The 143,822-nt window shown below is 38.6% G+C and overlaps 6 protein-coding genes across 15 annotated transcripts; 3 read left to right on the forward strand and 3 right to left on the reverse strand.

The window, feature by feature from the left end:
- The first annotated feature begins 1,511 nt into the window (after positions 1-1,511).
- ARPC1B (actin related protein 2/3 complex subunit 1B) lies at positions 1,512-48,877 on the forward strand. 3 transcript variants are annotated; one of them, XM_074281257.1, is made up of 11 exons: positions 1,512-1,542; positions 2,061-2,180; positions 27,584-27,658; positions 34,828-34,932; positions 36,726-36,948; positions 38,888-38,995; positions 41,142-41,348; positions 42,749-42,824; positions 46,060-46,253; positions 47,787-47,877; positions 48,537-48,877. In XM_074281257.1, exons 3-11 carry the CDS (start codon positions 27,595-27,597, stop codon positions 48,573-48,575), a joined length of 1,107 nt encoding a protein of 368 aa, XP_074137358.1. In that variant the 5' UTR covers positions 1,512-1,542; positions 2,061-2,180; positions 27,584-27,594; the 3' UTR covers positions 48,576-48,877. The 3 variants fall into 3 exon arrangements, with proteins under 3 accessions (XP_074137358.1, XP_074137357.1, XP_074137356.1); XM_074281256.1 differs by lacking the exon at positions 1,512-1,542 and adding an exon at positions 1,615-1,739; XM_074281255.1 differs by lacking the exon at positions 1,512-1,542 and having other exon boundaries at positions 1,892-2,180.
- Positions 48,878-51,677: 2,800 nt separating this feature from the next.
- On the reverse strand, positions 51,678-60,964 carry PDAP1 (PDGFA associated protein 1). Its single transcript, XM_074281261.1, has 6 exons — positions 60,710-60,964; positions 56,560-56,651; positions 55,456-55,566; positions 54,555-54,676; positions 53,127-53,278; positions 51,678-52,474 (listed from the first exon to the last, which is right to left on the reverse strand). The coding sequence occupies exons 1-6, from the start codon at positions 60,720-60,722 to the stop codon at positions 52,416-52,418; spliced, it is 549 nt and encodes a 182-aa protein (XP_074137362.1). The 5' UTR covers positions 60,723-60,964; the 3' UTR covers positions 51,678-52,415.
- A 92-nt stretch (positions 60,965-61,056) lies between these two features.
- Positions 61,057-65,460, forward strand: BUD31 (BUD31 homolog). 3 transcript variants are annotated; one of them, XM_074281262.1, is made up of 5 exons: positions 61,057-61,337; positions 62,472-62,568; positions 64,068-64,190; positions 64,454-64,620; positions 65,192-65,460. In XM_074281262.1, exons 2-5 carry the CDS (start codon positions 62,475-62,477, stop codon positions 65,240-65,242), a joined length of 435 nt encoding a protein of 144 aa, XP_074137363.1. In that variant the 5' UTR covers positions 61,057-61,337; positions 62,472-62,474; the 3' UTR covers positions 65,243-65,460. The 3 variants fall into 3 exon arrangements, with proteins under 3 accessions (XP_074137363.1, XP_074137364.1, XP_074137365.1); XM_074281263.1 differs by lacking the exon at positions 61,057-61,337 and adding an exon at positions 61,366-61,590; XM_074281264.1 differs by lacking the exon at positions 61,057-61,337 and adding an exon at positions 61,651-61,672.
- On the reverse strand, positions 64,303-96,144 carry PTCD1 (pentatricopeptide repeat domain 1). Of its 4 annotated transcripts, none has more exons than XM_074281254.1 (9): positions 95,996-96,144; positions 93,718-94,469; positions 90,046-90,186; positions 88,398-88,616; positions 76,044-76,145; positions 74,653-75,405; positions 73,946-74,062; positions 68,251-68,433; positions 64,303-66,804 (listed from the first exon to the last, which is right to left on the reverse strand). In XM_074281254.1, exons 2-9 carry the CDS (start codon positions 94,222-94,224, stop codon positions 66,604-66,606), a joined length of 2,223 nt encoding a protein of 740 aa, XP_074137355.1. In that variant the 5' UTR covers positions 94,225-94,469; positions 95,996-96,144; the 3' UTR covers positions 64,303-66,603. The 4 variants fall into 4 exon arrangements, with proteins under 4 accessions (XP_074137355.1, XP_074137352.1, XP_074137354.1 ...); XM_074281251.1 differs by lacking the exon at positions 95,996-96,144 and adding an exon at positions 95,281-95,427; XM_074281253.1 differs by lacking the exon at positions 95,996-96,144 and adding an exon at positions 95,095-95,260.
- CPSF4 (cleavage and polyadenylation specific factor 4) lies at positions 95,533-109,785 on the forward strand. 3 transcript variants are annotated; one of them, XM_074281258.1, is made up of 8 exons: positions 95,533-95,846; positions 100,204-100,254; positions 101,022-101,174; positions 102,419-102,514; positions 104,220-104,313; positions 105,286-105,358; positions 106,975-107,145; positions 108,819-109,785. In XM_074281258.1, exons 1-8 carry the CDS (start codon positions 95,744-95,746, stop codon positions 108,885-108,887), a joined length of 810 nt encoding a protein of 269 aa, XP_074137359.1. In that variant the 5' UTR covers positions 95,533-95,743; the 3' UTR covers positions 108,888-109,785. The 3 variants fall into 3 exon arrangements, with proteins under 3 accessions (XP_074137359.1, XP_074137360.1, XP_074137361.1); XM_074281259.1 differs by having other exon boundaries at positions 107,050-107,145; XM_074281260.1 differs by having other exon boundaries at positions 107,053-107,145.
- Positions 109,786-111,090: 1,305 nt separating this feature from the next.
- On the reverse strand, positions 111,091-121,084 carry ATP5MF (ATP synthase membrane subunit f). The gene is made up of 4 exons (XM_074281265.1): positions 120,959-121,084; positions 112,583-112,702; positions 111,581-111,697; positions 111,091-111,252 (listed from the first exon to the last, which is right to left on the reverse strand). The coding sequence occupies exons 1-4, from the start codon at positions 120,969-120,971 to the stop codon at positions 111,224-111,226; spliced, it is 279 nt and encodes a 92-aa protein (XP_074137366.1). The 5' UTR covers positions 120,972-121,084; the 3' UTR covers positions 111,091-111,223.
- Positions 121,085-143,822: the final 22,738 nt, after the last annotated feature.

Consider the following 143,822-nt stretch of genomic DNA (forward strand, 5'->3'; position numbering starts at 1 on the left):
GGCTCATGGAAAGAAAGGGACAGTGATTCCTTTATGGGACTACCCTTCCTCGCCCTACCCCACCCTTCAGTCTGTCCACTGGATCTTGTTCTACAAGAGCCACTAAGCAACCACAGGAAGCTGGGAGCTGAGAGTGTGGGGCTTGTCTGGGTGTGTCAGGCCTAGGAGGGAGGGAAATTGGCTGGGACCAGAGCTAGTAGGTGAGAGAATTGTGCAACTGCCTCAAAACTCAGCTTTGCATCTGGTGAGAAGGGGTAAACAGTTCAGGAATGTGAGAGATTAAGCCTTGGATGAATTTTAGGAGTCAGATTAATTTAAAGAGCCACTTTCAGGGCTTATCTTTGGGTTTACTCAATCTGTTGAGCCCCTGATGACTTTGCCTGTGATGGACTCCAGAAGCAAGGCAAGGGGAGATCCTGATCTTTACCTGTTCTTGGCCAATCTATGGGAGAGAAAAATGATTTTTTAAAAATGTATTTTCGAAGCATTAAGCAGTTAAAAGATTGACACAAAATATTGACAATTTTAATTAACATTGAAATATGTCATTTGAACTGTTGGGCCTTCAGTTTCTTCCTCTGTAAAGTGGGGCCTGAGGGTGGATAAGTTTTGGATTACAAAATGTGGGGCCCTTCCAAATTCTGATCAGATAATCTCTGATTTAGAGAATCTTTTAAGGTCTAGGAGGCTCTCAAATTCCATGATTCTTTATTTCTGAAAACTCTACACAGTTTCAAAATTCTAGGTTCCACTATCACAGGATCAGAGATTTCAAACTGAAAGGGATCTTAGAGGCCATTTAGTCCAACCCCTTCATTTTACAGATGAAAAAACCGAGACGTAAAAAAGTGATTTGTTAAGTGATTTGCCCAGAATAACACAGGTAGAAATTAGCAAAGTCAGTTTTTGAATCCAGCATCCATTTTTCTATGCTTCTTTTCTACTTCCCCTTCCCCTCTTCTTTCTTCCTCCTACTCTTCATCCCTATTCTCACCTTCACTTCCTTTAGTCTGAGATCTTGAGGACTCATTGGTTGTGCATGACCATGGATGAGTCACTTCCCTTCAGTCTCCAGAGATCTGTGTAATTGGGTGGGGTGGGGGGAAGTGGACTAGATTACCTGACAAGAGTCCTTCGGGCTCTAAATCTTACTTTAGTATTTTAAGATCAATTTAAAAATCAACTTAGCATTTTTTTTTTCCAGCACCTACTGAGTGCAGGCACTTGAGAGACCATGATCAAGAAAAAAAAAATAGTCCCTATCCTCAAAGATATTCTCCTGTGGAGAAACAACTTATAAACAAATGATAAGGCTTAGGTTTGTTTCATTGGTCTAGGATCACATATCCAATATATATTAGGCAGAATTTGAACCCAAATCTTTGAGGTCAGCTCTCTATTTACTGTTCCACAAGCTACCATTTCCTGAGGGCGTGAGCATTAAGAATGAAAAGACTCCTGTTTGTTCCTCCTCCCTCCGTCCTCCCCATCCCCCAACCCTACCACAGACCACAGACTTATAAAGTTGGGAAGTCCACACTGGTATGAAACTCCAGGGGGAGGGGATGGGGAGAGGGGCAGACGTGGCTTTGGTGTTCTAGTCGCTTCTCAGAATTTCACTCTAGAGGCTAAAACTACTCTAATTCTGACCCAGTGAATAGGGCAGGGTTGCTATCTGCTGAAGGTTTGAATGAATTGATGAGCTTCTTAGCATCTCTTGGAGGCACAGGACTTGGGAGGTACTTGAAGGGTGAAACACCTTTCCTTCTGGGTTACCAAGAGCAAGAAGGGAAGTGGTCAGGGTATAGGCAACCTGGCACAGCCCTTCCCGGCAGTAGGAGTGAGAGAGGGAGAGAACGAAGGAGGGAGAGAGAGAGGGAGGGAAGGAAGGCGGGAGGGAGAGCAGGAGGAAGGGAGGGAGGGAGGCAAGGCAGGGCAGGCAGACAGCTCGCTGGGGCTGCAATCCCCCAACGCCCACACAAGGAAGTGGTTGCTTCTCTCTGGGAGGGAAAGGGAAGTCAGATTACTTCAGAGAGAGAACTCAAAACTTCTGTCTTCAGTCCCCAGCGCTGGTTGGGCTGAGTTCATGTTGACTGCTCAGAGTCCATGAACTAAGCTCGCCCGGAACTGAGCATCCAGCAGTCCCCTGCCTCAGCTCATCCGTATCTTTTCTGTCCAAGGTAAGGAAAAGGGTGTGAGCATGTGTGCCTTTAAGACTAGAACTCTGGGAGATGGGTGTGTGTGTGTGTGGGTGTGTGTGTGTCCAGGCATTCAGAAACATACAGGAAACAATTTTTTTCTTTCTGTTTAGTTTTTCTAATCTATAAAAATATTCTGCCTCACTTTTAAAGTAAGGGCGGAGTGACTTGGATAGCCCTTCCCATCTCTGCCCTTAGATTTGGAAGTGAGGATAGAGCCAGAGGTTTCTACAGTGAAACTTTTTGTCTCTTTTTACCTCTCTGGGTTCTGTCTGATTTCCTATGTCTGCTCTCCCACCCCCCATTTCTACTTGAATTTACAGGAACCCTCCGGTGGACCAGGTATTATGAATATGAATTTGGGATTCCCTTAGAAACAAGACCATTTCCCTAAGTCTTTGCTGAGAGAATTCTGCCTCTCGCTCTGTTTTGCTTCTTTAACAGCTTTCCAGGGTCCTCAACTTCAAACCTGCCACGAGTTAAGGAAAAGAAGACTCTTTCTTCGACTGTTTGTATCCCCAAAGATTAACACAGTGCTGGGGATGTAGTGAGTGCCTTTCAGAGACAGAGTGTTCGCTGCGTCTTTTACAGAAGTTCAGAAAGTCAGAACCCTTTGAACATAGAATTTAAAAGTGAAAGAGATCTTAGAATGAGGAATGATCATTAGAAAGAGATCTTAGAACTTGGGGTGGAAAAATGCATCCAGAGAGAGAACTATGGAGTCTGAATGTGGAATGAAGCATAGTATTTTTACTTTGTTGTTGTTTATTTGCTGGTTCTTTTTCTTTCATATTTTTTCTCCTTTTTGATCTGATTTTTCTTGCACAACATGACAGATATGGAAATATATATTGCATGTTTAACCTATATCAGATTACTTGCTGTATTGGGTAGAGAGGAGATAAGGGAAGGAGGGAGAAAAATTTGGAACACAAAGTCTTACAAAAATGAATGTTTAAAATTATCTTTACATATATTTGGAAAAATGAAATACTATTGGGGGAAAAAAGAAAGAGATCTTAGAGCACAGAACACAGAATGTCAGAGTTAAGATGACCTTAGAACATAGAACAATGGAGCTTGATGGGACACGAGATAGCACCTGACCCTCGGTTTCACAAATGAGGAAGCTGAAAAATCCATGAGGAGTGCCCCAGACTTAGCCAAAGTCTCATTGTAATGAGTTAGCAGCAAATTGTGTCTTGACTCCGAGTCCCCCAATCCCTAAAGTCCAGAATTGATCCTGAAGTCACTCTCCCACAGAGGACAGATCTGCCCATAGAAGAGGGAGGAAGGAAAAAAGGCTTTGGAAGAAAGCCCACTCACTGGTTGTAAACATCGGGTAGAAATCAGTGTCCTTTCCCCATTGTTCAACAATTGTTCTGGTAACTAATTATAACCGAGACTAGAAGGCACACTCTAGAACTCTTTGAATCGTGTTGATTGCTCATTTTGCCAATTCACTCTTCGTGGTTTTTATATCTGGACTTTGCACTGAGGACAGAGACCAGGGTACAGATTGGCTGGGGACCTCAAGGATAAAGTAAATATAAACTCTTCTAGCTTTTAAAGCCCTGTTCCCAGACTATGTTTCAGATCTCAGCATACACTAGTCCCATACTTGATGGGCCAACAACTGGCCTTACTCTTCCTCACATGGCACCTTATTTCCAGTTTCTGTGCCTGAATACTGGCTGTCTCCTAGGCCTGGAACGCTTTCCTTCATTTCCACCTCAAAGAGTCTTGTATTTATTTTTTTTTTAAAGACTTAGAACCAACATTGCCTCCTACTTGTAATTTTTTTTTTTTTTGGGAAGGCAATCCCGGGTTAAGGGACCTGCCCAGGGTCATACAGCTGGGAAGTATCTAAGGCCTGAAGAACTTGGGTCCTTCTGACTTTAAGGTTGATGCTCTATCCATTGTACCACTTAGCTAATCCTTGAAAGCTTTCTTTACCTGCTTCAAATGCTGATGCCCTTCCTCCCCAAATTATCTCATCTTTATTTTAATAGCTAACAACAATATTAGCTAATGTTTACATAGTACATAACAACCCTGAGAGGTACATATTATTATACCTCCATTTTACAGATGGGGAAACTGAGGCAGAGATTAAGTGACTTGTCTAAGATCACATAGGTAGTAGTATCTGAGGTCTGATTTGAAGATAATTTCCTGACTCCGTGCTGGGTGCTCTATTCTTGCTCTATTCTTTGTACCACCATCTGCCTGATATTCATTCAGTAAATATTTATGAGTTTTGTACATTCTGTCTCAATAGAAGGAAAACAGGGACAATTTCATTTTGTATTTGAATTCCCAGTGCCTAGAACAGTGTTTGGCACATGGTGGGCAATTATTAATGCTTTTGGATTGACTGACCTGAGTTTTAGTCTTTGATGGATACTGACCAACTGTGATCTTGGCCAAAATACTCAAACTCGTTTGGCTTTGGGTTTTCTCTTTTATCAAATAGAGGGATTATTTGGTGGCAGTTAAAGCCTGTTGAACTTCTAAGATTTCAGGAGTTTATGAGACCAATCACTATCTTTCTGAGTTGAAATCTGGTTCAGAAGAAAGATCCCTGGATTTGCAACCTGGGTTCAAATCTCAGTTCTCTCATTTACCACCTACAATCTTGGAAAACTCAACCTTTTTGGGCCTCGGGTTCCATATCTGTAATATGAGAGTGTTGGACAAGATAGCTTCTTAGATCCCCTACAAATCTAAATCCGTGTTCTTTGGACCTGGCAAGAAAGGATATTTCATATGCATCAGAGATTCAACTTAAGAGGGACCTTGATTCTGTGGGTCAATTTAGTCAGGAAATAATGATACTGAAAGAAAGGGATTGAGGTTGGGATATTTTGGAGCTCTTCATGGGCCACGTAGGAGTCTACTTCATGAGTCTTTACCTTGTCTGTCTCCAGTGGATGAGTAATTATTTTTTTGAAAATGTGTCCAATGAAAAGGGGGTGACAGGGCAATGGGAAGATAGGAAGTCCAATGGCTGTTAGCTTTGAGAGGTCCTTGAAATCTTGCTTAGTGTGGGTGGCAGGCATGTCTAGGCTGGAATTGGGGGCACCCAAGGGGATCTTCAGAGTAGAAAATTTGGTACCTATGAAATACCTTTTCTTCATAGAAGAAAAGATCCCAACTTACAACACTTGTGAATGACCCAATCATGTTCCAGGAACCAAACAGCTATCTCAGCAGGCATTCTTCATTTAAGATCCAAACTGCTGATTCATCCAATTTTAATTCCAGATAGCCCCTCAAACCTTTGGAGGCAGCATGGAAGAGGGGAGAGACCGTTGGACTTTGAGTAAGAAGATCTAGTTTTAATGTGATCATTTACTAGGCCTGTTTCCTTATGTGTGAAATGGGGATAATATTAACATTACTCACTTCACAGCAGTGTTGTACTTTGCAAGCCACCAAGTGTTAAATCAGTGTGAAATGCTGCTACTTGCTGGCTGTGAGACACTACCCAGCTCTGGGACTATAGGCAAATTGCTTTGGCTTTCAGTGCTTGAAGATTTTAAGTTAGAGGTGATTTAATCTCCAAAGGTGGAGGGAGTTTCCACCATTGTCAGAGAGAACTCCCAGTTCCTTATTGCAATGAAATCACAGGTCCAGAACAATAAGATTATTATTATTATTAGGTATGGTAGAGACAAGAAAGATGAAATCCAATTTTGTTTTGTCTTCTGTAAATTTCTTCTCCCCAGAAACCTCCCTTATAAAAATCTGACTTTAGTTTACTTTTACTTAGACAAATCCTTTTTCGTTGGATGATTTCTCTAGAGGATAAATGTGCATTTGCCTTAAGATTCATGGGGGAAGCTGCCTTAGTAGTTTGGCATCCTGAGGCTCTTTCTGATCTGCTTAAAGATGTTACTAGAGAAAGAGAGTCAGAGATAGACAGAGACTGAAAGAGATAGCTCCTGCTCCCCATTCACACATAGATAATCACCAGATTGAAGAAAGCATCCTCTACCTACCATAGGTAAAATATCTGACAGCTAATTCAGGTCTGTCTGTGGTCAATCTCTCTTCCTCCTAGGGGAAGAAAAGCATTATGGCAATCCTTGTAAAAATCAGAAAGGAGATTTTGTCTTACTAGTTCATCTACGTAGAGTTTGGGTGGTACCTCTATTTTCTTCACTCCTAATTCCCCCATTCTAGTCACTTGATGCCCTCCTGCTGGTTCTCAGCCACTTAGCATCTCTCTAAGAGCTGTGCAAGTGCTAAGTTTGGAATGAGAAGAAAATATTATGTGTTGATGTACATTCAGTCTCTACATTTCCTTCTCTGGATGTGGATGATATTTTTCCATCCAAAGTTTATTGGGATTGCCTTGGATGACTGACTTATTGGGAAAAAATAGGTCTATCATAGTTTATTATCACATAATCCTGCTGCTGCTATGTACAATGTTTTCCTGGTTCTGCTCACCTTACTCATCATTAACTCATGTAAATCTTTCCAGGTTTTTCTAAAATCAGCCTGTTTATCATTTCTCATAGAACAATAAAATCCCTTTACTTTCATATACCATAACTTATCCAGCCATTCCCCAATTGATGGATCTATTCATTTTCCAGTTCCTTTCTACCACAATAATAGCTGCAACAAACATTTTTTGTGTGCCTGTGGGTTGTTTTTCCTCTTTTATGATTTCTTTAGGATATAGACCCAATATTATGGGCTTTATTGATAGTAAACAAGTCAATTTTAGGACATTTATTCATACAAAAAACATACCTCACCGCTTACCATGGGATATCCTTTGTTGTGTCAAAGAACTAGATTGGAATCAGTCACATCCAAGTCTGACAGATTTTACTTGTTTTAAAAAATGGGAAACAGAGTCAGCCTTCTCAGCATTGTCTTCTGTTCTACCTGGCAAAGCTCTAAATTTTTGTGGTTTGGGGCCAGTAGAGGGGAGGAGGAGGAATCCGTTAATTAGGGGAAGTCTATTAAGCAACAGTGGAAAAATTTCAAGCATGTTCTAACATTCTGCAATTCTTTTATTTAAATTTTAAAATGGTTTGCCTCCTTAGCGTCCTTGTGGTTTTGTAAGACTATGCTTGCCACAATGGTTCCTTATTTAAGGTTTCTCACTACTTCAAAATAGAGTCAACCTTGTTCCTCTCCTGAGTTGTCTAGATCAGGGAAATGAAACTGTTTTCATCATGCTCCTAGGGAATCAGCTCCCTCCAGATCGTGGTCTGATTTCCAGATGGGCTGCAGATGTTAGACGTTATATGTTCTATACTGAGTCAGCATAGGGAGCTGGTCCTTCTTACAGATGTATCACTCTTAAGACAGCTAGATCCTGGGTACTTGTGAACACACCAAAACACCTGATTGATGGAGGACATCATGCTTTGAGGGGAAGGGAGTCAGGGAAGCTCAAGCAGCTTTATGGTCAAGAAAAAAATACATTTTCTTAAAATTTCCTAATCTCCCAGCCTGCCCCAGGCTTATGAAAAAATGATGTTTATCCCTCCCTCCTTCAGAGAGTTAGAAAATAATAGATTTGGAAGGAGTCTTGGAAATAATCTATTCCAGCCACCCCATTTTATAGAGGAGGAACCCGAGGTCCAGAGAGGTGTTCAGAGACTTACTGGTAAAATTGCCTTTAGGAAAGTCTCCTGACTTCCAGTCCAGAGCTCTACCCACTACATCAGCTAAAATTGATTCTGAAAGTGCACTAAGTGAAGAATTTGCTCCTGGAGAAATGTCCTTTGGGATCTCCAAAGTGCTTTCTACACACTAACTTCGTTATTCTTATTGCCATCCCTAAGGAGGCTGAAGGGGAATTTTCCTTTATCCAGGCTTGAGAAGAGCTGATTGCCTATTTACCGAGATAGAATAGCAGTTCATACCATCAGAATTTATAGAAAAGACTTAACTGATGCTGTTGTTCATTTCCTCTTCACTTTCCTGCTTAGATATGAATTACTAGGGCACTAGTACTGGTAAGGAAAAAAGATGAGCTGGTCCTATATTTTACTTGCTTAGAAGACTATCTTCCCCAAGGCCAAAATACATTTTTAACTTACAGTTTTAGCATTTACCTGAGAACAAGAGAGCTCCTTACTTATGGTCACAGAAGGAGCAAATTTCAGAGGCACATTTGAAGTCAGGCCCAACCCTCCATCCACCAAGCCAACCTAGTCTGGTATTGGAGAAGAGAGTTCTTATAAAGGTCATTTTTCTTACATCTCCCCAGTGAGACACAAGGCAGATCCCACCATGATGCAACCCAAGATCAGACATTAGAAATAAAAATGAAGATGAATTAGAATGAGATCAAATGAGAGAAATGTTTGAGATAAAATTTGCAAAAAAAAAAAAACAACAAAAAAAAAAACCTCACAAGAAACTGCAGAGACATAACAGGGATGGATTCAAGAGGGAATACAGAGGGACATTGAAATCAGGTATTCATGTGAAGACTAGAAAAATGTCAGGATTATCAAAGTGACAGAAAAAAGGGAAACTCAAAATAAGGAGAGGAAACTGTGATTGAGTCTAGTATTGTACAGGGGAGATGGTGCTCTGACTGCCTAATTGAATTGTGTTATAGGATTTGGATCCATTAAATGTGAAGTAATCAGAGGATAGCATGCTGGACCTCCTTTTCCTAAGTTCAAATCTGGCCTCAGACACTTCCTACCTGTGTGACCCTGGGCAAGTCCCTTAACCCTGTTTCCCTCATTTTCTCAGCTTCATCACACCCTCCTTTAGTTTTATATTGATCTTATAATCCTTGTCATGATTCCAAAGCTTTTCTAGTATTGGTTTAAAAAACCAACAACAACTTTTAACAATGTGAGGGATAAAATTTGAATTCCTTTCAAAATTTTGTAACTTTGAAATAAAACCTTGATTTAATTATATGATAGTGTTAACTTGGCTGAGCTATCATAAGGCTGGAGAATTGTGACTTATGGTAACTTGATGAAATTAGACCTAACAGTCATCTACCTCATTGTATTATCTTTTTTCATCCACTAATAATGATCGTCCAATTATTTGTCATGCACTTTATGCCTTTCAAAAATATTTTCACTAATTCATCCTTCTGATCTTGATTCAATTTCCCAACTGGGTGTTCTCAGAACTGGCACAATGGGTGTTCCTGTTGCCTAGCAATCATAGTTATATTCATATTGAAGTAAATGAATAAATTGCCTTTCTGGTACAAATAAGTCTTTTGAGAGTTTGGGTAGCATAACTCAGATTTCCTAGAGCTGAATCATCCCTGAATTAAATAAGTATCAAAACAAGCTTTAGGTCAGGGATTCTCAGCCATTTTCATGTCATGGCTCCCTTGAGCAGGCTAGTGAAACCTGTATACCTTTTCTCAGATTCATATTTCAAAAATACATAACAAAGGAAACTAATTATATCAAAATGCAATTATTAAAATGTAAAAACAGGGGCAGCTAGGTGGTGCAGTGGATAGAGCACCAGCCCTGAAGTCAGGAAGACTTGAATTCAAATCTGGCCTCAGACACTTAACGCTTCCTAGCTGTGTGACCCTGGGCAAGTCACTTAATCCCAATTACCTCAGCAAAAATAAATAAATAAAATGTAGAGACTAAAAACAGTTTCCCAAGTTAACCTCCAGCTCCAGGCACTTAGCAAAGTGCCTGGCACACAATAAGGGCCTAATATCTTGTTAGCTTGTCATCTAGAGGTAAAATTGTCAAGTAGGGGAAACTTCTCTTCATCTTTCTCCTTCCCAGGGATGTCCAGTGCCCTTTGCCCATCATTCCTCTAGTTTCCAACTGAGTTAGAAAAGATTCCAGTAAGTTAATTCAAATTAACAGGTGAATGACCAATATTTTCAGAGAGGTTTCCAGAGAGGCTGCAGACAAAGGGCAGTTATATTTTACCCTGATTCTTCCTTCCTCAATTATTTTCATATTAATGAAATGATAGTGGTGAAAATGAAAGGCTAAAATGCAAATGAAAGGCAAATTTATTCACAAAGAGCTAGATTCTTTCTGCCTCAGTTTGTTTGAGAGAAGTCAAAGGATGATTTTTGTAAGAGCTTCTTTTTGGCAACAGTTGTCACTTTGAGGGGACAATAGCCCAGCATCTTCCTCCTGGAGGAATCTGTCCAGGTTATGGCCTTTTAGAAGCTTGAGGCTTGGCCAGCAGTCATAAAGAGCAGCTCTGCCTTTGACTTAATGTTTCCTCCTGAGTTTATTATAATTATTTTTAGCATAAGAGATAATTTTGAGCATCAGGGAACTTCCTGACCTTGTAAGTCACTCCAGGAAGTGGCCTACTTGTTCAGAGACTTGACCCTTCCCCTGTAAGTGAAGTAACCCACAAAGTAAACTGCCAGCTACCTTGTCCATTTTGCCGTTGGAAAATCAGTGGCCCAACCAGAAGCTGAATTGTGTCCTGAATTCATCCTCTCATCTTTCTTCATCCTCTGTTTGGATGGAAGAGAAGAAAAGTGGGAAAAGGCATTCAAACCAAACTGTTGAAGCTGATAGTGCTCTTGGAACTCAGCTAGGAAAGGCTAGATCTTTTTTTTTTTTCAGGAAATCTTTTTTATTATTATTATTATTATAACTTTTTATTGACAGAGCATATGCTTGGGTAATTTTTTACAACATTATTTCTTGCACTCACTTCTGTTCCGACTTTTCCCTTTCCTCCTTCCACCCCCTCTCCTAGATAGCAGGCAGTCTTGTATATGTTAATTATGTTATAGTATATTCTAGATACAATATATGTGTGCAGATCCCTACAGTTCTCTTGTTGCACAGGGAAAATTGGATTTAGAAGTTAAAAATAACCTGGGAAGAAAAACAAAAGTGCAAACAGTTTACACTCATTTCCCAGTGTTCCTTTTCTGGGTGTGGCTGATTCTGTCCATCATTGATCAATTGGAACTGGATTGATTAGATCTTCTCTTTGTCGAAGATATCCACTTCCATCAGAATACATCCTCATAGAATATCATTGTTGAAGTGTATAATGATCTCCTGGTTCTGCTTATTTCACTCAGCATCAGTTGATGTAAGTCTCTCCAAGCCTCTCTGTATTCCTCCTGCTGGTCATTTCTTACAGAGCAATAATATTCCATAACCTTCATATAACAATTTAGAAGGGCTAGATCTTATCCAGGTATCTCTGAACCAGTAGGCCACTTCCTGAGTGACTTACAAGACCAGCAAGTTACACAATTGGTATCTGAGGCAAGATTTAAATCCAGGTCCTTCAACTCAAGAGCACTAAGGAGCTTTCCACTGTTGCGTGCTGCATCTTCTAATTTCGAATCCACTATCATCTTTCCTCTTTATTGCTCCTCATAACACCTGGGACTCTCTGTTTCTTGGAGCCTCCTCTTGAACATCTGTGACCGTTTCATATGTACCCTGTCCCTCCCTTGCTCTAATGCCTTCTGATTGGAAAGTGACCAAGACTGGCAAGACAGCTTGGAATCCTCATTCTGGTGGCCAGACCATCTGGGCCCACGCACTCCCCACCTCCAGTATCAGAGCTCCCCCACAGGGAGCTGAGAGAGAGGCCTGCATCTAATTTGTTTCAACACTCTGCCATTTGTTACTGGTGTTAGGGAAAATTCTGACAAATAAAAGCAGCCCTTCACCAGCCAGGAAATGAGCCAATCAAAAAAAAAAAAAAAAAAAAAAAAAAAAAAAAGACCTGAAGAGTCCCAGAGAAGTTAAAAATTAACTCTCCCCACTCCCCAGGCCTAAGGTGATTGGCTGGAAGTCTTAAAGGAAATGGGGTCAGCTCTATCCGTTGAGGAAGTTGGTACTTGATACAAAGTCTTGTTCAACCACAACTTTAGAACAAGAAGGTGTGGGGTTCCCACAGAAACCTGTCAGTCCCTTCTGACAAATTAAAAAATCTGTTTTAGCCCTCCATGCCCCACCCACCCCAGCCCCACCATCATGGAACCAAGCCTTTCTAACTAAATAGCCTATTCCTGTTTTTCTCCTTTTATGGACTTTTTGGTCAAACTTAAAAAAGATGAAGAAGTAGCTGGTATCACTCTCTGTCACAACCAGTGGGTCATGGGGGAAGTGCTCCTGATAGAAATTTTCCCTGGAGCAGAAATGCATTTTGATTTATTCTTTCTCTTTAGGTCTCATGGTTATTGAGTAGAAAAGGACCTTAGAGTTCATTTAGTCCAAACCCCCTCATTACATTGAAGCCCATGGTGGTTAACAAATGAGAAAATTGGGACTCAGTGGCTAAGTTGCCCAAAGTCACTGAGTTAGTAAGTAACAGAGTGAGCAATAGAACCCAAGCCCTCTGATTCCAAGACTGGTACTTTTTTTTTTTTTTTTTTTTGTCATTGTTGAGACAACTGGGGTTGTGACTTGCCCAGGGTAGAAAGTGTTAAGTGATTGACTACAGGCTTGAACTCAGGTCCTCCTGGCTTCAGGGCTGGTGCTCTATCCACTGTGCCACCTAGCTGCCCCCTTTTCTTTCTTTTTTTTTTTTGATCATTACCATTTAAAAAATTTTTATAAAGCTTACTGTTTTCAAAACACATGCATAGTTTGCAACATTGACCCTTGCAAAACCTTTTGTTCCAAATCTTTTTTCTCCCACCCCCTCCCTCAGATGGTAAGTAATCCAGTATATGTTAAACATGTGCAATTCTTCTATACATATTTCCATAATTATCATGCTGCACAAGAAAAATCACATAAGAAAGGGAAAAAATTAGGAAGAAAATAAAATGCAAGCAAACAACAACAAAGTGAAAAATACTATGTTGTGATCCACACTTAGTTCACGTAGTCTTCTCTCTGGCTGCAGATGGCTCTCTCCATCACAAGACAGTTGGAACTGGCCTGAATTATTTTGCTATTGAAAAGAGCCCACATCCATCAGAATTGATCATTGTATAATTTTGTTTTTGCTGTGTACAGTGTCCTCTTGATTCTACTCACTTCACTCAGCATCAGTTCGTGTAAGTCTCTCCAGGACTCTCTAAAATCATCTTCCTGATCATTTTTTATAGAACAACAATATTCCATGACATTCATATACCACAATTTATTCAGCCATTCTCTAATTGATGGGCATCCACTTAGTTTCCAGTTTCTTGCCACTACAAAGAGGGCTGCCACAAACATTTTTGCTCATGTGGGTCCTTTTCCCTTTTTTGTAATCTCTTTGGGATATAAGCCCAGTAGAGACACTGCTGGATTAAAGGGCATCCACAGTTTGATAGCCCTTTGGGCATAGTTCCATATACTCTACAGAATGGGTGCATCATTTCACAACTCCACCAACAACGCATCAGTGTCCCAGTTTTCCCACATCCCCTTCAACATTCCTCATTATCTTTTCCTGTTATCTTAAGGGCTAATACTCTTTATACCATATCTTCCTACTTAGCACTGGGATTTACAATCTATAGATTCTTTGAAATTGCCTTTTTCGGAGCTCTTTGGAAAGAGGCCAGAGGGACTTCCTTCTAGTGAGGAGTTGTTTAGGTGTGATCTCTCTGGCCATAAGAAGCAATGTAGCGTGGTGGATAAAGAGTCAGATTAAAGCCAGGAAGACTTGAGTTTCAGCCTTGTTTTTCCCCCAGACGGTGAGATCTTGGGTAAGTAACTTTTCTTAGGTTTGTCTTGTGGAGTTCCTTAGAACAATGACATCACAGATCTAGTTCCTATTCTAATAGGTGATATAATGAATGTCGGGCTGGGCTTGGAGTTACTTACCTGGGTGACCCTAGACAAAACACTCTATCTCAGTTTCTTTTTACATAAAATAGAGATAATAATAGAACTTATCTCACCAAGGTTATGAGAATCAAATGCAATAATATATGATAATCATTTTGCATGTTAAGCACTATGTACAACTTATTTTTAAAATTTAATTTTAATTTTTAAACTTTTCAATAAGATTGTATTTTCCTAATACATGTAAAGGTAGTTTTCAACATTCATTTTTGTAAGACTTGGTGTCCTAACTTTTTCTTCCTCCTTTCCTTACTTCCCCCACCCAAGACATGGAGTAATTTAATATAGATTAAATATTAAAACACTATATAAATATTAGCTATTTTTATTACATTTTTAATGCACTTGTGAGGGCAGATTTATATCTTTTAAGCTTTTTCACCTATTTTTTGTTGTTCAATTGTGTCCCACTCTTCATGAGTTTGGAGTTTTCTTGGCAGAGAAGCTGGAGTGGTTTGCCATTCTCTTCATTTTATTGATGAGGAAACTGAGGCAAACAGGGTAAAGTATCTTGCCCAGAGTCACACAGCTAGTAAGGTCTGTGGCCATATCTGACTTCAGAAAGAGTTTTCTTGATTTCAGGACAGGTACTCTATCCACTGAGCCATTTAGTTGCCCTGAGTTCAAATGCTACCTTGGATCCTTTTTGCTGTGTGATTCTAGGAAAGAACCTTATCTTTTCTGAACCTCATTATTTTTATCTGCAAAATCAGGAGATTGGATCAGATGACTTCTGAAGTCAGTTTGAGTTCTAGAAAAATGATCCTTTTTTTGGGTGAGTCTTTTAAAAAATGCCTGAACCAGTGTCCCCAAAATAAGTTTTAAAGTTAGAAGGGAGAGGAAGAAGGGAAAGAGAAGGCAGTCAGAGCTCAGAGAATGACCGGATGGAGCCTCTCAATGGAAGTTCTGAACCCCAGGATGAACGAGGGCCAAGTCTTGAGTTAAGCCTGTGGAAGGTATTAGTCACTTACCAAGAGCCCTGAGGCCTTTCTCTCCCCTGGCCTGGCTGCCGTATAGCCACAGGGTGGGGCAGCACAGACACTTTGGCTGCAAGGACCCCTGGGTGAAGACTAGGGCCAAGCTGCACAGGCTTGGAGCTCTTAACCTAAGTGGCTGGCCCCCTTCCAGGAGGAGGAGGATGGGGAGCCTGCCTCCAATTGCCTGACCACACCCTGCCATGTTTGGGAAATGGAATTCCTCAAAGGGAAACAAGACTGCAGTCACTACTTTGCTGAGATGATTCTGTTCTGAGGAAATGGGCCAAGAAGCAAAAGGAGCTGCTGAGAGAGGCCGGGTCCCCTAGTAGGATTTCTGGGCTCTGGCTTCACTGCCCATCATAATGGCCCCCCGGGGTCTGGACTGGCCATTCCTTCATGGAGGCACTGGGTTAAAGCTGGAGGGGACTTTAGACACCATCAAATGCAGCCCCCTCATTTCACAGATGAGGTAACTAGGCCCAGAGAGGTAAATTGAAGACTACCCAGGTAGTAAGTGGTGAAGATAGGATCTGAGCTCAGTCTCCAACTGCAAACTCAGCACTTGATCCATAGCATCAGACATTCATTCAACAAGCATTTGTTAAGTAACAGAAAGCTCAGAGTAGCTACGTGGTTCAGTGGATAGAGCTCTGGGTCTGGAGTCCAGAAGGCCTGAATTCAAATCCATCTCAGACACTTACTTAAACCTGTTTGCCTTAATCCACTGGCAAAGGAAATGGTAAATCACTCCAATATCTTTGCCAAGAAAACCCTATGGATGCTCTCAGGGAAAAAACAAACAAACAAACAAACAAACCTGGGAAGTCCTCCACAGACTCAAGCAAAGTGAAATGTACTGTATACAAAGTAATAGCAATGTTCTGGGATGACCAGCCATAAATGATTTTGCTATTTTCAGCAGTACAATCATCCATGACTACTCTGAAAGACTTAAGATAAAAAATTCTATCCATACCCAGAGAAGGAACTGATTGGGTCTGAATACATATTGAAGCACTCTCTCAATCTGTCTCTCTCTGTATCTCTCTGTTTCTTCCTTCCTCCCTCTTTTTTCTCTTCTCTCTCTCTCTCTCTCTCTCTCTCTCTCTCTCTCTCTCTCTCTCTCTCTCTCTCTCTCTCTTTCTTTCTGTCTCTCTCTCTCTCTCTCTCTTCTTCCCTATTTCTCTCTCTCTCTCAACTTAATTTTTCTTGAGGGTTTTTATTTTCATAATAGGATAGGAAAGCTATGTTTTTTTTCCCCCACAACTCGACTTTTATGGAAACGTTTTGCACAATTTCACAAGTAATTTTTAAATTGTGGGTGGGTTTAAGGGAGGGAATGTAGGACTCAAAAAACTTTAAAACAAATGTAAATTTTTTTTGGTTTTAAATGTAACTGGGGGGAAATATTAAATAAATAAGCAAAAATTAAAATTAAATTAAAAAAAGAAAGAAAATCCCTGGATAGTGTTGGTGTGACATGGTCCATGGGGTCACAGAAAATGGGACATGACTGAACAACTATGTATCCAGAAGGGATACAAAAACAAAAAATGACATGAGCTTATACTTTGTATCAGGAAACATACCTTTCACATTGAGAGGCAATTTGGAATAGTAGAAAGACTATTGGTCTCCAGCTCAGAAAACCTTTGATACTCATGAGTTGTGAGACCCTGAGCTTGTCACATAACCTGTCTAGGCTCTAGTTTCCTTAGCTGTAAAATGGGTTCATAATACATATCTGTCTCACATGGTTACTGTGAAGATGGTTCTTTGTAAACTCTAAAGTGCTACAGAGCTGCTAAGTGGTGCTGAGCTCAGAACCAGGACATCTCATCTTCCTGAATTCAAATGTAGTTTCAGACACTTCTTACCTGTGTGACCCTGGGCAAGTCACTACACTGTGTTTGCTTCAGTTTCCTCATCTGTAAAATGACCTGAAGAAAGAAATTTCAAACCACCCCTATATATCTGACAAGAAAAGCCCAGATGGGATCATGAAGTGTTAGACATGATTAAACAAGAACAAAAAGCACTACATTCAAATTAACACATATTTATTAAAATATGCAGGAATTTTTTGTATCTTTAATACACAGAGAACTGAATGAAATGCTGGTTTTGGGGTCAGGAAAAAATGCTTTAAATCTCCCTGAGAGAGTTACTACTTGTAAAACAGACCACATAACCTTTCTGAGCCTCAGTATTATTTGAAAAAATGAAGTGGTTAGACTACATTATATCTAAAAGACCTTTCAGCTTCAAATTTATGACCAAAGACAAAACCAAAATAAACAAACAAAAAAGTCCAACCGCAACAAATCTTGCCTTCAGGAAACTTACATTCTGTTATGGGGCAATTATGTCTATAATAACACATCACAGGTTATTTTTCTCAATTTTGCTCATCTCATCATTCCTGGTAAAAATAACATCCAGCATTTATGAGCTTTAAAGTTTTCAGAGCATGTTAAATAATTTTATCTTCTTGTTATCTCTGAGAGATAGGTACCATCATTTTAAAGACTAAGGCAGACAGAAATTTATACATGTTCTAAGATTGGATTTGAACTCAGGGCTTCCTGATTTCTGATCCAGCACTGCTTCTACTGTGCCACCTAGCTGCGTTTAACTCCGGGACACCTGTGAACACCCTCTTCTCTCTTCTTTGCCCATACTTCAAATATTACCAGGACAGACAACTGGCTTAGCACATCTGGCTTATTAAGTCTGAGCACAGTCCCCAGCATACAGAAAATCCTTAATAAATGTTTATTGATTAAAGTGTTGTATTTTGTACTAGACCCATCTTTTAGCAAGTGTCCCTCCTTCTTCACTTCTCCCCAGTGACATGAAAGTGAAAATCAATGGTATTCTGCAAGCAAGTCTTAAAAATAAGCCACCCTGACTTCCGACCTCCCTTTTTATTTTTCCACTTAATAGTATTTTTTTTTTCCAATTACATGTAAACATAGTTTTCAACATTCACTTCCATGAGATTTTCAGTTCTAAATTGTTTTTGAGTTTTCCTTTCCCTTCCCCCAAATAGCAAGCAATCTGATATAAGTTATATATGTACAATCACATTAAACATCTCTACAGGGGCAGCTAGGTGGCTCAGTGGATAGAGCACCAGCCCTGAATTCAGGAGGACCTGAGTTCAAATCTGATCTCAGACACTTAACACTTCCTAGCTGTGTGACCCTGGGCAAGTCACTTAACTCCAGCCTCAGGAAAAAAAAAAAAAAAAACAAAACCAAAACCAAAAAACAAAAAACATCTCTACACATTAATCATGTGAAAGAAAAATCAGAACAAAAGGGGGAAAAAACAAGAAAAAGGAAAAACAAAACAAAGAAATGAAAAAAAATAGTATGTTTCGAACTGCATTCAGACTATAGTTCTTTCTCTACATGTGGATAGCATTTTCTATCACCAGTCTTTTGGAATTGTCTTAGATAATTGTATTGATGAGAAGAACTAAGTCAATCAAAGTTGATCACTGTACAGTGTAGCTGTTACGGTGCACAATGTTCTGCTCATTTCACTCAGCATCAATTCATGTAAGTCTTTTCAGGTTGTTATTTTTTAAAAGCATCCTGCTCATCATTTCTTACAGCATAATAGTATTCCATTACTTTCATATATCACAACATATTTAATCATTCCCCAGTTGATGGACACCCTCTCAATATCCAATTCTTTGCCACCATAAGGAGCTGCTATCAACATTTTTGTATATGTTCCAACCCCCTTTAAAACTAGATATAATACATTGGTGTAGGGACTTCTTGGTGAAGAAGCTTTCTTTATTACTGCAAGCTACATTTATTTGATAATTTATAATCTTAGAGAGTTTCCTAGGACACTGAAAGATTAAGTACTTTGCCCAGAGTCTCACAGCTCATTTATTTCAGAGTTAGGACTTTCAAAAAAAGTCTTCCTGACTCTGGGACTATATCTTTCTCCTCTACACTATAATACACTACATTATCTCTTCTCTTTGAATGTCTTTTTTCTTTCCTAAAAAATTGTAAAGGCGAATCCTTCCTCTGTAAAGATTTACTAACAGATAGAATTCATTACCCTTGCCCAACCTTCCTTGAGAGAGGAAGGGAAATCTGCATAATTTCCTTCTTGCCCATGTCAGTGTATGTGAGAATGTGGTCCAAGGGCAGCTAAAAGCTGGAAAAATAGTCAGTAAGCATCTGGAGAAGCCAGGGTCAGACAGAACAGTCATTTGGAAAGACATGGAAGCAGATGGTCAGAGACCAGGGTAGTCACAAGTGTCTCAGGATTCTGGTGAGGCAAGGAGAAGAATTAGCACAGCTCTTAGCAATGTCTCCTAAGCTCAGCAGGATGTTCCAAGAAGGGAGTGCTTAGGAATCCTTACAGGGAGAAGATCTTCTGGGTTCTCCAAATCAGCTGCCCAAATTCAGGATAGCAACAGTTCCTGTGAGAGACTTGGAATTTTTTGCCTGCAAGCTCTATGTGAGTCAACACAGTGATAGGACCTCTGAAGAAACTTATGGGATTTTAAGGTTCATCAATAGAAGCATTATGTTCACAGTGAAGGAGGTGAATTTGTCAATTTATTACAAATGGAAAAAGCACTAACTTTGGGTTTAAGCGCCGAATGAAAATACTTGAGTTTTGCTGTGGAAAATGCCACTCAGAATGACCTTTCCAGGTCTTGTAACTGGGGATCAATCCTATGGGGCAAGTACTAGGGAGAATGTGCAGAAAATAATTCTAGCAACATGTAGAGAGACCAGTGATGAGAAATTGGTCTGGATTCTTACTATTAACATGATTACTTTAGCATTTAAGTTCTTTTTTCAATTATATATAAACAAATAAGTTTAACATTCTTTTAAAAGAAATTTTGAGTTTCATATTCTCTTCTTGGAAAGGCAAGCAATTTAATATACATTGTCTATGTGGCTCTCTTCAACAATGAGCCGATCCAAATCATACCCAACTTCCTTGCTATCTTTACCTGGTATAGTCTTCATATGCCATTAAGATGTAAGTTCCTTTATAGTAGCTCTTGCTTGCTTGTATTTGTATTTCAATACTTAGCACAGTGAATGGCACATAATAAATACTTAATAAATCTCTCTGTGTGTCTCTGTGTCTCTGTCTGACTGTCTCTTTCTCTCTGTATTTATGTACCTCTCTATGTACCTCTCTACTCGTGGAGTTATGTTTATCACTGTGCTGGTAAATATTTAACAATTGTTTCTCTCTCTATCCTCACTCCCAATTGTACACACAGTTTAAATTTAATCTGCATTACTAATATTTTCTCTATCACTTTCTTAATTATGAACTATCAACAAAATAATAAATCAAGTCCTAATCTGTAGCATTTGTAGATTTCTGAAGTGTAAATATATTGAAAATTTAAGGATTGGCTGGTATGAGCTGATTCCAACCCATCATTATATGTTCCCCAATTGAAACGTTTCCAAGGGAAGAGATCACACTGAGTAGGTAGGTAGATATCTGAGCAGTTTTTTTCCAGACAGGAGGCAGGGAGAGAGGAACATGCTGAGAGAAAAGAGGAGTTCCCCTGTGGGAGTGTTTGAAGTCAGCAATAGGTGTTGGGAAACCTTAATAACTTCCAGATGGGCCAAACTGCTCCCTTATGTGCCCCCGGCCTGGGGTAGTTGTGGCCTCTTCCCAATCTCCATTAGCTGCCACTTCCTCCAAATTGAGTTCAGCAGAAGCCAGAGCTTCTGGAATGTGAAGCATGAGAGGCAAAGTCGTCTGGTCCAGATCCGGCTGGGGAAGAAAATGGGAGCAAGCTGGTTTTTCTGAAATGTTAATGGGGGAAATGTGTGTGTGTATGTGTGTGTGTATGTGTGTGTGTGTGTGTGTGTGTGTTGTAGTGAGGTATGAGGTGGGGATGGCAGGGAGTCACACTAAATTTCCTACCAAGAGGGAATTAAAGGTATCTGTGAAAAGGAGGGGAACATAACTTTTACAAATTAGTTTCCTTTTCCAATCTGTATTCATTATCCCTGAAAGAAAGGAGACATGTTGGAGAGGGATCAATTTAGAAATGATTTGGACTTTTAAGCTGGTCCCAACTAGATGTTTGCCAGAGGATAGAGATCCTGTTAGATTCCTATCCCTGGATTTCCCTCTTTTTAAACATTTTTCCTTTTTTTTTCTTTCTATGAACTTAATATCAACAGACATGAACTTCTATTTCTGTTTATTTTCATGCCACACGATTGATTTTCACAATTTTAGTATTATAGAATCTTAGTTGGAAGGAACCCTAGAGGTATCTATCTAATGCTTAAAAAAGCATTTATTTATTCAAAATAACAAACACTAAGTAAAATCAACATTTCAGTATCTATTTTATATAAAATATTAATTCTTACTTGAGTTGGAATCTTGTCTACAAATCTCTGACAAGTGGTCATCCAGTCTCTACTTGAAGACCCAGCCAGTGACAAGGTTCTCTCTCTGTATAAGGGAATTCAATTCTGCTTTTAGATAGTTCTACTTACTTGGGAACTTTGCCTTCTTTCAAAAAGAAATATGCCTTTTGTAACTTGGAATCCTACAATCATTGAGGGTCATAGAGTTAGAGATAGAAGGGACTTCAATTCTTGTTCAACTCTCCAGAGAAGTTTGGGGAATTGCTGGAGGTTGTACAAGTAGAAAGAGGCAGTCAGGCTGTTAACCAGGGCCTCCAATTCCTATATTCTTTTCTGTATAATCCACTTCTTTCCATTGTGCTTAGTTACACTTGCTGGGGCCAATAAAATTACATCCACCTCTCCATTCCATACTTTGCTTATTTTAATGTAATTTAAGATCATATTACTTTCCAAGTATTGGAAATAAATGCCAAGCATTTATCAAATAATTAAATAAATTTTTATTAAATAAATAAATAATAAATGCACTATGCTAAGGGCTAGGAATACAAATGTAAGTAAAAAAATAAAAGTAGTGCCTGCCATCAAGGAATTTACATTCTAACAGGAAAATTAACATATAAAAAGGTATCCAAAAGTAAGGAAAGGGAGCAAAAAGGGTATGCCATGTCAAGTTGTTGATTCATATTAACTCTGTAATTCACTAAAACACTCAAATCTTTTTCATATGAACATAATCATATTTTCCCTATCCGGTGTCATTGAATTTTTGAACCCAAGTATAAGACTTTATTATTATTATTTATAATAATTATTATAATTTGTTATTATTTATAATAATTATAATAATTTATTATTATTTATAATAATTATTATAATTTATTATTATTTATTATAAGACTATTATATTTCATTTGATTAGAGTCAATCTCTCATATTAACCTCTTAATATCTTTTTAGATCCTGAGTTTGACATCCCAGTTAGCTATTCACTTCAGCATTTTATTTTCTGTGAAGACGATAAGCTTGCTAGCTATTCTTTCATCTTGGTCTTTGATTTCATTTCTTTTTTTCCTCAATAATATTTTATTTTCAAAATACATGTAAACATATTCTTCAATATTCAATTCTATAAGATTTTGTGTGCCAAATTTTTCTCCCTCTCTCCTTTGATTACCCTTCCCCTACACAGAAAGCAATCTGATATAGGTTAAACATGCACAATTCTTTCAAACATATTTCCATATTTCTCATGTTGTGCAAGAAAAATCATTTGATTTAAAAAAATTTTTTTGACCAGTACAGGACTGAGGTCAAAACCTGATAGCTCATCTAGAGAACACACTTCAGGTTAATATCAATCCATTAAATATATGTCTTTGGGTGTGCTTAGTCCTGAAACTCCCTAACAGGGCTCATCATCCAGTCCATATCACAATATCTCATCTATGAAGATTTCTGAGGGATTTTATCCAAATGCTTTGTGGCAGTTGATGAAAGGCTCTATGTGTCTATGACATTTCTTGGCCCATAAGACTATAAGAGAAATTGAAATTAGACTTCTTGATGAAGCAACCCTAGCAGGCTCTTAGTATTTATAAGAAGCTCTAGGCTCACTCTTTTCTTCTCCCCATTATCATTAATTTAAATTTATATCTTTTGATGTTTTATGATTTTCCAGCACAATCATCTCTGATCATACAATCTTCTTTTCCCACCTAATGAACCTTTTTTTATAGCAAAAAAAAAATATTAAATAAAATTCATGGATTGCATTGACCACATCTGACAATATATGTTCAATTTTGTACTCCCTCCCATCCTAACAAGGAAATAAAGGAAATGCATTTTCTCTTTTCTTATCTAGAGCCAAGATTCATATTTACAATTACACAACACCTAATTATTCTTTTCCCCTTCTTATCTTCATACAACAAACTACTTCTTTCCATTCCCTAATATTTATTCCCTTCCTTACTGTCACATCACCTGAAGTTGGACCCCTAATATATCTTCAAAAAAGGCTATAGACGTATGAAAACAGAAACCTGCAATTCTGAAAACTTCCATTTCTTCTGCCCCATCAGTATCAATAGTGAGGTCATCTCTCGGTTCTTTCCTTTCCCATAAATCTGGGAGCTTAGGTGGGAGGGAGGAAGGAGGCAAAAGCACCTCCACACCTCCCACTACCCCCTCAGGTAAGGGCCAATCAGTGAGGACAGCTCTTGGTGTGGTTTAGATCCCTAACCCCTAGGAACAGAGGCGAGGAGGCAAGTTTGTTCAGTGGCTTGGCTATGTCTCAAGTGCTAAAGTAGGGTTAAAAAGAAAGATAGAGAGAGAGATTCCTTCACTAGGAAGATTCCATTCCCTCTTTCAACTTGAGTTCAGTCAGGACAACAAGAAACTTATTCATTCTACTAAAGAGATCAAAACAATGATCAGGCCTTTGAGAGATGCTGTCCCCATGGGGAAACAATTTCCCCAAGTTTCCTGGTGATTAATAGTCTAACTTGTATAATGCCCAACTGTGCAAATCCCATAATATTCTATAGAGGGTTAGAAATTAAATTTGTCACTTATAGAAGAACAGAAAATAGAATAAAAAAGACCTTTCTTATATAGTATCAAGCATTTGTTTTGAAATTTTGCTATCCCAATTTTCTACCACTTGGAATTGGTCATTATTGCTTTTCTGTTTACTTCTGCATACAGCATTTTGTCCTTATTATGTAGGCATTACTTCCTTCCAGTAGAAAGAAGGCATGGTACTAGCACATAATAATAGGTGCTCGGCAAATGTTTATTGAATTAAATTGGATGATCCTTGAGGCAGAAAGTTTTATTTTATTCCCCTTGCCCCGTGCCAGTCATGATGCATGGCACCTAGTGGTTGGTTAATAAATGCTAATTGAATTGAATCAAATAACCTTATTTTATCAAGATTTCCATTCAAGAAAGTTACAAACCATATTGTATCAAGGATATAGAGAGAGGAAAGAAGGAAAGAAAAAAGAAAGGAAGGAGTGAAGGAAAGAGACTGTTGTTTATTTTTTGTCTTTGATGATGACTGTGACATCAGAGACATGATGCCATGGCATGCAAGTGAATTGGGTTAAAGTGGAGGAGGTCTGTACAAGTCACTAACTTCACTTTCTCCTCCAAAGCCATTTGAGTCCAGTGGCAAGACTGGAAGATAAACATGGAAGGAAGGAAGGAAGGAAGGAAGGAAGGAAGGAAGGAAGGAAGGAAGGAAGGAAGGAAGGAAGGAAGGGAGGGAGGGAGGGAGGGAGGGAGGGAGGGAGGGAGGGAGGGAGGGAGGGAGGGAGGGAGGAAGGAAGGAAGGAAGGAAGGGAGGAAGGGAAGGAGGAAGGAAAGAAGGAAGGAAGAGAGGAAAGGAGGAAGGAAGGAAGGAAGGAAGGGAGGAAGGAAGGAAGGGAGGAAGGGAGGGAGGAAGAGAGGAAGGAAAGAAAAGAGAAAGAGAGAATGAATATGTCTCAATCTGCAGTAACACCAATATCTCTCTATTTGGAGGTAGGTAACATGCTTCATGAGTCTTTGGGCATTGTAATTGGTCCCTGGGTCAATTAGAATTACTAAGTCTTTTAGAGCAGATCATCCTTACATTGTTTCTGTTACTATATACATTGTGTTCCTAGTTTTGCTCACTTGATTCTGTATCAGTTCTAATGGAAGGTAATGTTAAAAAAAAAAAAAAATGGACAAGTAAAAGTGAAAAGAACCAGGAAAGGCCTCCTGCTGAAGGGGATTCTAAGTTGTGTTTTGGAAGAAGACAAGGAATTTAGGTCCTTAGGGTAAGGAGGAGAGAGTTCCAAGGATGGGGGGAAGGGGGAACAAGCAATTATCTAATACCTACTAGGACAGTATGATACTCTGTTCTGACTAGGTCTGGAACCAGATATTTCCCGTCTCTGGACTTGTTTCCTTATTTCACTTAACGTTCTTTGCCTCATTTCTTTCATCTGTAAAATGAGCTAGAAAAGGAAATGGCAGATTGTTCCAGTATCTTTCACAAGAAAACCCCCAAAGAGGTCATGAAAATTCAGGGATGATTGAAATGACTCAAAGATAAAATGAGTTCGGGAGAGTGAAGGGAGACATTGCCTCCAGAAGACTCCACTTCAAATAGAATCTAGTCATATCCAGAAAGAATGGACTAAACCTACCCAAGAAAACTTTAGTTTTAGAACATTCAGCATTTGAATGACTACTGTATGTTCTACTCCACCACTCCTAGAAAAACCCACCCCCCCTCCCCCTTTCCTGCTGATTAATAGTTTCTTCTGGAGGTGTGGCCTAGTTTTCTTGAGTTTTTTTTTTTTTTTTAAACCAGTTTCCTGTTTTGGACAGTTGTCAAGCTTCCTTTATTTTCCCCTACTCTCCTTACTTGGATTTCCCCTCCCCACACACTAGGCTTAGTCAGAAGTGCTTTTGTTTAAAAATGATTGTGTTGTTAGAATTAGGAAGGGATGGGGGATGGAGGCACCTTATATGTTCTAGGAGAGGAGTGAGTTCTGGGATGTGACAGAGGATTTAGGTAGGTAGTTGGAAGATAAGTGGGAGGAAAAAGGGCAGGAGAGTGTTAAGTGGATGGAGTGCTGGGAGAGAGGACACTCTTTCCTTCCCCCTTCCTTCTTTACTTCCTTCTTTTAATTAATTAAATTGATTTTTTTTATATTGTCTCCTCATACCCCAGCAAAGCCTTTGATGACATCAATAAGGGGCTATGGGGAATCATGACACCATTAAAGAGCCTTTGTCTCTCTGGTCTTTGGAATGCAGTCACTTTCTGCTTCTAATGCCACTAGAACAGGACTTTCTCTTTATTCCTAGACTGTTGTCATCCAGAAGGAATCTTTTGCTCCAGGCTGTGATGAGATATAGGATTACAAACTATTTCCAAGTTGGTCATTTATTATCAGCAAACACATCTCCTCCCCACCCCCACCTCCACCAGTGCCTAATATGTAGGGGAAAGGTTCTTAGTTCTTTTTTTATATCAAGGACTTTTGGCAATATGGTGAAGCCCATGGATCCTTTCATCAGAATCATTTCTTTTGCCCACAATTAGGGATGTTAAATTTCAACTAGTAGTTAATGAAAATAAAGATTTTAATTTTCTCCCCATACATGTTCATGGACTCACTGAAATCATTCACCCCAGGTAAAAAAGCCCTAATATAAGGCATCCCTGACAGCTAGCTTAGACATAAACAGAGCCAAGATAAAGCATTTTAGACAATTGAGTTCAATCAGTAAACATTTATTAAGGGAAGAAAGGAAGGAAATAAGCATCTTTCCATGATCCTAGCCCACTGTGCTTAGGCATTAGGGATATTAAAAACAAAAAATAAATCAGTCCTTAACAATCTTATATTATATGGGGGAACTACATGTACATAAGCAGATGCAGAATGTATACAAAGACAATACAAGGTAGTGTGTGTCTGTGTCTGTATGTATGTGTGTATGTACAGAAAGTAGGTTAGTTTGTGTAGAAAGAAGTCTATGAAGATTATTTTTTAAAAAGTCTAGAAAGTAGGTTGGAGCTGGATAGTAAGGAACTTGAAGTGCCAGACAGGAGTTAATATTTGATCTTAGAATTTATTAAGTTTATTAAGTAGGGGAGTGATATGGTAAAATGTGTGCTTTGGAAGTATCACATCCTAATTTATTTGTTTGTTTATTTATTTATTTAAATAAAAAAAATTTTTTTCCCAGTTACATGTAAAGACAATTTTTTCATGTTCCCTTAAAAAAATTTTTTTTGAGGTCCAAATTTTCTCTTTCCCTCTCACCTCCCTCTTCCTTGGGACAGTAAGCAATTTGATATAGGTTATACATGTTCCATCATGCAAAACATATTACCATAAATATCACTTCTAAAGGATAAAGTTAAAAGAGGAAGGGAAGAATAGGAGGACAGGCTTCCTTCTGTTCTTTCCCAATGGATGATAATATATATCCCAGGAAGCCACTGGTCACAAAAATCTATTTCTCCACCTAAAGTGTAGGGAGTTTGTAGGGGGTGGGGCATGGTAGGAGTGAGGGGTTGCATAATTTGGGGCTCTGGTGAAGCCCTTCTGCCCAGGACTGTAAATGGTTAACTCTTATTAATCTCTTTTTCAGCACTGATGGAAGGTTCTTTTTAGAAAATACTTGGGGTAAGGAGACAAAGTGATCTAATACAGCTTCCTTTTTTTCCTTTGGAACTGCAGGAAAACTCACCATGGCTTACCACAGTTTCCTGATTGAACCCATCAGCTGTCATGCCTGGAACAAGGACAGAACCCGTGAGTGCTCCCCTCAATTCAATTCAATTCACTTGCTGTGGGCATCTTCTAGGAGCCAAGCCTTCAAAGCAGCAGGAGAGGACCAAAGAAGGAGGAAAGTGGGGAGGGGGGCCTTCCCAGGAGATGCAGCTGAAGCAGAATTCATCTTTCAAAGCCTCCTCATTATCTAGAGCAAGAATTCTTAATGCTTTTGGTCTTGTGAACCCTTCTGTTAGTTATGTGAAGCTTATTGACCTTCTCAGAAGTTGTTTAATGCATAAAATGAAATATGGAGGATTACAAAGGAAATCAATTCTATTGAAATACAGTAATCAAAATTTACAAACAACAAAGCCAAGCTCACTGGCCCAAGATTAAAAACCTTTGATCTAGAGACTAAAACCAAAGAATTATACAAAGATAGAGCTGGGAGGCCATTCTAATACAACTCCCCTTATTTGACAGAGCAGGAAACTGAGGCCCCCAGATGGGGGGTGGTGATTTGCAAAAAGTCACCTAATGAGTTAATTACTGATGTAGAAATAGAGTTTAGGATTACTATTTTTCAAATCAGAGCTTCTCCCATTATTCTGCATTGCTTCCTGATTATGGGATGCTGTGTGAAGATGCAGTGGAAAACCCCGGTGTCAGGGAACCTCAGTTCAAATTGGACCTCTTTTATTTGGTCCCTTTTTTGATTTTAGGCAAGTTATTTAACTCTCTAGGACCCAGTCAAAGGAAAGGTTGGAAAAATAGACAAGAGAACAAACAAATAAGTAAATAAAAAGTAGGGATTGGACTAAATAATCTCTTCCACCTCTAAATCCAGCAAGCATTATTAATTGAAGACTGAGCACAATTTATTTCTGGCCTGTTCTGTCTGCGAGAACTCCCTTATACGAACTCCCTGCCCAAACCAAGCTATCCTACATCATCCCCTGGAAGGGAGGTGCCTTTTGCTCCTACCTTCCTTACCTCTTCAGGATGGTTCTCCTCACTCTTGGCCTATATAAATTCTACCCAAATTTGAAGACCCAGCTCATACTCACCTCTTCCTTGAAACTTTCCTGAATTGCGCCCCTATCCCACCCCCAATCCACAATGGTGTCTCTCTGCCCCCTAGATTCCTACTGCCTATTATATAAATTTGACATTTAACATAAACTGCCTTAACTTGTTATTCAATAACATACATACATATTATGAGCCTATTTCTTCTGGGAACCATGGTAGGTTCTGAGGATGCTAAAAAGAAAACAACAAAAAAATAAAATTTTTGACAAGGATCTTAGAATCATTTTGGAGAAGTGTGCAGCTAGTATATAGATAAATAAGTACAAGAGGATTTCTGATTCTCTTGGTGTCATAAAGAATTCCCCTACATCTTTCTTGTCTCCCCAGCTAGTCTGTAAGTTCTTTAAAGATGGGGACTGTCTTATGAGTCTTTGTAATCTCCAAGGATGGACATCCTTCTTTATTCCCTGATAGCTTAACTTCTGGAGGATTCATTCTTTCTCAGAAACTTTGTATTTTTTCTCTCTTAGTAGGCTCTCATAGATCAAAAATCTTAGTATAGGTGTTCAAAGTCAAACCTGCACCAAATCTTTTGAGATGTCTTGTATATAAAGCATATATTAAGCATATAGATTCACAGAATAATCAGAGAAAGTTCTAATGCCATGAATAGAATTAGAGAACCTTGGTGACACTATCTGTGGGCTGTCTGTAAATGATTTTTCTTGGAATCCTAGTTCCTTTCACAAAGGATATTTGCTGATATATTACAAATCAACATATGTTGTTGAGGTACATGAGTTTTTTTCTCTTTACCTCAACCTTATTTTATAAAATTGGAATGATAATAGCACCTATCTAGCTGGGTTGTCCAGAGGATCAAATGAGATTATACATATGAAGTGTTTTGCAAATAGCTCTCCTCTTCCTCCCCTTCTTTTCCTTTTCCTTCCTTTCCTCCTTTTCCTTTTCCTCCTCTTCTCCTTCTTCACTTTTTATTATTATTTTTAATTTTATTACTATTATTTTCCCTTCTCATTAAATATTTTTCCCACAGTATTTTATTTTTTGAAATACATGTAAAGATAGTTTTCACAATTCATTTTTGTAAGACTGTATTAATAATTTTCCCTACCTTCTCTATTTGCCTTCTTCCTAAAACAACAAGAAATCTAATGTAAGTTAAATTTTTAAAATATGTTTGTTTTTTAAACAGAATTTTATTTTTCCAAATACATGTAATACATTCATTTTTGTAAGACTTTATGCTCCCAATTTTTCTCCTTCCCTCTCCCTTCTTCAAGAACAAACAAACTTATAAAGGTTAAACATGTTCAATGCTTTTAAACTTATTTCCATATTTGTCATGTTGTGTAAGAAAAATCTGACCTAAAGGAAAAAAAAAAAAAAACACACGGGAAAGAAAAAACAAACAAACAAACAAAAAAGGTGAAAATATGCTCCAATCCACATTTAGTCTCCATAGTTCTCTCTGTGGATGCAGATGGCATTTTCCATCCCAAATTTATTGGAATTGTCTTGAATCATTGCATAGCTGATCATCACATAATGTTGCTGTTACTATGTACAATGTTCCCCTGATTCTGCAGTATCAGTTCATGTAAGTCTCTCCAGACCTCTCTGAAATCAGCTTTTCTTATAGAACAATACTATTCCATTATATCCATGTACCATAACTTACTCTGCCATATTCCAGCTGATGTTGTCTTCTTGTTTTCCAAAGGCCTAGATGACATTTGTTGTCATGACATTTAGGAAAATTTGTTGTCATGACATTTAGGAAAGAGTCAGTAGACCTGTGTTCTAGTATTATCTTTTCCACAAAGCCATTGAATGACTACTTATAAATCACTTCATCTATTTCAGCTTTAGTTTTTCCATCTCTGCCCTTGAACTAGGAGGTTCAAGTTATAGTTTTCCCTATGTAGTCTGAATTCTCCATTTACCTCTTTCTTAACCCTTGGCCACTCACTGCTTCTTCCACTGGGATAACCAACTGAACTTGATCTGAGCTGTCTATTGGACAAAAATAAGTAGCTTTGGGTAGTCCTTGTTTTCCTTTTTTTTTTTAAATTTTAAAAAAATTTATTGATATCTGCAAGAGGAAGATCACTTTTGAGTTCCTGTATAGGACTGCTGAGCTAATCCTTGACATGACATGGGATGTCATGATTGTTTTAAATATTTCTCCCATACACATTTTCCTCCATCTTCATTCTGCTGTTTTTCCTACAGGTCCCCACATAATCATTATGTCATTCTTGAAATACAGTAGCCCAACTGGTTTTCTCAAACCCTGCTCTGTCCAAACACCTATTGAGAAGGCAGCATGCTATAGCTGGAATTTGAAGTTGTTAAAATCCTAAGATCTAGGTTCAAGTTCCAATTCTTCTACCTATTATATGACCTAGAGCAAGTGACTTTATCTCACTGGTGTTTACTTTCCTCATCCACAAATTAGGGATTTGGAAAGATAATTTCCAAGAGCTATTCCAACTTGAAATCTATGATCTTATGAAATGAAATGAAAAACATTATTCATTTTCTGATATACACCCATCACCACCACCAGCAAAGCCCCCTAGAAACAAAGGAAGTTCAGCAAAACAAGCTAAAATGATCTCATCTGGCAGCACATGCAACATTCCACTCCCATGATCCTCCATGTCTCTGCCAAAGACCTTGTTTTCACAACTTGTACCAGGTATCAGTAAAGATACTCCTGGCTTCTCCCTATGTTCTTTGAAATACTTGGCAATATTTTGCAAATTATTTCCCTTATTGCCAAGGTTAAGAGGGTTTCCCTCGTAGAAACATAGGAAACTCTGGCATTGGAGAGATCTATCTTTTTATTTTTTACCCCTCAGGATTTTCCCTTCTCCAAGTACTGTTTTTCCCTTTCTGAACTTATTTTGCTCATACAAGTGAAGCCAGCTTCTTTGTCCAAGAGTCACTGAATTTTAGAGCTTGTTTTATAAAATTAGACAAACCAGATGATCTCTTCAGTCCCTTCCAATTCTGACATTCTGTGATATAAGTCTTTTGCAAAGGGGTAACAGTACTCATTATGTGCAAAGAAGGGGGAAAAGGTAAGAAGGAAGATTTGTTGTTATTTTTCCTTCATTCTCTCTCTTTTCAAAGTAGCATTTTATTTTTCCAAATACATGTAGAGATTAATTTTTATAATACTTTGTGTTCCAAATTTTTCTCCCTCCTTCTTTTATCTCTTCCCTCCCCAAGACAGCAAATAATCTGATATCGGTTAAGTATGTGCAGTCCTTTTAAACATATTTCCATATTTGTCATGTGGTACAAAAAAATCAGATCAAAAGGAGAAAAACCATGAAAAAGGAAAAAAAATAACAACAAGCAAATCAACAACAATAACAAAGGTGAAAATACTATGCTTTGATCTACATTCAGTCTCCATAGTTCTCTCTGGATGTAAATGGAATTTTCTATCCCAGGTTTATTGGAATTGCCTTGAATCACCACATTGTTGAGAAAAGTCAAGTCTATCACAGTTGACTATCATACAATTTTGTTGTTGCTGTGTAGAATGTTCTCTTGGTTCTGCTCATTTTACTCAGCATCAGTATAGGTAAATCTTTCCAGGCTCTTCTGAAATCAGTCTGCTCATTTCTTAAAGAACAATAATATTTGGAGGCAACTAGGTGGCGCAGTGGATAGAGCACCAGCCCTGAAATCAGGAGGACCTGAGTTCACATCTGTCCTCAGACACTTAACACTTCCTAGCTGTGTGACCCTGGGCAAGTCACTTAACCTCACTTGCCCTAGCAAAAAACAAACAAACAAAAACCCAATAATATTCCATTACATTCAAACACCATAACTTATTCAGCCATTCTCCAACTGATGGTCATCCATTCATTTTCCAGTTCTTTAAAACTTAAACTCCTACAGCCAATGAACTTACTCCTTTTAAGGGTGTAAACTCCTTTAAATGTGTAAACTCCTTTTCAGAAGTCTAAAGGTGTAAACTCCTTTTAAAGGTTTGAACTAAAGATGTGAATTCTGAGCTAGAGAATTGTTCAGACAACCTGAGTTAGCACCTTGTAATCCTAACAGGCTGCCACAAATATTTTTGCACATGTGGGTCCTTTCCCCTCTTTTATGATTTCTTTGGGATAAAGACCCAATATTGCCCTTTATTCTCAAAGAAGACCATATAATCTGGAAGGTGAAATCATGACTTGCAAGTGATTTGGATTTAAGTGAGATAGGGCTATACAAAATTACCAGCCTCACTCTCTCCTTCAGAGCCATCTGGCTCCAGTGGTAAGATGTAAAACAGGACGACTGGAAGTGGCCCTGGATGCAGTGAGAGATCTTGATCTTTTTAAGCTAAGGACTATCCCAGGTCACAGTTTGAATGAAAAAAAAAAAAAAAAGCCATCCAGTAATCAAAATTAAGTAAGAAATGAGATAAAGAATGGCCCCTTTTATCCAGTTCCAAAAAAACCCAAATCTGGGATGGAAAGACCCTCAGGGTACTGGCCAAAGCAGAAACAATTGCTATTTATACTCACTCTGAGCCAATAGAGGCTTGGGTTAAGATCTATTTATTGCTAGTCAATCAATGAGAGCCAGAATGATCTGGGTTTAAGCCATGGTCCTTAAAAAGAAAACCTCGCCTATAAACTTCAAGATATCTTATAAGATTTCAGTGATCAAAATTTATATTCCTTTGGGCAGAGCACCCACAGGATAGGGTATGTGGAAGAGGGAGAATGGGAGAGAAGTAAGAAAGGAAGAAAAAAGGAAGAAGAAAGGAAGGAAGGAAGGAAGGAAGGACACAAGCATTTAAAATTTATTTTTAAAACTATAGAGTTCCTAATTCTCTTACTCCCTTCAGCTCCTCTCCATTGAGAAGGCAAGCTCTCTCTCTCTCTGTGTCTCTCTCTCTCTCTCTTTCTCTCTCTCTCTCTCTCTCTCTCTCTCTCTCTCTCTCTCTCTCTCTCTCTCTCTTTCTCTCTCTCTCTCTCTCTCTCCATATATATATATACATATCAATTATGTCTGTAAAGTAATACAAAACATATTTCCATATTAGCCATTTTGGCAAGAAAAATAAACGAAAAAGTATGCTTCAGTCTCAGGACTCAGAGTTTATCAGTTCTCTCTGGATGTAGACAGCATTTTTCTTTGTGAGTCCTTTGGAATTGTTTTGGATCATTGTCTTGATCAGAGTTAAGGCTTTCACAATTATTGCCATTATAATTTTGCTGCTATGGTATTCAATGTTCTCCTGGTTTTGCTTAAATCACCTTGCAGATGTCTTCCCAAGTTTTTCTGAAACTGTTCTCCTCATCATTTTTTATAGCACAATAGCATTACACCACAAGTATTTTACCACTTTACATCCACCCATCACTTTGGCTTTGAAGCAGCTGCCTGATATTGACACTTAGTAGACGTAGTTTGACTATTCCTGTATGTATCCATTTACTGATGAGGCTCATATTTTTCTAGTATAACATACACAACTTGTTCAGTCATTCTTCTTAGCTTCTAATTCTTTTGCCACAAAAAAGAGCTGCTATAGATATTTTTGTACATATATATCTTTTTTTCTTTTCTTTGATCTTTTGAGAAACAGATGTAGTAGTTGGTTTTATAGCCCTTTGAGCATGATTCCAAATTGTTCCAACACTGCATTAGTGTGTTTATTTTCCTACATCCTTTCCAACATTTGTCATTTTCCTTTTCTGTCATGTTAGCTAATCTGACGGGTGTGAGATGATACCTCAGAGGAGAAACAAGCATTTATTAAATACCAACACTGTGCCAAGCAAAACATTTACCTCCATTATTTTCTCTGCATTTGGATAAGGGGTCATCATACATGTCTGTGTGCATATTTATGGCCTGAAAATGCTTATACATGTGTATGCTTATGAAGACAAGGGAGCCAAATGACTGCTTTCCAGAGTGGGGGTCCTGAGGCTGAATTTGTTTTCCATTTATTCTCATCCAGGTTTCTTGCATTCCATAGAAAACTTGAATCCAATCTGGCTTCTCTTTGCCAATCCTCCCTTCTCCCCCTCCTCCTCCTTTCCTCCCTTTTCTCTTCCTCTCTTCCCCCTTCCCTTCCCCACTAGTGGCAGGAGTAACCTTGCTTTATCATCCCACAGAGATTGCCATCTGTCCAAATAACCATGAGGTCCACATTTATAAGAAGGATGGAACCAAATGGACAAAGGTGCACGAACTTAAGGAGCACAACGGACAAGTGACAGGTGAGCTTGGGTGCGCACCCCTGGGTGTTTCATGAGGAATAAAGGTCTGGGTGTGCAGAGCGAAGTAGTAGCACCAACAGAAAATTCTGTTTATTCATATGAAGGCCGTGGTGTTCAACCACAAAATCATAGAATGAATGTTAGGATGACATGCACTCTTATGGAAGATGGTATAGCCAGAGTGATGGCCCAGAAATCAGAAGACCTGGATTTGAATCCTTGTTCTGTAGGGCCTTAGGCAAAATACTTCTCTCTGAGCCTTAGTTTCTTCCTTTCTAAAACGAGGGAGCTATATTAAATCACTAAGTTTCTTTCCAATTAAAATTCTATCATCTGGTACAACCTCTCAAAGGTAGGGGCAGGTGTATAGTCCACAGCAAATTGTTACCCGTCCCTTAAACTTGTATTATCAAAGACTTTAACTTTTTAGAAACCCCAGACCGGAAGAACTGATTCTTCCCCATCTCTCTCCTTCCTGGTTCCCAGGTTTGGCCCCCTGAGCCGCTGAGACCCACTGAGCTGAGGCTGAGAGTTCCTGGCAGAGAAAACAAATGCTTTGTAGAAATGTTTGTAGAAAGCAGGGACATGAGTGGGGAGGAGGCAAAAATCATAATTATAACCTTTGCTGGAAAAAAAAAAAAAAAAAAGCTTTTATCCCAAGAGTTCATTGAACTGTTTGAATCTTTATTCACCTTCATCTCTTGGTTTAGTGAAACATAGCCCCTCTGTGCAAAGAGGGTGAGGGCCTGGTCTTGGAATCATGTTGCGCCTCTGGGAACAGGGCCTGCTTTATCTGTGGCAGACTTTTGAAGCAAGTGACTAAGTGACTTTGTCTTAGTGTCTCTTTCATCAGGCACCCAGGTTCCCTTCCTCCCCAGTCCTGAGTGTCCTTCCCTATAGCTGCGGTCAGTTAGCGGTCCGCGTCAGTGTCAGCGTCCCAGGGTGGGCGTGGGAAGATTCCTTTTCAAGAGGCCTCTCAGACACTCACTAGCTGGGATACGGACAAGTCACTTAGCCCTGTCTGCCTCGGTTTCTTCATCTATAAAGCGAGCTGGAGAAGGACCTGACGAAGCAGTCCGGTATTTCTGCCCGGAAAACTCCAAATGGGGAGATGAAAAGTCAGCCATGACTGAACGAAAACAGTAATTCTCCTTCTAGACCCATGATTCATGTTCAAAGGCCCTGCTCGGTGCCCTAGCTGGGCTCATACACGTTTTACACAAGGGGATTAGTGGATGGCAGTGAATCGGCGGCCCTTTCAGGCGGCATCCGCCTTTTAACGGGCCTTCTTTTATGCCCAAAGGAGCAAGTGCCATGGTGGGAATTTCACTCTCTATAGCCGGCGGGTTTTGAGGGAGGGACCTGGACCTCTGTACTGAGATAAAATCCTAAATCTTTTACATTATCCCCCGGGGTTGGCCCGGGGAGGACGGGCGGGGAGGGAGTGGGAAGGGGGTGGGCCGGCAGAAAGCGGTGCTGGAGGAAGCCGTCAATTTAAGGGAGTCTGCATGGCCCTAAGTTAAGGGGCCTTTTTCACCCGCGTGACCTTAACTTAAAATCTTAGCGTCTTCAGCTATAAAATAAAGGGGATGGATGAAATGGCTTCTGAGGTGTCTCAGCTCGGTATAAGAAAGGAGGTCTGATAAGGAAAGGAAGGGTAAAAGCGCTCCCTGCTGGAATTGCTCTGGAATTGCAGCTGAGCTGTCCAGCCCCTGCTGGGGTGGGGTCGGTGGGAGGAAGCTCTGGGGACTGCGCCCCCCTTCTGACCACTGTCTTCCCCGCCCGGCCTGCAGGCATCGATTGGGCTCCTGAAAGCAACCGCATCGTCACATGTGGCACAGATCGCAACGCTTACGTGTGGACCCTGAAAGGGAACGTCTGGAAGCCCACCCTGGTCATCCTGAGGATCAACCGGGCCGCCCGCTGCGTCAGGTGGTCCCCCAAGGAGAACAAGTTCGCGGTGGGCAGCGGCTCCCGCGTCATTTCCATCTGCTACTTTGAACAGGAGAACGACTGGTGAGCCTGCGGGGACCTGTCGGGAGCGGGAGCTGCCAGGCTGGGTGGGCGGAGAAAAAGCATCCCTAATAAACCTCCTCTCTGCGGAGGCCTTTACGAATCTTACCTGGCCTGGGAGGGAGGCGCTATCGTTGTTTCCATTTTACAGATGGAGAAATGGAGGCAGACAAAGCTGGTAAAGTGTCTGAGGCTGGATTTGAACTCAGGTCCTCCTAACTCCACTACAACGCCTGTTGGAGGGAGAATGGCCATTTAAAGGAAAGGAGGAGATTCTATTCCCCACCCGCCCGAGGGCCAGGGTTAGGAAGGTGAAGAGAGAGCGGTTCAGAACTCTGGCTCATGAGAAGCCGTCCTGATTTGACATTTATAAGGCTTATTGAATCAGAGATTAAAACTGGAAAGAACCTGAAAGACCACCTGGTCCAAAGCTCTCGTTTTAGAAGGAGAAAACCAAGCCTTGAGTCGGAGGTGGAATTCAAATGAAGGTCTCTCTGGCTCTATTCACTATGGGATCTCAGAGAATACCTAACACCCGTTCATTCATTTATTCCTTTATACATTCATTCACACATTTATTTATTTATCCATCCATTCATTTATATTTCCATTCATTTATTCTTTCCTTCCTTCATCTAAATTTTAATATTTAATTTAATTTTCTGTTTTTTATTTTAGCTTCAAATTCTCTTTCCTACCTCTGCTTCCTCTGCTATCTATTGAAAAGGCAACAAACATAATCATTATGCATATGATGTAGGTCACATACGTATCATATATTTGTCATATTTTATATACATCTTACATAGGCACTGCATAAGTCATGCCAAAGCTATTTCACATTAGCCACATTTCAAAGTTGGGCGGGGGACAAGATAAATAAGGATTTAAAAAATAGGCTTCAGTCTGCACTCGGAATTGGTCACTTCTCTATCTGTGATAACATTTTTCATTACAAGTCCTTTGGAATTGTGGATCATCGTGTTGATTACGATATCGCCATTACTGTGTACAGTGTTCTTCTGATTCTGCTCACTTCACTTTGCATCAGTTCGTTTAAGTCTTCCCAGGTTTTTCTAAAAGCATTCTTTCTTATAGCACAATAATATTCTGCACAATCATATACCGCAACTTGTGCAGCCATTCATCAGTTAATGGGCAGTCTCCCATTTTCCAATTCTTTGTCACCACAAAAAGAGCTGCTATAGATATTTTTGTACATGTGGGTCCTTTCCCCTTTTTTATGATCTCTTTGAGATACACATCCTGGGTCAAAGGGTTTAATAGCTCTTTGGGTATAGCTCCAAATTGCTCTTCAGAATGATAGAACCAGCTCACAATTCCACTAATGGTGTATTTTTTTTCACATTTCTTCCAGTATTTGTCATTTTCCTTCTCTGTCATGTTAGCCAATCTGCTGCAATCCCTTCAGTTTAAAGGAGAGGTAACTAAGACTCCAAGAGGAAAAATGATTTATTTGCCCAAGGTTACCTACCTACCTGGTATTCAACAAATTCAATCAAGAGCATAGTACGATGAAAAGAACACTATCTCTGAAATTAGATGATCTGTGTTCAAATTCCTTTTCTGTTGCCTATTTTCCTGTGATCCTGGGGGAGACACTGCCTTTCCCTGTAAATTGATATGGTTAAACAAAATGGCCTCTGGGCTGTGGTCTTACATATCCTGTTTGGTATTCTTTGCTATATTATTTCCATCTTATCATGCTGAAATCTAGCGATTTCATATACGTGAGAGGCCGCCTACCTGGGTTCCAGGTGCATCTTTATTTATCTGTGCCTAGTGAGATATTAGTGTCTTTACTTACTTAAAGTTCCCATCTTAGACAATCTATAAGTTAGGTCTTTACAGCTCTAACATAAGATGGACTTCCCTTTCTGACCGGCAAAGAGGAATCTGACTGTTTGTATTGATCCTTCAGGTGGGTGTGTAAGCACATCAAGAAGCCAATCCGCTCCACAGTGCTCAGCCTGGATTGGCACCCCAACAATGTGCTGCTGGCTGCTGGCTCCTGTGATTTCAAATGCCGGTGAGTAGTGGAGGCTGATGGCTTCCACTGAGGAGGTAGCCCATCTACCCTGGCCATGGACTCAGGGCAAGGTGGAGCCTTTAGGTCCTGGGGTGGAAAGTTTTTATTTTTATTTTTAATTTTTCCAAATACATACAATGATAGTTTTTAACATTTATTCAATATAGGTTAAATCCAATACAGGCCAGTTCTAAACATATTTCCATATTTGTCATGCTGCATAAGAAAAATCAGATCAAAAGGGGAAAAAAATAAGAGAAAAAAAACACAAGCAAACAACAGAAACAACAAAAAGGTGAAAATACTTTAATTAAATTTAATTAAATAATTAATGTGCTTTTATCCACATTTGGTCTCCATAGTTGTCTCACTGGATGCAGATGGCATTTTCCTTCCCAAGTCTATTGAATTTGCCTTAAATCACCACATTGAGCCAAGTCTATCACAGTTGATCATCACATCATCTTGTTGCCATGTACAATGTTCTCTTGTTCTGCTCACTTTACTCAGCATCGGTTCATGCAAGTCTTTCCAGATTTTTTTGAAATCAGCCTGCTCATCATTTCTTATAGAACAATAACATTTCATTACCTTCATGATGGAAGTTTGTAATAGAGATGAAGGGGATTTGTTCTCTGATGTCAGTCGATAACTTTGAAGACATTTTCAGAAGGAAAATCATTTAGAGCAAATGGGATTAGCTTTTTTTTTTTTTTTAAGTGGGAATAGTTAGAAAAGTGAAAGGGTACAATGTCCCTCTCCCCAATTTAAAACATTTTATTTACATAAAATAAAATCATATCTTTTGTTTGAATAAAACTAAGTTAGGAAGAAGAGAATGTTGGGAATTGGAATAAAATAGCATGTTTCTAAAGCTCCCTAATCTTGGATGCCTGATGCATCCATCATTTTTTTAGTTAGTCAGTCAATAAACATTTATTCAGCACTAAGTGCCAGTCACTATGCTAAGTATGGAGTTGATAGACAAAGACAAAAATATAGTATTGGCTCTCAAACAGCTCATATGAATGAGGGAGACAACATACAAATAACTATATGCTTACAAGATACATATTTGTGTATATATGTATGTATGTATGCACATACACTGTAAATGAAAAGTCATCTCAGAGAGAATGCAAGGAGTCAGGATACAGCCAGGAAAGTCTCTCTATGTGAAGTCTTTGAGAGGTGTAAAACTGTTAAGCTTTTCTTACCTGGAGGAAAGGCACTTGAATGAGAAGTAAAGGAGACCAAGTTAGGGAGAAGGGAAGCTGGAGATGCTAAAGGCAAAGCCTCGGGTTGCCTCTCCAAATGTGGATTAAAGCCCAGTATTTTCACCTTTTTTTTTTTTTTTGTTTTTGTTTTTTTGTTTGTTTGTTTGCTTGTGTGTGTGTGTGTTTTTCTTCTCCTAGTTAGAGAGTAAGATCCCTGAGAGCAGAGATCACTTCATTTAGCCCAGTGCCTGGGAAATAATGAGTACTGAATGAATGATTTTGTTTGCATTCATTCACTCATTGCTCTATTAAAATCTCACGATCTTTATTTTTTCATATCTAATCCAAGTAATGGTGTGCTGAAGCCAGCTCAAACTGGTTCACAAAAGACTATTGTTAAATTTTCACTGTAAGAATTTTACCTTTAAGTAATCAGCAGACACTTTAAATTAAGAGCTTTATTTATGTTTTTGTTGGTAGCCTAGCTTTAAGAAAGTGATGGAGAAAACAATAATGCAAATTAAACTTAAAAGTATATTTTGAGTAAAAAATTTTTTTTCTGGTAAGCTGATTGTTAAATATTTGCTAGCAAATCCCTGAATCCAACCCCATGAGTTTATAAGTAGTTCATGAAGCTGTTTTTTAAAAATAATTGTATCTCAATATATTTGGTTTCCTTTGTGATCCTATTTTGTGCCTTTAAAACCATTATTCTGTAAAGGAGGTTCATGGGCTTCTCCAGACTGCCTGGGCAGGGTCTGTGATATACAAAAAGATTAAGAATCCCTGGTTTGCTTGGATATAAATGTTGGGGGCTGGAAAACAATGTGCTTTGTCCAACACCCTCCTCCACTAAAAAGGGCCACGCTACCCTCCATCCCCATAAAGCCCTCCTGCTCAGCTCGGGCTTTCCTTTCCTTCTCTTTCAGAATCTTCTCAGCCTATATCAAGGAGGTGGAGGAGAGGCCCTCACCCACCCCGTGGGGCTCCAAAATGCCCTTTGGCGAACTGATGTTTGAGTCTAGCAGCAGCTGCGGCTGGGTCCACAGCGTCTGCTTCTCCGACAGCGGCAACCGCATGGCCTGGGTGAGCCACGACAGCACCGTGTGCCTGGCTGACGCCAGCAAGAAGATGGCGTAAGTGGGGAGCCATGAGTGGGGGATGCTCCTCTTCCCTAGAACCGGCCCCACCCTTGACTGGCAGACAGGGGAACCCAGATCCCAGGGGGTCTATACATTCTGACAAAACTCTGGCCATCTGGGCCAAAAGTCTTCGTGAAGCTTTAATAGCTTAAAGTTGTAATCGTTTTGTTTTTTTGTTTTTTTTAATTTTTTAATTTTAATTTTAAACTTCAATAACTTTTGAGCTTTAACAGCTTAATACTTCATAAGACTTTGAGACCTGTATATGGAGGCTGAAATCTGCCTCTGAAACTTTGACCTTGTTCTCGGAATTCTGTTCCTTGGGGTCAAACACTTCAATTCCTCTTCCGGAAGAAAGGTCTTCAAATATCTGAAGCAATTATGTGTTTCTGAAACCTTCTCTTCTTTAGATTACCCATCTCCAATTTATTCAGCTGGTCTTTCTGTTGTGGAATTTTAAATGTAATTTTAATCTCCCTCTCTGGGTTTCCTACACTAGTTTGCCAATATCCTTTCCAAAATTTCATGGTCAGGAGTGACTTCCATATTCCAGATGTGGTCTGACTAGAGCAGAGTTCATTGAGTGTCTGGGCACTGTGCCTCTTAATGGAACCAAAGATTTTTGCTTTGCTAACCATATTGATAGGTTGAATTAGCAGTCCATGAGACTATCACAGTTAAGTGGTACAAGAGATAGAACATGGTCCTGGAGTCAGGAAGGCTCATTTTTGTGAGTTCAAATCCGGCTTCAAATATTTTAAAAAATTATATGACCCTGGACAAATCACTTAACCCTACTTGCCTCAGTTTTCTCATCTGTAAAATGAGCTGGACAAGTAAATGGCAAATCCCTTCAGTAGCTCTGCCAAGAAAATGTCAGATAGGGTCACAACGAATTGGTTGCAACTGGAAAGCTAATATTTAACAAGACTATCACATCTTTTTCACCTGAAATGTTTTTAGCACCCTTCCTCATCTTGTGCTGTGCTGTTTGGTTTTCTAAATGCCCAAGACTTCTGATTTATTCCTATAAAATGTTTATTATGAGATGTAACCCATCACATCTTCCAGCTTGTTGAAATTTTTGCAGATCCTTATTCTGTCTATATTATACTGGGTTTGTTTTTGTCATTGTCATATTCTTTGCTTGATAGCAATTGCTGGTTATGTTCATTTTTTTTTTTCCTTTTTCTTCTCATCCCACACATCAAAGATCAGGTGGTTAGATAGTCATACATTCTTGAAGCACTCCAAGCCTACAAAAATTCCATGCCTCATCCATCCTCACCACATCCTTGAGGTTTGGGGTGGGGGAATTTGTCATGTATCGATAGGAAAAATTGACTGAATAGGGCCATGTATGACATCTCTCTTCTTGTCCTCTTTCTCCTCAGTGTGGCTTCCCTAGCCTCAGAGACCTTGCCCCTCCTGGCACTCACTTTCATCACTGAAAACAGCCTTGTGGCAGCAGTAAGTAAAAATAACCACATTGGTTCACATTGTTCTTTCTTCTTTGAATTTGTAGTTATTTACATTCAAATAGATGCATTTCAGTCACTCTTTCATTGTCTTTATCAAGGTTATTTTTCTAATCATTTTTTTTCATTTTTTTCTTTTTAAAACTCTCTATTCATGTAGTCCATTCTCTCCCCCACCTTCATTTTGCATTATTTTACAAGTCCATGTTGATTTTTATTTCTCATACTCATTAACCTTAATTTTCTTATAATAGTTATTTCTATTTATTTAATTGTTATTTTTTGACTTTTTAAATTTTTTTATTTTAATAGCTTTTTATTTTACCAAATATATGCCAAGGTAATTTTCAATATTCATCATCTTTGCAAAATCTTGTGTTCCGGATTTTTCTTCTTCCCCCCACCCCTTCCCATAGACATCAAGCAATCCAATGTAGGTTAAACGTGCAATTCTTTTAAATATATTTCCATATTTATCATGTTGTGCAAGAAAAATCAGATCAAAAGATGAAAGAAAAAAGAAAACACAAGGGGAAAAAAATAGGCAAACAACCAACAACAACAAATAAGGTGAAAATATTATTCTTTGATCCACACTCAGTCCCCACAGTTCTCTCTCTGCATGCTGATGGCTCTTTCTATCCCAAGTCTATTGGAATTGCCTGAATCACCTCATTGTTGAGAAGAGCCAAATCCATCACAGTTAATCATCACATGATCTTGTTGTTATTGTGTACAAAGTTCTCTTGCTTCTACTCCCTTCACTCAGCATCAGTTTATGTAAATCTTTCCAGGCTTTTCTGAAATCATCCTGCTCATCATTTCTTATAGAGCAATAATATTCCATAACCTTCATATATCATAAGTTATTCAGCCATTCTCCAACTGATGGGCATCCATTCAGTTTCCAGTTTCTTGCCTTTATAAAAATGGCTGCCACAAACATTTTTGCACATGTGGATCCCTTTCCCTCCTTTAAGATCTCTTTGGGATATAAGCCCAGTAGAGATACTGCTGGATCAAAAGGTGTGCACAGTTTGATAGCCCTTTGGATAAAGAATGGTTGGATCAGTTCACAACTCCACCAACAATGCATTAGTCTAAAACTATCCTTCTATAAGAAACACCTAAGTAGCACAGTAGAAAATAGTACTGCACTTAGAGTGAGGAAAAGCAAGTTCGTATTTAATCTCAGATGCTTATTAACGATGTAACCCTGAAAAGGTCTTTTAGCCTCTCTCTCAATCATAAAATATGAATAATAATAACACCTACCTCCCAGGGTCATTGTCTGAGAATCAAATGAGATAGTATTTGTAAAGAACTGTAGACAATAAATGCTTGTTTCCTTCCTTCCTTTCTTTGGTTATTTAGGCTGTTTCCAGTTTTATTTATTTATTTTTTTTAAAGTTACAGTTAAAATGCTATGAAAATCTTTGAACGCAGATCATGTTTTGTTTTAGTTATTAATGATACTTTCAATGAATATTTCCATTAATTACCAGAATTAATTAGTTACTAGAATGAGAACATGAATATTTTTAAAACTTTTATTGTATATTACTTCCTCCACCCCACTTAATAGTATTTTATATTTTCCAAATACACGTGCAGATAATTTTCAACATTCATTTTTTTAAGATTGAGCTCTAATTTTTTCTTCTTTCTTTCTTCTCTTCCCCTTTCTTTAAGATAGAAAGCAATCTGACATGGATTATATATACATACATATATATATCATCCTTTTAAACATGTTTTCATATTAGTGATATTGTGAAAGAAAAATCAGAACTAAAGGGAAAAACCATGAGAAAGAAAGAACAAAAGAAATAAAAATGTATGCTTTAATCTGCATTTAGTCTCCATAGTTCTTTCTTTGGATGTGGATGGCATTTCCTATCACAAGTCTATTGGGATTGTCTTGGACCACTTGTATTGCTAAGACGAGCTTAAGTCGTTTATAATTGATCATTGTATAATATACATTGTTTTCTAAGAAGATTTTCCTACTTTGCAGTTCTACCAATGATGTATAAATATATAAATATATACATATATTTCTCTGCAATCCTGCCAGAATTGAATTTCATTGGTTTTAATTATATTTTGCCAATATGATAGATATATAGCTCTCATTTCAATATTGCTTTAAGGTTGACAGAATGTTTTTCCCTACAACAATCATTGTGACATAGGAAACAGGTATTATTTCTAGGCAGCTTAGTATAACAAAGCAAGTGCTAGATTTTTAGATTTAGATTTAGAAATCTTAGAATTCTGTGTTTATATCTTTGCTCTAATATGTATTAGCTGTATCATCACGGATTAACTAAAGTCTTAATTTTCTCATCTGTGAAAAGGGATAATGATAGGGATTTTATTTATATATTCTCCAGTCAACTAGGTGGTCACTGAGGAGACAAAAGACAAAATAAGGAAAAAAATCCCTGCTCAAGTAAATTATCTTCCAGTGAGGAGATAACCCCTATTAATTTTATGTTCCTTTGCTTTGCCTTAAGGCTTCCTAAATTGAATTGTATAGATTTTTTAAAAATTAGGTCAAGTCAGGAAGAGCCCTCCACCAAAGCAGATTGGCACTGCTTGCTAATCTGTAGTTTTGGAGAGTTATCTGGGCTTGCTGACATGTTAAAGAACTTATTCATGGTCACACAGCCAAGTATTTATCAGATTAGGACTTGTACTCAGGTCAGGACTGAGACTGGTCCTCTATCCATATGGCATATTTTCATTCCAGCCCACATTTATAAACTTTATGGAATAGATTAAGTGCTGGGCTGGAGTCACTTCTGACCTCAGATACTTACTAGCTGTGTGACCCTGGGCAAGTCACTTTACTCTGTTTGCCTCAGTTTCCTCATCTGTAAAATGAATTGGAGAAGGAAATGGCAAACCACCCCAGTATCTCTGGCACAAAAACTTCAGATGGGGTCATAATGAGTCAGACACAACTAAAAAAAAAAAAAAAAAAAAAAAAAAAAAGACAATAAATAGTTTAGAAAGTACTTTATATATAATAACTCTGTGAAATGGGTGGCATAAGTGTTATCATTCCCATTTTACAAAGGGAAAACTGAGGTTCAGTGTCTTGCAACTACCTAGCAAGGAGCAGTGCTGGTTCTGGAACCAGACTCCAAATCCATGGCCTTTTCACCAGTGCCAATGGCCCTTTCTGTACCAACAACTAACTCCGGCTTTCTCCTCCCCAGGGACATGACTGCTTCCCCATGCTCTTTACCTATGATGGGGGATCTGGGGTGCTGAGCTTCGGAGGGCGGCTTGACGTGCCCAAGCAGAATTCCCAGCGTGGTATGACTGCCCGGGAGCGTTTCCAGAGCCTGGATAAGCGGGCCAGTTCTGATACCTCTGCCGGCCTGGACACACTGCACAAGAACAGTGTCAGGTATAGAGAGGGTCCGGGATGGGGCAGAAGGATGGGATCATTTAGAGTAAATGTGGCTGAACGTGAAGGTCGGGGCTAAGGATGGAGGAGCAGGGATGGGCCACAGGTACAGAAAATGGGGAGGGTACTCTGTAGGCTGGGTAAAGTCTGGCACGGGGCCTTAGGGAAGAAGTAAGGTCCTTTTGGTAATCAGTGTTAAGCTTAGGATACTTGGGGATTCGTGAGACAAGATCTTCTCCTTCTTCGAACTCATAGTCTGCAAATTTATGAGGGAATATCAGGGCCTATAGTTTTCAGGAGTGGACTATGGATCAGAAATCCATACAAATCTTGGCCCCATTAATTCATTTTGTTGATTTTTCATTTTGGAGCTTTTTAAATATGGATTTTGTTAAATTTTCATTTTGTTTTAAGCAAGAATGAGGCAACATTGTAGTGGAGAAGGAAGCAGACAGACAGGAAGACCTGGGTCCAATTATGTCTCTGAGGCTTCCTAGCTGTGTGACCTCTGGTGTTCCTGGGCAGCCCTCAGGATGATAAAAGAGTTGTAGATGTATTGATGGAGAGCATTTTCACACAGGGAGCTCCTGAAATGGCTCAAATCATAAGTCTTGCCTAAAAAAATTACAAAAACAGTTCAAAATCTTCATACAAAAATACTCTGCCCTAGGTCTGGTAATAGTAATTGATCAGTTTGGGTTCAGTCAGTAGGAATACTGGTATTAAATAGACCCCAGTTTCTTAAGCTGTGGGTCATGACCTCATGTGGGATCTCATAATTGGATGTGGGAGTTGTGAAATAATGGATTATTATCAGTAAATGTTTGTTTTTATATACATATTTGCCTGAGGTCATATAAAAATTTCTCAGGCAAAAAAGGGTTGTGAGAGGAAAAAGTTTAAGAAACCCTGAAATAGGTCATAGAGTTGGAAGGTACTTTATGGGTTACCAAGTTGGATCCCTTCATTTGACAGATGAGAAAAACTGAAGCAAAGAGAGTTTTGTTGTTTAATCAGTTTTCAGTCATGTCCAACTCTCCATGACTCCATTTGGGGTTTTCTTGGTAAAGCTACTGGGGTGATTTGTCATTTCTTCTCTAGCTCATTTTACAGATAGGTAGACCAAGGCAAGCAGGATGAAGGGCTGTGCCCAGGGTCACACAACCAGGAAGTGTTTGAGAGGTTAATGATTTGTTGATAAAATATCTGAGGCAAGATTCGAATCTAGGTGGCCTGGGGAACCCAGTAGAGGTATTTTCCCCAAATGTATCTTGAAATCTCAGGGTCCTGTGAGGCCCTGGAGAGGAAGAACAGAAAGTTCAGTGAGTTGAAGGCAACTGGTGAGCATAGGCTGGAGCAGCAGAGTGGGAGAGGGGGAAGAAAGAAAGAAGAGAAAGTGACTAAGCCTGGAAGGTTGGATCTTTCTTGTGGAAAAGAAACTGTGGCCTCAGGGAAAATCACCTGTCCTGGGGTCAGTGTGTGGGACTCCATGATGGAGGAATTGTCCTGAAATCGGTTCTTTCTGCTTTGCAGTCAGATATCTGTACTCACCGGGGGGAAAGCCAAGTGCTCCCAGTTCTGCACCACCGGGATGGATGGAGGGATGAGCATCTGGGATGTGAAGGTGAGTCCAGGACCAGTTAGTTCTGGATTTCTCAGCCCCACGCAGTCCCTAAATACACTTCATCCAGAGAACACTGGGCTGTGCAGCTGGAGTTTCTGGTTGCCCTTTAAGTTCATTTCACAAAACCTGGGAAACCTAGTGCTTTCCTTTTTATAAATATATATTTAAAGCAGAACTACACTGGTCATAAGCTGCTTCAAGATAAAAGCAAGTGATGCTTCTGCCTCTATTTCTTTCATTGTTAATTTTTTCTTCCCTCCTTTTTTTGAAATTAGCATTTTATATAGTACCTACTGTATACTAGGCACTCTGCTAAGCACTTTACAGGTAGTCTCTCACTTGTATAATCCTGGTAGGTGCTATGATGATTTCCATTTTTAAGCTGAGGAAATTGAGGCAGGTTGAGACTAAGTGACATACCCAAGATGATACAACCAATAAGTGTCTGAGGCTGGATTTGAAATCAGGTTTTCTTGATTTCAGGGCCAGCATTCTATCCACCTTCCCTACACAGCTGTGTCCCTCTGGTTTAGGGCCATCTTCCCCATCCTCTTCCACTCCCTCTCCCCTTCCATGATTCCTACTCCCAGGATGGCAATGTGATGAAGGAGCTGTCCAGCCATGTGAGCACTAACTCTGTTTCTCTCTTTTTATTTCAGAGCTTGGAGTCAGCCCTGAAAGATCTCAAGATCAAATGAGCTAGAACCTGCCAGGAAGGTGGTTCCCCCACCTTTCCCAAGCTGCCAGCCAGGCGTGCTCAAGGATGCCAGCTTTGCTTCCCTCTTTCCATTTGCAAACCTATTCTTTTGCAGCCCAGACTGGCTGGGCAATCCCATCCTTACCTCTTCAGAGGTCTTGGAGAGCCAGGGGTACCTTTTTCTTAAATGTCAAGGGAAACTACTCTGGACATAGATGCTTTCTTTTATATGTATATTTAAAACAGAACTATGCTGGTCATAAGCTGCTTCAAGACATTGAGAGAATAAAAATGGAAAGCAAATGATGGATCTACCTCTATTTCTTTCATTTGCCATAATAGAAAAGAACCAGAGATGGACTGGGGACTCAGAGCTCGGGGTTCAAGTCTATTCCTGACTGCTTATCTAGTGAGATAACCTTGTGCAAATAACTACAGATCATGGGGACATAGAGCCATTGTTGCAAGGACCCCAGAGACCATCTAGTTCAACCCTTCTCTTCCCCTATTTTACAGAGAAAAGTGAGGGTCATAGGAGAAATTTGCCTGGGGCCAAATAGGTGGAGCCCAGATTTAAATTTACATCCCAATAGATCACAGCTTCTTAAAACTTTTTCCATTAGAGACTCCTTTCCACCCAAGAATTTTTACTTGACTCCCAGGTGTATAAGTATGCAAAATAGCTACACAAATCAAGTATCTACTGATTTTAATCATAATTTTACCACCCCACATTCAGTTATGCAGCTTTGTGATAGGGTACTCCTATTGTAAATAGAATTTTCTGGAAGGTTGGACTAGATTATTTTTGAAGTGTATTTTTGGGGGACTCAGATTGGGGATAGAGGGGTGAGACAACAGGGATTAAGTGACTTGCCCAGTGTTGCATAATTAGTGAATGTTTGAGGCTAAATTTTGGACTCTGATCTTCCCGACTCAGGACTAGTGCTTTATCCACTGTATCACTTAGCTCTCCTTAATATTTTTAAAATTAAAGCTTTTTATTTTCAAAATATATACATGGAGGGGAAGCTAAGTGGCACAGTAGAGCACTCTGAAGTCAGGAGGACCCTGACTATAAATATATACACACACACATACACAGAGAAATAATTTTTGACATTTACCCCTACAAAAGCCTGCGTTCTAATTTTTTCCCTCCTTCTCCTCTCTCCCCAAGTTGGCAAGTTTTCAAATATATATTAAACATGTGCAGTTCTTCTGTAACATACTTCCACAATCATGCTGCGCAAAAATGTGGCATTATGCTTTTTTTTATTTTGTTAAATATTCCCATTTTTCTTTTTGAGGCTGGGGTTAAGTGACTTGCCCAGGGTCACCCAGTGTTAAGTGAAGGAGATCAGATTTGAACTCTGGTCCTCCTGAATTCAAGGCTGGTGCTCTATCCACTGTGCCACCTAGCTGCCCCAAATATTCCCATTTTTCATGATTAATCTTTATGGGGTGGGGGATGGGAAGGAGAAAAATTTGGAACCCAGGGTTTTGCAAGGGTGAATGTTGAAAACTACCTTTGCAAGCATTTTGAAAATAAAAGGCTATTATTAAAAATATTTTTAAAAAAGTATTTCCTATTTTTTTAATCTGGTTCTCAAAGCACTGAGAATATTGTGGACCACATGGGACCTGCAGGCTGTTTGACATCTCTGGGTTAAGGGGCTCCAGGTAGGGGCAAGGACCTGTGGGAACTGGCTAGAAGTAGAGTGTTTAGGGAAATGGAAGAGCATTGGCTATAGTCAGAGAATTTGGATTTAAATCTTTATTCTGATATTACCTGTGTGAGGACAGATAGGTGGTACAGTAGATATAATACTATCTATCTGCTAATTCCTAGCTGTGTGACCTTGGGTAAGTAATTTCTCAATGTCCCACTTAGTTTCAGAGGTGCTGACTATATTGAAGGAACTCCCTATATTGAATAACAACAGTATATAGTATTTACTATGTGCCAGGCACTGTGCTAAACTTCTAGAAATCTCATTTGGTCCTCATAACTTTGGGAAATAGATGTTAATGTCTCTATTTTACAGATAAAGCAAACCACTTCGGTATCTTTGCCAAGAAATTCCCAAATAGGTCATCAAGAGTCAGAAATTACTGAAAAGAAAAAAAGGAGTAACTTGGAGTATATGGATGCGTTGAGAATTTTCCACAAGTAGTTACACATATTGCAGAGAAAAATATCTGTGAAGTCTTTCCTAAAGTTCCCACAGCTGCTATAGGTTGTCATTTCTAAGAATTTATAAAGTAGTTAGAGATTAGTCATAAAATTTCAGAGTTAAAAGGGATCAATTCAAAATCAGTAATCCCCTTGACAAGAGGTCAATGCAAATCTCTGCAGCCCAGGCTACGTCTGGATCTGGTTGGCTCTCCTCAGCAACCACCACTTGAGTTCCTGATCAAGGACACCAAGTGTAATGACTTTTTCATATGCTAGCAGGCTTCAAAAGTACCTGAAGAGTCATCCCGATCACCTAAAGTCTTCTTTAGATTTAAAGTTCCCAATCTTTATTTCTCATGCGGCATGACCTGGAAGCTTAATGCTGCTGGTGACCCTATGGATGTTTTCCAGTTTACTTATCCATGTCTTTCCTAAAATGTGTCTAGATCTGAACCCCATAATTTAAATGTGGCTCAACTGGGTGGAGCATAGAAGAACTATCCTTACTCTTCGGCTAGGCATTTTTCACATGAGGACCAAGGACTAAAGGACAAAGGAAGCTGTCCAAAATCAGACAGGCAGTATGTGGGAAACCAAGGAAAGAGATTCAAATAAAAGTTCTTTTTAGCTCCACAACCCCTCCAACATGTCAAAGCTGCCTTTGAAAGCAACCAAAAGGAAATTAAGGATTTTACCAAAAGGCACCCTCCCGGCTATCCAAAATCTACTTTAGCAGTGACTTGATACCCAGGACTCAGACCTTTTTGAAATGGGAAGTGACCCCCACTAAGACCAAGAGGCCCAAATCTAGCCTGGTTGTTATGGCAGGTAAGGACCCCACTAGGCATCCATTTGGGAGTTGTCATGCCACTTCCTGGTGTGGACATGGATATAAAAGAGAAATAATCAAGGAAAGACAAAGTATATGATAATTTATATTTTAATCAGCCAAATATACAAGTTTAATTTCTTGCGCATGTTTTGCCTGGGCCTTTACCAATAACTGAAGGTTTGTCTTTAAACATAAGATACGGTTAAAAATAGACACTAGACCTAGTTGGAGGGGAGGAAAAAAAAAAAAATGGGAAGAGAGCAGAAGAGAGGGGTGGAATGAACGAGGGCCACCCCTCCAAAAACACACATGAGAATGGGCTCCCAAGACGTTTATTACTACACTCAGACTGCAGAGATTTCATGAGGAAAGATGCAGATGAGTGCCCTGTCAATACAGATCCAGAAGTTTCATAAGATCTTTTCTATGGGTCACCCCCACCCCACCCAAACTGACATACCCCATGTAATCTACAAGTCAAAGCTTTTCCTACCCTCCCCCATACCATGTCCCTCCCCCCACTATGTGTTCTGAATCCTAAAAACAGCGAAAACATCCAGACTCTTCAAACTGTTACACACAGAAATGCTTTTCTGCATTATTTCTGCCCCAAAGATAGCAGCTGCCCCCCTCCCCTGCCCTTCCCCCCTGCCCCAAAATGGAATTCTGTGCCGAGATGAAGAGGATCCACGCCGTCTGTGGCTCCGCGAGGTGGAGGGGGATGCCACAGTGCACTCCAGGTGGCACCAGTGTGGGATGCAATACGGCAGAGGTCCTGGCAGGCCCTGGGCACAGTTCCCTGGCATTTCCTCCTCCCACATGCACTGTGTTTATTTATTCAGGGAGAGCGACTGCATTCGTTTTCCTGACACAGTTGCATCATCTTTTGCTGAAAGAAATGAAATAAAGTATATGTAAATGTCAGGAAAACTCTGAGAGGTAAGGTGTAGCAACAAGTCACCTGGGCTCGGGCCCACTGGCTGATTTTGACTGTCCTAATGGGCAGTCCCAGCCCAACGGTGTGTATATAAGGGGGGGAGGGGAGAGAATCTGAAGGGTCCTAAATATCCCTTCATATTTCTTTATTGGTAACTGGCTATGGCCAACCCTTTCTGAAAAAGGATTTGCCGAGCTAGGGTTCCTCTAGGTTTTGTAACCCTCACAGAAATCTGCTTAACGTGAAGGCAGTGGGGCCAATACTATGCTGATTCCTGCCGAGTCCTGGGGGTAAGGAAGCCCCAAAGTCAGTGAGACTGCTGCTGCAGACTCCTGTGCAATTTCTCAAGAAGGGGAAGTGGGTCCAGTGCCATTTGTCAGATTCCAAAAGGCTGGAGGTTTCCCCATTTGGAGGGTCCAAATGAAAGATATCTACAACCAAGATTAGAAGCTGATTCTCTGAGGATGTGCATGCTACACTAGAATAGACACAGTCACAAGGTGACTTCTCCTGGTCATTTCCTATAAAAAGTACCATATGCTGGAGATGGAAAAAAGCAGCTACTGAGCCCTGGGACTCCAAAGCTCAGTAGACAGCCTCTTACCTTTCCTTTCTTCTTCCTTCTTTCTAGCTGCTTCTTCCCTCTGTTTCCGGATGATGGCTAGCCGGGCCAGATCTGCTTTGGCTTGTTCTGTTTTTCCAGCTAAATGCATTTTCATGTATCGCTCTTTTGCTTTCTGTTTTTCTATTTCTTCTCTGTTGAGTACAAAAAAAAAAAAAGAAAAAGAAAAAGGAAAAAAAGGATGTAAAACCTAAATGTTTGACATTGTGAACACGAATGAGAAAGTTAATGCTGAAGAAATGAGGCTTTAAGATAAAAAAAGAGAGAAAGAGTCTTGACTTCTGTCAGTCTGTTTTGGGGCATTCTTGGCATGTTGATCAAGGTTCTAGTGAAAGAAGACATGGAAAATTGAAAGATCAACAAATGCAGGTTTAACACGACACAAAGTGATGCAAAAATATGAAGGGGTATAAATTAAAGACAAAGTGGAGTAACAAGACTCTCTCTAGGAGAATGTGGCATTACATTGACTGGCAGAGAAATGACACGGGAGGAAGAGCCCTCAAGATGGACAATGGCAGAGGAACAAAAATGAGAACATCAGTCATATACAATGTTGAGGAACAATGGGAAAGATGGGAGGGGAAAAGGAAGGCAGCTAGTGAGAACAAATAAATCAACTGGAGAATGTAAACAAGACTTCAAATTATCTAGCTAAAGCAATCCTATTTCTATTGTAGACAATATTAACAAACTTGCTAGAGTTCTTTCTTTTTGATCTGAATACTGAGGCCACCAAAACTCTACACAAGGGGAATTCTTTCTGTGGAATGGCAACCAAAAGGTGAATGTTAAAATAAAATAGCAAGTCTCCTAAAAAACTTGCCATTTTAATTGTCAATAAGAGCTTGACCAAAGCCCTCAACAGAAGAATATCTAAGTGTTTGCAATGTACACAATTTGGGATAAAGGGAATCCTCAATCATTAAATGGGAGGAGGAATTCTGAGGAAGTATATAATAGGAAGAAAATAAACCCCATTTCCCTTAGTACTTATATATAACTATTGTTCCCTATGAGTTGATCTTCAGTATATAAATGAAAAGAACTCAAATCTGATGAAGCCTAGATCATGGATTCAATCTCTGTACAGTCTAATTACTCACACATAGAGAGAAAAAAATCCTTTGTTTTAGGATGAGAATTTGCTCCCAACCCCAGAATTCCCCTCCTTCAAGTTGTCCGAGTGATTGTTAGTGTGTGGCTGACCCCATTGGGCTATTTATTCTCTCTACTTCCAGTGAAAGACTTTACTTAGAAAGGATTAATCTCTTTCTCCACAAATACTGGGAAGGTTTTTCCTGGGCTCTTCCTCGCCCGGATGGGGACAGAGAGCAAATGAGAAGCCTCACCAAAGCCCCTATTACTACTTCAACAGTTGCCATTCAAACATGCACAGAGAAGAGTTACCGTTCTCTCCTAGACAGTTCTTTTGGCCCATCCAGATCCAGCTGAGTGACTTTTTTGGTTGTCTGGCCTATTCGGTTGGGATTCTCTATGTCTATTAACCCTTCCACTCCTTTGCGCTTTTGCTAGGATTCAGAAGAAAGGTAGTTAGTGCATTTTTTCCATCCTGGAGAGACAAAATTAAAACCACCCAGATACACTATCCTGGAAATTCTGTTGGATTTAAGGGGAGAGGAGGGAGAATGAACAGTTGCTCATGACTTCCCCATGCAGTTATTAGAGAAAGTTACATGTAGGAGGTGGTCAAATCACTTAAAAATCTGTGTTCTAAACTCCTGAAAGGTAAAGCTGATAGCAAGTTTAAACTTCCAAAAAACATCTCTAAAAGGTGCTTTTTTTTTTCAACATGCACATGCAGGTTCCCATGTAGGGCTAATGAGCACATGTCCTGCTGAATAAATACAATTTGTACTGTTCTTAGCCAACAGGAGAAAAATGAAGCTTCATGCTTTTTACAGCATAGGATTAGCCTCAAGATCAGATTTCTGAGCTTGCTCAAGAGGGCAGGTGGGTCCTAAAATAAGAAATTTCTTTTATGGATGCAAAGTGAAAAGCATATGTATCATGTAGTGGATGTGGCATAGGCACCGAGAAAAAGCTATTATAAAAATATTAATCCATATCTTTATAAAACACTTTTGAGATGTAAAAATTGCTTATTTTCTTATCACTCCAATTTTATAGGTGAGAAAAAGGAGGCTTAAGAAATAAAATGCTCATTCATATGGGGAATGCCAAAGCAGGGATTTGAACTCTCCCCTCTCCATTCCTCTTTTATGCTGGCAATCAGAAAAAGAACATGTAAATACTGATCTGTGGTTAATGTTCTGATAAGATACAATACCTGGTAATCATCATCATCTTCATCACTTTCATCTGAATCTAAGGATTTTTTTTCCTTTTTGGGGTCACCAGCTGCCCCATCACCAAGTTCTTCACTTTGTTCTTCTTCTTCCTTTTTAGGAATTTACAAATTAAAGGGTTGAAAGCGGTAACAAAACCCCACACCCACTTTTATTACCTCTGTATGAGATGACAAGCCATTTAAGGGCTTTTCTAATATTTATATGCTCTCCATGCAGTTTACAAGGGAATGGGGTACATCACCCTCTAGGATGCCATGGAAAGGATTGGGACACAAGTCAGGAGGCCTGTCAAAGTTCTCAGCTCAGCCCCTTACCAGTGTGACTTTGGGCCAACCATTAAGGGTCCCTGAGCTTCAGTTACCTCATCTGCAAAAAGGGGATAATAGCCTCACAGGATTGTTGAGAAGATCAAATAAGGAACGTGAAGGGCCCTTTATAAATTATTGTGTACTATAATATACAAAGTATTATCATTGATGTCTATGTTCAATAAGTACTGGTAGGCAGACTGACCTTTTGAATGAAGTTAGACACATAAAGCCTAAAAAAGGCTAATTCATGAATAAAGGCTGTCTATTGGCAATGGCAGGTAATCCCACTGATAGCAGTTTGTGGGCCCAAGACTAGCACTCTAACTGCCCTGATATGCCCTGGACAGAACACTATTGAACTTAAATTGCACATAATGGGCACTAAAATATTTATTGAATAAAGGAATCAAATTAGCAAGATTTAATTTCCTTTTGGTCAGTCCAAGCTTTCAGAAAGTAGATTTAGACTAGGGGGGATCTTCTCTAGAGAAGACTAGTGACACTCATGGATTTTATATGGTGAATGTGTAACTAACTTTCTTCTAAAGAGAAGGAAAGACTGTCTATGGGCTTTAAGATATGAAGATGCTTCAAAACAAAATTTTAAGGACAAGGTATCCATCTTTTTTTTCATCTAAAATCTAATTTTTTCCTGTACTACAAAAGCAGTTCATGAGTATAGAATGGCATCCTAAGACACTATAAAGGGTTTCCTGTTTTTTGAAACCAATTAATGACAAAAGGAAACATTTTAGAAATGGAAACACTCACCCTTGCCTTCTGTTTTTCAGCTTGAAGCTGAGCATCAATCTCTTCAGGGCTTGTGTATTGCCTGGCTCGGCCTTTGTGGCCTCCTTTTTTCCCTGCACAAAGGAATTTGCATTTTAGGAAGGAAGATGATCCTTAACTGCTCAGAATACCTACCCTGTCCTCCTTTAGGCTTGGAATTACACAGAATTTAAATTTCTTTTATAAACTGATATTTGTTTTTATTGATTTCAACATTATGTTCTGTTTTTATGTCACCTATATCTTTCTTTCACTGTGTTCTGTCAAAGAATATAGTAATAAAAAAAAGGGAAGAAAATAATTTGGCTAAAGTAATCAGTTATCAAAATAGTTTTGATAGATGTAGTGTGTCCATTCCTGGTCTCTCATCTTTGCAAAAATGGGAGTAGAGCAGGGGAAGGAAGAAGAATTTTGCCATTTTTCTTAAAAGTACAGCAGCTAAAAAAAGTTCTGGAAAATTGAAATGAATGACAAAAAAAATCTATAAAGCTAACAACTCCCTCCAAATTCTTGAGAAACAAAGCCAGCTGTTTATTCAAAAGGAGGAGGAGTGGAGTCACTCTTGAAATGACCGCTGACCTATCTGAAATGATTAGTACCCTTATAAATGAGGCAGGGATAATGTTCATCCTCAGGAGGCACAGAGACACAAAACAGCTTTGGTAAGGTTCAAATATTTAGAGCTAGAAGGAACCCCACAGCTTATTTAGTCCAACCTCTTAGTACATAGGCAAGGAAGAGACTTGCCCAGGGTATTCCAGCTACTAAGGAACCGAGGTAGGATTTGATCTTAGGTATGCATCTAAGTCCAATGCCCTATGTATTCCACACTTCTTCTTAGTTATTCAGGCAAATATTTAACTCAGTACAACCACTAGAATTTCTATTTATTCTTTTCTAAAAATGACTAGGAAATGGATATGTGATCTAAGCATTAAAGGTTATATATAGAAATAAGAAGGGAGCCAGATCAAGAGAAGAACCAAATAAGGAATAGGGGTGATGACAAAAGATAAAAAAATAGATCATCCTGATTATAGTACATGACATTACAGGTTTCTGCATGAACAAAGTAAAAGCAACTAGGATGAATAAAGAAATTGTTGATGGGAAAAAAATCTTGCATCAAAAATCTCTGAAATGGGTTTGATATATAGGGAATTAATGCAAATATGTCTGACCAAGAATCATCCCCATATGAATAAGAGGATTAACAGTTCTCTAAAGAACTGTAACCATTAACAATGGTTACATTGGTAATCATATGGTAGATTACTCTGACTCATTAAGAAAAATGTGGATCAAAAAATTCTTAGGCTTATACCAAGCCAACTTCAAATTTGACAAAACAGAATCAGTTTATGTGGAAGGGGCTACAGAAGGTAGCTATGTATATGCTACTAGTATTGAGAAGAGGTTAAAGCACTTTGAAATTATGCAAAGAAAGTGACTAAAAAGACCATACTCTGACTCAGAGACTCTTAGACACATAACCCAAGGAGGTCAAAATTAGATGGGCTTCTACAGACATCAAAATATTCATGCAGCAAAATTTTTGTAGCAAAAAATGAAAACAAAATAGATGTCCATTGATGTTATGAATATAACAGAATTTTCATACAAATATAAAAAAATGGAAAATCAGAATTATGATTTCATAGGTACAAGGAAGATCCCTGTGAGAACATTCCTCTCTACCCAGGCAGACCAGCACCTTCTCAGCAGCATCAGATCTTACAGAGGTACAAGGCACACAGAGTCAGTGTGTGCCAGGTGTACAGCTTGAACCCACGTCTTCCTTCTTATTTTGAAGCCAGCTCTCACAGGCTAGGCTGTGTAAAATGATGCAAAGTGAAATAAGCAGGACCAAGAAAACTGCACAATTACCTCAACAATGTGAATGGAAAGAACAACCAAAGCAAGCTGAACTAAAAATGAGAAAATTAATATTTGTTAAAACCGGTTTTTTTAAATGTCAAAAGAAGAAAGTACCTGTCCCTTCTCCCCCATAACAACACGGCAGTGAAAAAAGTAAACAGAGCTGCATTTCTTATATTCATTAAATAATACTTTTAGGTTGAAAGGGAATAAAGTGTAAACAGGAGAACAGATAAAATTCTTTCAGAAGTGAGATGCTTTTGCCAAACTAGAAGTTTAAACTTAAAAGAATTAAAAACTGATTGACAATTCAAACATGCTTAATATTGCTTAAGCTAGCATATTGACTTGTCATTTCTATGATAGGAAAAAAGAAATGACAAGTATTATATTTTACTACTGCTAGGATGGAAATGTTTGCTTTGATCCTTAGATGAGTTCTCACCCTCTTAATCCGGGTCACACCTAGTTTTCAGTGAGTATTTTATTGCAAAATATAACCTCTTTAATTAAGCACAGCATTGTTTCCATGATCCACTGAGCCTGGTGGGAACTCAAGCGAAAGTCCCAAAGTGCTTTCTTTCCCTTAGTTTTCCTAGACAGCAGGTGCTGTGCTATAATTGTGCCACCACTCATTTTTAATGACTACTTGAATTTCAAAAGCAGAATGGCAAAGATTCTAATTCCTTAAATGAAGCACCTTGTTTAATTTTTTCAGGCAATACCGATAATTCACAAGACTGGTTTCTTTCTATCTGACCCAATCTTATATGATTTGATACATAATAATTAACCTTTTAGTTTCTTTTAAAAATCTTCCTAGTATGCTGTATTATGAGTCTATCTTCCTGTGATGACTAATTCTCAGGTACTTTAGTGTTCTTCAGCCTCACATCAATACATGTAAACAATGCATAAGCTTACAAATCTGCTTGTGTATTAAGCCTCTCACAAAGAAAGTTTCAAGTTATCTGGTAATTTGTTTTTAAGTTTTTCTAATTTTAACTTCTAATTTCAACCAAAACATACCACAAAACAAAAAGGAACAAATGATTAAAAAATAAAACAAAAAGGACCTAGCTTTTGCACGAAGCAGATCATCATTGGTGTTCTAGCTACAATAACATTTAGATATTTCCTTGAAGCGGTAAGCCTAAACAAGACAAAAAGAAGTGTGCCCTGGATGCCTTATGCAGTGAAATGAGGAAACTTGGGCTGGATTCACTCTACTAATAGTCACTGTACGGGGGCAAATCATTTAAACCTGTGTGGGTTTCCATTTTATAATCTATAAAATGAAGAGACTGAAGTCATCTTGAAAGTACTTTCTACCAATACACAAAGATGGCTCTTTTCCCAGGCCTAAGAAGGTCCAGCATGGCTGGACTTGAAGGAAGGTGCTAATTATGGCTTCCCAAGATTACAAAGCCGGTTCCAATCACAGCTCAAAGGATGCTTATGACTCATGTTAGTTCCTGAAGGATCGTAGAGCAATTCAAGTCATTTCACTTGATTCTAGCCGTTTACTCCCAAAGGTAGGGAAGTGTTTTGGTTTTTTGTTTTTTCTCCCGCTCAGAAATTCTTTCCCTAGTTCGAGAAGCAGGAAAAAAAAATCTTGCCTTACTCTTTTTTTTTTTTTTTTTAAACCAGCCTCAAAAGATCCTGGGTCCTTCTAGATTTAGAAACCAGGAAACCAGTTTCCCTTACACTTTAACATATTCTAAAGATCTTCGGTTATGTCCCGCAGTCTGAATGCTGGGATATCTTTAAAGAACAACCCTCAAAACGGACACGTGTGTGTGCGTGAGTGTGTGTGAGTGCTCCTCTCTAGGAGGACTCCCCAGCGTGCTGAGAAGAAACAGGGGGCGAGACATCCAAGCCGCATCCCCGAATTCACGCACCCTCCTCCAGACCATCCATTCACTCACATTTCTCACAGATGGGACCACACCTCCCCGCAGCCCCAGAGGCCCAGATTTGGGGGATAGGTCTCCCTTCTGGCTTCTCGAGTCCCCGGCCTAGCCGGGAAGCCCCGTCGCTCCGAGGGAGCAGCGGGGCCTGGACTGGGCCCCCCGAGCCTCACCACAGGCGCCGAGCTGATTCCTTTGAGGCCGTGGTCTCCCGATCCAGGCGCCGCCCGGCAGAATGGACCGCGGCCGGGGCTGGGGCCTGGGTCGAGGTGAGGGGGCCGAGCCCCGGGGCCGTCGCTCCCTTCTTCCCTGTCTCCCTCCCGGGCCCCGCGCGCGCCTCTCACCTCCTTTGGGCATCGCGGCTCCGGCAGCTGCTGCAGGAACTCGAACTGACGCCGGAACCGGAACTGGCCTCTCTCTTTCCTTCCTCCCCCCTCCCCCCCCACCCTCCCTACCTTTCCCCGGGTCTTTCTCTCTATCTCTAGCCTACCCCAGAGTCGAGGGAAGGAACCCTCCGCGGGCTCAACCCGTGCTCGAGCGCCGCTTCTGCTGCCGCCGCCGCCGCCACAGCCACGAGGACCCGGAACCCCTTCTTCCAGGCACCGGAGCTCGAGGAGCGGCTGTCCTGGAACCCGCCGGAGCCCTGGGGCCGCTAGCGCCCCTCTCACAACCACTCTTTAACGCCGAAGGCCGGATAGACAGCCAGATCCATACCCCAGAGAAGGTCAGACTCCCACATTAAGGAATTCAACTCGGCTCTTGGGATCAGAGAATTTTAATTTTTTGCAGGCAAATCCTAGGGCGACCAAACTGACGCAACATCTTTGCAAGGGCTTCGCCTGTGGCGGGAGAGTGACCTCATATTCAGGGGACGAAAGGCCCTTGTCCGTGACGTATTAAGCAGGCGATAAGGGCTGGGCGGAGCGGTAGGACGGAAACGGAAGCCTGACTGGTGGTGGTCGGGAGCGGTCGGTAAGTTTCGTGCCCGTCGTTTCCTAGGCAATAGTCGCTCGCTCTTCTTACCTCCTCCTGGGTCCCAGAGGCACTTTGTGGCCTCCCTTCCCGTCAGATTGAGAGGAGTCCATGAAGGGAGAAGACACTTCTGCCTCCGTGGAGCTTAGTGACAAGTGCCCCCTTCCGCAGGCTCAGCCCGAAGGCTGGCCCCGGAGAGACTCGGAGAGCCGCCCGTCCTCCGGCGCCCGAAGATCCAGGCCGCCTTCCTCTGGTTCTGGAGCTTTGTGGAGGCAGTTTAGGCAGGAAGTTGTCCTCGGCGAAGGGCCCCCTCTTTTAGCCGCTGATGACAAAGGGTGGGATGCGGAGTGGAGATTCGGAGGGACAGTAGCCATTCTGAGTGTGACACCTGGGCCAGTCCTCTCCCACCTCAGGGCCTCGTCTCTTCTACACTTCCTGCCCTCCTATACTTACGGGGTCGTTCCTAGGATCACACAACTCCATAACCGCTAACTGTTGGCCTTTGTGCAAAACACCGGGCTAAGATAAGGGAGGGCTGGGAGGGGGTCGTGGCAGCGGTTCCATTGAAATCCGGGGCTTGTCCCGGTGAAATCTGCGTATGTTTGGAGGGTGAGGTGCAAACGAAGCGTATTACACAGCTTGCGTGGATGAGCAATCGCTCTATGAGGTCCCAAAGGGGAAGTGCTCATTGGTCCAGGCTTTGGTGAACTTGGCTATCATAGGTGGCACTTCATTGGGAGGGACAGAGGCTGTACATTTAAATTGTCATTTCCCCTCAGAGGCGCTCTCAGAGCTGCAGGAGACCCTTAGAGATAACGAAGTCCGGGCTCTTCTTTTTAGTTTTACGGAAGCCCAGGCACGTTCAGTTAACTTGTTAATATATTAAGAAAAGGATTTGAACCCAGGTCTTTTGAATCCACAGCTAGTGTTCTATTACTATCGTAATTATAGAAATTATTCAGTACTTTCTAGGTGATATGCAGAATTTATATTTGGCTTGTGGGAAGCCCATTTTGTGTTGGAAAACTGGATAATGTTTTGGATTAGACAACTAGGCATACCTTTTATGGAAGTGAGTTGTCAGGAACCAACTTGTTCACATTATTTTTGGTATTCTTTTGTGTTATTTTGTAGAAAATGCCTAAAGTGAAAAGAAGCAGGAAAGCTCCTCCAGATGGCTGGGAGCTAATCGAACCAACGCTGGATGAATTGGATCAGAAGATGAGAGAAGGTGAGAGTGCCAATTTTCAGTTTTCTGTATTAAGATTGGGGGGAGGGAGGGCAACTAGGTGGCGCAGTAGATAGAGCACCAGCCCTGAATTCAGGAGGACCCGAGTTCAAATTTGATCTCAGACACTTAACACTTCCTAGCTGTGACCCTGGGCAAGTCACTTAACCCCAGCCTCAGGGGGAAAAAAAAAGACTGGGAGGAAAAAAGACTGATATAACTGAAACATCACTTAATTTTCATATAGCTCTTGATTTTCTTTTTTAATTATGGCACTTCATCACAGTGTCAGTACAAATCCAGGCCCATTCTTTCTTAGTTTTTATTTTAATGTTTTTGTACACTCATCATGTGGTGTGTGGAAGAATTACTGAATTTGGAGCAAAGGACTTATCCTAGCTCTACTACTTAATATCTGTGCCAACAAGATTAAGCACTTACTATGTGCTGTCCTAAGCACATAGTAAGAATGTAGTAAGAAATCTTGGATTGGAAAGAATTTACATTCTAAAGAGTGAGGGAATAGATAGGTATGTGGAATGAAGGCTAAGATTGGGTCCCTTCTCTGAAATGAAGGTTCTAGGAATAACTTACCAGTGGAAATATGATGTAAGGAATTTTTTTTTACTCTCCTGATCTTTTATGCTGTGGAAAATGAGGGGATCATCATCATCCCTTCTGATTCTAAAAATTTATGAATCTTTAATCTTTTCTATGATTATACAGCAAAGACTAAGGGGGTTGGACTCAGTAGAACCAAGACACATCTTCTTAACTTAGGAAACTTAAGTTTCTTAATGCTGCATATACATATAGAATCTTAATTGAGAAGACTGACAAGATGCATCAGAATTGCTTCCTTATTTGGAGCTTTGTTCAAATGGAAATTTTTTTTTAAAAACACTGAAGCTTATAGTTTAATATAGTCAAATGCTGGTCTCTCCTGTTATCTTAGGTCACCATATACCTGTTTTCATTTTTTTTTTTTTTTTTTTAACTAATCATCTTTTCCATATTGTCTGTTAACCTATATTCTTATAGTGAACCCTGATGTGGCTTTCTGGATACTTACTCATCATAGAGTTTCATGTCAAGGTTGTTTTAACTAAAAAATTTCTTTAAAAAGTATAGTCAGCTTTCTTGCTCTGCTGTGATAGCATATCTTTAGTTTTTTAGGGTTAAATTCCCTATTACATTTCTTTTCTTCACTTGTTGGCTTGACACTTTTGTTTGGTGATTTATTTATTTGAAAAGCAGTAATTATATTGAGTACCCCCTGTATTTTAGAATGTTCAGATTTAAACAACAAAAAATTATTGAAGAATAAAAAGCAATTTGAAGAAGTGTAGATTCATATTTATGTGAGTCAGTCATTACATTAAATTACATAATTTGACTTGTTCTTTTTCCCCATAAGATAGTGTTGATAGAAATATAACTAGTTTTTTCCCTTAGAAAATTGTGTCAGAACCTCTGAACTAATTTGTTTTTTTTCTCTCTAGCTGAAACTGAACCTCATGAAGGAAAGAGGAAAGTAGAATCTCTCTGGCCAATTTTCAGGATTCATCACCAGAAAACCAGATACATATTTGATCTATTTTATAAGAGGAAAGCCATAAGTAGAGGTAATCAATTAAATGGGGTCTTAGGCTTTTTGATGTGTTATTTTTTTAGTGGAAGAAATCTAACTTAGTTTAAGCTTTGGGAATAATTAAATAATGGACATCACTCCTGAAACCTTAGCAAGTTTTGATTTTTATTTTAATCCTTAAGCAACAAAAATATATGACTAAATTGTACTTAACTTTTTCCCTCTCCCCCATTTATTGAAGGAAAGTGAAGAGTAGCTTATATTGGACAGCTATCTAATATTTTTTCCCCCTGACAGAATTGTATGAGTACTGCATTAAAGAAGGTTATGCAGATAAGAATTTGATTGCCAAGTGGAAGAAACAAGGTTATGAAAATCTGTGTTGCCTCCGTTGCATCCAGACTCGGGATACCAATTTTGGAACCAACTGTATATGTAGGGTTCCAAAAAGCAAATTAGAAGTGGTAAGCTTTTTCTTGCTGATTACTTAACTTCTGCACATCTAGAGAGCTAAATTTCTAGGACCATTCTGAATTACATTTTCGATATAGTGTTTCTTAGTATTCTAATAACTTAATCTCTTGGTGCTCATCTTTTTATGTAGATTTTGATTATAATGGTATTTATTGTGGGTTTTAGTTCTCATAGGCCTTCCTTTAATGAGGCCATTTGCCTCAGATTTGTCTTAACTGTCCTATTTTTCTATATTGATGTATGAGATGGGTAAGATTTGGGGGTGTGTGGAATTATGAATATAGGGATAACAGTGAAAAGATGCCTGCCTGCATGCTTTAAATCCTTACGGTTCAATCCAGTATCCTGTGAAAACAGGATCTGCAGAACTGATAAGCTGTCATTTGAATGATGTTTTATTTAGAATTAAATTTTGTCTTTTGTGGGTATTTAGGGAAACTTTTCCTATTAGGTCAAGTTAATAATTAAAGAAGTGATTGATAGAATAAGTTTTTATATTATATCAGAGTAAGTTACCTTTCCACTGTCATCCAAAATGTCATGGCCTACTTTATTTTATAGGGGCGGATCATTGAGTGTACCCACTGTGGCTGCCGAGGATGCTCTGGTTGACAGGTCTTGAAGCAGTGGACCCACAGATTCCCTTTCTGGCTTATTTTTATTGTTCATCTCCATGAGTAGCTGTTAAAGTGAACTCTTTTTTTCTCCTGGGTAACTTTTTGCTCTTCAAAGCTACAAGCTGTGATTGGAGCATGATGGCAAATGAAAGACTGTGTTAATCAACTGTAATTATCTGTGATTTAAAAAATAAAATCTTTAACCATTGGTAATTCATGTTGTAGTTTGTACACAACAAGATGTTACCATATAGATAAAATTTTTCTCATCATGCCACTTATTACTCACATATATAGATTATTCCTTTTTATGCATGTAAAGTTATATAAAATTGTATCTTTTCCTCATGTCCTTGTAGGATTAGTGTAAACAGTATCTCCATTTTATAGATGAGAAATGATGTTCACAGAATTAAGAATTGGAAGGGACTGAAAGAATCCCATCTGAGGTGGGATTTCAACCTGGGTATACCATGGCTTCAGTTTTCTATTATGCTTTAGGGCATTTAATATAAACAGGAAGAACTTGGGGAGGGTTAAGTATCCTACACAGAACTAATATTTAAAAGGCAACACTTAAACCTGTATCTTGACTCTAAGGTAAGAGCTTCTAACATTATAGACCACCTCAGAATAGGTATTCTACAGTTTGAAGATAATAAGTGTCATCCCAGTACTTGCAGAATTGGTATAAAGCTTGGAGCAGCTATTACTTCTGATAAACCAGCTTCTGTGTCAAGATCTACAATGAAGGAGAACCCAATACTTCCCTGAAGACCTATAATCCACTTCAAACAATGTAGGTTATTTGAAGTTTCTCCTTAAATTTGTTTTTTCAACTTTCACCCATTATTAGTTCTGCCCCTGAGGATCCAATAGTAATAAATTGAATCCCTCCTCCATTTGCCATCCCTTCAAATACCTAAAGATTGTCATCATGTGATTTCCTCTGCCCAGATATTTTTCACATTAAATATTTAAACTTCCTATATCAGAACATGAGGCCATCACTATTCTGGTTGCTATCTGGATTATTATTTTCTTGGTGCAACGTTTAAAAAACCGGTTAAAACAGCTTTGTAAGGCTGATAATTCAGGAAACAAAAGCTGGTACAACTAGCTGGTATGTAATAAAGCCTATAACAACATTCTAAAAGGCAGTAATACTGCAAACACACTATGACCCCAGTAATAAATACTTGACAGTTAAAAGTCATGACCATCAGATATTTGAACCCATGGAGCCTCCACTTCTTTATGTCTTCTTTGTGGACAACCAACCACCTATTAATTTGGGATTTCTGGGTTTTTGCATTATGTCCCAAAGATGATCTGTTGTCAGATCTCTGAAGATGATCATGATATTGTTTGTTCTTCCTGGTCTCCCATGCCTTTAGTTGCTTTAGTCTCTTCTTCATTAGCCTTGTTACTTGTAGGTTTTGTCCTATATTTTTCCCAGGGATGAGGAGTTTCTTCTGCAAGCATTATTTTCAGCCAGTTCTTGTAGTAAGCTCGAAAACCATCAATCTTTTCCAAATAGGGATTCTTCCTTTTGTACTGTAATCGAAAAATCCAGTGACATGAGATTGAGACTAGGGATATAAACTAGTTTCTATATATGAAAGTAATGAGGGAGGAATTCTTAAGCTTGTTAGGATAGAATCTCTCATTAAAACGTGTCATATAAAGTTTCAGTTAATAGAAAAAAAAAAAAAAAAAGAGACCGTGGAGGGTTTCTTCTAGGGAATAAAGTGCATTAAGATAATGATTCAATGTGGACTACAGAAATGGCTTGATACAATGTAAATATATTCTTAGACAACAGCTTCTATTTTTATAGTGCTTTTTCGTTACAAATTACTTCACATATATTAACTGGTTTTTACAACCCTACAACAAAAGATGGATAGGTATCATCAGCATTCCTATTTTGCTGATGAAGAAACCAGTTCAAAAAGAGGAAGCTGCTCCTCCCTAAAGTGTGCCATGATTGCTTTACCCTTTTTAATGTGGCCCTTTACAGCAGCACAGACAAAAGGTCTCCTGTACTGTTTGCCTTCCAAGCTCTTTCTACCTGTTAAAAACCTCAAGGAGGTTTGCTCAAAAGATGGGAGAACTGGGCTCTACTACTGTGACTTTGGGTGGTTCATATATGATTCTCCAGAACTGAATTTTTCTACTTTATAAAATCCCAGTCGCTAAATAAGTCAGACTCTAAATCTGTACCACATAATGTTATGATTTCTACAAAATATGGCCATCAGAATCACATCAGAAAAGAGAACTACAGAGACTAAATGTGGATGGAAGTATATTTTCACTTTTTTGTGGTTTTTTTTCCTTCTCTTTGGCTTGATTTTTCTTGCACAATATGACAAATATGGAAATATGTTTAAAAGGACTGCATATACTGATTGCTATATTGTGCAAGAGGGAGATAAAGGGGAGAGAGACAGAAAAAAAATTAGAACACAAAGTTTTATAAAAATGAATGGTGAAAACTATATTTACATGTATTTAGAAAAAAAAAAACATGGTCATCAACACAGAGTTCTGAGAGAACAGTAAGAATCAGAAACTGCTCTGATATCAAAAGTGCAGGCAACTTTCTTAATGCATTTTTTATATATAACGGAAAAGCTTTGCAAAACCTATCTGTACACTAATTTAACTGTTCTATTTGCAAAACACTTTTTCTTGGTCAACCACCAATCCTCTGATCAAAGGATTTGTATCACAATGAAAAGAAGATAATTTAAAATTATTAACAATAATTTGGCTGATACTAGTTTAGGAATTGGAAACCCAAAAGCACCTGAAAAAAGGGGGGCACTATTAGCCCTATATATTACTGTAGGCATCCTTAAATGGAATAAATGTAGTAGAAGGTTGAATTGAATGTGGATTTGACCATTCACTTTTAAATTTTTTTAATGCATTAACTCTAAAATAATTTGCCACTTCACTCCCAGGACATAACAATTTAAGACCTAGAACACATACCCTGTCAAATGTAGGAGGGTAAGTAGCTGCAAACTCCAGCTGTCGGATTATGACTTCATTCACCGGGACTTTATTGTTCTTCATGTTACGAAGGAGGTCTATGAGATAAGCATAGTCTAGCTTCTTCACAGCTGAACTGATGAGGGTGCTGTAGATGTAGGTGTTGGGGATCATCCCGCAGTTCTGAAACAACCACAGATAATAAAATAGTCAATCTCTACCAGAGCTGATTGCGATTAATAGTATAAAGCTTTTTGACAGGTTGCCAAGGATTAGATTTGAAGGAATTAGGGATTAAGTTAATCTGTCAAGTGGTCACCTGTTGAGATCTCAGGTCAGAGAGAACCAATGTATACTGGCTTATACAAAAACATTGTTATGCTATTTTTCTTTGAAATAAATAATGGGGTCACCTTAACCCATAGTTAAGGCAAACTATGTCTTTTCCAATAGTATGTGGGAACACAGGACAATTATAGGCAAAGAGAGGGAAAGATGTTGTTATGGGTAAAGAACACTTGAAGGTCTTTTTCTATGGTGAGGTGTGATTAATAGAGCAGGCCCATGGCTATTTTCTGGAGGCACAAAGCAGAGAAGCCCTTCAGAGAAAAAAGGAACTTCTAATTTTTGTACACCAATGTAGTGATGGTGATGTAGTTCAGAGAACATGTATATATATGTGTGTATGTGAGTCTGTCTTTGTCTCTGTGTGCATGTGTGTGTTTGAATGAAATGGGTACTAAAGGCGAATTTTCTCTTGGGAAATTGGGTTCCATGAATATTCCTGGTTATGGCTTCTGGTAGACCCAAAATAGTGGAGTAAGGAAGGAATTTGCCTGAATTCACCCAAATTCACCTCCAAACAACTATAAAATAACATTTTAAAATAAATTCTGGAATAGCAGTAAAACCATTTTGTAGCCAAAGACAACAGAGGACATTGGCAGAACAAGGCTTTTTTCAATGGGGCAAAAGGGCACAGCCCAGCATAGGCTGCATCTGAGCAAGCCTGAGTCCTGGGACAACCCAATGGGAGACCCCATGGTCTCTGATGAAGCCCAGCGGTGAGGTCCCATGGCTCTTGGCACAGCCAAGCAGTAAGGTCTCTTGGCCCACCATCCAGCCTTGAATAAGAAGCTTAGGATAATGCCTTCTCCACCCCGAATATGACATCTGGCTTTAATATAAAAGTCAGAAAATAGGCTGGTGAAATAAATAAAAAAACACAAATCAAGAACAGGACAATGTTAACATGTCTATATATAAAAGCTTCAATGAAAAATGTGAATTGGCCTTAGGCCCCAAAAAACTCCTGAAAGAACTCAAAAGTCAATAGTTTGATAAAGGAAGCACACACACACACAAACACACACAGGAAAAAGTTGTACAAAAATTTACTAAAGAAAACAACTCTTTGAAAAAATATAATTGGACCCATGGAAAAGGTGGTACAAAAACTTACTGAAGAAGATAATTGCTTAAAAATGAAATTTGGGCAAATGGAAGTTAATGACTCAATAAAACATCAAGAAACAAAACAAATCAACAAAATGAAAAAAAAAAAGAAAAAAAAAAAAAAGAAAAAATGTGAAATATTTCATTGGCTTTTGATTACATCAAATTAACAAGCTTTTGTACAAATAAAGAAATGTAGCCAAGATCAGAAGGAAAGCAGAAAACCGGGGAAAAAATTATTTCTCGGATAAAAGTTGTATCTCAAATAGATAAATTACCTTGTCAAATCTATAAGAAGGCAAGTCATTCCCCAATTGACAAATGTCAAAGGACAGGAATGGGAAGTTTTCTGATGAAGAAATCAAAACAATTTATAATTATATGTATTTAAGTCTAAAATTTAAAGTAAAAAAAAAATATTAAAAAAAATTGACTTGGAAAATTAGGTGTAAGAGAAATAATTTAAGAATTACTGCATTAGTTGCATGGTATGGTCAGAAAAAGATCCTGGACATATTCCAAGAAACTATAAAGGAAAAACTGCAGAGAGAAAGAGAGAGGGAGAGAGAAGGGGAGGGGAGGGGAACAAGGGGAAAGAAAGGGAGGAAAGGAGAGGAGAGGAGAAGAGAGGAGAGGAGAGGAGAGACAGAGAGAGACAGAGAGAGAGAACACCGATAGAAGGGAGGAGGGTTGACTTGAGAAGGAAGTTGGCTAGAAGCTAAACATTGGTGAAGAAGGGCAGGATTAAAGGGGAGAGAGAAAAGGATAAACAGGGGAAAATCATAACTGTTAATGAGATGAACTCATCCATAAAAGGGAATTACAGAGTGGATTAAAAACCAGAATTCTACAATATGCTATTTATAAAAAAAAAAAAAAAAAAAAAAAAAAAAAAAAAAAAAAAAAGGAGACACACAGAGTAAAGATAAGAGGCTGGAATAAATCTATTATGCTTCAGCTGAAGTTAAAAAAACAAAAACAAAAACAAAAAAACCCAAAAAAGCAGCAATAGCAATTATGATCTCAGACAAGCAGAAATAAAAATAGATCTCATAAAAGAGATAGGGAAAGAAACTACATCTTGCTAAAAGATACCATAAACAATGAAGTAATATCAATACTAAATATACATACATCAAATAATATAGTATCTAAATTTTTAGAGAAATTAAATTAGTTACAGGAGGAAATAGAGAGTAAGTACATACTAGTAGGTGACTTCAACTTTCCCCTCTCAGAATGAGATAAATGTAACAACAAAATAAACAAGAAAGAAATTAAAGAGGTGAATAGAATTTTAGAAAAGTTAGATTTGATAGACATCTGGAGAAAACTGAATGAGAACATGAAGTGTACATGGCACCTACACAAAAACTGATCATGTGTCAGGGCATAAAAACCTCATAATCAAATGCAGAAAAGCAAAAATGTAAAAAGGCATCTTTTTCAGATCATAATGCAATAAAAGGCCTAGAGAAAGACAGAGTAAAAATTAATGGAAAATTAAATAACCTAATTCTAGAGAATGAATGGATCAAAGAAGAAATCATAAAAACAATAATTTCATTAAAGAGAATGAAAATAAAATAACATACCAAAATTTATAGGATGCAATCAAAGCAGTAGTTGGGGGGAAATTTATATCTTTAAGTAGATCCATGAATTAGACATGTAACTAAAAAACTAGAATTAAACACCAAATTGGAAACCCTAAAAAGAATAATAAAATAGAAAAATAAGACACTAATAAATTAATAAAACTAGGAGCTTGTTTTATGAAAAAAAAAATTCCAATAAAATAGACATGCCATTGGAAAGAAAACCAAATCATCAAAAATGAAAAGAATGAATTCAGTACCAACGAAAAAGAAATTAAGGCAATTATTAAGGTTATTTTGCCTAATTGTATGCCAATAATTTTGATCCCTAAATGAAAATTTACAAAAATATAAACAAATTAAATTAACAGAAGAAGAAACCGAATACTTAAAAAAACTCCATCTTAGAAAAAAGAAATTGAACAAGCCATCAATGAAGTCCCTAAGAAAAACTTCACAGGGCCAGATGGATTCACAATTTGGAAAAGTAGGCAAAAAAGGAATCCTACCAAATTCCTTTTATGATGCAACTATGGTGCTGATACCTAAAACAGGAAAAGCCAAAGCAGAGAAAGAAAATCATAGACCAATTTCCCCAATATCCATTGGGGAAAACACTCTTTAAATAAAATACAAGCAAGGAGATTACAATGACATATCACAAAAATCATATATGAAGATCAGGATTTATACAGGGATGCAAGACTGAGTCAATATTAGGAAAACTATCAGCATAATTGACCATATCAATAACAATAACCACAGAAATCATATGATTATCTCAGTAGATGCAGATTTTTTTTGGACAAAATATAACTATTAAAAACATTAGTATAGGAATAAAATGGAGTTTTCCTTAAAAATGTTAATATCTACCTAAAATCATTAGCATATTTTAATGGGGATAAGCTAGATCTTCCCAGTAAGATCAAAGGTGAAACAAAGGATATTCATTATCACTTCTATTATTCAATATTTTACTAGAACTATTAATTATAACAATAAGAGAAGAAATAAAATTATTACTCTTTTCAGATGATATGGTAGTAAACTTAAAAAACTTAATTGAATTAATTAAAATAAGTCAGAACCAATGTTGCATGATGATTAATTGTGAATGACTTAGTTATTCTTAGTAATTCAGTGATCTAAGATAATTCCAAATCATGTTATTTCCAGAGAGAATTTAATTGATGGAATCTGAATGCAAAGCACAGCATACCATTTTTTACTTTTTTGGGGGGAAGGGTGAGCTGTATTTTCTTTTACATGACTTGTCTTGCATGACTGCACATGTATAACATAGCAAATTGCTTACTGTCTCAGGGAAGGAAAAGAGAATGGAAGGAGAGAATTTGCAATTCAAAGTTTAAAAAAAAAAAGGTAAATGTTAATTGTTTTCACATAGAATTGAGAAAAATGAGAGATGATAACTACTTTTTCTAAATTGGAAACTTCATGCTCATTACTCCATAATGCAAAGGAAAGACAACCTGGTACATTTGAAAGTGTGCTGGATTTAGAGTCAGAGGGCCTGTGGTATAAGTGGAAGCTATGCCATTTAATCAGCTATATGATTTTGGACAAGGTCCTCAGGTTTCCTCATCTGCAAAAGGAGGGGATTGGATCAGATAATCTCCAACATCTCTTCAAGCTTCAAATCTGTGCTCTTATGATCCATTTAAAATCTCAACTTGAACTAACCTTACAATTTTCTAATTTCATAGAATAAGAATTTAGATTTATAAATTCATTGATTAAGGAACTTTTACATGAGGAAATCCCAATTCAGGATAACACCTAATTTACATTTTATTGTTTCAGAACAGTGGTTTTTAACTTGGAGTCTACAAACTTGTAAGGGTTTTGTGGATAGATATCAGGGGGTCCATGAACTTAGGGGGAAAGAATTACACATTTTTATTTCATTACAACTGGTTTATTTTATAATCCTATGAGTTTTATTTTATGCAATTAAAAACATCATTCTGAGAAGGGGTTCATAGGTTTCACAAACTGCCAAAGGGACCCATGATATAATTCTGTTTTAGAGGATTTGGAGGATTACCTACAGCAGAGAGAGATTAAGTGGCTTGACTGAGATCGCATAATCAGTAGATTCCAGGTGAGATTTCCAACTATGCCTTCCTGGTTGTATTGTGTAAGCATAATGCATCTACTTAAGGCCTCATCTCTTCTCTAAGGTATAGTAAGAACCTTTTTTTTCAAATGCTCATCCTTGACCAACTAATCAAGCCTTTAAGAAATTAATGAAAGACCAGCTCTCTATTTACTTTGTCATGTGCTCTCAAATTTCATTGCTGCATGTTACTATCATTTCATAAATATGGCAAAGATATTTTCATAAATATCTAAAGATTTATAAAAAATATCTGCTATCATTTCATAAATATGGCAAAGATATTTTCATAAATATGGCAAAGATATTTTCCTAGAATAATCTTCTATGTGTTTATCAAAGCTATTAAGATATATAACTATCTAGATGGAAGAACTGAGCAACTTTCTCTACAGTGTGAATCATAACATTACATGAAAATTTAAATAAGAGTTGCTAACCACTTTTTCAAAATTGGATACCTTAATATATTATTAAAAAGTCATCACGGAGGCCTGTTTACCTTCATGTCTGTGAGTAGCTGCATTCCATGGTTTTTCGTAAGGCAGCCTATGGCCAAGTTACAAAATGTCTGCATGTTAGGGATTAATCCTCTCCTTGCCAAGATGGGAAGCAGTTTCTGAAAGAATAGATATTGATGCCATTGACAAATATTTCCTGAGCACCACTGTATACAAAGGGGGGCTGGGGGGAAGGAAGGGGTAGAGAAAGGATAAGACATGGTCCTAGCTTTAAGGCCTTTACAATCTAACTCACTTCACTCACACAAATACCAAAATTTAAATGAAATCTATGCTTCCTACTTTACTGAAATGAGTTCAACTTAAGGGGGATGAATTTCTTTCTAATGTTTAAGTAAGAAAGGCTTAAAGATTAGACAAAAGTCTCAAGATAGCTGTGATAGCTCACTAACTGGCTAACCAAGTCTTATTTAAAAAAAAAAAGAGACATCTGTAGAAAGAGATGAGAGGAAGCTCTCATGGCAAAACAAAAATAATAAAGATTATAATAAATATATAACAAATAATAATAAAGACTTTTTATTCAGCTATGAAAAGAAACCTTAAGGATCCAGATATTATCAGGCAGTGATCAAATTTTGGGGGAGGGACAAAGGAAAAAAAAAAAGGAAGGTAATTTTAAGTGAGACCCTGATCTATATTCCTCATCTCTTTAGTGTTTTCCAAAATGAAGAGTAACAGTGCTCACCTTTGCCCCTTGTAGGTCCCCTAATTTGCTCTTCTTCCTCACCAATGTGTTGAAAAATGTAACATCTGCTTCCACTTTGTGTTTATCAAGAAGAGCCAACAATGAGGATACTGATGGGCTGTCTGGCCTGACAATCTCAGCCAACAATGTCAGAGTTTTGATATTAGGCTCTAGCTGGTCCTCCTTCATCTTACTCAGGAAACCATCCATCTCACCCATTAAAGCCAACCTATCAGTTGCAGTAGTAACAGTCCCTAAAGAAACCACATTCAGGTAAGATATCTTGAGATCCAGCAAGTTTGGCAGACGGCAAACAGGTTCTGAAAATTGGGCAATATCAGTTTTCACGGGCTCCAGCCTACTCAGACTTTGATTCTGTACTACCAGGGAATCAGCTGGTTTGGAATCAAGTCCTCCTTTGTCATCTTCCTGTTCAGGCTGAATCTCATTGGCCTCTCTGACTTTCTGGAGATTTGAAGGATCCTGGGTATCTTTGGAAATTTCTTGGAATAGCTGCTTCTCCAGTAAGTGCACATCCAGCTTGGTCACGGTGCCTTTCTGTTTCTGTATTTTCTTCCTTTGGTGCTGCTTGCCTGCCTTCAGTTGGAGCAGGGCTGGCTCTCCTTCAAGCTTCAGAAGCAAATCTGAGGCCACTTTGGGGTCTCCTAGATCACAGTCCCGTGCTGCACACAGCATCAGATTGTAACTGTGAACAGTAGGCTCAATTCCTATTTTCAACATCTGTCTCCAAACCTGCTCCAGAAGAAAAAGTGAAAATATTTTTTGTTTCTTCTAAATAATTTACAAGATAGAAGCACCCTCAGCTCCAATGGCTGGGTCAGCTGAGGATAGAAACCCAGACAAGAATGTTTTCTGGGGAGTTGGGATGAGAAGAATGGGGTGACACTGTTTTCAGGTTTCTTGTTGTTGAGGCTACTTTGGCAAGGAAATTCCTTGAGTACCCAATCTTGGGAAGGTGACATCTATCTTAAACCTCATCTAGGATAGTGCTCAGGGAGACATGCCAGCACAGCTGATTGACATTTCCTTGATGCCCTACAGTAAAGTTTATTGACATATCATGGCCACTGGCTTATATCTGAATAACGTTCATGAGAAGGTAGATTTGGGAAAAGATGTGTATACTTTCAAACTGCCCAGGAAACTTTTCAGACAGTCATTTTTATGGGTAAGGAAAACAAAAGGCCCTCTACACTCTGGTGTTGATCCCCCACTTCCCACCATTTCCCTTAAAAGGACGTGAATTCCTGTCTCTCCTGCTCTGCTCTCCTGCTCATCTCTCACATAGCACCACCCCTTAGTAGCACACAGTTCAAATATCTTTCTTCCAACACATTGAAAGAATTTGCCACTTGGGGAGAGATACAGACCTGTAGGGCATATCTGAAGCCTGTCTTCTTGTCTTGTATGCAGCCCATGAGCAGGAAATTGAAAGTCTCATTGGTGATAGCATGACCTTTGAGTATGATTTCCTAGAGCAAGGAGAATCTGTGATTATTTTGAATCTGAAGTGGTCCCAATTATTTGAATGATAAGGAGATCATAAGCCCAGAAGATTTTACTTATATGATGTCAGTATGATGCTATGGTGATTTCTAGGTAATTTAGCATTCATCAATCAAAGGAAAAGAAAATAAACTCTCTAATCCCTAAATATATTTATCCCTTAGAAGGTTAATCTCATGTTTCCATCTGTTAAGTGGTTAAATTTTGTCTCTCTACAACCCCTCCACACATTCATGTCACTATTGTTTATCTTAAACTATGGGTTCCTAAAGAGTGGAGCCCACACTTAATTACAATTTTTTTCTTTTGAGAAAAAAATTTATATATACACATACATCTTTTTCTAACTCTACTACTTCATCATTTCCTACATCACAGCAATACTCCATAATGTCTAGTTATTTAATCTAAAACAATATTGATTAATGTAACTGACATACAGTGTAGTTTCCCTTTTTCTCTTTTGATAACATCTGTTTTAGCTTTAACTTTGCTTAAGATCACAATTACTACCTCTAGTTTTTTAGTATAATAAAATTTACTCCTAATATTTCTTATTATGCTTGTGTATATCTCTTGATTCCTGTTCCTCCTGACTCTTCTGTTTTACTTCTTCCTGCCACCTTGCCCTTACTTAACCTACTCTACTTCCAAGGATCACTCCCTTATCCTCTTACCTCACCCTTTGTCCCATTTTTCTAAAAAAAAAAAAAAAAAAAAAAAAAAAAATTAAATTATTGATTTAAAACTTAAACACAAAATAGAAAAAGAAAAAAAATCATTGTTATGTACACAGCAGAACATGAGAAGATTGAAAATATGAGACATTAAACTTCCATGTCAAGAAAGTCTATATAATAAATACTATACAATGTATTCAGTGTTTCCCTCATTTTAATTTGTTTCTTGTAGATTTTCTTTTGCTCTCTGTAGTACATTTTTAAAAAAATTTTATTCTTTTCCTCTTCTCTTTTCTTTATTCTTCTGCTTTACTTCTAGCTACTATCTTGCCCTGCTATTACTTAACCTATCTCATCTTCAAGGATCTCTCCTCTACCTTTTGCCTCTCTCTTTATTCCCATTTATCTACACATCTTATTCCATTCCTGTATTAATGTACTGCCCCTTCAATATCCCATTTCTCACCATCTTGTTCCCTTTCCCTCTTATTTCTTAATAAATTCCCCCCTACCCTCCCCCCCCACACCCCTGGCAATTGGGATTAAGTGACTTGTCAAGGGCCACAAACTAAGACGTATTAAGTATCCGAGGCCACATTTGAACTCATATCCTCCTGACTTCAGGGCACTCTATCCACTGCATCATCTAGCTGCCCCTTTCTTTATAAATTTAGAAGATATTTATACCCTTCTAAGTGAGTGTGTGTGTGTGTGTGTGTGTGTGTGTGTGTATGTATGTATGTATCGTTGCCTCTTTAACTCATTCCTGATGTGAGCAGGTTTCCAGAACTACCATCCCTTCTCTCTGATTGGATTCCTATGTGTCAGTTCTTGCTTTTACACTTCATTCCTAGAACATAATTCTTTTTACCTTTTCCTACACAGTTTTGCTTTTTAAAATCACATCATACTTAGCTCTATTCCAATCTTTTTTTTTTTGAACTACCTACTTAACTAATGACAATCTTGGCCATATAATTTACATTTCCACATGTAAAACATAAATATTTGTCCTTACTGAGTGCTTTGAAATTAGTCTTTGATGTTCACCTTATATCTCTCCTGTATTATACAATTCTTTAGGGAGAGGGCTACCAGATAATAATATTATGACCATAAAGAATCCATATAAAAGTGACTACTAAAAAATTAGCTAACCACTCTGGACCTCAGTTTTCTTCTTTGTAAAATGTTGGAATAGAATGAAGGAGCTGCTAAAGTTAATTCCACTTTAAATTTATGTTCCTATGAAATGCCACATGAAGGAAGAAACAGGGAAGGTGTCCAAAGTAGTACCTTTTGCAGAATTTTTGGGACGCACAGAAGTCTTAGTGGTCCAGGACCCACTGAAGTGCCTGGGGGGGGGGAACTATAGTGGGAGAGTTTTCTCTAATCTCCCCAATAGTAGCCATCTCTAAACTATGGCAAATAGGGGGGAAGCCCTCATCCCCTTAAGGCTAGTGGGGAGAGGCCCGTGGCCTACCAGCTGTGGTTAATGTCATTCGATTCTACAAAGATTAAGGTACTTATGTGAAAGCTATTATTATGCTCTATTGAGCTTTATCAACTTGACCCCAAACTGTATCCTATAAAGTCCTTGCCCATCAGTAGTGATAGCAGATGATCAGAAAAATACTGTTTAGTATGTTCTAAAGCCAAAGACCTACTCTATGTTGTGACTGGTATCTGGCAGAGATATATGAGTACCAGAAGACAGTGAGAGCCAGGGAACAAGGACATGCCCTGGAATTGGCAGAAAGAAGTCTCCCATCAATGTCATCCTAATCTAAAGGCCAGGGGAAGCATTCTGAAGAAGTGATGATTTCTGGAGCCTCAAATCTTATTGGCTGAGGGGAGTCAGGAACAGAAGACATGAACCTGGCTGGTGATGATACTTAGGGAAGTGTGAGGAAAAAGTGGGAAATAGATTCAGTCCTTTTAGAAGGGTGGAAGCTTTTAGGGAGAAGGGAAGCTAGACAAGGTTAGTAACACAAACAGTCCACCTCAAAGCCTCCACCCCTGTATTTTGCCACCTGTTTTCTCCATCTAAATCTTGTGCTTAGGACTACTTTCTGGCTTTTCTCACTCTTTTAAATTCTGGTTTTCTGAAGAAATCACCCTAGTCTGGTCTATTGGTTCACATTTACTTGAAACATGATTTGGATGCTGACCCTTTGTTCAGGAAGAGAGGTGCTACCTCCTCAGTGTTGGGGGCTGCCTTAAATCACCCTGCTGACAGCCTGAGCAGGCAGGATATGTGGAAGATTATCAATGTTAGATGTCTCTCTTTAAAAAAAAAAAAAATTTAAATGTTATTTATTAATAATCTAAAACCTTTTTTCATCTCACTAAAAAGATTATAAATAATATTTTCAGTAAGAGAGATGTGAATGAGAATTTTTCAAATTCTGGATTCAAATTATAAATAAATTAGAAGGAGATAAGATAGTTTACCTCTCAGACCCATGAAGGAGGAAGGAACGTGTGACCAAAGAAGAATTAGAGATCATTATTGATCACAAAATAGAAAATTTTGACTATGTCAAATTGAAAAGTTTTTGTACAAACAAAACTAATGCAGACAAGATTAAAAGGGAAGCAATAAACTGGGAAAACATTTTTACAGTCAAAGGTTCTGATAAAGGCCTCATTTTCAAATGATATAGAGAACTGACTTGAATTTATAAGAAATCAAGCCATTCTCCAATTGATAAATGGTCAATGGATATAAACCGACAATTTTCAGACGAAGAAATTTGAAATTATTTTTAGCCACACGAAAAGATGCTCCAAGTCATTATTAATCAGAGAAATGCAAATTAAGACAACTCTGAGATACCACTACATACCTCTCAGATTGGCTAGGATGATAGGAAAAGATAATGCTGAATTTTGGAGGGGATGTGGGAAAACTGGGACACTGATACATTATTGGTAGAGTTGTGAATACATCCAGCCATTCTGGAAAGCAATTTGGAACCATGCTCAAAAAGTTATCAAACTGTGCATATTCTTTGATCCAGCAGTGTTACTACTGGGCTTATATCCCAAAGAGTTTTTAAAGAAGGGAAAGGGACCTGTATGTGCAAGAATGTTTGTGGCAGCCCTCTTCATAGTGGACAGAAATTGGAAACTACGTGGATGCCCATCAGTTAGAGATTGGCTGAATAAGTTATGGTATATAAATGTCATGGAATATTATTGTTCTGTGAGAAACAATCAGCAGGATGACTTCAGAGAGGCCTGGAGAGACTTACATGAAATGATGTTAAGTGAAATGAGCAGAACTAGGAAATCATTATACATGGCAACAACAATACTATATGATGATCAATTCTGATGGATGTGGCTCTCTTCAACAATGAGATGATTCAAACCAGTTCCAATTGTTTAATAATGAATAGAACCAGCTACATACACTCAGAGAAAGAACTCTGGGAAATGAGTGTGAACCACTACATAGCATTCCCTATCCCTCTGTTTTTGTCCACTTGTATTTTGATTTCCTTCACAGGTTAATTGTACTTATTTCAAAATCTGATTCTTCTTGTGCAGCAAAATAACTGTATGGATATGTATACATATATTGTATTTAACATTTATTTTTACATATTTAACATGTATTGATCTTCCTGCCATCTGAGGGAGGGGATGGGGGGGAAGAAGGGGAAAAAAAATTTTGCAATTGTCAATGCTAAAAAATTACCCATGCATATATCTTGTAAATAAAAAGCTATTTAAAAAAAAAAAAAAAGAAAAGAAAAGAAAAGAAAATCTGGGCTCAACACTCTGAGTTACTCCTACTCTCTACCATTGTTTAAAAAAAAAAAATGGCTCTCTCCATCACAAGACAGTTGGAACTGGCCTGAATTATTTTGCTATTGAAAAGAGCCCACATCCATCAGAATTGATCATTGTATAATTTTGTTTTTGCTGTGTATAGTGTCCTCTTGATTCTACTCACTTCACTCAGCATCAGTTCGTGTAAGTCTCTCCAGGACTCTCTAAAATCATCTTCCTGATCATTTTTTATAGAACAATAATATTCCATGACATTCATATACCACAATTTATTCAGCCATTCTCTAATTGATGGGCATCCACTTAGTTTCCAGTTTCTTGCCACTACAAAGAGGGCTGCCACAAACATTTTTGCTCATGTGGGTCCTTTTCCCTTTTTTGTAATCTCTTTGGGATATAAGCCCAGTAGAGACACTGCTGGATTAAAGGGCATCCACAGTTTGATAGCCCTTTGGGCATAGTTCCATATACTCTACAGAATGGGTGCATCATTTCACAACTCCACCAACAACGCATCAGTGTCCCAGTTTTCCCACATCCCCTTCAACTTTCCTCATTATCTTTTCCTGTTATCTTAAGGGCTGATACTCTTTATACCATATCTTGAAGATGGCTGCGTGGAGGCAGACAGCTGCTTGAGCTCCTCGTTTTCTCTCAGAACTTACTTCATGACAAGCCTCTGACTTAATGCTTGACCCAGAAAGAAATCCACAAATAATCACCAAGAGAAGACATCCTTGAAAGTCACCAGAAAAGGTCTGTGTTTGCTCGGGGAAGGGTCAATCAGACTGGGCGCAGACTGAGGGCAGGCAGCCAGAGCAAGACAGGCAGCTCACACAGCTCAGACCGGAGGGGGAGGGGTGTGACCTCTGCCTTTTCTGTGAAAGGGCTTTTGCCCCAGTGTGGATGCTCCGTCTTGGCAGCAAGCCAGGAGCGGTGGAGAGGGTGTAAACACCGGAGGTGAAGATTAAAACCCCAGAAAGCCAGCATCTCTCAGAGCCCGGCCACCCCCAACCCCCACCTGGACTGACTCGGTGTGTTCTCGGAGCCTCAGAGCACAGACTCAGTACAGTCATTGCTGTTCTGTTAGTGGCTCTCTGCTGCCCTACCCCCAGTCTGTAGAGGAAGCCCATTAATACCATCCAGCCCCATCCCCCGCAAAACAGACCAATTGTTTCTCTTGTCAGTTTGTTTTCTTTGATTCCTACTCTGACAAAATGAACAAAAAATTCAAAAGGGCTCTAACCATTGACAGCTTCTGTGTGGAGAGAGAGCAGACTTCAAATGCTGAGGAGACTAGGAACAGACTGTCCCCAGATGTATCCCCTGGGAGGGATATAAGCTGCTCCTCAATACAAAAGAACCTCATAGAGGAAATCAAAAAGGCTCTCACAAGAGAGCTGGAAGAGAAATGGGAAAAGGAAAGGGAAGCTTGGCAAGAGAGCCTGGAGAAGTCATCCCATGCATTCAAAGACAGAGTGGATAAAGAAATCAAATCACTGAGAAACAAGATTAGTGAGCTGGAAAAGGTAAACAACTCCAAGGAAAACAGGATTAGTGAACTGGAAAAAGAAATCAGCTCTCTAAAAAATAAAATGGATAAAATGGAAAAAAATTCCATAGAAGATAAAAACTCAATTGGACAATTACAAAGAGATATAAAAAAAGTGAGTGAAGAAAATACATCATTGAAAATTAGACTGGAACAAGTAGAAATGAATGACTCAAGGAGAAACCAAGAGGGAGTCAAGCAAAACCAGGGAAATGAAACAATTGAAAAGACCGTCAAGTACCTTACCAGAAAGACAACAGACCTGGAAAACAGATCCAGGAGAGACAATTTGAGAATAATCGGACTCCCTGAAAAATGGGAGGAAAAAAAGAGCTTGGACACCATTTTCGAGGAAATTATCAAAGAGAACTGCCCAGACATTCTGGAAACAGAGGGTAAAATAGACATTGAAAAAATTCATCGATCACCTACTGAAAGGGACCCTAAAATCAAAACGCCAAGAAATATAGTGGCCAAGTTCAAGAACCATCACACAAAGGAAAAGATATTGGAAGCTGCTAGAAAAAAACAATTCAGATATGGAGGATCCACAATAAGGATAACCCAGGATCTAGCAGCGTCCACATTAAAAGAACGAAGGGCCTGGAACATGATATTCCGAAAGGCTAAGGAACTTGGTATGCAGCCAAGAATAACTTACCCAGCAAGAATGAGCATCGTTTTCCAGGGAAGAAGATGGACATTTAACGAAATAAATGAATTCCATCTATTTTTGATGAAAAAAACAGACCTACATAAAAGGTTTGATCTTCAAATACAGAACTCAAGAGATCTCTAAAAAGGTAAAAAGAAATCTTGAGAACTATACTTCTGTCAAAAAAATATGTAAAGAACATATGTACAATTTGTCTTAGAAACTAGAGGTGGAAAGGAGATTATATCATAAAAAAGTATAAAGTGGTGGTACTACATCTCATGAAGAGGCAAAGGTAACCTATTATATCTGAGAGAAAGAAAGGAGGGAGATGAACATAGTGTGTATCAATAGACATATTCGATTTATGGTGAAACTTCTTCCACTTCATTGAAAAGTGAAAGGGAAGGAGTAAGCTAAGGGGTAGGGAATACAGTAATTTCGAGGAAAAGGGGTAAAATAAGGGGAGGATCTTTAAGGTGGGGGAGGGATCCTAAAAAGGGAGGGCTGTGAAAAGCAAGTGGTGTTCAACAGTTTAATACTGGATAGGAGGGTAAAAGGGAAGGAAAGGGGAAAAGCATAAGATGGCAAGCAATATAGAATTAGTCCTTCTAACCATAAATGTGAATGGGGCAAACTGCCTCATAAAGAGGAAGCAGTTAGCAGACTGGATTAAAAGTCAGAATCCTACTATATGTTGTTTACAGGAAACACACCTGAAACAGGATGAGACATTCAAACTAAAAGTAAAAGGGTGGAGCAGAATCTATTATGCTTCAGGCAAAACCAAAAAAGCAGGAGTAGCCATTCTCATCTCAGATCAAGCAAAAACAAAAATTGATCTAATTAAAAGAGATAAGGAAGGGCATTATATCCTGCTAAAGGGAAGCATCAATAGTGAAGCAGTATCAATATTAAACATGTATGCACCAAGTGGTGCAGCATCTAAATTCTTAAAAGAGAAATTAAGAGAGCTGCAAGAGGAAATAGATAGCAAAACTATAATAGCGGAGATCTCAACCTTGCACTCTCAGAATTAGATAAATCAAACCACAAAATAAATAAGAAAGAAGTCAAAGAGGTAAATAGAATACTAGAAAAGTTTGATATGATAGATCTTTGGCGAAAGCTAAATGGAGACAGAAAGGACTATACTTTCTTCTCAGCAGTTCATGGAACCTATACAAAAATTGATCATATACTAGGGCATAAAAACCTCAAAATCAAATGCAGTAAGGCAGAAATAGTAAATGCATCCTTTTCAGACCATAATGCAATCAAAATAACATTTAATAAAAAGCCAGGGGAAAATAGACCAAAAAATAATTGGAAACTAAATAATCTTATACTAAAGAATGATTGGGTAAAACAGCAAATCATAGACATAATTAATAACTTCACCCAAGAAAATGACAATAATGAGACATCATACCAAAATGTGTGGGATACAGCCAAAGCAGTAATAAGGGGAAGTTTTATATCTCTACAGGCCTACTTGCATAAAATAGAGAAAGAGAGGGCCAACGAATTGGGCTTACAACTAAAATTGCTAGAAAAGGAACAAATTAAAAACCCCCAGACAAACACAAAACTTGAAATTCAAAAAATAAAAGGTGAGATTAATAAAATTGAAAGTAAAAAAAAATTGAATTAATTAATAAAACTAAGAGTTGGTTTTATGAAAAAACCAACAAAATAGACAAACCCTTAGTAAACCTGATTAAAAAAAGGAAAGAGAAAAAGCAAATTGATAGTCTTGAAAATGAAAAGGGTGAACTCACCACTAATGAAGAGGAAATTAGAACAATAGTTAGGAGCTACTTTGCTCAACTTTATGCTGATAAATTCGATAACTTAAATGAAATGGAAGAATACCTTCAAAAATATAGCTTGCCCAGATTAACAGAGGAAGAAGTAAGTAGTCTAAATAGTCCCATCTCAGAAAAAGAAATAGACCAAGCTATTAACCAACTTCCTAAGAAAAAGTCCCCAGGACCAGATGGATTTACAGGTGAATTCTACCAAACATTTAAAGAACAACTAACTCCAATGCTATGTAAACTATTTGAAAAAATAGGGATTGAAGGAGTCCTACCAAATTCCTTCTATGACACAGACATGGTACTGATACCTAAACCAGGTAGATCGAAAACTGAGAAAGAAAACTATAGACCAATTTCCTTAATGAATATTGATGCTAAAATCTTAAATAAGATATTAGCAAATAGACTTCAGAAAATCATCCCCAGGATAATACACTATGACCAAGTGGGATTTATACCAAGAATGCAGGGCTGGTTTAATATTAGGAAAACTATTAGTATAATTGACCATATTAATAATCAAATTAATAAAAACCATATGATCATCTCAATAGATGCAGAAAAGGCATTTGATAAAATCCAACATCCATTCCTACTAAAAACGCTTGAGAGTATAGGAATAAATGGACTGTTCCTTAAAATAATAAGGAGCATATATTTAAAACCTTCAGTAAACATCATATGTAATGGTGATAAACTAGAACCTTTCCCTGTAAGATCAGGAGTGAAACAAGGTTGCCCACTATCACCATTACTATTCAATATAGTACTAGAAACTCTAGCCTTGGCAATAAGAGCCGAGAAAGAGATCCAAGGAATTAGAGTAGGAAATGAAGAAATCAAATTGTCACTTTTTGCAGATGACATGATGGTATACTTAGAGAACCCCAAAGACTCTGCTAAAAAGCTATTAGAAATAATTCAGAATTTTAGCAAAGTTGCAGGATACAAAATAAATCCACATAAATCCTCAGGATTTTTATACATTACCAACACAATCCAATAGCAAGAGATACAAAGAGAAATTCCATTCAAAATAACAGTCGATAGTATAAAATATTTGGGAATATATCTACCAAAGGAGAGTCAGGAATTATATGAGCAAAATTACAAAACACTTGCCACAAAAATAAAGTCAGATTTAAATAATTGGAAAGACATTCAGTGTTCTTGGATAGGCCGAGCGAATATAATAAAGATGACAATACTCCCCAAACTAATCTATTTATTTAGTGCTATACCAATCAGACTCCCAAGAAACTATTTTAATGACCTAGAAAAAATAACAACAAAATTCATATGGAAGAATAAAAGGTCGAGAATTGCAAGGGAACTAATGAAAAAAAAGTCAGAGGAAGGTGGTCTAAGTGTACCTGATTTAAAGCTATATTATAAAGCAACAATCACCAAAACCATTTGGTATTGGCTAAGAAATAGACTAGTTGATCAGTGGCATAGGTTAGGTTCACAGGGCAAGATAGTGAATAAAAATAGCAATCTAATCTTTGACAAACCCAAAGATCCCAAATTTTGGGATAAGAATTCATTATTTGACAAAAACTGCTGGGAAAACTGGAAATTAGTATGGCAGAAACTAGGCATGGACCCACATTTAACACCACATACTAAGATTAGATCAAAATGGGTCCAAGATTTAGGCATAAAGAACGAAATCATAAATAAATTGGAGGAACATGGGATGGTTTACCTCTCAGACTTGTGGAGGAGGAAGGAGTTTGTGTCCAAGGGAGAACTAGAGACCATTATTGATCACAAAATAGAACATTTTGATTACACCAAATTAAAAAGTTTCTGCACAAACAAAACTAATGCAAACAAGATTAGAAGGGAAGTAACAAATTGGGAAAAAATTTTTACAGTTAAGGGTTCTGATAAAGGCCTCATCTCCAAAATATACAGAGAATTGACTTTAATTTATAAAAAATCAAGCCATTCTCCAATTGATAAATGGTCAAAGGATATGAACAGACAATTTTCAGATGATGAAATTGAAACTATTTCCACTCATATGAAAGAGTGTTCCAAATCACTATTGATCAGAGAAATGCAAATTAAGACAACTCTGAGGTATCATTACACACCTGTCAGATTGGCTAAGATGACAGGAACAAATAACGATGAATGTTGGAGGGGCTGTGGGAAAACTGGGACACTGATGCATTGTTGGTGGAGTTGTGAAAGAATCCGACCATTTTGGAGAGCAATTTGGAACTATGCCCAAAAAGTTATCAAAATGTGCATACCCTTTGACCCAGCCATACTACTATTGGGCTTATACCCCAAGGAACTACTAAAGAAGGGAAAGGGTCCTGTATGTGCCAAAATGTTTGTGGCAGCCCTTTTCATAGTGGCTAGAAGCTGGAAGATGAATGGATATCCATCAATTGGAGAATGGTTGGGTAAACTATGGTATATGAATGTTATGGAATATTATTGTTCTATAAGAAATGACCAACAGAAGAAATACAGAGAGGCTTGGAGAGACTTACATCAACTGATGCTGAGTGAAACGAGCAGAACCAGAAGATCATTATACACTTCAACAATGATACTGTACGAGGATGTATGCTGATGGAAGTGGATTTCTTCAACATAGAGAAGAGCTAATCCAATTCCAATTGATTAATGATGGACAGAACCAGCTACATCCAGAAAAGAAACACTGGGAAATGAATGTAAACTGTTATTTTTACCTTCTGAATCCAATTCTTCCTGTGCAACAAAAAATTCAGTTCTACACACATATATTGTATCTAGAATATACTGTAATATATTTAACATATATAAGACTGCTTGCCATCTGGGGGAGGGGGTTGGGGGAGGAAGGGAAAAATTCTGAATTGAAGTAAGTGCAAGGGATAATGTTGTAAAAAATTACCAATGCATATGTACTGTCAAAAAAATGTTATAATTATAAAATAAAATAAAAATTAAAAAAAAAAAAAAAATGGAATTAGAGGCCAATCCTATCTTTAGTTCTCTCCCCCTGCCCCACACATGGTAAAGAAAAACAAAACAAATTCCCATGTCCTTGTTCATCTGGCTGCAAAGCTCTAGGACTTTTTTAATTGACTTCAGCACATGTCCCTGAGTCTGGAACCTTCTCTCCCCCAACCCTGGGTTTTTAACTTCCTTTTGTGTATTGTTTCCCCTTATGCAAATTCCTGGAAGGCAGGGACAGTCTTTCTTTTTTTCCTATTTGCATCCCTAATAACCACTTAATATAGTGTCTAAAACAGAGTAGATATTTAATAAATGTTTACTGATTGAAATTTATTTACTGATATCAGTTCTGGACTCCTATCCTATTATCACCAATACTAAGGGAATTTTGAAACTCCATTATGAAATCAAGCTAGTGACTGCAGAAGCCTTTCGGAATTGTTCTTGATCCCCAACGTGAAAATATAAACCTTAGCCCTTATGAATATTCAATCTGAACCCTAATGACATGAATTTGGTTCCAGAGAGGATGCAGAATCAATTCTGACCCTTGAAATGCCATGACATCTGCCTAGCTAAGCAGAAAAATCTTGATTTCTACCTACATGGGGAAGAAAAATGGGGGAAGAGAGAGGAAGGCCACCAACAACATTTACTGAACACCTACTTGTATAGGTAGCACCATGTTAGGTAATCTCACAGGGTGTAAGGAATTTAACAGTAACTTCAAAAATGATCCCTACCTTGAAGACCTCAAAACACATCTTGATGTCAGCAGAGAGGGCAGTGGCTTTCAGTAGTGCATGGTAGGATTTTAAGTTCAGCTGGATGTTTTTGGCTCGGAGCTGTTGCTGAAGCTTTAGGGCACTCTGTAGGCCAGAGTCCTTCCATGGTGACTCGGCACAGGAGTTAAACAGGGCTGTATAAGTGGCATCAGAGGGCTCCAGATCCCGTTTCTTCATCTATCATGAACAAAAGAAAGCCAGAGTTGAGTAATTCCCCTGAACAGGACCAAACGATGCCCACTGGAAACCATTTATTTGCTTGACTTTGACTGTACTGCAAGAAGGGTGAAATGACATGATGAAAGCCTCCTTAGGGTCAGAAACTAGAAGTGAGAGCTGGTGCTGAAGGCACAATCTGCCTAATGAACAGGGAATGTTCTAGACATAGCTATTGTGACAGCTAGAGGATTTGATGTTTGTCTGTCCCTGATCTAGCCCAGCTAGCCCTGGCAGGGGCAGGGGCTCTCCTAGGGAGCTGTGGATTTTATTGAATATGCTGCAAATTATATAGAATTTACACTTCCAAATGCACAAGAAACTCTTCTAGTTTTCCTGAAGTGGGCAATAGCTAAGAATACTATGCCAAGAGGAAAAAGAGTTTATGAATCATATTTTATGGTATCCCAGGCAGCAATTAGTCAAAGCTATTCTTAAAAATTAGCAAATTCATAAAAATTTTTTATTGATATTTTTTGTTTATACATTACCTAAATATCCCCACTGATTATTCTCTTCCTTGGGAGTCATCCCATAGAACAAAGAATTTTTTTAAACTTTGGAGAAGCCTTCCCTGATTCCTCTTAATTCCAGTAATTTTCCTCTGGTAATTATTTCTTATTTATCTTGTATATAGTTTGCTTTATATGTATATAATTGTTTACATGTTAACTTCTTCCATTAGACTGTAAAAGGACAGAGACTATCTTTTGCTTCTCTTTGTACTGCACACTTAGTACCTGTCTGGCATGTAATAAGCATTTAGTATTTGTTTATTGATGGATTGATTTTAATAGAATAGGAAAGGAAAAAAAAAAAACAGGAGAAAAAACCCCTCAAAATATAAGAAATGGAAATAAGAAAAATAAGAAAATAAAAAAAATAAGAAAAATAAGAAGGCTACTGTTGTGACCTTCCTTCTGAAGAGGAAGAGAGGTGAGTGAGAAGACATCTTCTCATTTCTTTTTTCTGGAGCCACCAAGATTTTCTACTTCATATGTGGCAGATCCCAAACCCCTGTGTGACCATAGATATATTGAGTTTTTATACATATGTGTATATATACATATATTTGTATATAATATATATATACACACACACACACATATATATAACTATACATATATTTATTGAGTTGTTTATGAGCTTCCTCATCTGAATAATGGGGATCATAATACTGGCTCTATCTACCTCATAGGACTGTGGTGGGAACAGTGCTTTGCAAAGCCCAAAACAATATAAACCATGATTATTGTTCTTAGCCCAGTATTCTCTTGCTATCTCTCAGATACTGAGAATAAAAATCCCACTTTAAGCTGAGTAAGAGTGCATACATGCCTGTGATACCCTTATTTGTTTAAGAGACCCATTTTCTTCCCCAGGCACTCACATCATTGTAGAGTTTAAAGGCTTTAGTCAAGTAGCCTGCCCGACCACAGCCTCCAATCAGCACGGTATAGTTACATTCAATGGGTTGGAGACGTTCCTCCTTCAGCATCTGTCTCTCAAACAAATCCAGGGCCTCGGCCAACTGAGGGCAACACCAAGAAAGCAGAAACATAGAAAAGTGTGTTCAGGTCTGGTATAATAAATACACATACATACACACACACCCTGCATATAATAATATCAATTTCTATTAAATACTAATAAGTAATGATTAATACTGTACAGAAGTGTGTGTGTGGATATATACACACAGGAAGAATTTGGTCTGGAGAAGGGGTAATCTTTTTTGTATCACAGATCCTTGGAAAGTCTAATAAAGTATATGGATCCCTTCTCGGAAGAATTTTTTTTTTTTAAATCTAAAATATTGCTCTTTGCCATTATTTCTTATTTTTATTTCTTAAAATATTTAATTAATATTTTATTTCCCCCCAATTATATGTAAAAACATTTACCATTCATTTTTAAAATTCTGAGTTCCAAATTCTCTCCTTCCCCTTCTCATTGAGAAACAATTTGATATAGGTGATAAATGTATAGTCATGGCAAACCTAATTCCTATCAGTGACGTTGTAAAAGAAAATACAGACCCAAAAAAACACAAACAACCCAAGAAAAATAAAGTTTAAAAAGTAAACTTAGATCTGTGATCAGACTCCATAAATTCTTTTTCTAGGACTAGACAGCATTTTTCATCACATATCCTTCAGAGTTGTCTTGGATCATCATATTGCTGAAAATAGCTAAGTCATTCAGTTGATCACTAAACAATATTGCCATTATCATATACCATGTTCTTCTGGTTCTACTCATTTTAATTTGCATCAGTTCTTTTAAGTCTTTCCAAGTTTTTTCAGAAGAATGCTTTTAAATGCACAAAATAAAATATACCAGATTTAAAAGGAAAGCAGTTATACTGAAATGCAGTTATCAAAATATTTTTAAAAAACCCCAAAAAACAAAAAAGCATGTTCATTAATCTTAGGTCTCTGAATACAGAATTATTTTCTTTTAGGTAAGTAGTAAGAGAAAAGAAGACCCTAACTCTAAGAAGTCTCTATTGCCACACCAATATTCATTCTGGGGTTCCCATCATCTGCTTAGTCCTCCTATGTTACTAATAAGAAAAGAATAGATGTCACAATGGCTTTGTGCCAGCCCAATCCAGAAACCCTAATTTGATATTCTACATGAACTCACCCCATACTTGTTCACCTGGATTAACACTGGTATGATTTCCCCTAGTAGAGACTTGGCCCAAATCTCATTTCTTCTTTTTTCAGAGCCCCCTAGCCTTCTGGGTCTCAACTCTCCTCACCTGAGAGGAAGGGAGGGAAGGACAGTTTATTCATGAGAGTCCTGTCCTGAAAAAGCAGCTCTTGTTTTTTTTTTTTCATGTTGGGCTGATCCATCTGTTGAATCCTTTTACCTTTATATTTTCTTCTTCATCTCTTCTTCCCCCACCTCATCTTGCACAACTCAGACACTTTTCTCTTTTCACTGGTTCCCTCTCCTAGAATCTTTATAAGTTCTTTTTTTTTTTTTTTTTTTTTTAAAACAACTTAGTATTCCTTTAACTCTTCACTTGTTCTTTTCCCTGTTTTCTAACTGGATCCTCTTCTCCCATGGCTGAATTCAGGCCCTGGGGAAGCCCAGTAGCTGGTTCCTTTAGTCCATGTGGTTGTTCTGGTCCCAGGTTAAGAGATATCAGAGCTTATGAGGCAACAGAAACTTTTGGGATTCTGGTGGTTATGTCCCAGAACCCTCTTTTTATTTTTTAAATAGTATTTTATTTTTCCAAATATGTGTTAAAATAGTTTTCAACATTCATTTTTGTAAGACTTGGTGCTCCAAAATTTTCTCCCTCTATACCTTGCATTCCCCCCTTCCCAAGAAAAATCAGACCAAAGGGGAAGGGGAATGAAAAAGAAAACAAACAAAAAAAGGTGAAAATACTATGCTTTTATCTATATTCTGATTTCAGATGGCATTTTTCTTCTCAAGACTATTCGAATTGCCTTGAATCACTGCATTCAAGGTTGTATGAAGTGCTAAGTCCATCATAGATGATCATCTTATAATCTTGTTGTTAGTGTGTATTATGTTCTCTTGATTCTGCTCATTTCACTCAGCATCAGTTCTTGTAAGTCTCTCCAGACTTTTCTGAAATCAGTCTGCTCATCATTTCTCATAGAACAATAATATTCCAGTACATTCATGTACTATAACTTATCCAACCATTCTCCAATTGATGGGCATCCACTCCATTTTCAATTCTTTGCCACTACAAAAAGGCTGCTTCGAACAATTTTGCACATGTGAGTCCCTTTCCCTCTCTTATGATCTCTTTGCTGCTAGATCAAAGGGTATACACAGTTTGACAGTCTTTTGGGCATAGTCCCAATTTGCCCAGAGCCCTCTTTCAAATAAATTTTGGTCAATGAACATTTATTGAATATCAACTACACATATGGCATCATATCCTAGCATATATGGCTCAGCCCCTGCTCTTAGAGAGCCCAGAGCTGAAGAGAGAACCCATAAATAAATAAATACAGAGAAGAGTTAACAATTTGTCAAATGCCAACTAGTAAGTGCTGTCCCAGTTCAAAAGGGAGAAGAAATTGGTGTGAACTGAAGTCAGGAAGGCTTCCCAGGAAGCCAACTCTAAAACTAGCTCCTTGAAACCATCCCCATTCACATAGAACTCAGGTTCTTCACCTTCTTTGGGTCCAGAGGCTATTGGTTTACCAGGAAATCTGTGCGCCCCTTTTCAGAAGAATGTTTTAAAATGCATAAAATACACAAGATCATGAAGAAAACCAATTATATTGAAAAAACACATCAAAACAAACAAATAAAGCCCAAACATAACCAAGTTTACAGATCCTTGTTATGGATAGAAATGTTTCCCTTCTTTTGAATTGATAGGACAATGTAGTATTTAAGCACAGTTGAGGCAGCCAAGTAGGGCAGTGGAGAGAATTGTGAGCCTCAAGTCTGAGTTCAAATCTAGCCTTAGATACTTACTGTGATTTTGAGCAAGCCTCTTAACCTCTCTTTACCTCAGTTTCCTCATCTGTAAAATATGGATAATAACAGCACCTACCTCACAAATGAGATATAATCTGTAAAATGTTTAGCATAGTTCTTGAGGGACTCTTTATAGATGTTTTTCTTCTCTCACCCTCCCCTAATGCTTGGCACACACTAGGGACTTAAATGCTTGTGGTGTTACACTAAATTTGTATACAAATGACATTACTCACAAAAAACCCAGTAAACTTTGTGGGGGCAAAGACTGAATCTTGTTTTCCAAATGTTTAGCATAAGGCCTTGTCCAAAATAAGTATCCAAAAAGTATGTTGAATGAATGAATGAAAAGTTGAATAGGAAATTAAAGGCTCTAAGAGAACTGGGGCTATTTAATTTTTGCATACCTAGTGCTGACTGGGCTGATACTCAAAATGCTTACTGCATTAATCAGAAGAAGGAAGAGGGGGGACACCATATAATCTTGGGGTTTTATTGGCATGCTTAAGGTTCACTAGGGAAACCAGTCTGACTGGAGCCATGGCTTTCCTAGGTACTAACTAGGCGCTGGTAGACTCACCTTGTCTTCCTTTATCAGTCTTTTGCATTGATAGAAGTACCAATGAGGGGTATTCCGCCGACCCTTCCAAGGCTTCTGTAGTATTTCATCTTCCTCATCTTCAAATTCTTGAAATCTTAAGTTGTGAAAGTCTGACGTGGTTTTACGGAACATTTTTCTGGATGAGTATTTGTCCGACAGGGTCCCGAAATCTTCCTCTTTAGTGCCGTTTGTGTCCAGCTGGGACAGAGAAGGCGATTCGCTGCCCTCAGGACAGCTGCTGTATACTCTTTTCTGGATCTCATCATTGGAACTGAACTGGGGGAGGAAGGAACTGAATAGTCTTAGCCTTGGGCAGGGCTGCTTCCATGCCAGGCACCTCAGCGGGTGCCACTCGCCACACGGAAGTGCCAGGCTCCTTCTGTGGGCCCCCACTCTAGTTTCACGGGGGCCCACCCAAAGACGGAAGTGTCTGAGGGCAAAAGGCCCTGTCAGGGATGGACTAGAGAACAGCTGTGTGATTTTCATGTCTCCTCTTGGAGTCGTCTAGCAAAGGTTTTTCACTGATGTAGAGTCTGGGTCCTGGAGTCAAGTCAAATTTAAGGAAAAAAAGTAAGGAAGTGTCAAACATACTCAGAGAAGGTTTGTTTTTGTTTTTGAACAGCCTGGAGTGGGAAGAACGAGGACCTCAGACACTAGACCCGAGTTAGAATCCTTGAAGTGGCCTGCCACTTCCTGAAATGGCCGAGACTTCTGGGAGACTGCTTTCTCACCTGGAGATAAAACGAGATAAAACTCGCGTTACTTGGGGGACGGCTGTGAGGGAAGTCTCACAAATATATCATCCCTGGGACAACTAGTAGCTCCTTTCCGCCCCGACCCTGATTCCAGGCTTGCTCAAGGCCAAAAAACTCCCTGGGCTGGAAGGGGAATAAAGGCAAGGCCTTCTTTACCGGGGCTGGGCCTTAATAAAAATAAATTTAAAAAATAAAAAGCGTGCTGTGCTATCCGTGAGAATGAGTGTTATAGAAAAATGACGGTTTCTGCAGGAGCTGGACTAGTTCCAGGGGAGGAAGGAGGGATAAGGGAGAAGAGCAGCTGCTTTTTTCCAGTTTGGGCCGGGTGGGGCAGTGCCGGAAGACAGCATGTTTGGGACTGGTGAGCGCACTCGGTCGGAGCGGCCCAAGGGGAGTTTCCTCCCACGCAGGAAGCGGGGACAGGTATTCTCCACAGGGTGCAGGGGAAAGGGCGCTGCGTCAGGGTATGAAGTCCGTCCTTCTTAGAGCAAAGCTTTCCTCTCTGTGAAACGGGGGAGATGAGCGCTACAGCCCCACCGCCCAGCCCCGTCCTTGCCATACTTATTTTTACGGATGCTTAAGGGAATTCAGAGACACTTGCACTTCACAGTGAGGAAGCGGCAGCGGCGCGACTCGAACCAAGACTCCAGCACGTGCATTTCGCTCAGTCCCCCAAGCTCTTTCACTAGCGGGCGGTCTGACCGAAGAGTTCCCCCCCCACCCCCTTTCACTTTGCGCGCGGGGCGCAGGCGCAGACGCTTTCTGGGGGCCCCCAGGGAAGCCTCACCGGCACGCGGTCCCGCCGGCTGCCGGCTCTCGGAAGGAAGCCCGGGGAGAACGAGAGCGAGCGAAGCAGCGTGACAGCTAGCGTCAGAGCCCGCGAGGCTGCCCGCCCCCGCGATCGGCGCCTGATAGGTCCGAATGCGGCTCGCTAAGCCACGCCTCCCCGTCCTCCAGCGCGCGATTGGTCGCCGATGGTCCGGGGTCGGAGGTCGCGCTCCCGGCATCCCGCGGGGGGCGGGGCGGGCTGAAGAGAGAAGAGCGGCGGGGAGGGGGGCGGGGTGGCGCGCCGGCCTCGGGCCGAGAAGTAGTAGTTCGAAGGGAAAGAGAGAGAGAACGCGGGCCGGGCCGGGCCGGGCCGGGCCGGGCCGGGCGGAGGTCCTTGGTTGTAGTAGAGGAAGAGGAGGTGGAGGAGGAGGAAGAAGAAGAAGACGATCCGGGTCCCGGGGGGGCCAGCACTGGCCGCCACCATGCAGGAGCTCATCGCGAGCGTGGACCACATCAAGTTCGACCTGGAGATCGCGGTGGAGCAGCAACTTGGGGCGCAGCCGCTGCCCTTCCCCGGCATGGACAGTGAGTGGGGCCCCCGGGGCCGACCCCTCCCTTCTTTACTTCCCTCCCGCGGCCACGGTGGGCTCTTTTCCCTCGGAGCCATGACCCCATTTGACAGATGGGGCAATCGAGGCCCAAAGAAAACCGGGTGGAGTTGTCCCAAGTCGTACCGATAGAAAGTGGATCCGAGCTGGGACTTGAACCTGGGTCTTCGGACCCCAAACCTCGTGTTGTTGCCTTCTGTCCACCTCTTCAGAGTGAGGGGGACCAAGCTGCCCCACGAAGTTTGGCCCCTGGCAAAGCCATCACCCTTTTACTTCCTGTCCCATTCCGCTCCCCTCCCCCCGGCCCCCGCTGTTCCCCCTCTCCTCTCTGCCGGACTGCCCCGAGTTCCGTGCGCTGGCGCCGCTGCCCGAGGCCGGGGAGGTCCTGCCTCCAGACTCGTGGCCGTGGGCATGTTCACGCCCAGAAGCAGACCCGAGGGGAGGAGGCGCTACTGGGAGTTGTGTGCCAGTGTTTGAAAGGTTCGCGCTGTGCAAAGAGGGATCTGAGTCTTTTTGATTGGCCCTCAAGGGCAGGAAGAGCCGCACTGGGTGGAATGATAACAACGATATTAACGTTTACGAGAGTAGCTCTTGTTAATATCGTGTTTATATTTGTGACAGCCTAGCTGGGAGTCAGCATGAGTATTATTATCCCCACTTTGTGGGCAGGAAATTGATCATCACTCCGTTGCTGTGGCTGCCCAGGTCGCAGCTAATGAAGGGCAGCGCTGTATCCCAAACAGCTCTGCCTTCTCATTGTTAAAAGTTCTTCTGTTATTAAATTAGAACTGTCCAAAATCCAGTGAAGTTCCACATTTCATTGTAGCTAAAATCTCATCTTTATGAGAAGTCTTTACCATCCCCCCTTAAATCTAGTGTCTTCCCTCTGTTATTTATTTCCCATTTATGCTGTACATAGTTTGCTGCATATTTGTTTGCATGTTGTCTTTTTGTATTCCCAGTGCTTAGCACATATGAAGCAGATTCACAAACATTTAGTGATAAAATTTTTAAAAATTACTGATTAATAAATGTCCAGTAATTGGTTGTTGAGAAAAAAATTATATCAGAAGTGTTTGTTCAGTTTTGGGCATCACATTTTAAGAGGGAGATAGACAAGTTCGCATCTGAACAGAAGAGGTGGTTGATCAAGGAGGATGCTGAAGGACCTGGGGGCAAAAAAGACTGAACAGATAGCTAGCTTCCAAATAGGAGTAATATTTGGAAGAAAACCCCAGGCCTGGGAACAGCAAGTGTGTGGGAGCCACACTGGAAAATAAAGCCTTTTTAAAGAAAGACTTTGCCATAATTAGAGTTTGTAAAAAGTGGGTGGGATTGGGCCAGACTAATGAGTTCCCAATTGACTGGACGTTTTCAAGCAGAGACTTCAGAGTCTCTTTGAAGATCACTTTTGGGGAATGTGGTGGAGGGAGATTCCTCTTCAAGTGCATTATTAGATTAGATTGGATTAGATTAAGCCTCTGCACTTCCATCCCGAAAGCTCTGAAATACTTTGTCTGTGGTACACACACACACTTGGAATTATATTGTAGTTTTTGAATGGACAGGCTAGTCCTGATTCTGGGTTGGGCAGCTTTTCTTCTGAATGTGGACAGCAAAGTAGAGAATTGAAGAGCGGCTAGAACTATGAATTATATCTGTACTTTCTAACCCTTCTTCACCCACGAACAAAGCAGATGAACAAAAGAAGATTCTTTACTCTTTTTCTCCATAAGCTCAGTTTAGTTCCCTGCTTTGATCCCTGCTTTGAAATCTTACAGGAGTTGTCATTTATGCTACTTACCGACTGCCAGATTGCTATATATCTGTAAGGATAGGGACTAGGTCTTAACCCCCCCCCCCCCACGTTCCTCCCTCTTCCCCCCCACTGTGTGTATGTGTATGCGTGTGTGTGTGTGTGTGTGTGTGTGTGTGTGTGTGTGTGTGTGTGTACTCAAAACTCCTCCAAAGTAGGTATTGGTTGTTCAGAACCATTGCTAACACTTGGCTCATCACACTGTGTCTAAATTATTTCTTATTCTCAGATTCAGACCATTTTACCCTTTGTGTGAACCCTGTAAACTCCTACTCCAGAGGTTGCCCCTAGGTCTGGTATGATGGGTGAGAAACTTTATGAAGCTTAGATTGTGTTAATCTCAAATATAACCTTCAGTCTTTGTGGAAGGTGGCAGCTTTAATCTTTAACTTTTGAATGTTAAATTTCTGGATCTCTTTTTTGGTTGATGCTTTAAAAAGATCTTAAAGCAAAATGTCTCAACATCTAACTCTTTCCTTTAAAAAGCTTCATAATGCCTTTGGAATTGATGTTCATTTCAAAAAGCCTTTGAAGTTTGGAAAGAAAAGCAGACTAGGTTGTTAAGAGGCTGATGGTGAACAACTCAGGTTACAGAGAGATAGATTTGAGCTCAATATAAAGAAAAACTTCCTGATATTCAGAACACTTCATTAATGAAAAGGACTGCATTTAATTCAAGAGGCAACACCTGAGACCTCTTGGAGGGAAATGAGGGATTCAACTAGGCAGAGAAGTGAGAAGGCTTATGTGCATTCTACACGTGGGCAACCTTCTGTATAAAGTCATAGAAAAAGGAACTGGAATGTCCTATATGGAGATTGGCAATAGCAGGCCAATCTGATTAGAATAGAGGTGTGAGAAAGTGTAAAATAAAATGCCTATATATGCTTATTAAGCACGCTTTATGTCCTATTATCTGGAGATAGAGACATGAATGTTGCCATTCCCCCACCCACCTGCCAGTCTGTACATTTATATACAAAGTACATACAAAGTAAATCAATAGTATTTTTTTGCAGGGGGAGTGGGGAGGAAGGGGAGCAGTAGCTGTTAGGGAGGCCAAGAAAGGTGTAATGTAAAAAAGCAACATAAGCTGAGTTTTGCAGGAAAGTAGAAGCAAAGGTGAGAGTTAAGTGCATTCTGGGTTCAGGAAGCAGTCAGCAAAGGCATAAAAGTTCACTATTGTTTGTGGAGAAATTGCATGAAAACCAGCTCTGCTAGACTAGAGAATACATGAAGAGGAGCAACATATGAGTCTAGAAAGGTAGGTTGGAATCAGGTTGTGAAAATGCCAGATGGAAGAGTTTGTATTTAATTCTAGAAATTATAGGGAGCCCTGGAATTTGTGAGAGTGCCAGTGGTTGGAGTCGTGTTTTAGGAATGTCACTTTGGCAACTTTGTGGAAGGTGGACTGGAGAAGGGAGATTCTTGAGATAGAGAGACCAGTTGGGATAATATTAAAGTAGTCTGAGCAGATATGCTGAGAATATCAAACTAGACTGGTGTCCATGTGAATCCAGAGAAGGGAGCAGATGTAAGAGATGTTGCAGAGTTAGAATGGGCAATACTTGGTGTGAGATAGTAAGGGGTCAGGAGTCATTCAGATCCTGAGAACCTGGGTGGTGACTAAAAGGGTGATAGTACAATATTACCCTCAACAGTAATATGGAAGTTTAGAATGAAATGAGATTGGGAGAAAGATGATGAGTTTTATATGGACATGTTGAGTTTGATATGTCTTCTGGATAACCATGGGAATTGATGAGATCAGTGAAGGACCCCCATAGCTTTGAGGTTGGAATTATAGTCAGGGAGTATGAATGATGATACAGCAAAAGACACAGATTGTGGTCCGATAGGAGAAAAACCAAGAGAAAGCAATATCATTTAAACCCAAAGAGGAGACATTATCTAGTAGAGAGTGGTCAATAGTGATAGATACTTCAAAGAGAGATTATGAGGCTTTCAGACTGAGAAAAATCCATTAGATTTTGTAATAAAGAGATCATTGGCTGCTCTGAAGAGGGTATTTTTGTTTGAATGATGAGACGGTTTGCAAAGCTAAGAGAAGGGAGAGCAAAGAAAATAAAGGCAACCATACTACACAGCTTTGACTAGGAATTTGGCTGTGTAAGGGAAGGCACATTTCAAATGATAACTTGGGGATGATAAACTCAATTTAGAGTGTTATAATAGGGAGACTTGAGTAGGCATGTAGGCAGGAATGATGGATAGGGAGAGATTGAAGACTAGAGACAGGGGGAATGATTGTGGGGGCATTATGCTAGAAAAGACAAGAAGAGATGAGGATCAAAGATGAATGTAGAGTGTTTGGAGTGGCAAGGAGAAAGATTATCTGTTCATCACGTAACTAAAATCTATATTCCAGGAGTCATGAGAAGAGAATGAGAAGTGATTTTAAGGGGTTTTGAGATATAGAGAGGAAAAAAGAGGGAGCTTGTGGCAAATGGCTTTTGACATATTGTTGATAAACATTTGGTATTTTTCCTCTTCATAGAGTCGGGGGCTGCTGTCTGTGAATTTTTTTTGAAAGCTGCCTGTGGAAAAGGTAAGAAGGATTGGTAAGGTCCTGGGCTATTTTCCTATCCTCAAGTTTTGGCTTGCCTAGTCCAACCTCCAGAGTGATACAGACTCTTGTATATATTCTTTTTTTTGCCACCCATATTCTGATTCCTTGAATGATTAGGTACATTAAGGATTTGATCCAGTTCTGATTTGTTAAGCGTCTTGCTCTTCTGGATTAACCTTTTGCCTTTCTCTGAGATGTAGGTCACTAGACCTAAAATACGGGATGTAACTAAGACCATCCTGACTGGTTCTTTGTCTTGAAGTAGATGAAAAATTTGGCTTGGTCCTGAATCCTGATGGATAGCCTTTCTTGTCATATGGAAGGAGATATATGTTATCTAATACAATCTGCTTATTTTTATTCATTGGCAAAATCCTGAAACCAACCCACTTACAGAACATCTTTTTTTCTTCCAAGTATTTTCACTTGTCATCTCATTTGATCCTCACAAAAATCCTGTGAGGTAGGTAGGACGAATGTCATTTCCCTTTTACTAATGACAAAAATAAGATCTAAAAGTTAAGGAACTTAGCAACAGACCCCCCCCTCAGCTTTCCTCTCTCTTGCACATTAATGTCCTTTGGAGAATAGTTGAAAGGAGATATCAGTATAAACCTCAAGATACTTTGATGTCAACTAAGCTGAGAGCTCCTTTGGGATCATTTGGCACTACCAGTGAGTCAGTATATTGCTGGAAGTGGAGGAAGGTGCAGAACATCTATTAATGTCTTGGTCTCATTTGGCAGGGGGGATGTGCCCATTCCGGCATATTAGTGGAGAGAAGACTGTTGTGTGCAAACACTGGCTTCGAGGACTGTGCAAGAAGGGAGACCAATGCGAATTCCTGCATGAGTATGATATGACCAAGATGCCTGAGTGTTACTTCTACTCCAAATTCGGTAAAGGGTGTGGCCAGGCCAGGCACAGGAGTCTAAGGCCACTGAGCCTCCCATTCTGTGTCTCTTTGACCCCTCACCCCTCAAATCAGCATGGGCTTCAGGAACCTTTTAGAGTAGCTGTTGGTGGGAGAATTGAGTCGGAAAGGTAAATGAAGCACATTGGTCAGAGTACTACACTTGGTTAGGACTACACTTGGAAAGACTTTGGAAGACTAAAGATTACTTGCCTTGTGAACTCAGTTTATTTGATCTGTGGCCAAGACTATGAGTGCTTGTTGTCACTGAATAGGAGAGCCCTTGTAATACCTGTTTTTGTCATGCTAACATGACAACTAGTTCCATGTGGTCTCTGTTTCTGAGATACTTCACAGTTCACTATAACTGTCATAGCCCAGAAAGATAGCCAGTAGCCTGGTGCTACTGGGAATGCATAGTATTCTGGGCTCCCATTGGAGATTTGGTAAAGGAATATTTCACAAATAAATTTGTGATTGACTGGTTCCATTGAGCTGTCTCTTTCCAGAGGTTAGTTTCCTCAGTTCAATTTCTCTTGTTGGCAGAGTATGATTTGAAAGATCAGGGCAAATGCAATCCTCTTAGAACAGAGAAAGCTTCATAAAGGTATATATCCCTTCCTTTTCCTCTCTCATTGATGTCTCAGCTCTGGGTTTGGAAAACTGTAGTGTAGCAATCTAAATGTCAACTCAGCTGTATGGAGGCCTCATGAGGTTTTAAAATACTTATCAAGCAGTCTGCTTTAAACATGAATTATTTATATGTTGCAATGCCTGAAGAGACAAGACTCCAAAAAATTGTAGAGGTTATTGATGATGATAATTTTTTCAGAGGCACTGCAATCCTCGTTTTATATAAAAATGGACACAGGTATCTTCTTTCACAAAATGGTAGCAGATGGAAATTGTACTAATTTCCTTTCTAACAAGGGAACAGGAGTTGCACCTTAACAAATGCAGTGAAGCAGCAGCAAAATGGCCAGGTGCCTTTTAGTACTTCATACAGTGAGTGTAGGCCCCTCGGGAAGCATAGGCCTGAGGTGTAACATGAGATAGGTGTTCATCTTTGTGAGTCTAGTGGCTGAGAGACAGAACTTGTTTTATGGTTTTTTATAAGCCAAGATTATTTTGGGGGAATCGCAATCCTTTGCCATTTGTAGTTCTTTCCCCTATTCTCTGACCCTGTGACTTTGAGTTGTCTGACATGCCCATGTTTGGACTTCTGCTCAGGGGAATGCAGTAACAAAGAATGTCCCTTTCTTCACATTGATCCGGAATCCAAGATCAAAGATTGCCCTTGGTATGACCGAGGCTTCTGCAAACATGGTAAGTTCATGGAGATGTGAGTTTGCTCTGGAAAAAGATAAAGGTAGCATCCTTTGCTGTACCATATCTTCTTCTGGTTGGTAGCATTAATCTGATCAAAGGACAGAGAAGTTGTTTTCAGGTTATTAGCACCACTTGTACAGCTGGGGGAAGAATGAATCTAAAACCTTGGGCCTACAGTTCAGATCTCAGAGTAAGACTCATTCATTTACACTCCACATCAATACAACTGGTTTAGCAGGTGTATTGATCATTTTGGGCATCTTTCCCTCACTCTAATTAGTTTGTGTATATTAAGATGCTTCATACATTTGAGATTCGTCTTTAGCAGAGGTATTCTACAAGGCATCCAGATCTACAACCTCAGAATCATTCTGGACTCTGGATTCTCTTTCACCCTCTTTTCCAGGCAATTATCATGTCTTATTAATTTGACTTAGTTCTACTTTAATGGCCACCACCCTGGTTCTCACCCTCCTAATTATTGTATTAGCCTTTATTGGTCTCTCTGCTTTTAGCTTCTTCCCTTTCTAATCTAAAGCAGATATCCAACCATGTCACTTTCTTGCTTAAGAATCTTTGACTTTCTGGTGCCTCAGGGACAAAATTTGTACTCCTTCACTAGGCATTTTGACAGGTTAGCTCCAGCTTATTTGTTCAGATTTATTTTTCATTAGTTTGCTTCATGAATTTTATCTTCTAGCTAAACTGGCCTTACTGTTTCCTGACTTTGGCATCCTCTTTTTGCCTTCCATGCTTTGGTGCCTTGCATAGGATGCCTCCTCTTTGGGGTACCTCCCTCTTTATCACCATCTCTCATTCATTAACTTCCTAAAAGCTCATCTCTGAGGCCACTTGCTACAGGGAGTCTTTACTGAATCTTCTGGTTGTCTCTGCTCTCTTTGTCCTCAAATAATATTTGTTTGTTTAAATGTTGTATCCACCTGGGCATTGGGTTCTTATTTTTTGTGTCATGAATCCCTTTTAGAAAAAACATTTTAGATGTATAAAATGAAATACATAATATTACAGAGAAAACAAATTATGTTGAAACATAGAGAAATTAAGAATCTGCCCTAGGAAAATTTGGAAACTCCTAGAGGATAAGAACTGATTTCCATTTAGTCTTTGCATTATCCGAGGCCAAAAATAATGCTTTACGGGGCAGCTAGATGGCTTAGTGGATAGAGCATCAGACCTGGAGACAGGAGGACTTGAGTTCAAATCTGGTCTCAGATTTCCTTAATATTTCCTAGCTCTGTGACCCTGGACAAATTACTTAACCCTATTTGCCTTGCTACCCCCCAAAATAGTGCCTTAGAATGGAAGCTTAATAAATGCTAATTGAATTGAAATGAATAAAGGAAATGGTGGAATTGAGCTGCTGGAATAGGTAAGAGGAGTTCATGTTGCTCATGTTCATAAATTGAGTACAAGTAACATAAAACAATCCAAATTACTCCATTCTCTTCCATATATGGCATACACTAAGGTTATTATTCACCTTGTTTCATTCCCATGTTTTTCTTTTCAAAGCTAGTCTTTATGTATTTTTAACCATTATCTCATCTGTTTTGAAAACTGGTGGGAAGGAGAGATGTACAGTGAGGCTTGTTTAGGTCCTTATCAGGGCTGGCTTTAGTGTTGGGAACCACCCCAGTTTTCACTTTGCGCAACGTAGGGCTCTCCCTACTTTATTTTTCAGGTCCTCTCTGCAGGCACAGGCACACCAGGAGAGTCATTTGTGTGAATTATCTTGTTGGATTCTGTCCAGAAGGGCCTTCTTGTAAATTCATGCAGTGAGTATTTTCTCATCTCTATCTCCTTTGTCCTAAGCCCAGTTTAGACTGAAATTTACTTAACTTGTCTGAATTCAAACTAATCATAGAGAGGATTTCAGAATTTTGGCCAAATCACTGGAACCAAATCCCATTTAGCCTCAGAGTTCCCCTTTACAAAATTCCTGACAAGTGGTCATTGAACATCTGTCCAAAGATCTCATGCTTGAAAGCTCACTGATATACTCTAAAAAGTTGTGTTGCTTTTTAAATTTCCCAGGAGATTTTGTACAAGATGCTACATGCTAGACATTAGAGAGAAAGCTAGATAAGATAAAATATCTTGGTTTAGGTATTTAGCCATTAACAGGGATTTATCTTGGGGGTTTTGAAGGATTTTGTCAAGTCCTTTCATGATAATATGAATTTCTTTTAAAAAAATTTTATAGATGGAATATTTGGAACAGGATCTGCTTTACACATAGGTAGCTAGCTAGCTTTCTCTGCAGTATGATAGCATGGGAGCTATCTAATGCTAGGTAGTAACCCTGCTGCCTATGACTATGTGCTTTAAGTTTTACCTAAAACTTGTTGCTTTTGGATAATTGCTTTAGTACTTTGTTAAATTGCAAATATCCAAAAGAATAGCAATACTTTCAAGTCTTACCTGTTATCTTTATCTTAGCTTGGCTGGATTGATCAAATCCTTTTCTTTAAAAAAAAAACAAAAAACAAAAAACAAATTATTGATATCTTTTGTTTTTACATCACCTTCATTTTTGAATATATATCTCCTTTCTCCACTCTACTCCCACGGGGGGAAAAAGCAGTTCAGCAATACCAAACAGTATATAAGTGTTTGACTGTTTCTTTTCCACACTCATAGTGGGGGACAGAGCAGACTATTACAATGTAGGCAGAGAAGGAAGAGCCAGGCTTTTAGGACTGAGTTGTTGACTTTTTTCTGTCTCTGTATTTGTGCCTGCTAACCAGCCCTCGATTTGAGTTGCCCATGGGGACCACAGAACAGCCACCTCTGCCTCAACAGACACAGCCTCAGGCAAAGGTACTGTACTTTTCACCCCCTACTCTAGGGAAGTAGCATCATCTCTTCAAACTTAGCTTTTAATAAGATTTAGAAACTGCTTCATGGGAACATGAAGGGAATATAAGCCTTCCACCTTAATAATTGTTGGTTTGAGGCACTTTGGGAAGAGGTTGAGAATTAGAGAAAAGCACCTTGATTATTTTCTAGAGCTGAAATGCTGTGTGTAGGGATGGTTTTTATGTCAGCAATCTCAGTAATGGCTGAAACTTAAGCCTGAATACAAAAATAACTGAAGTGCCAGAGTTTGTGAACAGAGGACTCAGTAGTACCAGTGTGAGTACAGAGTAGGCATAGACTAAGATCTAGAAATACAAATAAATAACTGATTGCTTCCTCACATTTTTCCCTCATCTAGCCTAACATATGAGAGAAACTAAAAGGAAAAAATAAAACTAACAGGACTTGTTCAAGCTTCTAATAGGGGTGTGTGTGTGTCTGTGTCTGTGTCTGTGTGTCTGTGCATGCATGCATGCATGCTTGTGTCCAGAGAGGGTAATAGGACAGTGTTTGATATTGAAACCAAGGAAAATTGTGAAGTCATCTTCGATGGAGGTCTGGCTGGATAGCTTAGGACATGGGTCTCCAAAGGTTGATCAGCCTGTTTGGTGTTGAATTCTTAATCTGGTTGTTGTCCAGTTTGAATATGAGAATAGAGTTGGCTGGTTGCTTCATCTTTATCCATGATCTGTGCTCTTAGTACTCCCTAACCTTCTTGTAGCATCATTAAATTGGGAAATCATTTGTCTCGCATTAAGAAAAAATTGAAGATCCTTGGCTTTAGGGATGGTTATTCCAGTGAGTGAATGGCCTGGATGACCTTGGAGGGCCTTTCTAATGCTGGAATTCCATGTGTAAGATACTCCAAACCAATCCAAGAACTTATTGTCAGAGATCATGCCTTTCCAGGACTTTTACTCCTGGATCACCATCTTATCCTTCAAGTGATTTCTTGGAGTTAAGGAATTTTCATATAGTCCTGGACAAAAACAGTCTGTCAGCAGAGAACTATAAAAAGTAAAAATTTGAGAGATCTTATGTCATCTGGGCTAACCCTTTTCATTTTATAGGTTAAAAAAAACCAGCCCAGAAGCCCCCAGAGGTGATTATGAGTAACTGGAGGTTACACAGTAATTTAGTGGTAACCTCCCTTCTGTCCTTTCTCTCACCCCCCATTCCTTTAAATCTAGTTTTTTCCCCCCCTTATATTTCATAGCCCAAATAACCATCTGCTGTGTTAATCTTGATTTAAAATCAGAATTCCAGAAGATCCCAATTTGCCTTGGAGACCATTGTCTTGGGTGTGTGTGTGTGTGTGTGTGTGTGTGTGTGTGTGTGTGTGTGTGTGTTGGTTTTATTTTTTTGTATGTGGTTAAGAATCTCATTTCACCAGGTTTTTTTGTTTCCTTTTTTTTCTTTTGCTTGCTCCACTGAGCCTGACAGCAGAGGAAGTCCTTCTCCCTGTTGGCTTCAGCCTTGCAGAAGTCCCATCCTTTTTATCCCTTCCCTCCCCCCCTTTGAAAAGTACATGTGCACGAGTTTTCCTCAGTAAAACCGTGTTGTGTAACTCTTTCCAGCAAAATAACAATCCACCATTACAAAGGTCGTCCTCCTTGATCCAGTTAACGAGTCAGAACTCTTCTCCCAATCAGCAGAGAACCCCGCAGGTCATTGGGGTCATGCAGTCTCAAAACAACAACGTGGGGAACAGGGGACCCCGGCCGTTGGAGCAGGTCACTTGTTACAAGGTAAGGAAGGCTGGATGTTTGGTTGGGGATAGAAGTTAAGTGATTTGAGCATATTTGGGAAATGTAGTTGCTTTTGTAGTAGTTTATCGGGAGGCATGGGGACAGAATTAACATGATTGTCAGCTTTGTAAACTTAAATCATTCACATATGAAGATTATCAATGACCTCCAAATTACTTGGCTAAAATCAATTTGTTTTGATTCACAGAATCGTGTTAGAATTATGGAGGGCCTTAGCTCCTTCCTTGTACAGATTAGGAAACAGGTTCATATAGGGGATGGAAGTGAATTGTTTAAGATAATATCAGCCAGGTAATTGCAATATTGGGATTGAAATTCAGGTCCCCTCTGTCTATCATCATCTTTAAAGAAATATTTGTCTCTACTGAGTTTTAATATCATTTATTAAGTGCCTACTTGGTGTAGTGTTGTGCCTGGTCCTTCTGGAATATACCAAGTTTAACTAAGACATTCTTGTCCTGGTGCTCATTTTAGTTGGGGGAGTGTGATGCATATGAATAACGAATGCAGAATAACAATAAGTAGTACAAGCAAAGTGCTATATGAATTTTGAAGTTGGGAAGGATCGTTACCAATATGGTGAATTGGGGTGTGCAGAATCAGGAACAGTTGACACTGGTTGGGCTTTGAAGATTGGAAAAAATTTAGTAAATGGAGAAAGAGGACCAGGTATAGTAAATAAGCACAAGGTACAGAGCCAGGAAAGTACAGGATTTTTTTGTGGGGGGATGACAGGAAGTCTAGCTTGGCTGGAATATACTGTTGGTGTGGTGCCAGACTAGCAACTCTGGAGTGCCAGCCTTTGGTGCTTGAAATTTATTTAGTAAGTAGAATGGAGCTTCATCAGACATTGCGAACAATGACATGACCAGATCTGATGCATAAAAAGAGAAGTCTGGTAGTAGAGTGAAAGGGCATGAAAATGAGGCCCTCAATAATCCACAAATTAGTGAGCCTGCGAAGTGACTCTGCTAGGCTCATTCATCCAAACATTTCCTTACTCCAATTCCATCTGTTTTTTATCTTTTTATGGTGAAGTTATTGATTGCTAGAGGGAACCCAAGTCAGGGATTTTTTTTAACAGTGTGATGTGGTGGTTATTTATTGCTCACCTGTGGTCCAAAATTCAAGTTTCTTATAGAAGGAAAATAGCTTGTAGGAAGGCATATAACTCTTCCCCCTCAGTCTCACAGATCAGACAAACTGACCACAGCCATGGTTTTTATTCATCTAGCCAAAAGAGCTAAAGAGGAAAGCTAAGTTTCCCAGTTTATGAAGACAGGGACCTATTCTTGGGTCACCATCAGCTCAACATATGTCAAGTCTTTTTTTTTTCCAGTCCCTGATTTTGTAGTCTCTCCCCCATCTTATCCAGCCAAGAACTTTTTGATTTGGTCTCCTGGGCCTCAGGTAAGTAAATGGCCCATCCTGCAGAAGGTAATAGAGGTAGGAAGATCCCACAGGCTTTTGGTTTTATTATGATACTTGGTCTTCTCAAATATTTTCTACAATGTTTGGCACTTTCTCTCCCCCGTTCTATCCCTTCTAAGCTTCCTTTCCTATTGAGAAAAATCTAAAAATACTTAAATGATCCTGCTTGGTGTTTATGGATATCAGAATTTGAAAATATTCTTTCTTCCCACTGTTTCCAGTGTGGCGAAAAAGGACATTATGCCAACAGATGCACCAAAGGACACTTGGCTTTTCTCAGTGGACAATGATGTGTGCGCGCCAAAGACAGTTCAACATCAGTCGCTTGAGGAGCCATTTTCTTTCCCTGTAGCTATTGTGCTGGGGAGAGCTCATCCCACCACCATCCTTTGGATCTGTGACTTAATTGTTTAATGCCAATGTTGACAAAATTAGGATTAGAGGCTGACTGAAGGGTTTTTCTTTTCAAAAATAAATTTTGAGGGTTAGGGGTTGCTAGTTTCCCTATATTTTGTTTTCTTTTTAAAAAGAAATATGCTATTTGGTGCCTCTGAGGGTGATGTCCTCAGCTGGTATCACATGCCTGTCGTTCAACCCAACAAGCCCATTTGTTAAAAGGCTTGGTTGTTAGTGATGTATTTGAAAGACAAGTGGCCTTCTGTGGTCTCTGACCTGAATAAGTGACTGAGTGACCTGATTAAGGTAGGGTCTCTTATGTCACTCAAAACCTGGCTTTCTGCTGAATTCATGATACAGTAGTCAGCCCCAATAGGAAACTTGATTTTTGCCTCATGCTGGTCCAAGCAACAAGAAGTAAACAGCAGTTCAAAGGAAGGATAGTTTGTCAGGTGCTTATTAGATTAGGATATATTTCTGCTTGGGATGTCAGTTTATTTTGGCAACACTGAGTACAACTTTACAGGACTTAAATGAGAGCCACAGGTTATCTGTTTTAATTGATGACCCAGTTGGCAAGAAAATGTCGTATGTCACCTTATGTATGTTATGCTTAATGTGTTACGCCTCCTTATTGCTTAGGTGCTGTTGAAATATGAAGGAAACCACCATGTAATTGAATATGCTGTTGAAACTCTGTGAAACTATCAAATACAATTTTCAGGGAAAATGGGCCTATAAAAGTTTAATTGCAACAATTTTTATGATTTTGATTAAAAACTTTTAAAAAGACTTGTTTTATAAGATGTGGTGTTTTATAGTAGCTCTTGTAGATGGGGTTGACACATCTATTCTTCCAGATTTTTCTTACGGAGAAACATCATAGTATGTTAACATGTTAAGATATTTAAGAAGTTTTGATATATTTAGATAGCGATCTTCATCTTAGCTACCTTTTAAAAAAACTACCTACAGATAAAAATTTTATACATATTCATGAAACTCAGAGGTTAAGTATTTCTTTACGCATTCCTTTCTGCATTTACCTTCATTTTTACTTGTTCATGTTTTTTTGCTTAAAATTTACTCTTCATATTTTTATGTAAAATTTATAAATTACTATTTTCTTTGTATATAACAGCATTTTTCAAGCTGCTGTCAAACTAGTGTATACCTCAGATCTAGACAACCATTGAATCCATTGACTAGCTTTGCACTAGAAAGTTATCAATGGACTAGTTTTGTGTATATTAGAAAGAAAACAGAATCCTAGAAATTTGAAATATACACTCACTTTCTTTGTCTTTGGGAAGTCCTCAAAATAATTCATCGATCAGCAAGCATCAGACCCCTGCTAGTTGCTTGGGACTACAAAAAACTACAATAAAACACTCCCAGTCAGGGGAAGAGATGTACATAAAAAAGCGTTATGTAAAAATAATTACAAGGTACATTTTGGGGATGGGGGAGGAAAGTACAAGTAGCTGTAGCAAGATCTGAAGTCGTCTGTAAGATTTTCCTTTGTCAAGATTTTAAAAATAAGGGATTCTAAGAGATGGAAGGTAAGGTGAGAATAAATTCTAGAAATGAAGAACAGCTAGTGCACAGTTGGGGAGAGATATAATATTGTGTATGTGTGACAAGAAACAAGGCTAGTATGGCTATGGCTAGGATATTTAGTGTATGATATAGAAGGGGGGAGATAAAAATAAGATGACACTTTCTTAACAGTAGGGCAACATGATCAAAATGAATTTTAGGAAAATCATCTTTGAACCCATCATATCTTAAAACATTTCCCCCATTATATTGTGTCAAATTATCTACCACAAAATTTATGTTAAATCATGGTTTTCATGAATATGGTAAGATGGTACCCTTTTTGGTTCTTGTTCTTTTGTTTCAATTTCATAACTGATATGGTACTTTTAAATTTTTATATGTTTCAAAACATTTCCCCCCAAATCAGAACATATGTAACAGGTTGGCAACTCTACTTTCTCCAAGCCTAAGGTTTTCCCTCCGTTGTCTCATCTCTTTTGAGTAGTGAAAGCATCAATAAAAAAAGATTGTCACATATTTCAAGACAAAACACGATGCAGGTTAAATACATGTTTTAATGTTGGGAATTTGGCCCTAGTTACATCAAATGATGTTCACCAAGTAGAGTTACAGTTGTAAAATTCTCTATCTTAGGGATAAAATTCATCATCTCAAGTATCTTGAATTTTCAGTGGTATTTTCGCCTCCGTTCATGTTCTGGAATTACATAAAAAAAAAAAATTACCATTTCTATTTATGTTAATTTGTAATGATACTTTTTAGAGGAAGTCTTTTCTGTTCCTGGAACATTCAAGGTTTTTTGCTTGCCAAATATTTTCAATCAAGTCACAGATATAAAATGGAACAATAAACATGTCAAATTTGGCCCTGTTTGTAGCACCAGCTATTTTAGCTTTTAAAGAACATAGGGTCAAAGTAGAATTGAATGCAAAATGGCAAGCTGTACAGATATATTCAGTTTAAGATAAGTGTAGAACCAGCAAAGATTACTTTTCAATATTAAAGTCCCACAAAGAATACTCACTAAGCTCCTTGTAAGCTGCACAATAATTGAGCAGGACGTAACCAGCAAGCACCATGGTAATACCACCAATCCCACCTTTCTTCACATCAATGTACTTATTAAAATATGAATCATAACCTGAGAACAAAAGACAATAGGGATATAACTTCTTCAATTAGAGTCTCACTGTATATGATTTAATCCAGCTCTTTTATAGATGAGAACTTTTGAGCCAGGCACTTGTCTAAGATAAATGGTAGAAAAATTAAATGATAAATGATAGTGGAGAGAACACTAGATTTGAAGAAACTGGATTTGAATCTTGAATCTATTACTTGCCACAGTATCTGTGGGCCTCAGTTTCCTAAAATGACAATGTTGGACTGCCAGAATATTCTTAGATATTTTAAACATGGGACCTCAGAAACGAGTGGATTTTTTTTTGCTGAGGCAATTGAGGTTAAGTGACTTGCCCAGGTCACTAGGCTAGGAAGTGTTAAATGTCTGAAGCCAGATTTGAACTCGGGTCCTTCTGATTTCAGGACTGGTGCTCTATCTACTCACTGTACCACCTAGCTACCCTTGGTAATTTATCTTAAATATATACATATATATATTTTTTCCATAATCTTAGTTATGAGTATTATCTAATTAGAAAATTTAGAACATTTGATTTTCTGTGTCTTGATTTGTTTTTTTAAAAAGTACATTTTAATATGAAAAGTACTCATTCATTTAGAGAAAAAAAGGGTCTTGAAGTTTAATTTGTGAAAAGAAAAAGTCCTTTAAAACTTCAGATTTAACAAAAGTATGAATCCACAGGAAATTAGTTGAAACTGAGTCAAAAAAGGAAATTAACTATCCAAGTAATTAACTTGCTTACTTGTACAAATAAATTCTTAATTAATTAGATCCATAAATGTAAACAATCTATAGTGCTCTGCCTTGGCCCTCCCTCCCCCCCATATAAATTATTTAGTATATTTAGGTAGATATATTTAAAGATGTTCTTAAAGTACAAACCTCTACGAACAGCTTTCATGATCCCAGAAGGGGAAAAATCCCGCTTCATTATCCATGCTGGCACCTGCTGCAGTTTGACATCTAGAAGTCTCTGTTCTCTAAGTGGTGCTGAAAGTGGTGCTGACAAAAAGAAAAAGAAAAACAAAAACGCTTTTTTAAAAAAACCCAAACTTGTTTAATAATTTAAAAAAAAAAAAGAAATACAAGATTTTCTAAATACTTGAGAGAAAAACTGCACTTTAAAATTAAAGTTCCATTAAGAAATTATGTATCGGGGCAGCTAGGTGGCACAGTAGATAGAGCACCAGCCCTGAATTCAGGAGGACCTGAATTCAAATGTGATCTCAGACACTTAACACTTACTAGCTGTGTGACACTGAGCAAGTCACTTAACCCCAACCTCAAAAAAATAAATTATGTATCTATATAATGAGAAAGTTAATGGAATAAAAGTAACTGGGATAATACTGACAAACGAAATAAAATTTGGGTTAATTAGCCACCCCAGTGACTCTGATTTGAAAAGAAGCAAATAATAGATTTGAAATTGGGTTTAGTATTAGAGAAATGGTAAAACTTCACAATTTGCCTCACTTTTAACATTTTCCTTAACAAGTACTTTTGCGAGGCAATCTGGAGCTTTCTTTAATTTATGAAACTTCAGGTTTTTGTTTTTTTTAATACTTGTTCACAGGTGATCATTTAGTTGAAGTATCATTTATAAAGTCAAAAATTTGGGTTGAAAGAAAAGGAAAAGATGGCAGGAAAAATAGAAATTTCAGTAAGCTGTTTTATCTTACCCAAAAGGAAAAAAAAAAAAAGTCAAGTATAATAAAAATCTCAGCTATATGGATCCTTTAAGGCAGTTTTCCCTATAGCTGAGGTTTTACCTTTTCAAGCACCATATTTACTATCACTTGGAAAAAAAAAAGTTAGCCATAGTAAGTGGTATTATATATATTCCCTTTCTAGAATGGATAAAATCTCTTAAGTCTCTTGTTTACCTTTAAATTGGAACAGCTATACTACCTAAATCAAAGGGATACTGTGAGTATGTATTTAAAGGATTTGTAAACCTTTAGGTATTACACTTTGCTAATGTATACTACAGAGAGGTAAGCCAATTAAAACAATGGATCTTTGGACTTAGAAGTGGAAGGATCTTTAGAGAACATCTAGTCTAGCACTTTCATTTTTTAGATGAGTAAATCACTTCTCAAACTCAACTATCTATGGAGTAGTCTTAGTACACCTGACTTTCCATCACCTCTTCAACATTATTCCTATTTTTGTTATCTTTGCCAATTTGCTGGGTGTAAGGTAAAACCTCAGATTTGTTGTGATTTTAATTATTAGTGATATGAAAGGATCTTTCACATGGCTGTTAACAGCCTGCAGTTTTTCTTTTGACAACTAATTTTTTTTCTATCCCATGATCCTTTATCTTTGGAGATCGGCTCTTATCTTGAATGATTTGCCAGTTCCCTATATATTCTGGATGTTAGGTCCTTATCAGAGAGATTTGATTCAATCCCCCTCTCCCTTATCGACCCCCCTTTTAAAATTATAGCTTTTTATTTACAAGATATATGCAGAGGTAATTTTTCAGCATTGACAATTGCAAAACCTTTTGTTCCAACTTTTCCCCTCCTTCCCTCCCTCTCCCCCAGATGGCAGGTTGACCAATATATGTTAAATATGTTAAAGTATAAGTTAAATACCATATATGTATACATGACCAAACAGTTATTTTGCTGTACAAAAAGAATCAGACTTTGAAATAGTGTAAAATTAGCCTATGAAGGAAATCAAAAATGCAGGCAGACAAAAATAGAGGGGTTGGGAATTCTATGTAGTGGTTTACATCATCTCCCAGAGTTCTTTCGCTGGGTATATAGCTGGTTCAGTTCATTACTGCTCTATTGGAATTGATTTGGTTCATCTCATTGTTAAAAATGGCTTCATCCATCAGAATTGATCATCATATAGTACCGTTGTTGAAGTATATAATGATCTTCTGGTCCTGCTCATTTCACCCACCATCAGTTCATGTAAGTCTCTCCAGGCCTTTCTGAAATCATCCTGGTCATTTCTTACAGAACAATAATATTTCATAATATTCATATACCACAATCTATTCAGTCATTTTCCAATTAATGGGCATCCACTCAGTTTCCAATTTCTGGCCACTACAAAGAGGGCTGCCACAAACATTCTTGCACCCTATCACTCTTCTTTTCCACTTTGCATTTTGTTCATGCAAAAACTTTCTCATTTCATGTTATTAAGTCTACCTAATCTTTTTTGATTTGTCTCCCCCTTGCTTGGTTAAGAATTCTCCCCTGGATATATCTGTGAAAGGCACCTGATCTAATTATTTTCTAATTTCTAATAGTGTGATCTTTATATTCAGATCATATAGCTATTTTGATCTTATAATAACTGATATTTATAAGGATGACTGGAAATCATTTATCTTTAGAGCAGCTAAAGTGACTTGTCTAGGGTCACACAATTAGTAAATACCAAAGGCAGGATTTAAACTGAGTTTTTTCTAACTCCAAGTCCTGTATTCTGTCTTTTTCACCAGATTGTCTCTCTTATGAAGGCATTAAAATGCTAACCCCATGCAGGACCTTTTCATGCTGTATAATGACATGGTTTCTGAGAGATTATAACTTGTAAGTTTGGTAAAAACAAGTCTAAAACTCAAATTTATCAATCAATTATTTTTTTCCCCTTTCTTCCCCCCTCCCCCTGAGGCTGGGGTTAAATGACTTGCCCAGGGTCACACAGCTAGGAAGTGTTAAGTGTCTGAGATCAGATTTGAACTCAGGTCCTTCTGAATTCAAGGCTGGTGCTCTATCCACTGCGCCACCTAGCTGCCCCAGCAATTAATTATAACCCAAAGTTATACATTTGCCAAAAGTACATATTCTAGGACTTTTACTTTTTATATGAAGAGGAAAAGTATGCGGTTTAACTTTAATACCAAGTACTAATATAATTGACCTGTTTCAATATTTTTAAACAAGTATTTGTGAACTTGTTTGCAAAAAGCTCAATATATGCATTTACTAAAATTCTTTTTTAATTACAAAAATATTGTTTAACTTTTGCTAAGATTGTGTGATCAACTAACTATGAGAGTTAGCTGTTCTCAGCAATAAAGTATTCCAAGATAATTCCAACAGACTTGAGATAGAAAAAATGCCATTCACATCCAGAGACAAAGCTATGGAGGAGACTGAATATGGATTGAAGTATACTATATTTACCCCCCTTTTTTGGGGGGGGGTTGCTTTCTCTCTTGTGATATTTTCCTCCTTTTGTTGAGATTTCCTTTCACAACATGACTAATATGGAAATATATTTAAAATGAATGTACGTGCATAACCTATATCAGATTGCTTGCTATCTTGGGAAGAGGGGAAAAAATTTGGAACTCAAAATCTCACAAAAATAGATGTTGAAACCTATCTTTACATGTAACTGGAAAAATAAAATACTATTGAGGGGGAAAAAAAGCAAACAATGGCTAAACCTCATCTGTAATGGCATGTACAAAATTTATCTCAAAACAACATTTATTTTAAAAATGTAAGATGAACTGGAAACTATCAATAGATCAAATCTTGTTCTATACTGGCAATTTCAAACCCAAGTAATTCTAAACCCATTTTTTTCTGATCACTTTATCCATTTAAATAGACTATGAAGACTGCTAATGATTTTTAAATTAAGTCCCCCCCCAATATCATATAAAATAAAGGAATGTTGCCAAGAAAATAATAAATTTGTGAACAATTCAACAAATGTTTATTACAAACCTACCATTACTCATATTAGATACTGGAAACAAAAAGATGGAAGAGAAAGAGAGACATATAACCTAATTAAATAGGGAACAAGGGGAGGAGAGTATGAAAAAAAGACAGCAAAAACATTTAAGGAAGGAGAACCCACTTATATATAACACAAAAGCTTAATAAATTCTAATGTTTCTGGAATCTAATGCAAAGAAAAAGAAGCAGTTTTGTTCATCGAGAAAGAAATCATGCGAGTGGCAGACCTATTCAAATACCACCACAAAAGCCAAAGAAATCGTCCAAAGTTTTTATTTGTATTGGAATTTTCTGACAGCAAATATGGTCTTCAATAGGAATATTAGTTGGCTGAAGCTTGTCCCTTTTTCTTCCAAATCCTCTGTAGTTTGGCTTCTGTCCTCTTCACTCAATTGAAACTGCTCTTTCCAAAGTTAGCAATAATTTCTTAATTGCCAAATCCAAGGGCCTTTAGTTCTAGGTCCTCTACCTTATTGATTTTTCTGTAGCATCTGAGACTATCATTCACCTTCTCTTGGTTATTCTGGGTCTTCCTAACACTGCTTTCTTTTGGTCTTCCCATATGTCTGTCTGCTTGGTATCCTTGGTTGAATCTTCATGTCATGTCCAGGGTCCAATTCTCTTTTCTTAACCGGGGAGCTTATCACTGCTCAGGAATTCAATTAGGATCTGAGGATGATTCTCAGATCTACAGATTTAAATAAACCCTCTCATGAACTTCAGTCTAAAATCACCAACAGTCTACTCAACATCTTGAAATGGATGTCTTTTACACATCTCAAATAGAACTCAATCCTGCAGCCCCCTATTCCCACAATTTCTTTTTCCCCTGAACTTCCCTATTACTAGCAATGAAATTACCATTTTCTCCATGATCTAGATTTATAACCTGACTCCTTACTTGCATTTATCTATATACAAAATTTGTTGCTGAATTCTGAAGAGCAGCTTTAAAAAAAAAAAGTCTCCTCCCTGCCCCCCTACATTGATTCCCTTATTATCCTAATTATACTAGTTTTAGTCTTGCAAAAACTTTAATTTGATATTATCCAAATTATCTGGTAGTACCCAGGTCCACATCATAAGTAGCCTCTTGGACATTATAAACTAAAATCCTGTCCCATAGGCATTTCAAATTCAACCTGTCCAAAACAAAACTCCTTAATCTATTCCTCATCCGAACTCTTGTCAAGGGCACTATCATCCTTTCCAGTAACCCAGGTGTTCAATATCAATATCACCCATTATTTTCTCCCCTCATTCACTCCATATATCCAATCTATGGATGTATTGTTCATTCTACCTTCACAACAGCTCTTACATGTCCGTTTCTTTCTTCTCAAATGGCTACCAATCTGGTATTTTATTCCTGGCTATTCCAATGGCTTATTAAGTGCTGTCTCAAATATTTTCTCACACATCTGCCAAAATGATTTTCTTAAAGTTCAGGTTTATGTTAACCCCCTACCTTCAGTAAACTCCAATGTATCCCTATTATTTCTAGTATCAAATATAAAGTTCTTTACAGTCTGGCCCCATCTTAGCTTTCTAGTCTTTTTTTTTTTTTTTTTGGTTTGTTTCCTGAGGCTGGGGTTAAGTGACTTGCCCAGGGTCACACAGACAGGAAGTGTTAAGTGTCTGAGACCATATTTGAACTCGGGTCCTCCTGAATTCAGGGCTGGTGCTCTATCCATTGTGCTACCTAGCTGCCCTCAGCTTTCTAGTCTTTTAACATACTACTCCCCTTTGGATTCTCTGTAAGTCCAGCCAGATTGGTCTATTTGCTGTTCCTCACAGATGATGTTCCATTTTCTTTCTCTGTCCCTCTGTACAGGATGTCTCCAAAACTGGGCTCAAGCTCAAAAAATACCTCCAGATTTTACAATCTTCTCTATCTTTATATTGCACATAAAGATTTGTTGCTCTCCCATTAGAATGTAAGGTACTTGAATTCTTATCATCAATGCTTAATCTGTACCTATCACACAGTTATGCATTTAATAATACTTATTGAATTTATGGAATGATTCCAATATTAATAGATAGTATTTGTTCTAATTGGAGTCAACTTGCCATTCTGAGGAGTTGAGGATGGATATGGAAATAGTCCCTCAGTATGGATACCTACAACCATCTGTTGCTCTTTTTCCCTTTTATAGCCTGTAGAAGTTAGAAAAAGTTGTTTGCCAATTATACCAAGTGACACTCACTGTGTATCTCCAAGGAGCTTACTTAAAAAAAAAAAAAAAAAATTAACATAATTGGCAAATAACCTGTGAAGTTCCTTCTACCTAAAGATCTGATCCTTTATTGGAGATGGAGTTTAGAGATCATCTAGTGAAATCTCATTTTGCAGATGGAGAAACAGGTCTAGACAGGAGAGTTGGTTGCTTCAAGTCACACAGAAAGTAGCAAAATTAGAAATCTCTGTCAGTGCAATACTTTTTACAGAGTCTCAAAAATGTGATAGAAGTAATTAAAATTTTTTTCAATACTATTTTATTTTTCAAATCCATATAGTTTCCAATATTCATTTTTGTAAGACTGTAAGATTTTTCTACCTCCTTTTCTTAACTCCCCCTTCCTAAGAGAGCAAGCACTTGTTTCAAAGTGCAGAACCACAGATTCTCAAGAACTGAAGGAGTCTTAGTTGCCCACAAATCTAGTCTAATCTAAAGCAAAAACTCCTCTACATTATACCAGACGATTGTTCATCTACCCCGGGGGGTCTTCAGAGAAACTACTGCTGAGTAGCTAGTTATTCTTTCTAGTTCAAATTTGTCTGTTTGCAGCTTCAACTCATGCTACTTCTGCCTTGTGAGGCCAAAAAGAATAAATCTATTCCTTGCCACATGAAGGTTTTTCAAATCTTGAAATAGTGGTATCTTATCCCCACCATTCCTTTCAAACTTCCCTAAACCTCAGCTCTACCACGGGATGATAGTTTTACAACTATAAGAAACTTGAGAGGTCATCTGGTTCAACTTCCTTTACTTTATATGTGAGAAAACTGGGGCCTGGAGAACTTAAATGCTCCTGGCTCCCCTTTTCAATGAGTTCCAGCGACACTCCCATTAGCTACAGGACTAAATGTAACTCTTCCTATCTGGCTCTTTCCTTCCTTTTCAGGTCCCGCTGTCTTACTCCCCTCTAAGACTAACCTTCACACTCCATCTCCAGACTGCATATTCACTGGCTGTCCCCCAAAATCCAAAGTTCCATTCCCTCCATCTGTGGTCTTAACTAAGCAGCCTTTCCCAATCCCTGCTTTATGAGACCACTCAGATGGCAGCACCTGGCTTTGCAGTACAAATTCCCCTTCCTAAATTTAAATCAGGCCTCAAACTTAACTAGTTGTGTGACTCTGGGCAAGTCACTTCACCCTGTTTGCCTCAGTTTCCTCCTCTGTGAAATGAGCTGGAGAAAGAAATGGCAAACCCCTCTGGCACTTCTGCCAAGGAAACCCCAAACCCAGGCAGAGTTGTACATGCCGGAACACCACCCCTCCTTCCACTATATGTATCTTGTACGTCCATGTTGTTGAACGTAGTCTTCCCTGTTAGATCACAAGCTGAGCACGGAGAGGGCTTTTTCTCTAAATCTTTCTTTGTACTCCCCGGCACTTAGCCCAGCGCCCAGAAAACAACAGAACCGTAGGTGCTTGAAGACTTGACAAGGTCAAGGTCACAGAGGTACCTGAGTATCAGTACCGAAGTCCGCTGGCCCGGCCTACAAACCATTGGTCAACCGATCATGGGATAGTTCTGAACTGGTTTCTATGTTCTTAAGGGCTGAACACCCAAAGAAAAGCAGAAGAAACCTCCTGAGACAATCACGCACGAACACACACACGACACACTGGCGCGGATCCCCAGATCGGAGGTTCTAAGGGGGCTGGGGGAGGCTCCCCGAGTAGGATGAGATTTTAGGGGGATACGCAGGAGGTAGGATAAAGAAAGAGCATGTTTCCAGCCATGGAAATATCCAGAGTGTAGCGATACAGCGCCCGGTGTCTTCGCAGGAAATGACCTTGGGCCCTTCCCCGCGCCCTACTACCCAGCAGCCCGTCCGCGAGCACTACGCGCGGGGCTGAGGGGCTTCCTGGGGGAGCCCCCTCCATCCTTCGGGCCCCTGCTCTCCACTCCTCTCATACTCCTCCTCCTCCGGTGTTCCCTCAGACAGACCAGGCACTCTGGCCTTCGCGCTTCGGAGGCCTCTAGGCCTACCCCTGCGTCCCCGAAAGGCGCCGCCACCCCAGACCCGCAGGGTCGTGGTCCATAGCGGGTCCGCTAGAGGCCCAGGCTACGGGCTCCTCCAGGCCTCGGCCGAGTCCTTGAACAGAGGACAGGGACAGGGACGGCTGACGGACTCCTCCCCTCACATGCTCCCAACTCCCCTCCTCCCCACTTCCGCACCCTCCGCCAGCTCCAAACCCGAACAGCCTCCCACACTTCGCCTCAGACCCCGGCCCAGGGCAGTCGGGGGCTTCCTCCCGGACCCTCCTCCCGGACCCCTGAGCTCAATCACTCACTCTGGGACGACATGTTGCCACCTTAGAGTACGAATAGTGTAGGACGCTGCGCAGGGACTGCTGGGAAAGAGAGCCGCGAAGAAACTGGGAAGAGAGCAAAGATTCACGGGAGGCAGGTCAAGGCTGTGAAAGCGGGGGTGGGCGTGGCGAGCTCACCATGATGGGAAGGGAAAGCATGGGATGAGGCTGCTCTGCCCCTGCGGGGCGGGGTTAAGGAAGCTTTGGGTGATACGAGTTTCTGATTCGAATTCTATTTTCTTCCTTCTTTTCCAATAAAAAAAGCAGGCCTTTATGAAGTACTTACCTGGTTCTAATTAGTTTCTCCCCACACCTCTTTTTTGAGTTTCACAACAACTTAGAATCTGCTATTATTGTTTATATTTTATATCTGAGGAAACTGAGGCTTAGGTGACTTGCTCAAGGTGGCGCATTTAGTAAATGGCTGAGGCTGCATTTGAACGCAGCTCTTCCAGGGCAGATGGGCGGCCTCGTGAATGCAGGGCCGGTCTTGGAGTCGGGAAACTCAGACCGGATCTCAGGGACCCCGGGCAAGTCGCACCGCTAGATTGCCTCAGTCTCCTCATCTGTAAAATGGGCGGAGGAGGAAATGGCAGACCCCCTCCAGTACTTCTGCCAAGAGAACCCCAAATGCGGTCACAGAGTTGGACGCCCCGAACCACCATTCTCTGTCTTCGGGCCCAGCACCGAGGAGACGTTTCCATCCCTATAATCATAGTCTAGAAAGGAACCCCAAGAATTCTTTTTAGTGTTAATTAATAAATTACTATTATTATTATTATTTTGTGTGAGACAATTGGGGTAAAGTGACTTGCCCAGGGTCACACAGCTAGGAAGTGTTAAGTGTCTGAGGCCAGATTTGAACTCGGGTCCTCCTGATTCCAGGTCTGGTGCGCTATCCACGGCGACATCTAGCTAAGGATTCTTTTAACAAATTTTATGTTAAAAAAATTTTTTTTTAACATTAAAAAATTCTGACTTTTAATAAATTCTTTCCTTCTCTCCCTCCCCCAATATGACATCGAAATCAACCAATATGACTCCCATTATACAGTCACACAAAACATAGTTCAATATTACCTATATGTCAAAGGGGAAAAGCAAGAAAAACAAAATGGAAAAAAAAAACTCACTGTGCTCATAGAATTCATCAGCCCCCTCTCCTTTGTTCCCAGAGAGGACCATGACAGCTATTATTGTTTTTATTCCTTGTTCTTAAAAAGAGAAACCCGACTGGGATATGTGTGTGCCTTAGCTTAATCAGTAATCTAATAATAATATTAATTATCTAAAAGGACTGAATATAAAAGAAATATAACAGGGGCAGCTAGGTGGCGCAGTGGATAGAGCATATCAGGAGGCCCTAAATTCAAATCTAGTCTCAGACACTTAACACTTCCTGGCTGTGTGACCCTGGGCAAGTCACTTAACCCCAATTGCTTCAACAGCAAAAACAAAACAAAACAAAACAAAAAAACAAAACAAAAAAAAAAAACCCATACATATATATATATATATATATATAAAACAAGGTAAAATATATATAACAAGGTAAATGATTCCTCAGACTGTTTATATATATATAAAACAAGGTAAATGATGTCCTCAGACTGTTTCTAACTGGAAATCATCAGAAAAAGATGATAATAATAATTTTTATCCCACTTAATTCCCCACTCGTGGCTTTCTCATGCATTACACATACTGTATTAAGATAGATCCAAGTCAAGTGAGAATGGGAGACTCGTCTCTATTTAAAACAAGCCACTGAGACGATGATATCAGGAACAATGGGGATAACATGTGTCATCTTCCAAGGTGACAGCTTAACTATCACAATGGCCTAGCCTTCACCTCGTTATCTACTCTTTTAAATAGAACTGAGGACGGCTTCCAGGGAAAAGAAAATGATATTTAAACATTTTATTAATAACTTGATGTACTTGGATGCCATGAAGCTCTATTTAAAAACACATTAAAAAGTTCTTTGATCTTGTGGAATCTTTTTCAAATGACATCAAAATATCATTTGGATTCAATAAGTACAAATGTTATAATGTTCTCCAAGGAAAAATAGAGAAGGAAGATGTTGAACTTGAATGTGAAGGTCAAAACAAACCAAAGGGATAACATGATCCTTAAAAAAGTTTGCTGTCCATCAAACAAGACACTGAGAATAATGCTAGACGTAATGGACTAAACTGTGACTGGGATTATGTCAAGAGATTTACTGGCATCCTAAAATCACAGCATTAGATTTTAAGCTCTTTGAGGGCAGACACTGTCTTTTGTCTCCTTTTGTATCCTCAGCATTTATTCCAATGACTGGCCCATACTAGTGCTTAATAAATGTTTTCTGATTGATTGATTGAAAGCTCAATGGGAAGAATATATTTAAAGTGATGAATACTACATAATATTATTCTTATTTTAACCTACTAAAATCCATCCAAACTGAAACAGGATCCATCATCCTAAAGATCCTTTATGGAAAGGGTGACAATTCTTCAACAAGGAGAAAGAAGAAAAATGTTTTCAGAATCATGATAAATAGATGAGAAAATTTCAGAAATACTTTTGGAATAAACACAAAGTTTCATTGAGTAATAGTAAAGTTTGACAATAGGTACACATCAATTTGTTGAATGTAACCAAAAATGGTTTATCTGCAAGGGTTCTCAAACTACAGCCCTCGGACCAGATGCGGCCCGCTGAGGACGTTTATGCGGCCCACCGGGTTATGGCAAATGGGCTGAGGGGCGGAGACAGAGTGGGAGTTTTTGTTTTTACTCTAGTCCTGCCCTCCAACAGTCTGAGGGACAGTGAACTGGCCCCCTATTTAAAAAGTTTGAGGAGCACTGTCCTAATGGATGGACTCTATAAAAAGGTTCAGATCCTTGAATGTTTTGCATGGAAGACATCCACATGAACTCAATCACCAATTTGTCAATAGATGTTGAGCAAATGAGTGAGCCACATGGATTTATTTTATAGACACGAAAGGGTTTGTGATAGGAATTTGGGGTTAGGTCTTCACAATCTGAAATAAAAGCAATATGTTTAGGAAGTCCAAACTTATTAATTCATGAAGTTTATGCAATAAATATTTTATTTTATGGCAAATATTTTGCATCTACCAGATACCTAGCAAGAACTAGAAAAATGTATATAGCAGAAACTCACTATCTTTCCAAAACCAATAGATACAAATTCCAAAATTGCAAATATAAATCTCAAAAAATCCTTGAGATTCAATGAATAAAATGTGTTAGAACCAGAGCATTATCACAGGCAAAAATGTTTCCTCAAGTTGCCTTGATATTTATTGATTCATAAAAATTTAGGAGCAATATTTTTAAATAGATGTCAAAATACACATCGTAGTCTCAAAACTACATAAAAGTAGTAGAGTATACTTTTCAAAGTATAGAGACAGTGTAAAAAAGGGGCAACTAGATGGCACAATGCATAGAGTAGCAGATCTGGAGACAGTCTCATCTTCCTGAGTTCAAATCTTCCTTCAGACACTTACTAACTGCATGACCTTGAATAAATAATTTAATCCTATTTCCCTCAGTTGTAAAATGAACTGGAGAAGAAAATGGCAAACTATTCCAGTATCTTTGTCAAGGAGGTCTCAAATAGGATCACAAAGAATCAGATAAGATTGAAAATACACCTGAACAAGAGTAAAAGAAATCAAAACCACGCAATAATAAGATTATATTACATAATATTCTCATTATCCTGTCTGCTATTGAAAATGTACTTTTTGTGACCCTACAAAGGATGGATTTACAGTTTAACACTTTAATTACTAAAAAAAAAAAACCCCAAACAATTTTACTTACCTATGTAATTGTCTTTAGAACACTGAATAGAAAATAATAGTAGGTTAGTGAGTTGTCCCAGGGCTATTTTTCTCCGAAATCCATTGAAAAAAATGAGAAGAATGAGATAATAATTAACATATATGTGTATGTAAAATATATATTACATATGTATGTATATATAATGATTTACAATTTGCAGTGTTTTTAAACATAAAATTATTATTTTAAATAAAATATTAAAGCTTCACAAAACTTTTGTCAGCAAGAGGTTTCAGATGTTATTATTATTTATCAAATCCATTTATAAATAAGGAAACTGAGGCTCAGGAGTTTTTTTCCCTAGGATCATTCAGCTACTGTCAGAGTCAGGGGTTCAAACTCAGGTTTTTCAACATACAGAGACAGATTGAAAATGAAGGCTTCCCTTACAGACCAAACTGAGATAGGTGTCTGACCAGTTGTGGGATGCACATCTAAGGGATTCGTGGATAATAGAAAAAACATGCCCACACTTTCAGGTTTCTAGAAAGTCCTCTGGCAGCGTGTACCTCATCTTGGATTTGAAAGAACTGCACTGTAGCATCTGTAGTGTTCTCCCTTCTGCCCCTGACTTTTTGGGAATGGAGAGTTTAAGCACCGAAGTAGATCCCTTCATAATCATTGTTGAGGGTTCAGAAATCTATCCTTGAGTTCTTGCCTCCAGCAGGATAGGTCTGAAAGTTTAGTTCTCCAAATGCAGTTATTTAACAGGCAGCATAGAGTTAAAAATATCGAAAGAAAATGAGATATCTGCACAAACTGAGTCTGGCCCTCCCATTCCTGCTAAAGCATATGAGGGCTTTATTTAGCTTGTAGATGAGGTGTTCTTGATGGGTTGGGAAGAATTCCCATGCACAAGGTTTTTTTTCTTCCCCTCCTCGTTGTAATGAAACATTTTGGGCAGTTAATGATAAGCAGAAACCAGCAGGTGTCAGCCTTGGTCAGCAGAACTATTCATCTGGAAGCAATCTACAGTTTATCCTGTTCCCTAGGGGCTTTTTATTATTATTTTTTTAAGGTCCAATTTTGTAAAAACAGAAGATTTTATTGTTATTCGGATACTAAATGTCAAAGCAAAAGGCCAGGTTGAAAATAATGCATTAGCTCCCAAAGACCTTACTGAAATAATATTTCCTAGAATTTGTTCATTCTCAAAAAGGAAAACAGTGAAGAGAGAATTAGGAAAAATAAGGGAGAATTACAAGGCCTCAATCAGCCCAGCAGCCTGAAAAGCCTGTTTGTTGGTACCAATGCAAAATTTATCACCAGGGATCACATTTCTAGCTAATTATTTAATTTACTTCACATTAAGAATTCATTAAGGAAAATGATTGCAATACAAATTCTCTATGAGAATGAGCAAAAAATCATTTTCTTGACATTTGTTTTGTTGAAATGCTTCAGTTCATTTAGTTTCTTCTTTAAAAGAAAAAGGGGGGAAAAGTTCCCAGGCAGGCTTCAGATGGCATATTTTTCTTGTGTTGCCAGAATATTCATCTCAAGCACTGACAAGTTCAAGGAGCTATCACAAAGGGTACATTGCTGATGTAGGAGGCATTGTTCCTGTAATACTTGCTGAAATATTTTCCCTTCTGGGGTAAAGCTCTGTGATTTGGACTGGTAAAGGACTCCAAAGGATAGCCTGAAAGCTGTAGCTATTCTGGTTTCTGTGATACTGAATAGTTCCTCCCATTAAGGGTTAAAGGGTAACACAAATTATCTCTTATTAGGAGTATGGACCAGTGCTTGAACATCAGAGAAATAGGCATTTATTCCAGTGTCTAGGTCTAGGGGTTGATTTGAATTGAGTACATATATTAAGTCATCAATGCCTTACTCATTTCTCAGATTGTCCAATATGCCAGTTTCCCAACTCTAAATCACTACCCTTCCCTTCTCTAGCCCTGCCATCCATGCACTAAATCTTGTCTTGTTCATCAGGTCTACAAAATGCCACTAGATGAAGATGCAAAAACATCCAGACCTGATCCACTACAAATCCATACCGCATTTGCTTTTTCTTTATATTTATTGGCAGGGAAAAAGGAAAAAAGGAAGAGAAGAACATTTTGATGGCACATGTGATGTGACAGGAATTGTGATAAGAATTTTTTTCAAAATAAAAAATATTATCTATCTTGAAACTCACAACTACCCAGTAAAGTAAGTACTCATCACACCCATTTTACAGTTGAGAAAATTGTGGCAAACAGAAGTGAAGAGACTTGACTGGCAATGTACAACACTAAGTATCTGGGGCTAGATTTGAACTCAGGTTTTCCTGATGCTAGGCCCAGAGCTCTATCTGCTGCACTTTACATAATTAATAAGTGTTTAATAATGCTTCTAGATTGATTGATTAAATTTCAAATAGATCCTTATGCTTCTTGACAATGCTTCTGTTCATTTCTAGTTGACTTCCCTTGTATGGTCTTCATGTTCTAGTTCCATTTGTTATTTGGATATTTATAATATCATTCGGGGTCTATACAAAATTATCAATGTAAAAACTCAAGCAGCAGAAAGTTGTTGTATCTACTTTTCAGCTCATCATCACCTGCCGTTGCCAAATGGATTTCCCTCCCATCCTCACTCCACCTCCTCTCACTTAAGTAAGCTCACTTAATGCTTGGAGTCTCTAAATTCAAGAGTAGACAGAATTTCCTCACTGGGATTCCACTAAGTTAATGAAATCTTGGGTCTGTCCCTTCCTACTCTCCCTCACTTGTAGATTGTTTCTTCCTTGAGTATTTGGACTACAACATCATCTTCATTTTTTTTTTTTTTTGTATATCCATTAGTAACTAGCCCAGTATATTATCTATGGCAGACATCTCATAAATTCTTTCTTTTGTTCTTTTTTTTTTTGTCAAGACTATATGGCAAGCCACTTTGCCTCTCGGGGCCCAAGTTTCCTCATCTTTACATGAGATGGCTGAAGCCAGTGTAGTATAGTGGGAAAAGCACCAGAAGGCATTGGTTCAAGTCCCACCTCTGACATTTGTTACCTTTGTTTGAGTTTCTTGGTAAAAGTAAGGGGTTGTCCTGGATGACCTCTGGATCCGTGATCTTTGGGTCTAAGACCCTATGACTCTAGCTGTAGGTCAGTGAATCAATGATTAGAAGGTCTCTAAGGTTGCTTTCAGCAAGGGAAGATTAAAGTTGCCCCTGCTTCCTATTGTTGTTCAATAGTTTTTTTTCCAGCCATGTCTAACTCCTCATGATCCCTTTGGGATTTTCTTGGTTAAAGGTGCTTGAATGGCTTGCTATTTTCTTCTTTAGCTCATTTTACAGATGAGGAAACTGAGGCAAATTGACTTGTCCAGGGTCACACAGCTATTAAGTGTCTGAGGCTATATATGAGCTCACAAAGGCAAGTCTTTTTAACTGTGATCCAGCACTCTAACCACTTGACCACCTGGCTGCCTTCCTGCTTTGACCTCAATGCTACTCTGCTGCTAATCTGCATTTGACAGTCCATATGTTTTCCCACTTAATTCCCACTTATGTTGACTACTGCACAGTTCCATGTGTATGTGCCTTGTCTCTTCAAATAGAAACCAGTGTTCTTGAGGGAGGCACTGTCTTATGCTTCTTTTTGATCCTCTACAAGATAGGAATCTCCATCATGATGAACACAGGACTAGAACCCAAGAAATAAGTATTGAGTAGAACAGAATCACTATTTGGTCCCTCTTGTTTCTCTGTGAGTATTTTCCATTGTCAAACATTAAAAAAACTACAGTCCCTTGGAATCCTCTTCTCTTTCTTCTCCTCACAGGAAATCTTGGATGAGTTTGGAAGTCCTCTCACTAGTTTCTTTGGATCTTTTGAAGGTTTCTTTCTTTGCCAAGTGTTACTTCTACTGTGTCCAGTAGAGAGCAGGGGAGGTAACGGCACTTCTCAAAAAGCCAATTTCTGTATTTGAAAATGTTCAAGCACCAAATCACTGGAACCGGCCTTTCTAATTATCTCTCTAGAAATCGCCTGTAGCAGGATGCTGTGGTTATATAAGTTTCCCAGATTACAACTCCCCTGGTCCCCACTCTATCTCACCTCTTGTCTTAGCGTTACCGGTGCAGCTAACTGAAGAGCTTGAGATAAGCTACATTTGGCTGCAGAGGCCCCAGTTTGTCCTAAGGTTTCTCTCTGAAGAGCTAATCCTCAGGGGAATCCACAGGGGAAGAGAGAAATATATGCATTGTTACCCCTTTTTCTTCCTCCTATTGGCTCCATTTTTCTGAACATCTTAAGAAGGGGTTGAAAGAGGCATTCATCCTTAAGAAGAAATTCCAAACAGTCATTAGACATCACAGTCTGTAGAACCGGAGATTGTCAGATGTGGAAGGAACAATTTAGAACAAGACCCTAGAAGTCTGTGCAAAGAGAGGTTGAGCTAGTATAGTAACAATAATAGCTAGCATTTATATAGGACTTTATAAATATGTACAGGTCAAGAAGCAATTTTTTCTATTCAATAGTATTTTGTGTTTCCAAATATATGCAAAGGTAACATTCAACATTCACCTCTGCAAAACCTTGTGTTCCAAATTTTTCTTCCTCTTTCCCCCCTCCTTGGGGGGGCAACCTTGGAGGTAGATATTATTATTATCCCTTTTTTCACAAATGGGAAACTAAGGCAGATAGAATGTAACTGATTTTTGTTCAGGGTCACACATCTAGGAAGGTCACAGGCTGGATTTGAACTCAGTTTTTCCTGACACTCTATCCACTGGATCACATAGCTACCTATGTACTAAACAGACTAGAATTGTCCCTAGAGCAAAATTATGAGATTGGTGACTTGTTTCTATATATATATATTTTTAATCAAACAGCTCCTTCCTCTTTGCCTCCATCTCCAACAGAGACCTGAGCACTCTTTATCTCAAACCACAGGTATGACTTTGTTATCTTATTATTTGATAAACTCTGATGACTCCCTGTTACCTCCAGAATCAAATATAAAATTCTCTGGTTGCCTTCTAAAGCTGTTAATAAGGAGAGGAAATATTAATAATCTCCCTCTTTATGCCAGGCATTCTGTTAAGCACTTTACAAATATTCACTCATTTGATTTTCTTTTCTTTTTTTTTTTAAATTTATTTATTTATATATTTTTTGACAGTATATATGCATGAGTAATTTTAAAAACATTATCCCTTGTATTCATTTTTCCAAATTTTCCCCTCCCTCCCTCTACTCCCTCCCCTAGATGACAGGCAATCCCATACATTTTACATGTGTAACAGTATAACCTAGATACAATATATGTGTGTAAATACCATTTTCTTGTTGCACAGTAAGTATTGGATTCCGAAGGTATAAGTAACCTGGGTAGATAGACAGTAGTGCTAACAATTTACATTCACTTCCCAGTGTTCCTTCTCTGGGTGTAGCTGTTTCTGTCCATCATTGATCAACTGGAAGTGAGTTGGATCTTCTTTATGTTGAAGATATCCACTTCCATCAGAATACATCCTCATACAGCACTGAAGTGTACAGCGATCTTCTGGTTCTTTTCATTTCACTCAGCATCAGTTGATGTAAGTCTCTCCAGGCCTCTCTGTATTCCTCCTGCTGGTCATTTCTTACAGAGCAATAATATTCCATAATCTTCATATACCATAATTTACCCAACCATTCTCCAACTGATGGACATCCATTGATCTTCCAGTTTCTAGCCACTACGAAAAGAGCTTCCACAAACATTTTGGCACATACAGGTCCCTTTCCCCTCCTCAGTATTTCTTTGGGATATAAGCCCAGTAGTAGTACTGCTGGGTCAAAGGGTATGCACAGTTTGATAACTTTTTGGGCATAGTTCCAAATTGCTCTCCAGAATGGCTGGATTCTTTCACAACTCCACCAACAATGCATCAGTGTCCCAGTTTTCCCACATCCCTTCTAACATTCATCATTATTTGTTCCTGTCATCTTAGACTCATTTGATTTTCAATCTTGAGAGGTAGCACTTATTATTCCCATTTTACAGTAGGGGAAACTGTGGCAGACAAAGGTTAAGTGGCTTGCCCAGGGCCATGCATCTATTAAGTAACTGAATCCAAATTTGAACTCGAACTTTCTGACTCTATCCACTGCATCACCCAACTGTTTCTATGTAACCTGGTCCCTTTTTCACCTTTAGAATTTCCTATACTTTGCCTCCCTCTTTTTATTCCATATAACCAGGAACACTGGCCTCTTTGCTATTCCTTGAACAAGAGATTCTTTTTCTCAACTCCAAGAATTTTCACTGTCTCTCATGTTTTTAATTTTTTTCTTCTTCATATTTACCTCCTATCTTCTCTGCCTAGTGGCTATATACATAGATATAACATATATGTATGTATATATTACACACATGCATATATACTTGTTACACACTGATATATATGTATACATATAATGTATATATATGTACATATGTATATATAGGTATCATGTATAATTGTTTCCCCTTTTAGATTGAGAGCAGGAACTGTTTTGCCTTTCTTTGCATCTTCAGTACTTAGCACATATTAAATACTTAATAATTGCTTCTTGAATTGTGCATATGTATCCTATTGCTTGCTTTCTTGGGGAGGAAAGAGAGGGGAGAGAGGGAGAAAAATATGGAACACAAAGTTTTGCAAAGGTGAATGTTGAAAACTATCTTTGCATGTATTTGGAAAAATAAAATACTATTGAATGGAAAAAGCTTCTGAAACTGTGGGTCATGATCCTATATGGAGTCACATAACTGAATTTGGGAGTTTTGAAATTGTGACTTATTATCATTTAAATTATATTTTTATATATCCATATGCCCAGAGTTGTGTAAAAATGCCTTGGGCAAAAAGAGTTGTGACTAGAAAAGTTTTAATATTTAATATTTTTATTTTCCCAATTATGTGTAAGACAATTTTTTACATTTGTTTTTAAAACTTTGAATTCCAAATTCTCCCTTCCTCTCTCTCATCCTCCCCATTAAGAAGTTACATTTCCATAAAAGTCATGTTGGGAGGAAAACATAGGTCTCCCCCCCTCCAAAAAACACCCTTCAAGAAAAATAAAGTTAAAAAAAAAGAGTGGAAAAAGTTTAAGAAGCTCTGATCTATAACTTAAATGATACACTCTCTCCCAACAATAGAAGTATTCTTCATTCTTTTATGAAACAAGATAGAGTTTCTAATCCTTTCTGGGTGTCCAAAGAGTTAACTAATCTGACAAACTACTAGCCTCTCTGGATGTATTAAGGAGAGAGTAGGATTCTCTGTTAAAGGCAGGTGGATGGTAAGGAGGTAGTGGTGACAAAGTCAGAAAGACCTGAATTTACATTTGTCCTCAGACACTTTCTAGCTGCATGAGCATGGGCAAGTCCCAACTTCTGTCTGTTTCATTTTTCTTAAGGGTAAAAATGGGGATCAAAGTAGCACCTATTTTATATGGTTGCTGTGAAGATCAAACGGGATAATATTTGTAAAGTATCTGGCACACACTAGGTACTATATAAATGCTTATTCCCATCCACCTTCCCCTAGCTACATAAACATTTTATCTAGAGGGTAGAACAAGGAAAAGTGAATGAAGTTGCATGTAGGTAGAGTTAGGCTGATAGAAGGAAAAACTTCCTAATAATATTTAGGGTTGCTAAAATACAGAAATAGTATGCCCCATTAGGAAATGAGTTTTCTCTCACTAAACAGCTTTAGGGAAAGTCTAGCTGAGCACTTGTTGGCGATATTATAGAGGAAATTTCAATCTAAATAGTCTTCATTTGGAATTCCTTCCAATTCTGGGAGCCTTCTAGAGAATTAACCCTTGACTTTTTTGTTTTATCTCTTCTATTGCTTAATTCTAACTGTAGGACATCTGGGCCCAAGTAGGCTGTTGGAGAAAGATTTCTTAGCATTTCTTGAATTGTTATTGTTTGTTCTTTGTTCTCTAAGACAACCATGACATCAGGAGATTTACCATGAGGTGCAAATGATTTGGATTTAAGTGAGGGAAGGCTGTGCAAGGTCACCTGTCTCACTTTCCTTCCTAAAGCCACCTGAGTCATTGAATTAGTTTATAGGAAGCAGCCTGCTACCCCTAAGACTGACTCCAGATAGAAAGGGCATTGGATAATATATTGAAACTGCCACCGTCCTTGCCCTTCATGAAAAGGCAATCTAATAGTGAAATATAATTTAATAATAAGAAAGGATTTTGGCTTAAATGATATAAATTCTTTCTGATTTACAGATTCTTGTTTCTAAACTGAAACTGAATACTACCACAGCTACCAGTGATGTTATACCAGTAGTGAGGCTAGGTCAGGCAATGGGGCATGTGAGACACATTTCTCTTTAGTACTCCAGAGGTGGGTAAGGGAATGTCTTAACCTTTGGGAGTGGTAGCAACTTGGGGCCAGCCCATTCAGGACCTGGAGCAGTCAGTCAGTTAAGAATTTATTAACTACTTACTATTTGTCAAGCACAATTGATGAGGCCCATTTAATAAGAGCTTTAAGGTCAAACAAAAGTTTAGCCAATAGATCTATGGGTGGAATTAGGAGATTTGGCTTTTAGTCATAGCTCAACCATTGACAAAGTGGGCTACCTTGTTGTTCAGTCATTTCAGTCCTGTACAATATTTTGTGACCTTTTTGGGGGTTTTCTTGATGAAGATACTACAATGGTTTTCCATTTTCTTCTCCAGTTAATTTTTAAGAAGAGGAAACTGAGGTAGGCAGGGTTAATCCACACCTCTCATTACCTATAAGATGACAAAGTATCAAACTAAACTTTCATGTTCGAATTGATACATCTCTCTGTCTTTTAACTTGATCTCAGTTCCCATTCCTAACTTAGCCTTGGCTGGGTCAGCCTTGGGGGTGATGGGGAGCAGAGAAGCTGGGCACAAGGATGCAGCTGCTACCTTTGGCTATCATCTTGTTAACATCAGACATCCCATAAGGTAACAGTCTGAGAGTAGACAGATTGTACAGTGGGAAGAGATGGATAAGAGGATGATTGAGGGAAGTTCTTGTAAAAAATGCTGTATTTCTCTGGGAAGTAGCTGCTCAACAGTTCATGGATCAGCAAGGAGTGGGAGTGGTGAGGTGGGGATGAGAGGATGTAACAGTCATGGCAGTTGCTCAGACTGTGAAAAATGGGCCCCATTTGTGTAAATCTTGCCAGTAGGAAATCCTAGTGGGTCAGTGATTACCATGAAGAATTTTTCTCCCCTGGTTTTATGATAACCACAGGTTGCAAATTGATGGACTTTCAAGTGTGAAGAAGGAATATTGAGACTCAGGGAATCTAGGTTCAACTATTGGTTCTGCCACACAGGACTTACTGTGTGATGTTGGGTAGGTCATGTGTCACCACTGAGTCTCAGTTTGTTCAATTGTAAGATTAAGAAGTTGAATTAGGTGTTATCTAAGGTTTCTTCCAATTCTAATGGTTTGTGATTCTATGCGACAGTTTGACAGTTAGTTGTATTGGTGGCTTTGGAGCTTAAAAAAAGGTTACAACTATCTAAAAGAAAAATCTTTTAAATCTCAAGAGTAGCTGGTGATGGTGAACGTGGCTAAATTCTGCTTTATTGGAATATATTAAGATAAAGACTGGACTTGTGATTTAATTAACAAATAGAAATCCAAGAAGAGGAAACTCCATTCACTTATGAATCATAGAGATGACTTAGAGCACTGAGATTAAATGACTTGACCACAGTCATAGTATATGCAGAACTAGAACCCAGACCTTCCAGGCTGGCTTTCTAGCCACTATACTACCATGATACTCTTTAATAATTACATTTATGTAATTAATGTAATATAATGTAATAAATTACATTTATATAATGCTTTTAACTTTCTCCACTACTCATACCAGCTATCTCATTTAGTCCACACAATAACCTCTTGAGATAAATTAAAGCAGATGTTATCACTATTTGATAGATGAGGGATTTAAAATCTCTACTTTCTATTTCATCCTAGAATCATGAAATTAGAGCTAAGAGGAACTTTAGAGACTATCTCTCCTCCTCTTTCCTCATTTTAAGAAATGAGGAAACTGAAGCCCCTGACCTTAAATGATAACCTGAGATCACTCAGTTCAATGATTTGCACCCAAGACTTTTGACTCCAGATCTGCTTCTTTTCTTTCTGGACAATACTTGTTTAACATTTTCTTCAAGTTCCTCTATAATCTGGCTCAATCCAATTTTTAAAATTTTATTTTTCACTACTTCTCTATAATTACTTGCTGCTCTAATCAGGTTTCCTTATTGTCCCCCAAACCCAGTTTTCCCATTTTTGTGTGTGTGTATTTAACATATATTCCTGTAATATCCTCCTTTCTTGTCATCCTACCCCATATTCTATTCATCTGATAGATGCCATATTCTTTTTTTATTATAGCTTTTTATTTACCAGATATATGTATGGGTAATTTTTCAGCATTGACAATTGCAAAACCTTTTGTTTCAACTTTTCCCCTTCCTCCCACCCCCTCCCCCAGATGGCAGGTTGACCAATACATGTTAAATATGTTAAATACAATATATGTATACATGTTCATACAGTTATTTTGCTGTACAAAAAGAATCGGACTTTGAAATAGTGTACAATTAACCTGTGAAGGAAATAAAAATGCACACACAAAAATAGAGGGATTGGGAATTCTATGTAGTGGTTCATAGTCATTTCCCAGAGTTCTTTCGCTGGGTGTAGCTGGTTCAGTTCATTACTGCTCTATTGGAACTGATTTGGTTCATCTCATTGTTGAAGAGTTCATCAGAATTGATCATCATACAGTATTGTTGTTGAAATATACAACGATCTCCTGCTCATTTCACTCAGCATCAGTTCTTGTCGGTCTCTCCAGGCCTTTCTGAAGTCATCCTGCTGATTGTTTCTTATAGAACAATAATATTCCATAACATGCATGTACCACAATTTATTCAGCCATTCAGCATTAATGGGCATCCACTCAATTTCCAGTTTCTTGTCCCTATAAAAAAGGCTGCCACAAACATTTTTGCACAAGTGGGTCCTTTTCTCTCTTTTATGATGGAATTTGGAATACAGACTCAGATTCTACCTATTTTCTACTCTTGCCCCTTACTCCAAAGTTTTATTGGGTTGCTGATGATACCTTCTTTTTTTTTTTCTTTGTCACCTAGTTTTTGTTATTTTTTAAATTAAAACTTGTTATTTTCAAAATATATTCATGGATAATTTTTCAACATTGACCCCTGAAAAACCTTGTGTTCCAAATTTTCTCCTCCATTCCTCCACCCCTTCCCCTAGATGGCAAGTATCCAATATATGTTAAACATGTTAAAATATAGGTCAAATCCAATATATGCATACATATTTATACAATTATCTTGCTGCACAAGAAAAATCAGATCAAAAAGGGAAAAAGAGAAAAAAAAACAAAATGTAAGGAAACAACAATAAAAAGAATGAAAATGCTATGCTGTGATCCCCACTCAGTTCCCCTAGTCCTCTCTCTGGGTGTAGGTGGTTCTTTTCATCACGAGATTAAGGGAACTGGCCTCAATCCTGATGATACCTTCTTAGCCACAAACTGCTCTATTTAGGGACTTTACTGTTCACTAAGACATTTCTTTCCCTACAGCCCCAACTTACTGCCAGGGCATTAAAGACAGAATGATACAATGGAAAGAATATGCCTATGATGCTTCCTATCTGTGTGATCTTGGGAAAATCACTTAGGCTGAGTTTTTTCTCACTTATAAAACGAAGAGGTTGAACTAGGTGGTCTTTGAGGTGCTGTTGAGATCTGGGATTTTGTGAGTTCCAGACTTCAGGAAAAAATAAAAGGAATTCATCTTCCTCAGATAGTTGGGCATTCATGTCTAGACTGTGCTGACTCTGACCTAATAAGACCTCCAAATTATATAATGTAATTCCTTCAAAGGAATTTCTTCCCTTCAAAGACCACAAAAGTGCAAGGTGGCTGCCTGTAGCCCAAGAATGAAATGCATTTTTTTTTTTGAGAGTTACAGAAGTATAGAAACTCTTCTAACTGGACACAAAGATAGAGTCATTCCAAGGGACTAAGTGATACCCTGAGGCTTTGGTTGTATAGATTCGCCCTTAAGTACATAATTAAATCAAAGAATCATCCTGCATTATTTGGTGAATGTCTATTCCTCCCTTTTGGTTTTTCTGATTTCTGCTGGTGTTTAGTGTCCTCATTTTGTACCATCTGCCTGCCAAGGGCCTCCAAAGGCAGTATATCATGTTCTAGATCTTCCCTGGCTACATCTATCCTTCAAGGAAACCTGTCTGTCCTTTGCTCTGTGTTACGATTCTTTTTTAAGAATGAAGGACAAGACTTGTGGAGGAGGAAGGAGTTTGTGTCCAAGGGAGAACTAGAGACCATTATTGATCACAAAATAGAACATTTTGATTACACCAAATTAAAAAGTTTCTGCACAAACAAAACTAATGCAAACAAGATTAGAAGGGAAGTAACAAATTGGGAAAAAATTTTTACAGTGAAAGGTTCTGATAAAGGCCTCATCTCCAAAATATACAGAGAATTGACTTTAATTTATAAGAAATCAAGCCATTCTCCAATTGATAAATGGTCAAAGGATATGAACAGACAATTTTCAGATGATGAAATTAAAACTATTTCCACTCATATGAAAGAGTGTTCCAAATCACTATTGATCAGAGAAATGCAAACTAAGACAACTCTGAGGTATCATTACACACCTGTCAGATTGGCTAAGATGACAGGAACAAATAACGATGAATGTTGGAGGGGCTGTGGGAAAACTGGGACACTGATGCATTGTTGGTGGAGTTGTGAAAGAATCCAACCATTCTGGAGAGCAATCTGGAATTATGCCCAAAAAGTTATCAAAATGTGCATACCCTTTGACCCAGCCATACTACTACTGGGCTTATACCCCAAGGAACTACTAGAGAAGGGAAAGGGTCCTGTATGTGCCAAAATGTTTGTGGCAGCCCTTTTCATAGTGGCTAGAAGCTGGAAGATGAATGGATGTCCATCAATTGGAGAATGGTTGGGTAAACTATGGTATATGAATGTTATGGAATATTATTGTCCTATAAGAAATGACCAACAGGAGAAATACAGAGAGGCTTGGAGAGACTTACATCAACTGATGCTGAGTGAAACGAGCAGAACCAGAAGATCATTATACACTTCAACAATGATACTGTACGAGGATGTATGCTGATGGAAGTGGATTTCTTCAACATAGAGAAGAACTAATCCAATTCCAATTGATTAATGATGGACAGAACCAGCTACATCCAGAAAAGGAACACTGGGAAATGAATGTAAACTGTTATTTTTACCTTCTGAATCCAATTCTTCCTGTGCAACAAAAAATTCGGTTCTACACACATATATTGTATCTAAATTATACTGTAATATATTTATCATATATAAGACTGCTTGCCATCTGGGGGAGGGGGTTGGGGGAGGAAGGGAAAAAATCTGAATAGAAGTAAGTGCAAGGGATAATGTTGTAAAAAATTACCCATGCATATGTACTGTCAAAAAATGTTATAATTATAAAATAAAATAAAAAATTAAAAAAAGAAAAAAAAAAAAGAATGAAGGACAAACAACAACAGTCTACCTTTGGCCATCTATAGTCCCATATCAAGTCCCATTTGGTCATAGTTTGAGTTCTGATTGACTCAGATTGAATGTAAATAGTAATCATTTCTGCTTTGGCCAGAAAACCAGAGGGTCTTCCCCTCCCAGATTTATTGATTTAGATTTTTTTTGACTAGATGAAAAAGAAGATTCTTTGCCTCAATAGCTACCTATCCTTAATCACTGAGTGAGTACGGTCTCAATCAAACGGAGACTTGTTGAAGATCTTAGCTTAAAGAGGCCAAGTTACCCATTTCATTCAAAGCCATCTCCAGTCGTCCTGATTTATATCTGGCCACTGGACGCAGATGGCTCTGGAGGAGAAAGTGAGACAGGTGAACTTGTACAGCCATCCTTCACGGAAATCCAACTTGCATGTCACAGCATCACATCCCCAATATCATGGTCCTCTTCTAGAGAACGAAGAAATAGTAACAACAACAACAACAACTTGAGCTCTAGAACCCTGTAGTCTAGAGTGAATGTGAGCTTTGAATAGCTAATCTTTAGTTGTCACAGAATCACAAATAAAATTTTATTATTTAGTAATTATTTTACTTCTAGTGCCTACTATTTGTATAACATTGGGTTAAATGACTTCACCTTTGCAGGTATCAGTTTCCTCATCTGTAAATAAAGGGTTTGGAAGGATGGTTTCCAAGTCCCCTTTCAGCTTAGAACTTATACTAGTATATGGGTTATTAGGATTTAGAACTGCCTTAAGGGTTGTCTAATTCTGCAATTCATTTTATAGATGGAAAATTAAGGTCCAAGAAGATGAAACGATTTGCCCCAACTTGCATAGGAAGCAAATTGGCAGAGGAAGGATTCAAACTGTGATTCTACAAATCTGGTGCCCTTTCCATTGAACCATTGTGCTTTGTATTTTACAAAAAGGAAAAGAAACAGAGAAGGGAAGTCATTTATTCAGGGTTAAGTAAGTTAGGTATAGAGCTTGGCCCAGAACCCTGTTCCCCTGGCTCTCAGTTTTATCTTATCATATCTCTAAATGAATCAGGAATCTAATCTAATGAAATTTTGTCCTCTTGGCTATTCCAGGAACAAGACATTACATTTCTTGTCTCAGGCATTCTTTCTAGCTGAGCTCCATGTCTAGAACTCTTTCAGTTTTCTCCATCTAGTACTGATCTTCCTGGCTTCCTTTTAAGTCTCAATTAAAATCCCATCCACTACAAAAAGCTTTCCCCAACTCCTTTAATTCCAGCGTCTCTCCTCTGTTAATTATTTCTTATTTATCCTGTATGTTGCTTGCTTTATATATATTTGTTTGCAGGATGTCTCCCCCAAGTGTTCTCTACAAGAGCATGTTTTGGGGTTTTTGTGTTTTTTTTTCTTCCTTTTTGCGTCTCAAAGTACAGTATCTGGCTCATAGTAGGCATTTAATACATGTTTGTTGATTGCTTAATTAACTGATGGTTTATTATCATGGCTGGATGCTTGACCATTCATAAATAGCATTTGAAACTTAAAAGAGATTCTTAGTGATTGAGTCCAAAGAAGAAACTTTAGGGGAATATTTTGGGCATCCTGAAAAAGTCACTGAGTCACAAGGACCTTTTGGTACCCTTAAAATCATTCCTAGTAGCTAGATGCTTGCTTGATTTATGGTTAAGGGTGATCCAGCCCTAACAATGCCAGAAGCATGAATATTTATGCTGCTAATTCAATTCAATTCAATAAACATTTATTAAAGGCCTACTATGTGCCAGACACTTTGCTGAGCACTGGGGATACAAATAATAATAATAAAAAAAGACAGTTCCTTCCCTCAGGGAGTTTATAATGTAGTCGAGAAAGCTAACAAACAAAAGGGAGCTGGAAAATGAGTGGAATGGGGAGGTACTTTTTCCCCTTCTTTTTAGTTTATTTATTTTTAATTCACATTGCTTTATGAATAGCATTGGGACAGAGAAATCAGAGCAAAAGGGAAAAAACTGTGAAAGAAAAAAACAGAAATAGCATGTGTTGATTTATATTTAATCTTCATAGTTCTTTTTATGGATACAGATGGCATTTTCTGTTCAAAGTCTACTGGGATTGTTTTGAGTCTCTGAACCACTAAGAAGAACCGACTCTTTCATAATTGATCATTGCACAGTCTTGCTATTACTGTATACAATGTATTCCTGTTTCTGCTTGTTTTGCTCAGCATCAGTTCTTATAAATCTTTCCAAGCCTTACTATAATCAGCTTGTTCATCATTTTAATAGAATATTCCATTATCTTCATATACCCCAACTTGTTCAGCCATTCCTCAATAGATGAACACTTACTCATCTTACAATTCTTTGCTACCACAAAGAGCTGCTACAGATATTTTTGCACATGTGGGTCCTTTTCCCTCCTTTATGATTTCCTTGGAATACAGATCTGGTAATGGTATAGCTGGGTCAAAGGATATGCACACAATTATAGTCCTTTGGGCTTAGTTCCAAATTGCTCTCCAGAATGGTTGGATCATTTCACAACTTCACCAACAATGCATTAGTGGATGCCTTCTACTGTTGCCAAATTTTTGCAACCCCCCTACATTCTATTATATGATTCATGGCATTAGAATACAAACTTGCTGTGAGTAGGGATTGTTTCATTCTTTGTACTTGTATTCTCAGAATCTAGCATGGTTCTTGACACATAGTAGGAGTATAAACTACATGTAGATTGGTTAATCGATGCTTATATACCATGAACATTTTCCTTAAGAAAGAAAATTGGGAGACACAGGGCATGACAAAACATCAAATAATATCTCAAAAAAATTAAATGCAATCAATTATATTTTAGCAGATAAGAAACAAGTTGCTCCTGATGAGGCAGTTTTTCTGCTACTGAAGTCAAAATTTGCCTTCCTATAACATTCGTTTTTTTCTCTCTTTGGTCTCTTGGACAGTTGTTCTGCTTAATTCATATCCACTATGGGTGCTTGAAAAAGCCTTTTTATTCTAAAATCTTGTAGTTTCTCATACTGAAAAAATCATTACCCATTCCTCTCAACTTCTGCATCCAGGGATTCCAGTGTTTTGCCCAGATAAGAGTGTGTCATCTCACTAAAGTAATGAGAACACATAATAGATGTGTCTGATTAAGCCTGGCTTAGGAGTAAGGTATGTGGAAAATTCAACTGAATAGAGAAAAGTCAGAATGAGGTAGAGGTTGTATCGGAAAAGCAACACAGAGACTAACTTTGGGGAGTATCTCTCCGTCTCAGTTTACATCTCTGAATATTGAGTAGGATAAATGCCTCCTCCTGACTCATTGTGGAGCCCTAACCAAGTCTCAGTTTTGCCAGAGTGCTAGATGGCTTTGTGGAAAGAGGTCTGGGCCTGAACTGAGGAAGAGATGATTTCAAATCCAGCCTTCAGAAACTTACTATCTATGTGACTTTGGTTGGGCAAGTCATTTAACCTCCATCTGCTTCATTTCTTCAACTGTCAAATGGGGATAATAATAGCATGTACCTCTCGGGCTTATTGTGAGGATCAAATGATATTTGTAAAGTGTTTAGTACAGTGCTTAATAAAAATGTTTCCCACCCCATCTTATCAAATAAAGAGAATACTATTTATCATGCAGAACTGCTGTGAGAAGCTATTAAAATGATGTGCTTTATAGGAGCACGCTATTTAGAACTAGTTCATCTAGTCATCTAGTTCATCTAGTTCAACCTGCCCATTTTACAGATGAGGAAACCAAGGACAGACAAGTGTTTTGTCCATAATGACACTAATCATAAATTCAACGATAGGGATTTAAGTGCATGGTTCCAAATCCAGCTTTTTTTTTCACTATATTTGGTTTTTCATTTTTGAAAACAAAAAGTGTATTGATATTAGGTATCTTTACAATTAGCAGAAAATCATAGTTAGTTTTGAGTTGGAAGGGACCTTAGGCCTGATCCAGTCCAATCTCCTACTCAATGTAGGAATGCATTTAATAGCCTTTTGAGAATTTTCAATAATGAAAAGTTGACCCAAACTGATCTACCCATAATTCCCACATATTCCATGTTTATAAATCCCTGCCTCACCTCCTCACAGGTTGATCTCTGTATCTGTAATGCCTTTTCTTTCTGTTGAAAAATCTGACTCATACTTGATGGCTCAACTTGGTGAATACTACCTCATCATAAAACCTTTCCTGATTCACCTAGTCAGAAATAGTCTCTTTTTTTTCCTAAAACCTCATATGGTAGAAAGGAAGGAAATAGTCATTTTTTTTCTTTTCTTTCTTTTTTTATTATTATAGCTTTTTAAAATTTATGAGATATATGCACGGGTAATTTTTTAGCATTGACCCTTGCAAAACTTTCTGTTCCAAGTTTTCCCCTCCTTCCCCCATCCCCTCCCCCAGATGGCAGGTAGACCAATACATGTTAAATATGTTAAAGTATCTGTTAAATACAATATATGTTTACCTATCCATACAGTTATTTTGCTGCACAAGAAAAATCAGACTAAGACATAAGGTAAAAATAACCTGAGAAGGAAATAAAAAATGCAGGCAGACAAAAACAGAGAGAGTGGAAATGCTTTGTTGTGGTTCATAGTCATCTCCCAGAGTTCTTACACTGGGTGTAGCTGGTTCTCTTCATTACTGATTTGGTTCATCTCATTGTTGAAGAGGGTCACGTCTTTCAGAATTGATCATCATATAATGTTATTATTGCCGTGTATAATGATCTCCTGGACCTGCTCACTCACTTCACTCAGCATCAGTTCATGTAAGTCTCTTCAGGTCTCTCTGAAATCATCCTGATGGTCAGGAATAGTCATTTATTAAGTGCTTGCTATGTGCTAAGCTCTGTGCTGAACGCTGGAAATACAAATACAAAGTGAAAGAGGACAATTCTGGCCCTCAAGGAGATTACATTCTAAAGGAGGAAGACAATACAGGAAAGAACCATAAAAGGAGATAGGAAAAGTTCCCTGCCTCCCCCCCCCCCCAATGGGGCTGGACCTTTCCACAAAATGGAAACTCCAGGATAAATTCACCAATGGAAAAAGGGGGCAGGTCTCAAAGAGGTATAATGCAGAGTGAGAAGACCATGGGGGCAGCTCTTTGAGATTTTCTCTGAATGTCCCAGGGTGAGGAGGTTTCATTTGCTGAAGTTCCAAGATGATCTAGCATGGTGTGGAAGTCTGGGAGCCAAGAATGGGTCTGAGAAGAAAATAAAGGACAGCCTAGACCTTACCCACAAAAAAAAAAAAAAAGGTTTTTAGCTTCCCTATGCATTTATCATGTCCTATTTTGCAATACATGGCAGCAGGTGGTGCAATGAGGTCTTCCTAACTTTAAATCCAG

Source organism: Sminthopsis crassicaudata, chromosome 1, assembly GCF_048593235.1.
Source record: "Sminthopsis crassicaudata isolate SCR6 chromosome 1, ASM4859323v1, whole genome shotgun sequence".
Lineage (NCBI taxonomy): Eukaryota > Metazoa > Chordata > Mammalia > Dasyuromorphia > Dasyuridae > Sminthopsis > Sminthopsis crassicaudata.

Coding starts and splice junctions, on each gene's coding strand:
- ARPC1B (XM_074281257.1), top strand. CDS start 27,595: ATGGCTTACCACAGTTTCCTGATTGAACCCATCAGCTGTCATGCCTGG. Junction 27,659..34,827: donor CTGGAACAAGGACAGAACCC/GTGAGTGCTCCC, acceptor ATCATCCCACAG/AGATTGCCATCTGTCCAAAT. Junction 36,949..38,887: donor TTTGAACAGGAGAACGACTG/GTGAGCCTGCGG, acceptor TTGATCCTTCAG/GTGGGTGTGTAAGCACATCA.
- PDAP1 (XM_074281261.1), bottom strand. Junction 54,677..55,455: donor AAGATGATGATGATTACCAG/GTATTGTATCTT, acceptor TCTGAATCCTAG/CAAAAGCGCAAAGGAGTGGA. Junction 53,279..54,554: donor GAACTGTCTAGGAGAGAACG/GTAACTCTTCTC, acceptor TGTACTCAACAG/AGAAGAAATAGAAAAACAGA.
- BUD31 (XM_074281262.1), top strand. CDS start 62,475: ATGCCTAAAGTGAAAAGAAGCAGGAAAGCTCCTCCAGATGGCTGGGAG. Junction 64,191..64,453: donor GAGGAAAGCCATAAGTAGAG/GTAATCAATTAA, acceptor TCCCCCTGACAG/AATTGTATGAGTACTGCATT. Junction 64,621..65,191: donor CAAAAAGCAAATTAGAAGTG/GTAAGCTTTTTC, acceptor TTTATTTTATAG/GGGCGGATCATTGAGTGTAC.
- PTCD1 (XM_074281254.1), bottom strand. CDS start 94,224: ATGAAAATCACACAGCTGTTCTCTAGTCCATCCCTGACAGGGCCTTTT. Junction 76,146..88,397: donor TGTGTTTTGAGGTCTTCAAG/GTAGGGATCATT, acceptor TCCTTGCTCTAG/GAAATCATACTCAAAGGTCA. Junction 75,406..76,043: donor GCTTCAGATATGCCCTACAG/GTCTGTATCTCT, acceptor CTTCTGGAGCAG/GTTTGGAGACAGATGTTGAA.
- CPSF4 (XM_074281258.1), top strand. CDS start 95,744: ATGCAGGAGCTCATCGCGAGCGTGGACCACATCAAGTTCGACCTGGAG. Junction 95,847..100,203: donor GCCCTTCCCCGGCATGGACA/GTGAGTGGGGCC, acceptor TCCTCTTCATAG/AGTCGGGGGCTGCTGTCTGT. Junction 105,359..106,974: donor AGACACAGCCTCAGGCAAAG/GTACTGTACTTT, acceptor AACTCTTTCCAG/CAAAATAACAATCCACCATT.
- ATP5MF (XM_074281265.1), bottom strand. Junction 111,698..112,582: donor CATGAAAGCTGTTCGTAGAG/GTTTGTACTTTA, acceptor TTTTGTTCTCAG/GTTATGATTCATATTTTAAT. Junction 111,253..111,580: donor TGCAGCTTACAAGGAGCTTA/GTGAGTATTCTT, acceptor ATGTAATTCCAG/AACATGAACGGAGGCGAAAA.